Source organism: Panicum virgatum, chromosome 6N (genome assembly GCF_016808335.1).
Source record: "Panicum virgatum strain AP13 chromosome 6N, P.virgatum_v5, whole genome shotgun sequence".
NCBI lineage: Eukaryota > Viridiplantae > Streptophyta > Magnoliopsida > Poales > Poaceae > Panicum > Panicum virgatum.
In genome coordinates this window covers 47,325,125-47,469,303 of record NC_053150.1, presented here as the reverse complement: position 1 = coordinate 47,469,303, position 144,179 = coordinate 47,325,125, and the positions used below count along the sequence as shown (strand labels likewise).

Sequence of the window (144,179 nt, the reverse complement as noted above, 5' to 3'; positions counted from 1 at the left end):
TATAGTCCTCGCCAGAAAACACTAGGATCTTACCAAGACTCGCTATGGTCGCCAAGTGGTTTTCGAACCGGTTAAGGTACTGAAAACCTCAACCAAGCTCTGATACCAATTGAGGGACCGAAACTGGCGACCAGAGGGGGGTGAATGGGAGCCGATCAAAATTTCTTTCGAAATCGATCCGTCGGCCTATATCCCGAAAATCACCACAAACCCTCAAATCCTAGGTGAGGTGTGGAGTAGCTACAGAAGAGCTAAACCAACACAAATCACCCCTAGGAACGAGCGAGAGAAAACACGGAAGCGATCAAGAAAAACTGCAGACCTCACAGTCAGGGACCGGTCAGACCGCTCGCTCTGGGCGGTCAGACCGGTCGGGCTGGATTTGAAATTCCAGACCGGTCAGACCGGTTAATCCGACCGGTCAGACCGGTTTCTGCGACCGGTCAGACCGCTTCTGCCCAGAACAGAATTCCAGCCCGCGAACTCGAGGTGATTTCAAGATTACTCGTTCAAATCATCACCAAATGGTCTCAAAATTTGCAGGGAGGTTCCTGGGATAGAGACGAACCTCTCCACAAAAAGAATTAACCCTAAACACAAAGGATCACTAGAATTTCGAGGGGGAAAAAGGCAAAAGAGGGTTTTCAAAAAACTCCAAAAATCTCAATCCGAGGGACTCGTGATTCTCGGGGGTTTAGCTCTAGGCTAGATGGTCGAGATGCAAATCACGGAGTCCCTAAACCCACCAAGAGAAAGCTTTGATCCCAAAAACCACCAAAAGAGAGGAAATCAATCCAAGAACAAAAGATGAACGGGAACACAAGAGAGCTGCTCAAAAGGGTCCTCGATTTCATTCAAATTCATCGTGATTTACAGAGGAATTCACCTATACAAGAGCTAGACCTCCACCCATTCATCCACCCTCTCAAATTTGTGGACCTAGCTATAATCTAGACCACTTTGCCATGGAGACCTCGGCCTAACCCTAGAACAGAGAGAGGAGCAAGGAAAAACAGAAAAGACTCGTGGCTTGGAGGCTCACCTGTCCAAGGGGGCATGTGAGATGTATTTATACCATCTCGGGGCCGACCGGTCAAACCGGTGTCACAGACCGGTCAGACCGGTCCCTTCCCAAAAATGACCTCCACCCTAACTCGTACACTAAAACGCCCGTAGGGGCAAAACTAGAAAGGGTACAAGATCTCATCCGACGGCGGAGTTTCTTTCTTCGACTCGAAGCCTTCTCCGTGATGCCGCCACGTCGATGCAGATCTGATCCGCGGTTTTGAGTGGTCCGCGAAACCCGGTGAGGTGGCCGGTTTTGAGAAAACCGCCAAAACACCATGCGCGGGAAGATTCCCGCCTCCACGCCGTGGCCCTGGACACCATTCCCGCCTTGGCCTTCTGACGGCCCTAGACGCCGCCCGACGCCCGTCACCTCCTCGCCCGCAGTGAGGCCCTAGACGCCGTCGACGCCCGTCACCTCCGCCTGTCCCGAGACTGACGCCCGTGCCTCCACGACTTGGCGTCTTCAACCGCCGTCTGCCAGCTTGGTTTTGTAGCGCAAACCAAGAAACCCGCCATCCACCGGTGCTTGCGCCCTCGATCCAGGAGTGGACGCCACAGCTGCCGCCCGGCCCGAGCTCCGGTCCCGGCTGCCCTTCACCGCCGTCCACCGCACGGTCCATTGGCCACAGCACCTCCACGTTAGCTCACCGTCGACACTCGACGCCCGTGTACCTGCAACCAAAGACCAAGCACACGATCACACCGCACGGTTGACAATTCACTCATCACAGCCAGGAGTGAGTACTGCTCATTCCTCATTTCCTAAGCAATCACTGCAACAATCGCCAAGCGCAAGTCCAGTGCTGGCCAAGTAACTTACATCTAAATGGCATGAATTTTGTTTCTTAACAATGAATAATTCATAGGAATCAGCTCTGTAGAAGTCAAATCCGATCCGTAAGAACTTCGCGAACTAAACTGAACCCATAGTCGACAAATTGTAATAGAATCCCTAATAGTCCAAGAGATTCAAGTGGAACAAACAGGTCAAAATTCAACAGGAAATCTGGGATAAAGCCATCTTGGACTCACGGAAGGATCAACTCATACGATTGGAGGTGGACGCGGCACCGGTGGCCCTGTTGTCGTCTCTGCGCGCGGCGGCGGCGGTAAGGTGGAACAGCCGAGGAGTTCGTGGCCACGGTGCTATTTATCAGTAGCGCGCCCCGGACTCCCACGACGGCGAGGGGTGTCGTCTTCCTCCATGGCAGCACCACGACTCGAATGCGAGAGAATCTGCGATGTCTGCAGGGTGGCATGTCGGATTTCCAAAAAATTTCATGCAAAATAGTAATTTTGAACGTTGGACCATTAATTAGGAGTATTAAAAGAGATAACTGACAAAATCTATTTTATAACTCTCGGGTAAAATTGAGAGACGAATTTAATGAACCTAATTACGCAATGATTAAACAATGTTGTGCTATAGTAAACAACCTTTCGATTAATTAGACTTAATAGATTCGTCTCACGATTTTCCGTCCATCCGTATAATTAGTTTTGTAATTAGTTTATATTTAATACTTCTAATTAGTGTTGCAAATGTTGACATAAAATTTTGCCCAAATTTTTTTGCTAACTAAACGGGCCGAATTTACCACACTCTGTTTCGCGCGAGTGTAACTATTTACTAATTTTGAGAAACTTAGTTGCTTGTTCAGTGGCAGAAATATAATCTATCTTTAATGGTGTGCTGCCCTTAATATATGGTGATGAAGAATGTTTGTTTTAAAGCAATTGAGCAATGTAATCTCCAAAATTATGATTATTAGAGCACCGAGTAGCTATTTTTTGCTAGCTAAAAAATCATTTCCATATTAAGTTGCTTACTCCAGCGAACTCAGCATTTTCCATTCTCTAAACTCCAATAGCTCCTTCAACTCTTCCTCTCCACACATGCTGATGTGTTAGTCCTGGGTGTCATTTCTTTTTTACCAATGGCAAGAGCTCTGCCGCTCAGTTATATATACAAGAAGGTTAGTCAAACGAGATGGCCATAGAGCACACAGAGACTAACCACCCTACGCAACCCAGTTAAGCACTAACACAGCGCACTGCCATAGGTCATTATTGCCGAGCATGGAAGACTGGAAGCAAAGCGTCCAGCAACTCCGACTTCCAATGGCAGACCACCCATGAGCCACCTACCGACTTGCCTAAAGCACGAGGCCGCAACCAGTCATCGTTGCTAAGCTCAAATAAGAGCAGCTCCGACTTCTAGTCACAAACCCCCCACCTCGCCCCCGACGGATACAGACCGTCCTTAGAACCCTAGATCACGATAAAGGGGGTGCGCCGTGTGTCATTGTTGCTGAGCCACATCCTTGACACAGCAGCTATGACTTCACGTGTCAAGAGCCGCCTCCACATGTCCATCGGGCGCCGAGAAGTGCAAATGCCGAAGGAGACATCAAAGTCACGACGATGATCCAAGTGTAACGCCTTCGGGAAGTAAGCGACGCCGATGGCGCCACCATTACACATTCCTTGCGGACCAGGCTTTCACCCTTGGATGACAATGCTAGAAGAGAAGACACAATGTCGCCAACAAGAAAAGTTACGCCCACCTGCGTCACCATCGTCAAGGCTTTCGCTCGAAGAACCCTCTAGCACGACGTCGGCCTTGAAGCACTCCAAACCTGCCAGCACCGCTCTCGCTGTTGTCCTACAACCCCGCTCACATCCGTACATAGGGGTATTGACGCGCCAGCTACTCCAGCAGCCACACAACTGCGTCGACCACCACCCCCTCTATCCGGGCAACCCATAGAGCTGGACCTGACTCCACCACCCGCGTGTTGGAAATATGCCCTAGAGGCAATCATATATCCTTGTATTCATGATTAATAAAGTGTTCCTTGAATATTCATGGTTGACAACTTGTATTGATTAATACTTATGTGAAGTATTTGTGAAACTCTTTACTTGTATGAATATTCTAAAGTGTTCCTAGTTGGAGTTCATGTGAGGACACACATGAAAATTAGACTAGCACATGTATTAGTTGATTGACTACATTTCACAAGTCATGGATATGAGGATGTCAAACTAATAATGTGGGCTCATGTGAGACATGAGACTGAACTGACCCAACACGAGATGATGACTTCTCATTACACAATATGTACGTTGTGTCCTAAGACCTGAGATCGTCGTATGTACTCAAGATGTGAACCGACTTATTTAGGAGCTATCAAACGCTGCACCGTAACAGGGTAGTCATAAAGATCTAGCAATCCGGAGTGCGACGCTTCTTCCCGTACGTATGAACTTCGTGGAGGTGCTGCGCTTGCTGCACAAGGACGAGCCGTTCGTGAGGAGGTTCACGCAACTGCACTGCCAGCTTCCATCTGCACTACACCGACGCGCTACAGAAGTTCCGCAACCGTGCGTCTAGTGGTAATCCCATGATCTATAACTGCATTAATCCTGGTTTATGCGGTAGAAAATTGTTGTTTTTGCTACCCCATATTCCTATAGCGGTATCAGAGCCAGTGTTGTCTCGTTATACATTCAGATATGTGCATATAGAGATATGTGTAGTTTCATATCGATTTATGACCTAGTTTCATAAACTTGCTGCGAAGGTTGTGCAACAACATACTCCTACCGTTTGGTTTTCCGCCATCGGAGTTAATTGATGCACATAAACCCGGTCGCTGCGGTTGGAGATCAATGTGATTGATCGAATCGAAATTTAGGGCATAAACCAGAAGCATGAGATGCATAGAGCAGTAGATTGGATCTACTGCGAATTCTGTTTTGTTGAAAAACATGTTTTACTGTAAAACAGTCATAACTTTTGCATACGAATTCAGATTGAGGCGAATTTTATATCGATTTGTATCTAGAGAAAAAGTTAGACTTGATTCAGAACAGTTTTATTATTTTTGTCAAATTTAGATTTGCAAAATTCAGCCCAGAATATAGAGTTTTCGGCGATTTAAGTTCGGACGTCGGAATCGCATAACTCTGTTTTGCAGGTTTTGTGATCGATATGGCCCCTATGTGTATGTAATGCATGTGTGTAATTGTTTTATGACCTGCGTGTTGTGATTATGACAATTCAGCCGGAGCCATATGAATTGTTGGATTTGATGTAATGGCCTGCGTGCCAACCTGTGATGATCCAAATTCTGAATGTAATTTTATTTACTAGCTATTAGGTGTAATAGCAAGTTCTAGTTCTTGGAGTTTTCATCAAATGAAGGATGGTGCACATGTACATGGAGATGGAGATCAACATGGTGAACAAGTTCCATGAAGATGGAGATCTACATGGCGAACAAGTTCTATTGAGATGGAGATCACCATGAGAACAAGGGACATACTGATTCACAATTATGTGCTTGCCTTCTTAACGTTTTACAACTACGTGCGTCATAGTAGAAGTAGAACGATCCCTCATTAATTTCGAGCAATCATGCCCTACCAACTAATCCTTGCACTGTCCCATGTCTTATTCGATTGGTGGTGGGTCTATAAAATTAGGGCGCCATTGGTTTTCCTTGACTAGACAGGCTGTATCGGATACATGCATGCATAAAGGATTGGTGAGCTTGACAAGGTCATCTTAACGGTTAAGGACCTTGGGGCATAAAGGTTGGGAACGAGACATGGAGATGTCACCCAACAACAAGAGTCATGAGATGTGATTAGCAAGAGTTGCTTACCGATCTATCTCGTCTTCTAGCGGTGATGCAAAAGCTCATTAGTGGACGTGTTAGTTGTGGGTCTTGAATCACTAAGAATCAACAGAGGGATATTGATTAAGTCGGAGTAAATTCTATTAAATTGTTTAATGTCGTTTACTCCATCATGAATACTTTTGTCATAGTATTTTGCATTTATTTTGTTGTAGATTAATGGCTCAAAACCAACCATTTGTTTTACGTTCCGTACTTGAGCGCAACAAATTGAATGAGACAAACTACGTGGATTGGATCCGCAACCTGACAATTATTCTCAGGGCAGCTAACAAGGAAGATGTTCTAGATAACCCACTGCTAGAGAAGCCAGCTGCAGATGCTGAAAGCATCTAGGCCCCTAATTAGAGTTTTGGTAATTAATGACAACAGTTTGTGTATTAACAATTTCATTTGAGATAATGAGTATAGGTTGATCCATGGATGAAAGAGATTTGGTTGTGAACATATGGAGTTTTGGAGATGATGAGCAAAGCTCGGGCTCAAGGCAAAGGTATAAAATAGGGCTTTTGTATTTTACCGGTCACAAGGCGTTTAGTGGATGAAAAGTGACCGGATTTGTTGGATAGATAGCCGTACTATCAAGAGGGGTTGTGTACTCATGCTTGACGGGTCTTTAGTGCCATTTTGCTCAAAATGTCTAGTTGCATGCATGAGGGCTAACGGCATTTTGAAAAGATTTGAAAAAGACTAAGTTTGAGAGCTGACTGAGTAACGGCGGACAGTCCGCACCCGAGGGGCGGACAGTCCGCGCCCGTTCCAGAGAGCTTGCAGAGGCTCTGGTGGGCTGGTGGACAGTCCGGCCCAGGTGGGCGGACGGTCCGCCACCTCTTCTCAGATTTGTACCAGAGAGGGTGTCTCTCTAGTGGGCTTCAAAGTTGAACGGAGGACAGTCCGCCCATGGGGCGCGGACGGTCCGCCGGCTAATCTCAGATTTGTACCAGAAAGGTTGTTTCTCTGGTTTGGGCTGAAAAGTGAACTGCGGACGGTCCGCCCTTGGGGCGCGGACGGTCCGCAGGCTAATTCGATTTTGTTCCAGAGAGCTTGCTTGTCTCTGGTGAGTCAGATCTCTTAACTGCGGACGGTCCGCCCCTGGGGCGCGGACGGTCCGCCGGGGTTTAACGGCTAGTTCTGACACACATTAAATGCACTCTGACTCACTGGTTTATAATGGCGGACGGTCCGGTTTTTGAAAATGCGGACGGTCCGCGTTTTCGCAGAAAAGAGTGTAACAACTAGTTTTTGGAGGGATGTCTATATATACCCATTGCCCGGCCTTTGGGTGCCTCTCTTGGCCATTTGGACAGCATTCTTGACATCATAGAGCTAAGGCATCCCTCTCTCACACACACTTGCTTAGAGATTGCATTCTTGAGAGTGTGAGAGCTTCCTAGTGCATTGCATCAAGAGTTTGAGCTTTGTGGCATTAGGGAAACTTCAAGCAAGCGTCATCAACTTGTTACTCTTGGGAGTTGCCGCTCCCTAGACGGCTTGGAGAAGAGGATTTCGTGGAGCTCCACCAAGGAGATTGTTGAGGAGCCCCGATTTCGGTTGTGAGAGGTTTGTGCTCACCTCACCGGAGTGGTGAAGAGCAACTCTAGTGGAATCGAGGTGTGGAGCGGTTCCTTGATTCAAGCCGGCTCAAGATCAAGAGGTTCTTGATAGAGGAGCGGTTGATTCTTGGAATCCACCTCAACGTGGATTAGGGGTGACCGGCAAGTCATCGACACCACGGGATAAATTCTTGTGTCAAGCTTGGTTACTTCTCTTGCTCACTTTAATTCTTGTTTTTACTTTGAGCAATTTACTTTACTAGAGCTTGAGTTGTATCTTGTCACCCTAGGTTACAAACCCATCTAGAGATAGTAATAGCATGACATACGGCTTTCCTTTGTTACTAATTAAATTTCTCTAGTGTTGTTGGCTTTAGATTTTAAACCGCCTATTCACCCCCCCTCTAGTCAGTGTTCTTGATCCTACAAGTGGTACCAGAGCTAAGTACTCCATTAATTGCGGATTTAACCATCTTGGAGTAGAACAATGACTAGTGATCATGGGATTCATGTTGGGAAGCCACCGTTCTTTGATGGGAACAATTATGATTATTGGAAGACTAGGATGTCGGCTCATCTCAAAGCCATGAGTGGAAACTATGGAGAGTAGTAAGTGATGGATATGTCATTTTGGACCCAAAGAGTTCGACACCCCTAGATGAGGAAAATGAGACACTAAATGATCAAGGGGTTAATGTGCTCTTTAGTGCTCTTGATGTGAATGAATTTAATAGAGTCAAGAGCCTCACAAATGAAAATGACATATGGAATAAGCTCATGGAAATTCATGAGGGCACATCAACTGTGAAGGAGGCCAAGTTATATTTGTTAAAGGGAATTTTAGTGAATTCACCATGAAGAAGGATGAGAGTATAGCCGAGATGTTCAACCGGCTAAATGACATTGTGAATGACCTCAAGGGACTTGGATTTGAGGTACCGGATGGGGATTTCAACCACAAGTTTCTTAGATGTCTTCCGGAAAGATATGACATAATTGTGACCTTACTTGTGAGGTCAAATGTGAAGACCGCAACTCCCTCACAAATATTGGGAGAAATTCTCACCCATGACATGTTCAAGAAATCACAAGATGAAGCTCATGGTGGAGAAATTGATGTGAAAAAGAAAAGTGTGGCATTCAAAGCTCAAGATAGCAAAAATGAAGAAGAAAGTGGGTGCCAAGAAGAAGAATCGGATGAGGAGATGGTTCTCTTTATCAAGAGATTCAATAGAATGATGAGCAAGAAGAATTTTGGCAAGAGAGGTCAATCATCAAGAAAAAATCCTTTTGTGGACAAGACTTGCTTCCAATGTGGTGAAGTAGGTCATATCATTGTCAATTGTCCAAACAAGAAAAAGGACAAGAAAAATGATGAAAAGAAGAAGAAGTTCATCAAGAAGAAGAAGAATGGCCAAGCTTATTTTGTTGAATGGGATTCCGATGCAAGCTCCGATGATGATGATGATGATGATGACAAGCCATCCAAGGGAGTTGCCGGGATCGCCATCAAGGAGGCTCCATCACTCTTCTCTACACCACATTATCTTATGGCAAAGGGTGGTGCAAAGGTACAACAAGATGGTGAACTTTCATAAGATGATCTTGTTGAAATGCTTAATGATGCCGATGAATTCATGACAAAGGAAAAGGCTAAGTTGAAGGACTTGAAGTTGAAGTTTACTTCTCTTCAAGATTCCTATGAGGAGCTAAAGACTTCTCATGAGAATCTCAAAGAAACTCATGAGAAGCTTGAGGAAGCTCACAATACCTTGCTTAATCATGAAAGAAAAGCAACATTGAGCATTGGTGTTAGTTGTGATTTAATTGATGATAAATCTTGTGGCTCTAGCTCTACTAGTTCTTTTTGCACCAAAATTGATAACTCATCTTGCAATGAATCTCTCATTGTGGAAAATGATTTGTTAAAGAAAGAGATTACTTTCTTGACTAATGATTTGAGAAAGTGCTATGATAGTAGAGCCAAGTTTAATCATTGTTGGGCAAGCCAAAAGTTCACCTTGAACAAGCAAGGGTTTGGATATATTCCTAAGAAAGGGAAAAAAGTTTTTGTGCAAACCAAAACTACTTTTGTGAAGAGTAGTGGTAAGCCATATTGTGAAAAATGCAAGAAGGTTTGTCATGTTGAGAAGAATTGCACCAACAAGAAAGTGATATCCTTTGATTCAAGTTACATGCTTATGAAAAATTCAAATGGCAATGTTAGTGCAAAATTTGTTGGGATACCTATAAATGGTGTTAAAAAGAATGTCATTTGGGTGCCAAAAGTCTTGGTCACTAACGTGGTCACTAACGTTCAAGGACCCAAGAAAGTTTGGGCACCTAAAAGAGTTACTTCCTCTTTGTAGGTGAATTACAAGTCCGGAGGAAGACATTGGGTGCTTGATAGTGGATGCACTCAACACATGACCGGAGATTCAATGATGTTTTCCTCTCTAGATGAGAATGTGGGTGGCTATAGTGACATCATCTTTGGTGACAATAGCCGGGGCAAAGTCAAAGGAGTTGGTACAATTCCTATCTCAAGCGATCATTCTCTTTCAAAAGTATTGTTGGTTGATTCTCTCAAGTTTAATCTCTTAGCGGTCACTCAACTTTGTGATTTTGGATATAAGTGTAGTTTCACTAAAGATGATGTTGTAGTGACTAGCTTGGATGGAAAAGATCACATCTTTACGGGATTTAGACATGAGGATGTATATCTTGTGGATTTTGCTACTAAAGAGGCAAACTTGTCCACTTGCTTATTCACTCAATCATCCTTGGGTTGGTTATGGCATAGAAGGCTTGGTCATGTTGGCATGAAGCAACTCAACCGACTTTTGAAGCATGACTTGGTAGTTGGGTTGAAGAATGTGAAGTTTGAAAAAGATAAGTTATGTAGTGCATGTCAAGCCGGAAAGCAAGTTGCAAATACTCATCCCACTAAGAGTGTCATGTCAACCGAGAGACCATTGGAATTATTGCATATGGATTTATTTGGTCCTACAACATATAGAAGTATTGGTGGAAATTGCTATTGTCTTGTGGTAGTGGATGATTACTCAAGATATACATGGGTTTTCTTTCTTCATGACAAGGCCGATACATATGACACATTCAAGAAATTCTTTACAAGGGCCGAAAATGAATTTGAGCTCAAGGTGGAGAAAGTGAGGAGTGACAATGGAAGTGAGTATAGGAACACAAGAGTTAAGGAATGGTGTGATGTGAAAGGAATCAAGCATGAATTCTCAACCAAGTACACTCCGGGACAAAATGGTCTTGTTCAGACGAAAAATAGAACCTTAATTGATATGACAAGATCAATGCTCTCCGAATATAATGTTTAGGATAGCTTTTGGGCCGAAGCAATCAACACGGCTTGTCATGCCTCTAATAGATTGTATTGCCATAGATTTCATAACAAGACCCCATATGAGTTGCTCATTGGAAGGAAGCCAAATATATCATACTTTAGAGTGTTTGGTTGCAAATGCTATATTCTCAAGAACCCATTGTTCCTCAAAGAATTCATCATGTTCTTCCAAAGGATCATCTGGTGGATCAAATCATGGGTGATATTAGTAAGAGTGTCCAAACTCGATCTCACATTGCTTCATTTTGTGAACATTATTCTTTTGTATCTTTTCTTGAACCTAACTGTGTAGATGAAGCATTGAGAGATCCGGATTGGGTGAATGCTATGCATGAAGAATTAAATAATTTCACCCGGAATCAAGTTTGGGATTTAGTTGAGAGGCCCAAGAATTATAATGTTATTGACACTAAATGGGTCTTTAGAAACAAGCAAAATGAAGATGGAATGGTTGTGACAAACAAGGCAAGATTGGTAGCTCAAGGCTTCACTCAAGTCGAAGGTTTGGATTTCGGTGAAACTTTCACTCCCGTTGCTAGATTAGAAGCTATTAGAATTTTATTAGCTTATGCTTGCTCTCACAATATAAAACTTTTTCAAATGAATGTGAAAAGTGCTTTCTTGAATGGCAAGATTAGTGAACTTGTTTTTGTTGAGCAACCTCCCGGTTTTGAAGATCCCAAGAAGCCAAATCATGTATACAAGCTCTCTAAAGCTCTTTATGTTCTTAAGCAAGCTCCACGAGTTTGGTATGAAAGATTGAGGGACTTTCTTATCTCTAAGGGCTTCAAAATTGGTAAGGTTGACACTACTTTATTCACTAAAGCAATTGGTAAGGATTTGTTTGTTTGTCAAATTTATGTTGATGATATTATCTTTGGTTCAACTAACCCAAGCTTTTGTGAGGAATTTGGTGAAATGATGTCTAGAGAATTTGAGATGTCCATGATTGGTGAATTGAGTTTCTTTCTTGGATTTCAAATCAAGCAACTCAAGGAAGGCACCTTTGTGTGTCAATCAAAATATGTGAAGGATATCTTGAAGAAATTTGGTATGGAAGATGCAAAACCAATCAAGACTCCTATGGCCACCAATGGGCATCTCGACCTAGATGAGGGAGGTAACCCGGTTGACCAAAAGCTTTATCGTTCTATGATTGGTAGTTTGCTTTATTTGACCGCATCTAGGCCCGACATCATGTTTAGTGTTTGCATGTGTGCACGATTTCAAGCCGCACCTAGAAAATGTCATTTGACCGCCGTTAAAAGGATCTTGAGATACTTGAAATATTCTCCTAATATTGGTTTATGGTATCCCAAGGGTGCTCATTTTGATTTGGTTGGATTCTCGGATTCGGATTATGCGGGGTGCAAGGTTGATAGGAAAAGCACCTCCGGTGGTTGTCAATTTCTTGGAAGATCTCTTGTATCATGGTCATCAAAGAAGCAAAATTCCGTGGCTCTTTCAACCGCCGAAGCGGAATATATCTCGGCCGGAAGTTGTTGTGCACAATTGTTATGGATGAAGCAAACTCTTCTCGATTATGGTGTGAAATTTGATGAAATTCTCTTGTTGTGTGATAATGAAAGTGCCGTGAAGATTGCTTCTAATCCGGTTCAACATTCAAGAACCAAGCATATTGATATCCGCCTTCATTTTCTTAGAGATCATGTGAACAAGGGTGATATCAAGATTGATGGTATTGGCACGGATGATCAATTAGCCGATATATTTACCAAGCCTTTGGATGAATCTCGGTTTTATAAGTTAAGAAATGATTTAAATATCATTGACTTCTCAAATGTGGCTTGAAAACTAGCACATGTGGCATATGGTTCTTTCATGCACTCTTTGTTTCATTTTTCTGAATTTTTGAGGTATTTTTGATCCAATTATGAGTTTTCATGATTTTACTTGATTTATTTTTGAATTTTTGTTGAAACTTGCTCATATGAGTCTTTTGAAGGTTTTCATGCAAGATTTGAGATTTTTAGATTTTTATATGAGCAATGATCCCAAATTGAAGTTGGAATTGAGAAAAATGGCAAAAATTTGGGCTGTCTGAAATTTGGTACAGCGGACGGTCCGCGGGTAATGGGCGGACAGTCCGCCGTTCATGAGACTTGTCCACCAGAGGCTCTGCAGAGAAGTTGTCAACTGCAAAAATACACAGCGGACAGTGCGCCAGAGGACCGCGGACGGTCCGCCAGAGGCAGTGCAGAATTTGCCAGAGGCAATTTTCAGTCGTGTGGCAGTGTGAAAATTCAAAGGCGGACGGTCCGCCAGGGTTCCGCGGACAATCCGCGAATGGACAGGAAGGTGGGGTCGGCCAGACTTGACTTATATTGGATGTCCCTCTCACTCCCCTCCACCAAACCGCACACAACATCCAAAATCTCTCTCTCTTTCTCTCTCAAGCACGTGGGGGAGACGACAAGGTCAAGGCTTTTTGGCGTGGTTCCCGGACGGTCCAAGAACATCCCCGGACTCTTCTCAAGTTTGCGCATCATGACCTCCCGGTATTTTGACGAATCCCTAACTCTTGTTCTTGGATTTTTTTTATTGGAAAGAGTTAGGGTTAGATGCTTCGATCTATTTTTGGACCATGGATTCTTGAAAATACTTGGGGGATCTTGTTCCTAGTGATGAGGAGATGCTATGGTTAAAATTTGGTTGGTGGATTTGAATCAAAACTCAAAGTATGGATGAATCAAAGTTAAGGGCGATTTTGTGTTCCTGCGCAGAACAGATGGGTCGCGGACAGTCCGCATGCTGGATGCGGACGGTCCGCCGTGGTAGTTCATGAACCGCGGACGGTCCGCGTTCAGAAGTGCGGACGGTCCGCCAGTATCAGATTTTTCAGATCAATGCTGAACTGACTTATATCATTATGGATTGGTTCTATTGCTTTAGTAATTGTTCTTATGGTTAAATCTTGATCTCAGGCCACCCCGGAAGATCATCAAGGCCACTGCTTCTAAAATCAAGAAGGTAATGACTTCCAAAAGACAAAGAGACAGTGATGACTCCGATGATGTGGACTATGCTCCAAATATCAGTGAGATGGCTGCAGCTTCTTCAGTAGGAGATGCAGGTGATGAGTCTTCAGAGGAAGAGACTGAGGGGGTTGATGATGATGTTACAGATTTGATGGGGCTAGATCTACCTAGCCGACAGTGGACTGCAGAAAGCTATGCCAATGCAAGAGCAATGGATAAATTCAGCTTGCCTCGTGACACCAACATTCTCTTCTTCAAAACTGAGGTACAAAAAGATGTTTACTTTGGTCATCTAGTTAAGAAGAATGTATTCAAATATCAGACCATTGACCTAGGCTATATGAGACAACAACAAGTCATGTCTGATCTAGTAGATAGATTTCAGCAAATGGGGTTAGCAAACTTTCTGCAATATAGGTGTGATTGGAATGAAACTGTGATACGTCAGTTCTATGCCACTCTAGAGATCAACATGGTTGAGGAAACTTTTAGGTGTACAACTGGCAAGAGAACCTATTATGCTACATTTGCACAGTTTGCTGAGGCAAATCAATTGGATTATAATTTCATCAATAGTGAGCAAAGTATGAATGTTGTGTTAGAAAACCCTCTAGATGAGAATGACTACCCCATGTTCTATGAGCCTGCACATCTTGGAATTGCTAGAACATTTGGGGGCACTCAGGGTCTGAGGCATCATCCCGCAGTAATCAATAAGATTGTCAGAGTCACGTTCATGCCTAAGAGTGGCAACAAGGACAAGATTAGAGGGCACTATTGGAATGTGATATCTCATATCATGAACGGAAATAGAATAAATGTCATCGCTCTTATCATGGATCAGCTTGCAGATTTGAGGCTTAACATGGAGATGAACCTATATTTTGCTCCATACATTATGTCCATCATCAAGGTTAAGTCTAGCTTCAGAGGGTTATGTGAATGCAAGAACACACCTTTTAGGCCATTCAAGAATGACAATGCTTTTCTTTTGAGGCCTCTGACTCCTTTCCCTGGAGATGATATGGATGCTGATGCACAGGGGAATGATGATGATAGTGATGATGATGCTCACATGGGAGCAGCTGCAGCTCAGCATGCCATGCCACCACCGCATCCTCCTGCACAGCAGCAGTGGGCTCCTCCAGCTGGCTACTTTGACCCATACTTTGCATCCATGCAGGAGAGCATGTCCTCTCAGATTGCGGGGTTGGCTAGTCAGATGCAAAATCAGATGAACCTCAACTTCCAGAACATGCAGCAGCAGATGTTCCAGCCCATGATGGCTCAGATGCAGGGGTTTCAGGAGAGTTTACACTCAGATATAGCAGCTCTTGACTCACGTTTTGAGGATTTTCCCTCTTCTGAGCAGTTTGAGCAGCTTGAGCAAAGACAGGAGCAGCTAGAGCAGCGCTTTGATACCTTCAGCACAGCCTTCACCGGATTTTCTGACCACTTCTACTCAGTATTTCCGGCTCCAGTGCCGCCTCCAGAGTTCTACCCGCACCAGCCGTTCTACCCACCACTGCCTCCTCCGCCGCCGATGGATTGACTTTCTTGGCAATTGATGTCAAAGGGGGAGAAGGAGCTTTGGAGTGCTTGGATCTAGGGGGAGCTCATGGACTTCTCATGGAGATCATTTGTTTTCGGCTTCCGCTTGCTACTCGTGCTTATTTGTGTTGAACTATTGCATTACATGTTCATGATGTGTGTCTTGCATGAACTCGATTTGAGACTTGTGTTTGGATTTGAACATTTGGTTTGTAATGTGTGATGAACTTTATTAGTTTGTGCTACTCTTATCTATTTATGTTCATCTTGTGGTTATGAGGTTGTGCTAACCATGCTAAAATTCATATCATATATATCTTGTATCTTGTATGCCTCGATTTCCACTTGTAGGGAAAACTCCGTCAAAAGTTTCAAATATATATATATATATATGTGTGTACTTGGTATTCATGAAAATTTATATGCACATATCAAGGGGGAGTTCTCTCTACTCATCGAACTTGGTGAATTTATTCATACCATATTCTGAAATTTTCAAGAAAATGAGTAAGTTCTTCCAAAGTTCAATTCCAAGTCCACCTTATGCCTAGTGTATAAAGTTGACTTCAACACTTTTATCACTCCAAAATTTAGTGTTGTCATCAATTACCAAAAAGGGGGAGATTGAAAGCATCTAGGCCCCTAATTCGAGTTTTGGTAATTAATGACAACGGTTTGTGGATTAACGATTTCATTTGAGATAATGAGTATAGGTCGATCCACGGATGAAAGAGATTTGGTTGTGAACGTATGGAGTTTTGGAGATGATGAGCAAAGCTCGGGCTCAAGGCAAAGGTATAAAATAGGGCTTTTGTATTTTACCGGTCACAAGGCGTTTAGTGGATGAAAAGTGACCGAATTTGTTGGATAGATAGCCGTACTATCAAGAGGGGTTGTGTACTCATGCTTGACGGGTTTTTAGTGCCATTTTGCTCAAAATGTCTAGTTGCATGCATGAGGGCTAACGGCGTTTTGAAAAGATTTGAAAAAGACTAATTTTGAGAGCTGACTGAGTAACAGCGGACAGTCCGCACCCGAGGGGCGGATAGTCCGCGCCCGTTCCAGAGAGCTTGCAGAGGCTCTGGTGGGCTGGCGGACAGTCCGGCCCAGGTGGGCGGACGGTCCGCCACCTCTTCTCAGATTTGTACCAGAGATGGTGTCTCTCTAGTGGGCTTCAAAGTTGAACGGAGAACAGTCCGCCCATGGGGCGCGGACGGTCCGCCGGCTAATCTCATATTTGTACCAGAGAGGTTGTTTCTCTGGTTTGGGCTGAAAAGTGAATTGCGGACGGTCCGCCCTTGGGGCGCGGACGGTCCGCAGGCTAATTCGATTTTGTTCCAGAGAGCTTGCTTCTCTCTGAGTCAGATCTCTTAACTGCGGACGGTCCGCCCCTGGGGCGCGGACGGTCCGCCGGGGTTTAACGGCTAGTTCTGACACGCATTAAATGCACTCTGACTCACTGGTTTATAACGGCGGACGGTCCGTGTTTTCGCAAAAAAGAGTGTGACGGCTAGTTTTTGGAGGGATGTCTATATATACCCATTGCCCGGACTTTGGGTGCCTCTCTTGGCAATTTGGACAACATTCTTGACATCATAGAGCTAAGGCATCCCTCTCTCACACACACTTGCTTAGAGATTGCATTCTTGAGAGTGTGAGAGCTTCCTAGTGCATTGCATCAAGAGTTTGAGCTTTGTGGCATTAGGGAAACTTCAAGCAAGCGTCATCAACTTGTTACTCTTGGGAGTTGCCGCTCCCTAGACGGCTTGGAGAAGAGGATTTCGTGGAGCTCCTCCAAGGAGATTGTTGAGGAGCCCCGATTTCGGTTGTGAGAGGTTTGTGCTCACCTCACCGAAGTGGTGAAGAGCAACTCTAGTGGAATCGAGGTGTGGAGCGGTTCCTTGATTCAAGCCGGCTCAAGATCAAGAGGTTCTTGATAGAGGAGCGGTTGATTCTAGGAATCCACCTCAACGTGGATTAGGGGTGACCGGCAAGTCATCGACACCACGGGATAAATTCTTGTGTCAAGCTTGGTTACTTCTCTTGCTCACTTTAATTCTTGTTTTTACTTTGAGCAATTTACTTTACTAGAGCTTGAGTTGTATCTTGTCACCCTAGGTTGCAAACCCATCTAGAGATAGTAATAGCATGACATACGGCTTTCCTTTGTTACTAATTAATTTTCTCTAGTGTTGTTGGCTTTAGATTTTAAACCGCCTATTCACCCCCCCTCTAGTCGGTGTTCTTGATCCTACAGATGCCCCTGCTGCTGAGAGAAATTCTTACAGGAGAGCGGTTGATAAAGACCGTGAAGTGAGTTGTCTCATGCTAGCTTGCATGGAACCTGAGCTGCTGATGCAGTTTGAGAATAACCATGCGGCGCACGATATGATCGTGGCGCTATGGGACATGTTCCAGACTCAGGCCAGGACTGAAAGGTTCAATGTGTCCAAGGCCTTTGCTAAAACTAAGCTAGCAGAAGGAGCACCATTAGGGCCGCATGTAATCAAGATGGTTGGTTACACACAGAGATTGGAGAAGCTAGGCTTCCCACTTGGCCAAGAGTTGGCCACTGATTTCATTCTTGCCTCTTTACCTCCGAGCTATGGAAACTTCGTTTCGAACTACCACATGCACGGGGCTAAGAAGGGCTTGAATGAGCTATGCGGCATGCTCAAAACGGCAGAGAGTGACATCAAGAAAAGCACAGGTGGCGGCCATGTGATGGCTGTCCAGAATAAGCCTACTTTCAAGAAAAAAGATTCTTCTTGGAAGAAGAAGAAGAAGGGCAAGGCTAAGGTTGCGAACCCCAAGCCAATACCTACACCTAAGGCTAAACCTAGACCAGCTACAGACAAGGGGTGCTTTCATTGTCACCAGCCAGGACACTGGAAGAGGAACTGCAAGCTGTACCTAGCCATACAGAAGAATCGTTCTTCCACCTCGGGTACGCTTGTCGTTCATATTACAGAAATATTTATCGCTGACTCTTATGTTAATTCTTGGGTATTTGATACCAGATCGGTTGCTCATATATGCAATTCGATGCAGGGAATGACAAAGAGTAGAAGCGTTGAAAGAGGAGAAGTTGACTTCCATGTCGGCAATAATGCAAGAGTTGCTGCTTTGGCCGTCGGGATAATGCAACTACACCAACCGTCAGGATTTATCTTGGAGCTTAATAATTGTTATTTTGTTTCTAGTTTGAGTCGAAACATTGTGTCTCCTTCATGTTTGATGAAGGATGGTTATTCTTTTACGAGTGAAAACAATAGTTGTGTGATCTCTAAGAATAATATGTTTGTGGCTTTAGCGTCCATTAAAAATGGGCTATTCATTTTAAATCTTGATGATTCTCCTGTCTGTAACATAAGTGCTAAAAGGCCTCGGCTAAATAATTTGAATCATACCTACATGTGGCATTGTCGTCTCGGTCATATAAGCGAGAAATGCATGAAGAAGCTCCATGAGGATGGACTTCTAAGTTCGTTTGATTTTGAATCATATGAGACATGCGAAACTTGTTTGCTAGGCAAGATGACCAAGACGCCGTTCACAGGTTTTCCAGAGAGAGCATCAGATTTGCTGGGACTCATACATACTGATGTGTGTGGACCAATGAGCTCGACTGTTAGAGGAGGATTCCAATACTTTATTACTTTTACTGATGACTTAAGTAGATATGGTTATGTCTACTTGATGAGGCATAAGTCTAAAACCTTTGAAAAGTTCAAGGAATTTGAGAATGAAAGTTGAAAATCAGCGTGGCAAGAAGATTAAAGCCTTGCGATCTGATCGTGGGGGCGAATATCTGAGTCACGAATTTAGCGATCATTTGAAGAGTTGTGGAATTGTTCCACAACTTATGCCGCTTGGAATGCCTCAAAGGAACGGGGTTTCCGAGCATCGTAATCGAACTCTGTGGATATGGTTCGATCAATGATGAGCCAATCGGACTTACCATTGTCATTTTGGGGTTACGCTCTAGAAACAGCAACTTTCACACTGAACAGGGTGCCGTCAAAATTTGTAGACAAGACACCATATGAGATATGGACTGGCAAGACTCCCAGTTTATCTTTTCTAAAAATTTGGGGTTGTGAAGCATTTATCAAACGACTCCAGTCTGACAAGCTTGCACCCAAATCGGATAAGTGCATATTCGTGGGATACCCAAAGGAGACCTTAGGGTATTGCTTCTACAATCGATCTGAGGGCAAAGTGTTTGTCACTCGGAACGGAGTTTTCCTAGAAAAAGAGTATCTCAAAGGAGAGAACAGTGGAAGAACGGTGCAACTCAAAGAAGTTCGAGATGAGCCAATAGGACAAGACTCTACAAGTGATGCTAATGTAGCTGAACAAGTTGAGATGCCTATGGCAACAGAAGCACCTCCGCAACCACGAAAGTCAGTAAGGCTCCGCACAGCGTGGGAATTATTATTGTTAGACAATGATGAGCCTGCGATATATGCAGAGGCGATGGTAGACCCTGACTCCGAGTCATGGCAAGATGTCATAAAATCCGAAATAGAATTCATGAAGGAAAATCAAGTTTGGAACTTGACAGACCCGCCTGATGGTGTGAGAACCATAGAATGCAAATGGATCTATAAGAAGAAAAAAGATATGGATGGAAATGTTCACATCTATAAAGCTCAACTTGTCACAAAAGGTTTTTGACAAGTTCAAGGAGTTGACTACGACGAGACTTTCTTGCCCGTAGCGATGTTTAAATCTGTTTGGATTATTCTAGCTATTGCTGCATATTTCGATTATGAAATATAGCAGATAGATGTCAAAACAGCTTTCCTTAATGGAAATCTAACCGAGGACGTGTATATGATGCAGCCCGAGGGTTTTGTCGATCCAACCAATGCTGGAAAGATATGCAAGCTTCAAAAATCTATTTATGGATTAAAGCAAGCATCTCGGAGTTGGAATATTCATTTTGATGAAGTAGTCAAAGGGTTTGGCTTCATTAAAAATGAAGAAGAAGCTTGTGTTCACAAGAAGGAAAGTGGGAGCTCTGTTGTATTTCTAATCTTGTATGTGGATGACATACTGCTGATTGGAAATAATATTCCTATGCTTGAGTCCGTAAAGACTTCACTGAAAAATAGTTTTTCAATGAAGGATTTAGGAGAAGCAGCATACATACTGGGCATCAAGATCTATAGAAATATATCAAAAAAACTTATAGGATTAAGCCAAAATACTTGCATTGACAAAGTGTTGAAGCGGTTCAACATGGAAGAGGCCAAGAAAGGGTTCTTGCCTATGTCACATGGCATACATCTTAGCAAGACTCAGTGTCCTACGATGATGCATGAGCAAAGTTTCATATGCCTCAGCAATTGGATCTATCATGTATGCAATAATAAGTACACGCCCAGATGTTTCTTATGCTCTAAGTGTTACGAGCAGGTACCAGTCAGATCCAGGTGAGAGTCACTGGACAGCTGTGAAAAACATCCTCAAGTACTTGAGAAGAACTAAGGATGTATTTCTAGTCTATGGAGGTGAGGAGGAACTTGTTGTAACTGGTTACACTGATGCTAGCTTCCAAACTGACAAAGACGATTCAAAGTCTTAGTCCGGTTTCGAGTTCAAAGTAAATGGTGGTGCGGTTAGCTGGAAGAGTTTCAAGCAGGAAACGGTGGCCGATTCTACAACAGAAGCTGAGTACATCGCAGCTTCGGAAGCTGCGAAGGAAGGTGTTTGGATAAGGAAGTTCCTTATTGAGTTTGGTGTGTTCCCTAATGCCTCTAGCCCGCTAGATCTCTACTGTGACAACAGTGGAGCTATTGCGCAAGCCAAGGAGCCAAGGAATCACCAGAAGAGCAAACACGTTATGCGGCGATTTCATCTCATTCGAGAGTTCATCGATCGTGGTGAGATCCAGATATGCAAAATACACACGAACCTGAACATTTCAGATCCGTTGACAAAACTCCTTCCACAGCCTAAGCATGAGAGGCACACAAGAACAATGGATATTAGATACATTCTAGATTGACTCTAGTGCAAGTGGGAGACTGTTGGAAATATGCCCTAGAGGCAATCATATTTTCTTGTATTCATAATTAATAAAGTGTTCCTTGAATATTCATGGTTGACAACTTGTATTGATTAATGCTTATGTGAAGTATTTATGAAACTCTTTACTTGTATGAATATTCTAAAGTGTTCCTAGTCGGAGTTCATGTGAGGACACACATGAAAATTAGACTAGCACATGTATTAGTTGATTGACTACATTTCACAAGTCATGGATATGAGGATATCAAAGTAATAATGTGGGCTCATGTGAGACATGAGACTGAACTGACCCAACACGAGATGATGACTTCTCATTACACAATATGTACGTTGTGTCCTAAGACCTGAGATCGTCGTATGTACTCAAGATGTGAACCGACATATTTAGGAGCCATCAAACGCTGCACCGTAACAGAGTAGTCATAAAGATGGCTTTCGGGTTTGTCAAGAAGCATGTTGTGAGACATAGTCGGTCAAGATGGGATTTGTCCCTCTCTATAAGAGAGAGATATCTCTGAGCCCCTTGAGTGATTCGGATCAGGAAATGCATGGCCATGCTGGGGTTAAGAGTTAACCAAGGATTCCAAATCACAGGATCCAGAAAGAGTGGTCAGCTTCAAGCTAGACTAAATATCGTGAGGCAAAGGGAACAACATGTATAAAATTATGACGGCTCGACAGATATGATTCGCGCGTGCTTAGGAGTTGACACGTCTTGCTAGAGACCGCTATCAACTATTAACCAGTAGGAGTACTGGGCCATGTCTATTCACGCGTGAACTCATAGGGTCACACACTTAAGGGCCAGAAGCCAAATGAGGATGAGATCCAAATTAGACTGGGCTTTCATGCACTAATGGGCCTTGAGGGGCCCATTGAGTTGGACCTTTGGTGGGGGCTTAGAGCAGCCCACCTAAAGGGGGCGCCCAAGGTGGGGCCCACTAGGGCCCATCTAGGGGCGCCCACCAGGGCTATAAAATGACGGGAGGAGGGGGGAGGGGGCGCCCCAACCAGCAAACCCTGGCCATCCCCTCAGTTGGAGCCACCCTCCCTCTCTCTGCTGCTCCTCCTCCCGCGCATCAAGCCCTAGTTCGTTCTCGCGGATTTAGCAATCCGGAGTGCGACGCTTCTTCCCGTACGTGTGGACTTCGTGGAGGTGCTACCCTTGCTGCACAAGGACGAGCCGTTCGTGAGGAGGTTCACGCAACTGCACTGCCGGCTTCTATCTGCACTACACCGACGCACTACAGAAGTTCCGCAACCGCGCGTCTAGTGGTAATCCCATGATCTATAACTGCAGTAATCCTGGTTTATGCGGTATAAAATTTTTATTTTTGCTACCCCATATTCCTACACCGCAAACACCGCCACACGTCGAGGTCATCGCCAACTCCACCGCCGGCACAAGCACCCACCGCCGTCGCTGCCAGCCTCTACCAAAAGCCACAAGGCGCATGTCCCACCATGTAGGGCGCCGCCCCTCATCCTGAGGGCGCCAGATCCACACACGAACCCAGCGCCCTAGGCAGACACCCCCATCTCCATCCTCGACTGCCTAGGCCGCCGCGAGTAGGCAAGCCAGGCCGAGAGCCAACCCCCCCCCCCCACACACACACACTACCGCCCCGCGCACGGGCTCTGGCTGTCGCTCCGCCCGCCATGTCTCTTAGCCAGGGTGAGCCGGATCCGGCCTCCCGAGCCACGAATTCGGCAACCAGGCAGCATAGGCCGGCGCCATACGTGCCCGCCCGAGCCCCGGCCGGCGCCGTAGGGGCGGCCTAGCCGAGCTCCACGCAGGCCCGGCTCACCCCTTCCCCCTTCCGGACCGCCACCACGTGAGAAGAGGCCCCACCGCTGCCATCTCGGTGAGCCGCGCGGCTTTGCCGGCGTTCTGCTCCGGTGGCGGCACGGCGGGAGAGGGGGAAGGAATGACTAGGCGGCCGCTAGGTTCGGGGCCTTCCGTCGCCCACACGGGGGGCTACGTGAGGGCAAGGGGCTTCTCCATTTGTGGTCCCACACGTTGTCCCAGTCATTATCCTCCCCAGCCTTACCTTCTCCTCTCCGCTCGGCCTCACGCTCTCCCTCCGCCACCTCCCTCCCCAGAGATGGTGGCCAGTCCTCCCTCCCGTTCCTGTTCTATACTCCCTTCTCTTCCTCCCCGACCTCCCCTCTCCTTCCCCCTCTGTTCGGCCCACACCTCGTGCCCGCTGTGAGGAGCGGCGGCAGGGCAAGGCGCGGTGGCTGCATCCATCGGGGGGCCGGTGCGAGGAGTTCCGGGTACGCCTCCCTCCCCCTCCCCTCCGACCGTTCCCTCCCTCCCCTGTCAGCCCCTCCCTCTTCTGCGCCCGTGCCTGACACCCCTGTCCTCCCGCCGGTTGTTCCCGCACCTACAGCGTAATGGGGCCCACACTTGGCAAGCCAGTTTGGGTAGTGTCACTGACTCGTCAAGTTTGACTAGCCGTAGGCCTAATTTGGAGAGCTGGATGGGCTGGCGAGAGGATAAACAGGCTGTTGGAGGCCGATTTTGCTACTGAGTAGCTAAAAATTTGGGTAGGCGTGCCAGAGTGCATTTTTGTATGTTAAAAATTGTCATCTAGACAAGTCATGGGGCATGATTTCCATATCTGCAGTAATCTGGACTGTTGTTTTCTCTTCACGTCTGTTAAAACCCACGTGAATCACCTGAAATTGTTTTTTTCTTTTTCAGATAACGACCTGAGGTTCTTTTTTTTAGATAACGTTTCTATGAAGCTACTCCTCTTAAAGGAAACAAAAGAAATCTATGAAGCTACTTTGTCGAGATAGGATTTGACTTTCAAGCTCAGGCTTCAGCTCCGATGCTCACATTCAGGCCCTGTTTAGTTTTCACCCAGTAAACGCAAAAAAGCCGTAAACGCAAAAAAGTGAAAAGGAATCTTACTAATTTGAAGTATTAAATGAAGTATATTTACAAAACTTTTTGTATGGTTGGGCTGTAAATCGCGAGACGAATCTAATGAGCCTACTTAATCCATGATTTGCAACAGTGATGCTACAGTATCATCTGTTGATTATTGATTAATCATGGATTAATTAGCATCATTAGATTCGTCTCGCGATTTACAACTCATCTGTGCAAAAGGTTTTGTAAATAGACTTCATTTAGTACTTCAAATTGGCAAAATTCCTACGCAAAAAAAAATTATGTTTACATGTAAAACGAACTAAACAGGCCTCACCAACCTGCGGTGTGAGACTGTTGTCTGTGTGGACGTCGAGCGGCGGATCCAACCGGCGATGATAAATCAATTAATGCAGCAGGTTAGCCATGCTCGTGGCAGTAGGTAGTAGCATTGTAGCAAGCATGTGGTGCCTCTGAAGTCTCTACATTCAGAGCAGGTGTGTGTAAATTAGTCCAACAACTTATAAAATGCTCAATTTAGTGCAATAACTAGGTTTTAATTTCCGACCGGTCTCTGGTAACCGCCAGCCTCCGGTACCGGTATACCGGTCCGGTTTGGCCGGTTACCGGTCGGAACCGGTGGAATTCAAATTTGAATTCAAATGGCGCAGTTCAACCGGTTCGTACCGGTATACCGGCCGGTTAGACCGGTATACCGGCCGGTTAGACCGGTATACCGGCCGGTTTAATCGGTAACCGGTCGGTTTGACTGGTAACCGGTCAAATTCAATTTTTTTTCTTTTTTGGTTTAAATTCAAATGCCCGCAAAGTATACTAAATAAATGTTTGTATAACATATTTTAGTCTAAATGAACCCTCCAACCCTCTTTTGTACTATTTTTACATTGTATTTGTATACTTTTGTATGCACGTTTTTTTATTTAACTTCAAATCTCCGCAAACTATACTAAATGAACCAATTTTTGAGAAAATTTGACACCATTAGATTCGTCGCACCTTGAAGTATTTTTAGGATTTTTTTGAGAATTTTTCATTCTTTTTGAATTTAAATTTAAATTTTGAATTTGTGCCGGTTTGGTACCGGCCCAAACCGGACCAGTTCCCACCGGTTAGGTGAACCCTGGCAATAACTTGACAGATGGGTGCATATTGGTCTAATAACTTGTAAAATGTCCAACTTAAGACAATAACTTGGCAAATAGGTGTATTCACAGTCCAAACATTATACGGCAATGTAACTAACGCAAAGTCTCAAAAAAGAGTGTATTCATGTTAGGACAAATTATTAAGTATTATTTGACCATTGATTTTTATGTTGCGCCTACGTGGCAATGTATTTGGCCAGGATAAAAACCCTCATTGTTTAGAAATTAATGTTATGTCTTTGCATTAATTATTTTTGTATAGTGATTTAATTTTAATTAAAATTATTTGATTTGATATTCAGTATTGAAAAATTCACCCTCACTGTTTTTATTATGTTTGATTATATGCACTACTAGACTAAAAAAGCCAATACGATGATACAAACTTTTGATACCATTTAGGAGCTTGGTACATATATTAAGTCTCGTATATTCGTTAGAAAGAAAAAACAAACATGAGCATTGTTGAATACATAAGCAGAAGTGCAGAAAAAACCTAAGATTTCATGGTCTCTCTTATCGACTTCAGTGTTTGAGTGATGCTAATGGTGTAATTCTAAAATTTATTTGCATTTGAACTAATACAAAAATATGCATAGTTAAAAAGCAATAACCGGATCACCATCAATAATTTTCATTTATAAATTTAAAAATTATTGACGTTCATCTACTTTGCTTAATATGTTGTTGTTGTAATGGTGGTTAAATAATATATTATTTTTAATAAAACCATAATTAAGTTATTTCAAAAATAAAATTATTGGTGTCCATTGCGACACAAAAATCTACGGTCAAATAACACGTTCCGACCTGAATATACTCTTTATTGTGACTTGATGTTGCAAATATATTGTCGTGTAATGTTTGAACCTACCAATTTACCAAGTTATTACACTAAATTAAGTATTTTCTAAGTTGTTGGATCAATCTGCACCCAGTTATCAAGTTATTATACAAAATTGAGCACTTTACAAGTTGTTGGACAAATTTATACCCACCTGCCAAGTTGTTGTATGATGGGTGCAATTTACTCAATGTTTCATCCGGTCTCCATACCTCTGAATTCAACTAAGGATGGATTCACATCGGATAAGGTTGAAATCGGATTCGGATGTCACCTTTTACCACATTTTAATCTGGATACGAATGCGAATACGGATCTTCGCATATACAAATACAAAACGGATTGTTCGAATCCGGATACCTTGTCAATTTGAAACATAGCGCCAATGTGAGTATCAATTTGCTTTATCAACAATTTTTAGTATATCAGAATTATTATACAAATAGAGAGTAAGAGATTAGAAGATAGCTAACAAAAAAAACATACTTATCTATGATATCTTTCATATTAAATATATAAAAAATATTTTAGACGCAAAGCAAATAAATATTCAAAAAATATTTATATACTTAATAATTAAGATATATAAAAAATATTTTACCATTAAATAGATAAGTAAATTAACTCATATAAAATAATTTTATCATTAAATAAATATATCAAATTAGTTAAACTTAATTTTTATATCATTAATAGTATTGAAATTAATATTATTAGTCATCTAGCTTTTTAAAATTTAAATGGTATACATCAACGAGTAATTAGGTATAGAGATAAATCTAAGATGATTTTACTTGTTATTTTTTCTTTACGGATACGGATATGGTCAGATATTCCATATTTATTTTGAATACGAATATTGAATCGGATAGAGAAAAATTTCGAAAATTGGATTCGAATGCATCCATATAACATAAATAAATCGGATATGAATACGAATATTCATATTAACGTTTTAAGTGAATACGAATCCAGATAATTCGAATATTCAACCATTCATATCTATCCTCAGATTCACCATGCACAACCGGTTCATTCGTCCGAGCCAAGCTCGTGCTAGCTGTCGGTCCACAGGTGGAATCATAGACCAACCCCTATGACTATGAGCAGTCCAATCGGATCCCTCCCCCCACTTTCATGAATCATGAGCACCGATGCCCTGAAAGTCTGAATCTTAACCGCCTTTCCCTGTGCCGAAGCTACCACGAACAAGCAAAGTGGCGAGCTCGGAATCACCGCGGCAGCAGCAGCAGCATGAGGAGCAGCACAGTGCGTGCGACCTCCTCCCGCTGCTGCCGCCCTGCCGCGAGCCCAGCAGAGTCCAGCCAGCGGCACGGCAGCATCAACGAGCCTTGACCGCACCGCATCAGGTTTGAACGCGGCCGGGAGCTAGCGTACCGGCCACTACTAGTGCCACTGCCCACTGCTACGGCTCCGGAAAGTCTGGCAGTTGCGTGCATGTGTGCGAGAGCGGCGTCCTGTCGTCGGTCTGAACATTGCACTGGGTTCAAACAGGGAGAGTCTTTGAAGGAACAGGGAAAGGCGCCGAGGCGGGAGGCAGCGGCAAGGTCACGATAGCCCCGGCCGGCCAGGTGTCCTCCTGTAACAAACATGGCATTATTTATGTCATTTCGAGACATTTTAGTGATCGAATGACAACATAATCAATGAGACTAATGGTTTTATTAAGTGAACATTTCTAGATCTCAGGGATGAAGTAAAAAAGACATGCAAAACAAAACACGAAAAAAAGAACTCAAAGAAACACTGAACTGGACGAGTTCTACTGAAACCAGTAGCACCGGAAGAACCGATGCCTACAGCATCGGTGCATCCGATGGTTGCCGGAAGATCTGACGGTCTGGCTTTGGTGTAAGACTGAGCGCCTCTGGAAATCAAGTGAAGAAAAAATGAAGCACCGGTTGAACCGACGGTGTCAAGAGAACTGTCGGTGCAATCAATGTACTATGTTCCAGAGACGATGTCAAGCGCGAGAGAGCCACGCCTTCAGTACCGGTTGAATCGGTGGAGTGTCGAAGTAAGGCGTCGGTACACTGACGTCAGCAAGGGCAACGGATACATGGAGATCAAGAGGCACCGGTTGAACCGACACTAAGTCATCGGGTAAACCGGTGGTTGCCAACTCAGTTGCAGAAGCGTCAGAGAAGCCAACGGCTAGTTTCAGCTTGTGAGTGACCGGAAGAACCGATGCTGAAGCACCGGAAGTTCCGATGCCCACACAGAAATGCTGCTAACGGCTACAAACGCCTAGTTCGACTTGGATGCCTATATATATGAGCTCTCCGGGTCATTTGAAGTTTGCTGGAGTTGCTGGACATCCCACACACACCCAAGAACACCTCCAAGCCATCCAAGAGCATAAAAGATCAAATCGTTAGTCCTTAGCACAAGCTTTGTGAGTGTTAGTGTAAGGTTAGCTCTTCAGAGAGTGATCAAGCAAGATTTAGATACTTGTGTTGTGGTTCTAGAGTGAACCATCCTTGTATCTTGGTGCGCCGGCCATCCTTGGAGCTTTGGTGGCTCGCCGGCAAGTCAACGACTCTCCGACTTGGTGTGGAGCGGCATCGACGACATTGTGCGGGGGACGGAGACCCCTCCTTCGTGAGCAATCTCCCTTAGTGAAGATCGGGATCCAGGTGACCGTGATTGTGTTCACGGAAGAGACTTTATTGCTGGAAGCGATACTCTTCGTGAGTGCTTCAACAACGTGGACGTAGGGGCGCCTTTGTGGCAATTCGAACCACGGGATAAATCCTCGTGTCGAGAGTTCGCTTCCTCTCATCCCTCTCTTTAAGCTTCCGTATTTCATATTGCAATTTATGTGTCTTTACTTTTATAGAGTAGTTTCTTGATAGGATTGGCTATATGTTGCTAAACTCTTTTGGGATGAGGGTTTCAGACTAAGGTGGACCGTAGTTGCACATCTAGATAGTTTGATTTAGTTTAAGTTTTGTGCAAACTAGTTGGAGCCACAGGTTAAGGTTTTTAAATTGTCTAATTCATCCCCTCCCCCTCTTAGCCTAGAGCACCCGATAACTTTCAATTAGTATCAGAGCCAGGTTCTCACTTCTCTCACAAAGAAAGCCAATTCCATTGGCAAATTTGTGTTTACCGGCTCATTAGATCGGTAGGCTTCACCGCCTAGTGAGTTAACTCTTAGGGGGAAAGGATGGATCCTTTTAGACCCGCTCCACGGTTCGACGGCACGGGCTTCCAACGATGGAAGATGCTAATGCAAGCCCATCTCCAAACGATGGGACTAAACGTTTGGAGAGTTGTGAGTGAGGGCATAAAAAATAATGGTCAACAAGAGAAGCAATATGATGTCACCGCAAAATGTATAATTTTGTCTTCTCTTAGTGATAATGTGTTCAATCGTGTTTATTCTTGTGAAAATGCTAAAAAGCTATGGCAAACTATCATCGAGAACCATGAGGGCACGGAGGATGTTGCCAACGAAAGATATCATATTCTCATTTATAAGCTTAATAGTTTTAAACAACTTGATGAGAATGCCGAATCTATGTACTCACGATTGAATACTCTTTTGAATGAGATTAATTCCTTAGGTGTGAACCAAATTGAAGATTTGGAACTCATTCGCAAGATCCTTCACTCACTCCGAAGGCCGGACTATGATTTGGTGACAACAATTCTATATGAAAAAGATCTCACCACAATGACACCAAATCAAGTCCTCAACAAGGTGATTGCCCATGAGCTATGCAATGACATCAAGGCAAAAGCGTCTTCTTCTTCACCAACGCATAGTGCTCTTGCATGCAAACAACTCAAGAAGTTGAAGAAGATGGCCATCAAAGATAGCTCAAGTGATGAGAAAGAAGAGGATGCAAGAAACTCCTCAAGTGATGATAAAGAGCCAATGCACCTCAACCTCTACAAGCAAGTAAATAAGATGAACAAATGCTTGAAGAAAATCAACTCAATGGGGTATATGGTCTTCCTCAAAGATGGGCCTCACCATCAACTTATGAAGGTTGAGAAGAAGTTCAAGAAGAACAAGCAAAAGAAGGAGAAGAAGCCCAAGCATGAATCATTTGCCATATTTGGTGAATGGGTTAGCGGTGGTGAAGAATCAAGTGCAAGTTCAAGTGATGAATCAAACAAGAAATTCACCACTCGCATGGGATCATCATCCAACACTTGCTTTATGGCTAAATGTATGGATAGCGATGTGAGTGATGATGACTCCGACTCTCCTTCAATTGATGAAATTCTTGACCTTGTTCATGAGCACCAAAAAGTCATTAAGAAGCAATCAAAAGAAATTAAAAACATTAATACTCTCAAAGATCTAAATGCTTCTCTTGCTACAAATTTTGAAGATTTGATGTGCAAATTCAAATTGCTTAGCAAGGAACATGAAGAGCTCAAATTAAAATTAGAGAGCATTAATGATACTAATGACTCTTCGGAAATAAAGCAAACTATTCCTTGTGCAATTTCTATCTCTAGGGTAGATGCTTCAACTTCTTGCATTGATTTAATTGATGATTCTTGCTCTAACCCTTGCAATGAGAAATGTTATGAGAATATTGTTTGTAGAATCATGTGATGATCTCATTGCCAAGGAAAATGATGAGCTCAAGCAAGAAGTGGAAAGGCTCATGAAGGACTTGTATAGATTGAAGGGCAAAGGCATAGAGAGCAATGTCCAATCTTCTCAAAATAACCATGAAGACATGATGAAGAAACTTGAGAAGGGGTCCACCGTGACTTGCTCAAAGTGCCACAAAGAAGGCCATAAGTCGAACAAGTGTCCTCAACCAAATAAGAAGCTTTCGGATGAGAAGAACAAAAAGAAGCTCACAATCAAGAATTCTCTCATCTACACCAAGCCCAACCAGAGAAACAAAAACAATAGCATCTCCTATGTAATCAAAAAGAAGACAAATGACAAGGTGGTTGCTCACAAGGTTGGGAAGAAGTAAAGGAGTTGGAACCACTCCATTTGGGTGCCCAAGGATATCATCACCAATATGAAGGGGCCTCAAACGGTGAGGGTTCCAAAGGAGACTTAAAACCAAGAACGGCTTCGGGAGATTTAGAGTCTTAGCTTACAAGTTGAAGTGAAGGTTCAAGCCAAAACAAGCTAAGCTCACAACTTGGACATTCGTTGCCCAAATCCCCTATTAGGTCATGGTTGATAGATTTAAATTCAAGCATCATGTAGCTCCATTGCTCTTGCTAGGATGTTTGCATGCTTTGCATCTCGTAGTGTTATATATGGTAGGTTGTTTGTGTCATGATTCTAACCCATGAGCAATCTACATGGTTTGATAAGTGTGTAGAAAGCTACACAAGGTTACCCTTCATGGTACATGGACTTCATGAGGTATGTGTTTCATATGTGTACCATGAACACAAGCTATAGAATAAACTTCTCAATTGTGTCAAAATCAATGTGCATACATTTGCTTGGTAATTCAAACAATAAATGCACATATTTAGGGTGAGTTCATCCTATAGGTTGTGATTTTGAGACTAACATGTTTGCAAGTTTATCTTTTGTAGTCTCACGATGGAGTTAACACTGTAAGAGAATGTTATTCACGCTCAATGTGAACAAACAACTCTATAAGAGTGATTAGATAAATTGTGCTTCATGCATATTGAGCCATGCTCCTTAGAACTTAAATGCTCATATCTAAGTTCTTAGCCTATGTGCTCATCTAACACGGCACTATTTATGTCATTTCGAGTGATTTTGGTGATCGTATGACAACGCAATCAATTGGACTAATGGTTTTGTTAAGTGAATATTTCTAGATCCCAGAGATGAAGTAAAAATGGCATACAAAGCAATACACGAAGAAAGAACTCAAAGAAACGCTGAATTGGATGAGTTCTGCAGAAAACAGGAGCACCGAAAGAACCGATGCATGTAGCATCGGTGCATCCGATGGTTGTCGGAAGTTCCGACGCCCTGGCATCAGTGCAAATCTGAGCACCAAATGGAGATCAAGCAAAGACCAAGTCAAGATAGACAAGTCACCGATTGAACCAACGGCGTCAAGCTAGGCATCGGTGCATTGGATGTACTATGTTCCAGAGACGATGTCAAGCACGCAGGAGTCAAGTCTTCAGCACCGGTTGAACCGGTGGTCCATCGGAGCATAGCACCGGTGTAATGACGTCAGCAGGAGAGAAAGAGGCCAACGGCTAGTTGAGTGTTGTGAGTGACCGGTTTAACCGACACACAGTCATCAGTTAAACCGGTGGTGTCGCAGACAGTGCGTCAAAAACTCAACGGCTACTTTAGGTCTGAGAGTGACCGGATGAACCGACGCCGCCCCATACAGAGGCATCGGTTCATCCGATGGTATGTTGTTTTCTGTTGACCGTTGGAGCAACGGCAACAAGACTTGGTGGCCTATAAATACGTCTCACCCCGGCCATTTGAAGTTTGCTGGAGTCCCAAGACATCTCATACACACCCAAGAACACGTCCAAGCCATACAAGAGCCCATTGATCATATCTTTAGGTTTTAGCACTAGCTTTGTAAAGTGTGAGTGCTAGATTAGCTCTTGAGTGAGTGAACAAGCAAGGTTGAGATCCTTGTGGCTGGTTCTAGAGTGAACCACACTTGTATTACGGTGCGCCGGCCCCTTGGAGCAATTGGTGGCTCGCCGGCAAGTCAACGACCCTCCGGCTTGGTGTGGAGCGGCGTCGACGACATTGTGCGGGGACGGAGACCCCTCCTTCGTGGGCAATCTCTCTTAGTGAAGATCGGGATCAAGGTGACCGTGATTGTGTTCACGGAAGAGACTTGATTGCCGGGAAGCGATACTCTTCGTGAGTGCTTCAACAACGTGGACGTAGGGGCGTCTTTGTGGCAATCCGAACCACGGGAAAAATCCTCGTGTCGAGAGTTCGCTTCCTCTCATTCCTCTCTTTAAGCTTCCGCATTTCATATTGCAACTTGTGTGTCTTTACCTTCTTGGTGTAGTATCTTGCTAGGATTGGCTATAGGTTGCAAAACTCTTTTGGGATGAGGGTTACACACTAAGGTGAACCGTAGTTGCACATCTAGTTAGCTTGTTTTAGTTTAAACTTTGTGCAAACTAGTTGGAGCCATAGATTAAGGTTTTAATAGTGCCTAATTCACCCCCTCCCCCTCTTAGGCTAGAGCATCCGATCACTTTCACTGGAGTTGCTGGACATCCCACACACACACCCAAGAACACCTCCAAGCCATCCAAGAGTATAAAAAATCAAATCCTTAGTCCTTAGCACAAGCTTTGTGAGTGTTAGTGCAAGGTTAGCTCTTCAGAGAGTGATCAAGCAAGGTTTAGATCCTTGTGCTGTGGTTCTAGAGTGAACCATCCTTGTATCTTGGTACGCCGGCCATCCTTGGAGCTTTGGTGGCTCGCCGGCAAGTAAACGACCCTCCGGCTTGGTGTGGAGCGGCGTCGACGACATTGTGCGGGGGACGGAGATCCCTCCTTCGTGAGCAATCTCTCTTAGTGAAGATCGGGATCAAGGTGACCGTGATTGTGTTCACGGAAGAGACTTGATTGCCAGAAGCGATACTCTTCGTGAGTGATTCAATAATGTGGACGTAGGAGCGCCTTTGTGGCAATCCGAACCACGGGATAAATCCTCGTGTCGAGAGTTCGCTTTCTGTCATCCCTCTCTTTAAACTTCCGCATTTCATATTGCAACTTATGTGCCTTTACTTTTATAGAGTAGTTTCTTGATAGGATTGGCTATAGGCTACTAAATTCTTTTGGGATAAGGGTTTCACACTAAGGTGAACCGTAGTTGCACATCTAAATAGCTTGATTTAGTTGAAGTTTTGTGTAAACTAGTTAAAACCGTATGTTAAGATTTTTAGAGTGCCTAATTTGCCCCTTCCTCCTCTTAAGCCAGATCACTCGATCTTTTTCACCTCCTCGACCTGCAGGCGCCCGCCCGCACGCCGATGTCGGCGACAGCGGCAGACAGCAGCTGCCCGCGACTCCTTGTCCCCTCCTTCCCCAGTCCCCTCTCTCTGTCTCTCCCTCCCTTCTTCCACAGTGCTCACCCTAGCCGTCGCCGCTCCTTTCTCCTGCCCACTCATCTCGCCCCGTGTGGTTGCGCGTTGTAAAATTTTTGAAAAGGCATCTTTCTACATTTGAAGTACTAAATATAGACTAATCACAAAAATAATTACAGAACTCGTCTGTAAATCGCGAAATGAATCTAATGAGACTAATTAATCCGTCATAAGAGGTTGTTTACTGTAGCATTACTGTAGCAATTTAGCGCCTGATTACAGCCTAATTAGGTTCATTAGATTCGTCTCGCCATTTACAGACAGCAGTCACAATGCATTTTTTATTTCGTCTAGATTTAAGTCTCCATGCAGGTGCTGGAAAAAAAAATTGGAATTTGGTATTTTGCAACGGCTCGGTGTGCCTGACGACGACGCTGACAGCGCGGTGGCCGGCCAAAGTTTACGCTAGCTGACTGCGTCTCTGCATGCACAGCACAGGCACGGGCATGGGTGGAGTGATGGCGATTGGCGAAGGCACGGGTCACCCACGGCCGGCCGGCCTCGTCGTCTGATCCGCCACCACCACCGAGGCAACGAGGTCTCCTTTTCGTGCGGTGGAAGCGAACGCCGCTTCGCGCGGCGGGGGATCGGAGGTCAATTTTTTATTTTGACTCGCCGGAGAGAGGGGCATGGAGGGGGCGCATCAAGTGTGGTTACACCCGTCGAGATTTGTAGCGAGATCATCGCCGCGCCGGGAAGAAAGCTTCTTCATCTTTGCAGTGACACTGTGACAGGGACGTCGTGTGCCGATGGGTCTTCAGCCTCACGCTGCAAGCTTTTTGTACGTGCGGCACGGGGTACGGTGCACCGTGTTTATTTACTACGAACGCAAAGCTCGTTTAGTAATTTCTCCCGTTGAAGAAATTAAAAGAAAAACTCTTTTTTTGGACTGACTGCATGGTATACGTAGACTAGGTGAAGCTTAACGCAACACACCACGAGAAGTGATTGAGAATTAGCACGTGTGGCCGTGAAAATGCCATTGATCTATCGACCAGAGGATAAAAATGCTATTGGGTTCTGAGCTTCTGATCCGATGTTTCATGTTTTTTTTTCCAGATTTTAGTGTATAAATCACGTGACAAATGGCAAGAGAGAACCCCCTTTTTTATGCGTCTCTGTCAGGCAACAGGATCACGTGCCATTTTTATATATTATGAGACGATGATGATTAGCAGCTGATGAAGTTAGTACGACCTACACGAAATAAACAAGAGGACCTCATGTAATTTCCAACCGGATCCGACCTGTGCTATCTGCTAATGAGCACGTGCCTGTGCCTCCATGGTGCCGCTTGTTTGCTGTGTGCACACTCCAGACCCCGCTCTCATCAGCATCGCCACCTGCTGAGCCTGCTGACAACATCTGGAGCAAATGTCCACCGGCCTATAGAAAACAAACACGCATCGCCACACCACGGACACGGAGTCCCCCACACTGCTGCTTCCTCGAGCTGCCTTCCTCCCTGGGGCCTCTGCTGGTCGATCTCTGCATTCACCCTATCCCTCCTGATCGTTTCCAAGAACCACACAAACCTCTCGCCAGCCGGTGCGTAGAACCCGTCAGTCCAGAGGGATCGGATGGGTTGCTCTTGATCTTGAGCGACGAGTAGGGCAGGGCGCAAGCAGATACAGGCACGAGGGAGGCGGGAAGAGGTCAGCGTCTGCCGTTCCATTTCCTGTTCCTGTGTCCTGTTTCTGTTCGATCTGTGTTCGTGCTCTTTGTTTGGTTCGGATTCAGATTTCAGAATCCTTCTGGTAAGAGTTAGCCGTCGTTGTGGTGATAGAGTGTATGTCTCTGAACTCTGAATGATGCTTCGGCGGAGTCCCTTTTCTGTAACCGCTGAGAGTACTCGGTAATAGATGGCTGCTTTCTCCTCGAGCCTCTCCATGTTGCTGCTCATCATCCTGGTCCTTGCTCGATCCATTGGTTCTTCAGATTTTTAGCCTAGCTCAAGGCTCCACGCCCTTGCAAACCTTTTGGGCAGTAGCGCAAGTTCGGCTCAGTTCTGCCTCTGTGCTCGTCACACAGCAAGCACCTGATTTCTCAAGTTTTTTTCACTCCATGTCAATCAACTGTAGCCTGTAGCTTTGTTTCATCTCGAACATCTGTGGCATGTCCATTTTTCCGAGTGCATGCTACCTTTATCCTCTTCAGTCTCAGATAAGTAAAACTGTTTCTTGTGCCATTTTGCAGCTCTGGCCAAGTAGGGAGGCCCCCTTGTTTGGTTGGAAGAACCATTGGATACATGGGCAGGCCTCGAGGAAAGAGCAAGAAAGCGATCGAAGCCGCGAGCAACGACGACGAAGACGGCAGCGGCGGCGAGGAGGAGGTGCCGCCCACCCCCAAGAGGAGGGGGAGAAGGCCTCAGAAGCCTCTCAACGACGACGCCGACGACAAGGACGGCGCCGAGGCCGAGGAGGAGGAGGATGCAGGAGACGGCGCAAAACCCGTGGTGCGGCCAAGCATCAAGGACTCGAAGAGCTCGTCCGAGGGCGGAGGCAAGAAGCGGCGGCGGCGGCGGCTGCTGAAGCGCGGCCCCGACGAGCTGGTGCAAGAAGAGGACGAGGAGGGCCGTGTGAAGTCCAAGTCCAATGGGTTCCGGTCAAACGGAAGCCGGCGGAAGAGCACTCCCCGGCGAGCCGCCGAGGCCGGGGTGGAGTGCATGTGAAGTGAGCATCTGCCGGATAAGCTAGAGCGAGCTACTTGCGTTTTTACCTTTTTTTTTTTGCATTTTCACTGAAGCTTTTATCCATTTCTGTTACATAGATCAAACATGCATCTTTGAAGCGTGTGGTAGTTCCATTTCATTTCTTAGGAGCACGATCATGTTCGTGCCATTATGTGCTGGTCGGTGGATGACAAGCTACTAAGCTAGCTAGTTATACGCTTATAGCATCAAGGTAGTAGTGGTGACTGCCCTCAAAAAAAAAAAAGGTAGTAGTAGTGACTGCTGGTGGTTTGCGTTAAAAGGTTAAGAAATCATTCCCGGTGAACAATTTAATATTTACCCTCTGTTTTGCGAATTCCTGTTTAGTTACCGCAATATATACCTGTGATAGCTCACAAGTCACAACTGTCTGCAAAGGCAAGAAAAAATTGCTATTTTTTCTTCTCAGGATAAGGAGCGAGTGTACTAGCTAGTAGTACACATCCAATTGAGTTGTCTTTGACGAGATGATGTTTCTCCTTTAGGAACACAAGATGCACGGTGTTCCTTTTCCTGCCGTCACTTTTCTCTGTCGAACAATGGAGGTTTCGATCTCGACAACCATGTTGTTCTACTCGATCAAATTCTTCCGGGCAAAAAATTGCACACTACCACCGATCTTTTCTTGTCCGGTTATTTATGCTAGTTTTTTTAGACGTCTCAAATTTTATAAAACTAGTACTCTGCTTCATTTCCGTTAGTCTCATCTCAAAAAAAAAAATCCTGACCTACTATAACCTCATCGGAGATTTTTTTTAAAAAAACGAAACTGGGCTCGAACCAACCAACATAGAAAGAGGCCTGGCGAGACACGGTGCAGTGGGCCGTGTTGACCCAGCAGCCTGGCTGATTTCCCGGCGTTTTTTTTATTTTTATATTTTATATTTTCGTTTTTTTACAAAAATATATCTTCGATTTAGAAATTTACAAGAATATACCCCGGCCGCCCCGCTGTCAGGCGGCCGGGACATGGCTGCCCGGCAGCGGAGCGGCAGGAGCATTTCTGGAAAAAAATTTGCGGAGAAAATTGCGCCCAGGTCCCTGAGGGCCGGTCGCTCGGCAGCCAGTCGGCCGGCCCCCCAGGCCGCCCGGCAGCAGGGCGGCCGGCCCTGGCCGCCCGGCTGCAGAGCGGCCGGCTCTCCCACCCTTATATAAGGGATGGCTGGTCCCCCACCCCTCATTTGCATCACTAAAATTCCAGAAACCAAGAAAAAAGAGGGAGGGAGGGAGAGAGGCGAAGCCCTGCCGGATTTTCGAGCCGGCGACTGCAGGTAACCAAAATTCTTCTACGCTTTACAAATAGATTATGTTGTAATTATTTTTATTGAAACAGTACATTAGCAATCAATTTAATTATTGTTAGGAGTGATTAGTGGTACATTTAGGTGCAGTTACTTGTAATGATTAGCATTGATACAGTACATTTAATGTTAGATTAAGTATTAGAAAGTACTAGAAAATTGTTAGAGAAGTATTAGAAAGTCTTAAAAATTGGAAGATAATATTAAATTTTTTTAGAAAATGTTAGAAAATTGTAGAAAGTATTTTGTTGAAACAGTATTTTAGCAATCAGTTTAATTATTATTAGGAGTGATTAGTGGTACATTTAGGTGTAGTTACTAATAATGATTAGCGTTGATATAGTATATTAGCAATCTGATTGCTCACTTGTGATTGCCAGGGCTCAACACCATGGCATTCTCAGGATCCACCTACATTCCATGGAGTAAGGTGACGGAAACAGTCCCCCAAGTAGTCCAGGTGCCTATGTGTTTTTTTGCGGATCCTTGTGCAAACTAATGAAATCAAGGGTTTTGGGGGACGATTTTGGCAAGAGGTTCTTCATGTGCGAGAATTACGAGTACGACCCGCCCAAGCATTACGGCAAGGACCGAGCAAAGGTACTACAAAACACTATCAGAGTTTGTCACTTTCAGATCTTGTAATGACTTCTAACATGATTTGGGGAAAGACTCCACCGCCTCTATGTGATTTCGTGCAGTGGTTAGACACCGAGCAATCTCTGCAGGATAAGGACCACATGGAGCGTCAAGCAAGTTGGGCTGCACAAAGGTGGCAACGAATGCTGCATGAAGAACAGATGGAGGAGAAGCGCAAGAAAAACCAGGAAGAGATTCAGAAGAGGATTGCAGAAGTGGAACGTCAGAAGGCAGAGGAACGTGAAGCTGATAAGTAGAGGAAGCGAGAGAGGGCCCGCCGTGCTAAGGAAGCAGGGTCTGAAGCTATTAGGAAGGGAAAATATCCCCGGTGCACTCAGTAAAGCATCACCATGTAATCCCGGCATTTTACATTTACTAAAGCATGTTAGGTTTACTCACAACACGAGGTTATCGTGTTGCACATGCCATGCTTTTCATTGTTCAAGTACCTAGTAGTACGAACGACTTAAGCCTCTGCTTTGTAATCGTAGCATTGTTTATAAAACTGTATTGCAAACCGAAAATTTATGATTCGAAACTACACTTCTATTTTCAGTACACTACATTCAGTGAGCAATCTAATTGAACCAACCTACACATTTAGAACTGCAACCAAGAAATTTTACTACACAAATACCTTCATAATATTACATGCTATAATCTGATGCAAATACATATCCATACATAACGAAATATAATTATCACATACAGGTCGGAATACATATACATACATCTGGTTCAAATACATATGCACACATAACGAAATCTAGACGCGACGGGCTCCAAAATCCGGAGGCAATCCATCGGTGGGATTGCCAGAAGGTCTAACCTCCGCACCAGCATTATCTTCTTGTATTTTAGGGCACTTCTTGTAAGTGTGACCATCTGCTCCACACAGGTTGCATCGTTTTTTCTTCTTTCCTGCCTCAAACTCATCCATTCCGTTACGGATACGAAGTGTGTGCCGTCGACCTACCCCTCTCCTAGCATCTGGATTGGGAATGTACATTGGAGAGATATTTGGTGTAGTGAATGATCCAAGACTGTCTATGCCATATATCTCATGGCCCCAAGTGTGCACAGCGGTTTCTTTTCTGTAATATTGTGAAACAAAAACCCCAGGATCCAACCCAGATTCTGAACATGCCGCAATAACATGGGAGCATGGTAACTAAAGAAATTGTGGCTTCTTGCATCTGCAAAAAACCTTGCCTTCCGGCGTTATCAAGCAATCCTGAACGACCCTTTATCTGCGGACACCCTGTTCTGTCCTGTCCTTGCATTAAACCTCAAACCTTTGATCCGTTTTACCCATGGAAACCACTCTGTGATATTGAGCCTTTTTAATCTTTTCTTTCATGTAGTTAGTGACCCTATTACAAAAAATCACTACTGGATCATTAAGTAAGACAGCAGCTGCCTGGTACCGCTCTTTGAAGTACCTTGTGCATCCATACATGATGAACTCAACTATGCCAACAAGAGAAAATCCACGAATATGACGCATTACCATATTGTAACACTCTGCGTGGTTGGTTGTCTCGATCCCATATTGACGACCACCAGTGTTGTATAGAATTGACCACTTCTCCTTAGGTGCATCCTTAATTCACTGTGTGAAAGGTCCGCTGCCGGAACGTCTCCGGCTGGAGGTTGAGGCCTGTTCCTTTAGCAGCTCGGCGCACATGTTATCTAGCACCTGCCACAATGCATCAAAATTCCGCTGCTGATTTTGAGTGCACAACCTCTTGAAAAAATTTATAAGTTCCTTATTCTTGAAGCGCTCATAAATGTTTGCACCCATATGCTTTATGCACCACCTACTCACAACATCTGGCCATAGAGGAGGTTGTCCTCAACTTCCTTTATGTAGTTGCCTTATTGCTGCTAGAAGATCTGCATGTCTATCACTGATGAGGCAAACATCAGGCCTTCCAGCAACAACGTGAATCTGCACACGTTCAAGGAACCAGTACCAGCTCTATGTGTTCTCATTCTCAACAAAAGCAAAGGCGATGGGAACCACCTGCTTGTTGCAATCAACTCTAATCGCTATCAGTATTGTCCCCTTATATCTCCATGTCAAGAATGTGCCGTCAATACATAGAACAGTAAGACAATACATAAATGCCCTCACACATGCACCAAGGCAGAAGAAAGCACGAAATAGAAACCCAAGTCCCCCATCTAAACTCGGTACAATGTAGGTATCAGCCGCGCTTCCAGGATTTCTCTGCACAATTGCTTACAGCATGTGAGGCATGTTATCATATGATGCCTCATATGTGCCGAATCTCATCTCAAACACCTTTTGTTTTGCCCGCCAAGCCTTTGCATAGCTGATTTTGTATTGAAAACGGTCGAATTATCAATTTTGGCTCATAATCAATTTTGTCCAGAATCACCTCATACATCTTCTTGGCCACGAAAGTGGATGTGATGTTACGGTGAGTTTGCGCAACAGCAATTAATCTACATGTATGTGGTGTAACAATTGAACACTTCCAGTGTGTCTTGTACTTGCCCTTGTAGGCATGTACTCGCCACGTACAATCGCCATTGACACACTTTACCTCATATTCTTTGTTGCTAGACTTCACAACTCTGAATTCCTTCCTCAATGATATAGCCCAAATCTTCACAGCATCTTTCACAGCTTCAATGTTAGGATACTTTGCCCCCTGCACAACCTCATTCTCTCTGTATTCGTACTCATTACTCCTAATATCCTGTATCACTGGATTTCCAAAACCCTTGTCTCGCCATTCACCTAGCAACGAGTAGTCCTCATCGTCTGAAGAGTCCCCACATTCTTCCATCATTCGAGCCTTCTGGTCTTCATTCTGTACAGCTTCTACTATTCCAGGTATCCGCTCCCCCTCATCAGCTAAACCTTGCGGCTCAGGTTGAATGACATGCACGTTCTGATCTTCTTTTTCTCCTACCTGATCAGCTATATCTTGCGGCTCAGGTTCTGTGACATGCATGTTCTGATCTTTATTTTCTTGATCCACTGCTTGGTTCATATGAGATGATGTACTTGTTGACCCTTCACCGAAATGGGCTGTCTTCTGGTGAATCTGAATTAGCATTGCAAGAGGCCACCCGCGGTCAAGAGCTGCTTGCATGTAAGTCCGTCATTCTTCGGTGTTTGCTATAAGCATCAACTCCTAAAAATCCCCTTCAGTTCCCCAATTCGTCACAGTCTGAATGGTTAGGAAATGAGTCTTTGGATTCACATTGAATATCTCGTGAAGCCATTTGCGTATGGAACCAAAACTCCTCTATAAGGGTTTATCAATTCCGCACTCTCTTCGTTCAAAAGCTGATAGATCTACTCCATACGCATCATGAGAAATATAGTAGTCACCATAATGAATTTGAAAACGAAACTTGATCGACATATTTGGACACACAATCATGATATTAAATTGATTGCTAATCTACTGTTTCAACAAAAATAATTACAACATAATCTATTTGTAAAGCGTAGAAGAATTTTGGTTACCTGCAGTCGCTGGCTCGAAAATCCAGCAGGGCTTCGCCTCTCTCGCTCCCTCCCTCTTTTTTCTTGGTTTCTGAAATTTTAGTGATGCAAATGAGAGGTGGGGGGACCAGCCAACCCTTATATAGTGATGAAATTTTAGTGATGCAAATGAGAGCCGGGCGCAATTTTCTCCGTGAAATTTTTTTCAGAAATGCTCCTGCCGCCCCGCTGCCGGCGGCCAGCTCCCGGCCGCCAGGCAGCGGGGCGGCCGGGGTATATTCCTGTAAATTTCCAAATCAAATATATATTTTTGTAAAAAACGAAAATAAAAAATAAAAAAACCGTGATTTCCCGCGGGCTTAAAATGAGCCCAAAACGAAGGATTGGCCTAGGCTTGGCCCATCTAGTTGCGGCCCGCGTTGACGTGGATAGTGTCCTCGCATGGGCCGCACAGAACAGATAACATTTTCGTCCTCATCCTAAAAAAAAATCGTCCACTAAAAAAAAGAACATATAAAATTTTCGTTCGGTTTTATTTCAAAAAAAAATCGTTTGGGCCTGAGGCTGACGAAGCATTCTGCATTTCCGACGATTGATTCCAAACTGCTCTACACACTTTCCTCGTTATTATTCCCTCAAAAAAAACATTTCCTCGTTATTAAGCTCGCTTAGCACTCGGCAGGTGACGAATCAATAATAATCAAGCAGGAAAGACGTACAGATTCTTGCTGCAGGGACTGTTGCAATGCAAGCCTCCTCCATAGCGGGAATATATTGTAGCCAACATGGTTACAATTTCGCTGTGTTCGCTTGGCTGGTGCTGATTTGTTCTATAATTTCGCTGTGTTCACTTGGCTGGTGCTGACTTATTATGAGAGAACAGTACTGCTGATTGGCTAGTAGCTGGTGGCTAATGCTGATTTAGTATGAGAAAACAGTATTACTGGTTGGTTAGCTGATAAGTTAAACGAACACAACGAATGTTGGTGACGAATCCAATGATTCCTCCATGCCGCCATGGGCTTCGAACTTTGGTGGCAGTGCCCGCGCCGCGCACGTCACGCGAGGGGACCGGGCCGACCGAAGGAGCGAGAGCTCAGGCAGGCTCACGCTCAGCTTGCTTTTGTTGCAGCCTTGCAGGCCACCAGGGGCCCTGAGCGAATCCAGCGGCCGGGGAACAAAATCTCCTTTTGGGCGTGTTCGTGACGTCCACCAGGCACCAGCAGATGCAGCGGCCAGCTGCCACAGAGAGGGCGGGGCCATGACTCGTGAGATGATGATGAGAGCGAGGAAGACGACGACGCAGCTAGCGGGCGGGCTGCGACGCTAGTGGGCCCTCCTGGTAGGCAGCAGCAGCTAGCCCAAGAGACGATAGAAAGGCGTCAGGACGCACTGAGAGCCCTGAAGGGCCCATGAACAGTCCGTGGGGGCCTGTAGCGCACGCCTCTTTGGGCCCCGGCCCGCCCGATCCGTCTCCTTAACCGCGCAAGCAGATCTGCGCGCTGTGCCGCCGCGAGAGCCCAGGCCCGCGTCATACGGCACTGTAGCCACCGGTGCAAACTTATCCCCGGCCCACCGGCCTTGTACCGTGCCGGGGACCATGTACGAGCACATGGTGGATTGGTGATAATAAAGTAGCTAGGGAATGGAGCATCGTATTCGCGTGGGTATAGTCTGGGGTTTTTTAATGTAAAATATCAGGGGCAAGACCTCGCTGGTTATTTAGATAAGAAAAAAGAAAGAAAAACGCACGAGAGAATATATCTAGCCATTCTAAGATTACAGGAGAGTATTTCTTCTTTGATCTATGTGCAACCATGTTGATTTCATACTTGTAGAGGTGTAGTTTGTTCTGTGTACTACTCATCAACTACTGTGTATACATCATAAAGGTGTATGCCACACAGTGTAGGTTTAATTTTAGAGAAAATTCCTTATTAAATGGCATCTGAATATGTGGTTATCTTTTCTGAGCCATCGAAAATTTACTCATACCTTTGTTACCATCAGATTGTAAATTTTCACTCCCCACATGTCATTCCGTTAAAATCCATGTTACTATCGTCTCCGTCCTCCAGTAAAAACCTCAGCACGGTCAGCATCACTGTCATGCCAATGCAAGACCACCACGGTTGTTCTTGCATGGCCGCGCTGCCGAACTTGCCCCTCATGTCCACGTCGTCATGCTCGGGCTGATCACTACATGCTCGGTGGCAAGGGCGAGCGGCTGCCGGACCAAGAACGCAGAGAAGGTGTATCCGTCACTGTTAACGGTGGATTTTATCATAATGGTATTTAATGAATACAAAACTTAATTTCATAGCAACGAAGAGATGACTAAATTTTGAATGACACCTAAAAGATGTATATAAATTTGGATAGCGTACGGTGAATTTTCTGTTAATTTTACTGTGGGGTAAAAGCTTATGAGACGGGACACCTTCGTTCGGTGCGCTCGTGACGGCCGCCGGCGGACACGCGGGCGGCGACGGGGATCACCGGCCCCGCGCGCGCCCCCACGGCCGGCAGCGCCCCGCGTGCGCGCCAGCGCCAGTGCCGGCGTGGGCTAGGCCCACGCCCCCACCACCAACGTGCGCCACCACCGCCCCCGGCCGGCGGCACGCATCGGGCACGACAGCGTGAAGGCGACGCGGTCGCACTCGTGCATGCGCGTACAGGTCATCAGCTGGCCGTGAATCTGTGCAGGATGAGATAACGTCAGGGGACGAGATGCATGCCTGGCGCGGCACGGGCAGCAGGGCCGCCGGCGCCGGCCGGCGGTCGTGGAGCTAGGGCGCGAGGCGTCGTGCTGCGCATGCAAGCGAGGGAAGAGAAGCATGCATCAGCGGAGAGGGGCCGCCGCCCGGGACGCCGCGGGGCTCTGCCCGCCGCGGTCCGGCGTTGTACTCCGTCACTACTAGAACAGACTTTTGTTCCAGACTATTTGTCCCGATAGTTTTTGGGTCCGGAACAATATGTGGTTTTTGTCCCGAGTCCAACGAATAGCCGGACCAGCGGGGGACAGAGGCCTTTTGTCCCAGTTGGAAGCACCAATCAGGACAAAAAAGTGTCCTTTTATCCCGGTTGGTGGCTCCAACCGGGCAAAAAGGCCCGCGCAGGCTTTTATCCTGGTTGGTGGCTCCAACTGGGACAAAACTCCTTGGCCCCTTTATCTTCTTCCCTCTCCCCCCGTCCGAGCCATTCAGCTTACTTGTTCTTGCTGTTCTTGGTTCGGGAAAGGGGAGTTCTTACTCATTTCTTCACCACATTTGTGAAGATATTTGATTCTCCTGTCCATCCATCGACGCTAAAGGTTTGGGGCTTGTTTTTCTCTTCTTGCTTGGCTTGTATAGCTCATTTTATACTTTAGAAATAGAGAAAATGTGTAGCTTGCTCATTTCTTGGACATTTAGATTGCATATGTAGGTGTGATTTTCTTTTAGATTTAGATGAGTATGTGGATTGTAGAATTTTTTAGAATGAGTGTAGACACTTCATATGATGTACTTGTATATATATGACCATATTGTGGATAGTTGATTTTTGTATTCATGAATGAATTAATGAAATGAGTATATTAGAATTTTTTATTATAAATGGATTATTTTGACACTCTAGTGATGTATTCGTTCATGCTCACACTATAGTGATGGATTACTTGTATATTTTTATATGATTTCATTATTATTTGCGAGAGTTATTAATCTGATCATTGTAATTGTAATAGTAAATAATATTTGCATTGTAATAGTAAGAATTTATAATTTTGTGGAAAATAAAAGTATTTTCCAGTAAAATATGGCTTCAGCAGCTGGAGGGAGTGGCGCCGGTGGAGGTGATCGTTATCCTTCTGGAGAGAAGGGGACAACTTGAGTAGGTCGTCGGTCCAAAAAACCTAGTGCTTTTCATAGGGCAGCACTCCGTTATTTGGAAAAAGAATATAGAGAATACATGGCAAGGGGCGAGGAATCTCCGTTTGATCTTGAGGATTTATTGCGGCGTTACGGTTCGTCACCACCAAACTCAGAGGTTTCAGCTCCGCCATCTTCTTCTGTGCCAGCAAGAAATCCGTTAGAGCATTCTGCGTTCTAACGCAATGACGATTGAATTGAAAACCCATGTGTTGTTGTCCGAATTTTTAAGTTTCATGTTGAGTACTCATTTGTTAAGTTCTGTAATGGATTAAGCACTCCTTTTAATTAATTAAGATGTATGATGGATATTGCAGATCTTTTAATTATTCATGTTATATGTTATGTTACATTTAGTTTAATTTAGATTTGATATATTTTATTTATTCGATACGTGTAAAGAATTCAAATCGATTTCTTTAAAATACAGATGGACCGGCAATGGATGTACAATGCTGACCGACGTCCGAAGGAATTCATTGATGACCTGCATTATTTTTTGTCTGTAGCTGAGGCAAACAACCAGAATGTTTTTATGTGCTGCCCGTGTGTTCATTGCTATAATAACAAGGATTACTCATCTTCAAGAATCCTACATAGCCACATTATCGCAAATGGTTTCATGGAGAAGTATGTTTGTTGGACGAAGCACGGAGAACAGGGGGTTACCATGGAAGATAATGAAGAAGAAGATTTTGACGACCACTTTCCCGGGAATGCCGGAATCAGTGCATTCGATGACGATATTCTCATGGAAGAGCCCGAAGTAGATATAGCAGAAAATGATCCCAGCGACGATTTGGGGCAGGCATTGCACAATGTGCAGGCAGACTGAGAGTGAAACGGAGAGGTTGAAGTTCCAGAAGATGTTAGAGGACCACCGTAAGTTATTGTACCCAGATTGTCAAAATGGATTGAAGTAACTTGGCACCACCTTGGAGTTGCTGCAATGGAAGGCGACAAATGGTGTATCCGACAAGAGATTTGGTGAATTACTCAAACTTGCTTAAAAATGCTTTCTAAGAATAACGAATTGACTACCGCAACGTATGAAGCCAAACAACGTGTTTGCGCTCTAGGATTAGAAGTGCAAAAGATACATGCATGCCCCAACGACTGCATCCTCTACCGAAGCGAGTACGAGAATTTGGATGCATGTCCCGTATGCAGTGTATTGCGTTACAAGATTAGAAAAAATGATCCTGACGATGTCGAGGGGGAGCCTCCCCGGAAGAGAGTTCCTGCGAAGATCATGTGGTATTCGCCTATAATACCACGTTTGAAGCGTCTGTTTAGAAATAAAGATAATGCTAAGTTGATGTGATGACACAAAGAGGAACACAAGCAAGACTCGATGTTGAGACATCCCGCTGATGGGTCGCAGTGGAGAAAAATAGATAGAACGTACCCTGAATTTGATTTGGATGCGAGAAACATAAGGTTCGGTTTGAGTACGAATGACATGAATCCTTTTGGTGAGATGAGCAGTGGTCATAGTACTTGGCCTGTGACTCTTTGTATGTACAATCTTCCACCATGACTCTGCATGAAACAAAAGTTCATCATGATGCCAGTGCTTATCCCGAGGCTAAAGCGGCCCGGAAATGACATTGATGTGTACCTAAGACCATTGGTCGAAGAATACTTATTGCTCTGGGGCAATGAAGGTGTACGGATGTGGGGTGAATACAAACAGGAAAACTTCAACTTACGAGCATTGCTGTTTGTAACGATCAATGACTAGTCTGCTCTTAGTAACTTGTCAGGATATTCGAATAAGGGATATAAAGCATGCACACACTGTTTAGACGATACCGATAATATATGGTTGACTCACTATAAGAAGATTGTATATATGGGTCTTCGTCGGTTTCTTCCCATCAGGCATGCCGTACGAAAGAAGGGCAAGCATTTCAAAGGACAAGCGGACCACCGAAAAAAACCGATGCATCGTAGTGGTAAAAGACGTCTTCAACATGATAAAAAATCTAGAAGTTATTTTTGAAAAGGGACCTGGTAGCCAACCTGTTCCGAACGAAAACGAAATGACGCCCATGTGGAAGAAGAAATCTATATTTTGAGAGCTACCTTATTGGGAAGTCTTAGATGTTCGTCATGCAATTGATGTGATGCACCTCATGAAGAATCTTTGCTTCAACCTGATAGCATTCTTAGGAGTTTACGAAAAGACAAAAGATACAGTTGAAACACGTCAAGAATTGCAATGTATGAAAGAACGAGATGACTTACATCCACAACAGCGAGATAATGGACGAGAATACTTAAATCCTGCCAGCTATACTCTTAGCAAGGAAGAGAAGGAAACCATGTTTGACTGCTTGAGCAGTATAAATGTTCTATTTGAATACTCATCTAATATAAAAAGAATCTTAAATTTGGCAGAGAAGAAATTTACAAATCTCAAATCCCATGACTGCCACATGCTTATGACCGAAATTCTTCCTGTTGTGCTGCGGGGGATTCTGTCTAATAACGTCCGGTTAACCATCGTGAAGCTATGTGCCTTCCTCAACGCAGTTTCTCAGAAGGTAATTGACCCGGACAATTTGATAATACTGCAAAACGATGTGGTGCAATGCCTTGTTGGCTTTGAGCTGATATTTCCACCATTTTTCTTCAATATCACGACACATATTCTAGTGCACCTTGTGAAAGAGATTGATATTCTCGGACCAGTATTTCTACACAATATGTTCCCATTCGAAAGATTCATGGGGGTACTAAAAAAATGTGTTCGTAATCGAGCTCGTCCAGAAGGAAGCATCGGCAGTGCCTACGGAACTGAGGAGGTCATTGACTTTTGTGTTGACTTTATTAATGACCTTAAACCAATTGGGGTCCCTGAATCGCGCTATGAGGGGAGACTAACTGAAAAGGGTACATTATGAATGAAATCTTATGTCTGCACAGATGATTTCTCATTCAAGAAACCGCATTATGCGGTTCTTCAACAATCATCCTTGGTTGACCCGTATATCGAGGAACACAAGAAAATTCTGCTCTCCGAATTCCCGGAAAAGTCTGAGGTATGGATTACACGTGAGCACATGAACACTTTCGGCAGCTAGTTGTAGAAGCATCTAATGCATAACATGGATATAAGTAAACAACTGTTCTTATTGGTTAGGGGACCATCTTGGAATATCTTAACATACCAAGGGTACGAGATAAATGGAAACACATTTTATATAATAGCCCAAGATAAAAAGAGTACCAACCAAAACAGCGGTGTTCGTATGGATACCATGGACAATAATTGAAAAAAGAACACATATTACGGCTATATTAAAGAGATATGGGAGCTGGATTACGGTCCCAATTTCAAGATGCCTCTATTTCGTTGCCAATGGGTTAACCTATTTGGAGGATGGGTAACAAAAGATGAGTATGAGATGACAATAGTTGATCTCAACAATCTTGGATATAGAGACGAGCCGTTTGTTCTAACTCAGGATGTCGCTCAGGTTTTTTATATTAAAGACATGTCCAGCAAGCCAAAGAAGGGGATAAACAAGCAAAAGGATCATGACGCTAAGCGATACATAGTTCTATCAGGGAAGAGCAACATCGTTGGAGTGGAGGACAAGACAGACTTGTCAGAAGAATATAATAACTTTGTTGCCATTCCACCTTTCGAAGTAAATGCTGATCCACGCATCCTGCTAGCCAATGATGATGCTCCATACTTGCGCCGTGATCATAATCAAGGGACATTTGTCAAGAGAAAGTCTGTTACCCCTAATCTTTCATGTACTTGAATCAGTTTCTATTATTTTATATAAAAGTAATGACAATTCGAATACTTTTATTAGATATGTACTGTACCATTATCTTTTATGTATTATATATATATATTATTTTTTATAATTTTCACTTAATTATCAAACTCAAGTACAATTTTCATACAATAATATAGATTACTCAACTAATTTTATTTATTTCATCAAATTACATTCACATTAACACACTATACTCTCTCACTAACACACACAATCTCACAAACTCACACAATACTCATTAATATCATGAAATTGCTTAATTTTATGTAAAATTCATTTTTAAACGTTATTATCGTGATAGAATCTACTTTCTGTCGAAAAGCAATAGTTTGCAAAAATTTATTCACCTAATATATTTTTGCATGGTCAAAATAACAAATATGATTTCAAAAAAATTAGATATTTCGTTGACCCAATCACTTGAATGAAAATTAATCATTTTTGTTACATGTATCAAGTTTATATATAGACAAAAAAATTTTGTTCCATAATTTTTGGAACCATAATTTTTTAACTAAATTATCAAATGAAAGCCTATTTTAAAAGAGAAGTAAAAAAGAAACAAAAATAAACAGAAGTTTTGGCGGGAATGAGGGAAAACGGGCCCCTTTTTATCCCGGGTGGTAGATCCACCCGGGACTAAAGGTGGGCCGCGGGCTGGGAATTTTCCCGGCCCGCCCAAAATCACCATTTGTCCCGGGTGAATCCTCGACCCGGGAAAAAGACCCCCACCCTATATATCTCATTTTCCTCCGCCTTCCTCCAACACTTGGTAAGTTCGATCTCCGCCTCGCTCGTGCCGCCGTCGTCCCGTGCGCCCACCGCCTCCTGCTCGATCCGCCGTCCCCGAGCGCCGCCCGGAGCTCGATCCGCCGTCCCCGAGCGCCGCCCTGAGCTCCGCCGTCCCCGAGCACCGCCCCACCGTGCCGTCGTCCCCGATCTCCGCCGCCCCGTGCCCCCACCCCGAGCGCCGCCGTCGTCCCTCCTCCCCGCTCGCGCCCGTCGTCCACCGTCGCGCCGCTTGCGCCGTCGTCATCCTCGACCTCCGCCTCGCCCGTGCGCCGCCCCGAGCTCACCGCCCCGACCTCGCCTCGAGCTGCATTAGGTGAAAATGGCGCCGACCGTGGGCCGCCGCCCCGGCCCCCAAACCCTAAATTTTGTGCAAGTTTTAGTGAATTAGGTGTTAATTTTCATCTGAATCTATATGAATTCAATTTTGGATATATTATTAGAATTCAATTATAGATATATTAGTAGAATTTAATTATGGAAATATTAGTAGAATTCAATTTTGGATATATTATTAGAATTCAATTTTGGATATATTATTAGAATTCAATTATGGATATATTAGTAGAATTCAATTATGGAAATATTATTAGAATTCAATTTTGGATATATTATTAGAATTTAATTATGAAAATATTATTAGAATTCAATTTTGGATATATTATTAGAATTTAATTATGGAAATATTATTAGAATTCAATTTTGGATATATTATTAGAGTTCAATTTTGGATATATTTTTAGAATTCAATTTTAATGTATCATGTATTTATTATTTAATTATGTCATTTATATTAGTTCTTGTGCTCGCAAACTCGCACTAACACACAAACGTTTCCGATAGTTTCCGATCGTTACCGATCCTGACCAAATCGTTTTCGATAATTTCCGATCATAACCGATACCGACCGAATTGTTTCCGATAGTTTCTGATCGTTACCGATCCCGACCGAATCGTTTCCGATAGTTTCCGATCGTTACCGATACCGACCGCATCATTTCCGATAGTTTCCGATCGTTATCGATACCGACCGAATCGTTTCCGATCGTTTCAGATAGTTTTCGATCGTTACCGATCTAAATATGTGGATTATTTAGAGAGTTTTCTTAAGGGTTTTATTTGTATTCATATTTTTGTTACGATGGACCCGCGACACACAGACGCGGAAGACGAACAGTTTCTATTGAATATGATTGCTGAAGGTCAAGGAGATGCCCCTGAACAAGCTGATGATGGCAGCAATACCGACATATATTTGAATATGTCCGGTGATGGAAATGAGGCACCATCTTTTTAGGATGACGCTGCTGGTGAACAAAGTGCTAATGTACATATCACAATTATACTTACTTGTATTGAAAATTATATTTTCATCTGAATCTATATTAATACTATGAATGTTTTTTTATAGCCGTCTGGATCATCGTCGCAGCAGAAAAAGACGAAGCGAGGCCCGACAAAAAAACTGGAAGGGTGGTTCATTATAACGGAAGTTGGTCCACATGGCGAACCGATCGCTCCAGAAGCTGCCGCCAAAAATTTCATAAGACAATCCGGATATATTGTCAGGGACCACATCCCGATCAACTTCAGGCTATGGAAAAGTTCCAATCCAAGCGAGGAACGGGATGCGGTACCCGAAATAGAAAAAGAATGGTGCTAGCGGGAGCTTAAGAAAAACTTCACGGTTCCAGCTGAATTCGAAGAGATATGCAAGCGCTGGAGCAAAATGGCCGAACAGCTGCAATCATTCAAGAAAACTTTGACGAAGAAATATATCAAGACCGGGACCACGCCCATGTTAACCGGCGAGCTCGAAAAGCTCAGGGGTCACTGGGATGCATTTGTGCAATACAAGTCTTCAGAGCTTGGGCCTCAGAAGGTGCAGAAGGCCAAAGACAATGTCTCAAAGAAAGTGTACCGTCACACTCTAGGCCAAGGAGGCTACAAGCTTGCAATACCCAAATGAGAGAAGATGGAGCAGGATCTGCTTGATAGAGGCATCCAACCTGCTACCATGAACTGGCCTGAAAGGTCAAGGACCTGATTTTATGGTCACAGGGCAAGCTTGGACCCATTGACTGGGGCCTGTATCTATGGGCAAAACATCCAGCTAGCAGCCCAGAGACTACAGTAGGCCATATAAGCAGCGGCCCAGGGAATATTCCAGCCGGATAGAGAGAGGGACGAGCTGACTTACACCCTTGGGAATCCAGAGCATCTGGGCCGCACAAGAGGCAAAGGTGTGGTTCCGTGGAAGTATGGGTTCAGGGATTACATTGAATCATATAGAAGCCGGCAAAGAAGAAAGAATGATGAGCAGGAGCACTTGCGAAGGCTAGAGGAACGGTTCATGTCACACGATCAAAGACTGGAGGAAGAGGTTCACTGTTGCGTACGGTACCGCCATGCCAACCCAACCAGGCGACGTGTACCACAGGCAGCAAATTCCGGCAGGATATACAAGAGTTGGCGTGGAGCAGGTGTGCCAGGGTTGGGAGACGCTCGAGCTTGATATTCCTGGAGGCGATGGGAAGAGGACTCTAGCAGAAGTCATTCATGGCTACATCCTATGGGATAAGCGATACATTGTCCTAAAGTCGAATGATCGAACACCAAGACCGGCATCTCAGCATGCCTCTCCAAGGCCGTCATCTCGGCAAAACTCCCCAAGGGCAGCACTGTCTCGGCAAGGTTCACCGGCACATTCTCCATCACCATCATCTCATGCGCCGATGAACACTCAAGCGTCACCGTCGCCTCCATGGTCACCCCTCCGCCGCCGGCAAAGAAGCAAAAACAGCCGCCGGCAAAGAAGGTAGCTGCACCGTCTAAGGAGCCTCCAAAGAAGAAGGAGAAGAAGAAAACCAAGGAGGCTCCTATTAAACCCTAGGAAATGAGCCTTGAAGAATGCGATCGGATAACTCAAGAAAGAGTTAAAGAGCACTTCAAGCCGAAGCCGGAGCTCGAGAAAGTGATAAATCCTAGAGATTTGAAATTTTTTAAGGGAATGTGCGAAGCAAATAAGAGAAAATTCATTCCGAGAGATCCCCCTTCAGACTACGACCGCACAATTATCAAAACTACTAAGAAAAAGAAGAGACAATCAAAGTCATCGTCGTCCAACGTTCCACAGCTCGGAGCCCAAAAGAAACAATCAATAGAGCCTCTCGTAGTGGGACAGACGACGCAACAACAAGACTTTGTTACATTTTTAAAAGAAGCAAACCTGACGGCGGCTCAGATTGCAGGAGGAGAAGATATTCCAAAGGCCGGTGTGGTCGTCAAATGGACGTATGAGCTGGGCAAATCTGTTGTACCCTCCGAAGTAGTGTCCGTGCTTCCAACACAAATGTATAAGCTGCACCAGCACTACATGCGTGCGATGGCCGATTGCATCTTCAAGCAGGGTGTAAAGAATAAAGATGACGATTTCTTACGGGAGGAGGCCATTATATGGATAAACTGGGAAGAAGTTTACCAACTATTCCATCAGGAGGACCTCGACATCTCTATGGTCGGCTTGTGGGTTCTGTAAGTATTTTACTCTCCTTACGTATTGTTTTGCATGATCTCAACATACTGATCCCTTGATTTATTCGGTATCATGTATAATGGAGATACAAACTTGCAGGAGAAAGGGATACTCTCACCTCGGTTTCATCGACCCAATTACTTGTAATTGGAGGATTCTACGCGACAATTCTGATGAGATATTCCAAAACTTGTTCAAGTACATAAGCATTCATCAGAACAAGCAAATAATATTGTTTCCTTACAACTTTGCGTGAGTGATTCCTTCCGTCTAACTCTTTCTATTCTATAATCGAATTGTTTAAACCTTAACTACCAAGAACTGCCTCCGTATAATCTTGCAGTGAACACTAGGTCCTAATTGTCATAATTCCCGAGAAGAGCCTACTCGTGGTTATGGACTCATTGAGGAGAAATCCAAAACAATACGAAGATCTTCTTAACATGATGAAAAAGTAATTCTACCACTACTCCGTCGATGACCGATAATTTGAATCACTTTGTTACTTGACTATAATTGTTCTAATCTTGCATAGGGTTTGGAACAATTCGCTAAAAATCATCCAGGCAAATTGGACAAGGAATTGAAGATCAAGAGAGATTTTGCGGTACGCACTTGGATGATTCGTTGCACGTTTCATTAGTTTTATTATATATTCATGTAAATACCTGATAATTTCTTCTCTCTTAAAGTGTATGAGGCAGACATAAGACACTAATTTATGCGCATACTATGTATGCGAGAACATCTACGGTCTTATAGGTCCTCCAAAGGCCTTGGCAGATTGGGAGGAGGAAGTAAGTAAAAAACTTGTTAATGTTTGAACTCGTATTTTAATTAGTCGAAATTAATTATCCCCCTTTTCCATAGGTCGAGTAGATACGCGAAAAACTCATACTGGAGGAAAAGATTATGGCGATTCAAGAATAATCGTCCGGATTTATTGTTGAGCAAGTCCTCGATCCAAAAGGCGAATTCTACTATGATGGACAATCTAATATTGACAATCGCAGCAAATATGATAATATACGTGTATATATATAATTAAAAACGAATATGCCTATGTAAATATATATGTGTGTATTACATTTCTATTTTTGAGTATGTATGTATTATATATTTAAGCCCTCCAATAATATATATGTGTATATATGTGTTTATATATGGAAACTATCTAGGACAAATATTATATAAGTAACTATATATATTGTCGGGTGGTAAACCCAGCCGGGTGGCAGAATGCACCCGCCTAAGCCCTGAGGGTGAATGAACTCGGGGGGTAGCTAGGATTAGTCCAATCTAGATCAAGAACACGATGAACACAGAAGGTTTAGAGTGGTTCAGGCCGCCGGAGCGTAATACCTTACATCCACTGTGTGTTGTATTGCCTGTGCTCACAAGAGATTGCTAGAGAGTGGTTCTAGCTGGGGAGTTGAGCGTGTGAAGGAGAGAGTCTGAGTCCACCTGTCCTGAGACTAGCGTGCGCTCACCTTTCATAGTCAAAGGGAGGTACGCACATAGCCGTTGGGACCCTGACAGGTGGACCCAACGTGGATGTATTTAAATAACATAACGCCTAATGCTATTATGGTGCTACGCCTGGGGAAGATCTTATTCCGGGATTTTGCTGCCTCGTCCGTACGGATGTACTGACCGGCGCAGACCCTCCGACTGGCGTGGTCTTGCCCTGTCATGTTGGTGCGGCGCTTGCAGCTAGCCGGGTAGACTGCGCCATGCATGCTGCTCATGCCGCGTAGCTTGCGGCGTAGGCGGCTTGATGGAAAGGGCCGTGTCGTCACATCTATTTAATGCGGCAGACTAACGTGCACCGCACGGGCGGCGCCTACGGCTGCACTGTGCACCTTGGTAATACGCGACCAATAGGGGAGTCTGGCAAAAGCTGCCCCGTGCTCTGCGGCGACAGAGCACGCCTCAGCCTCCCGCGTTAAATGCGGTGGGTGGGCGAGTCTTCCGACGGAAGACTAGTGCCCACACCCGCGGACACGTGGCGGCTCCGGACCCCTCCTGGGTGAAATGCTGGTTCCCCGCGCGCCGGGGGATCCGGATGGCATGGGGGTCCGGGACCCCGGCAATCTGCGCCGGGCGCGGTCTTCTCTGGGACACATGGCGCCACTGGACCCTCCCCCGAGCAGAGAGCAGGTCCGGGGCCGCTGGCCCGGCGAGGTGGACTCCGGACCTCAGGGGTCCGGCTGCTCTGCTCTTTAGCGAGTAGTTTAGGATAACTACGCGAGTCCTTACCCAGACGCAGTAGGAGGGGTACCCGAGTCCCGGGGTACCGACATATATATATATATATATTAGTGGAGATCTTACACACTGAATTCCAATACATAAGTTTAATTGAAATATAAAAGTATAATTGAAATAGAAAAAGAATTGATAAACGAGGAACAGGAAAAAAAAAATAGACTTTTTGTCCCAAAAGAGTGTGCCAGGCACGTGGTACTGGCAGCCTCTTTTGTCCTGGTTGGTGTGCTTTTTGTCCCGGTTGCCAGACCTGGGACAAAAAAGCGGGCTGGCGTTCCCGATTAGGAAACCGATACAACAGGAATTTCCCAACCACGACAAATCAGTGTAGTAGAGCGTCCGGCAAGGCCGTGGCGCTGCCGGCCCTCCTCTCGCCGGCCCGTCGTCCTCGATGGCCTGCCGCGCGCCGCACGGACATCGCTTTATACGGAGGTGGAGATGAGCTCGTACGCGACTGATGCAAGCGGTCCTGCGTGCAGGAGTTCCGCTGGAGGTTCTCCGACCCGTGCTGAGTTCAGCTCGATTCTCAGCTGGATTTTGTTTTCGTTTCGGCCTTCGGATTTGCATTGGGACAGACATCCAATTGAGAAAAAACACATCCTAAATTTCAGTCACTTGGAATCTCGCATCTACAAGGATCTCGGGCAATAACTCGAGTGTAGCGATAGGACTTGCTCACTTGGCTTGCCATCTTAAGGTTGGTGATGATTTTTTTTTTTGAAATAAAAGGTTGGTGATGATCGATGATCCCGTATTTTTATTGCAACATTTCTGTCAACTGCTGCCATGCATGTTTATTGTGGGTGGGCCGGATTCTGCTTCTGCATGCCGTCTACGTACGTACAGCCTGTTCATGGATCGATCACATGCTTCTGCATGAAAAGCGAATCCAGCTCTCTGGATCAGTTATGTGGCAACAGTAGTCTGAGCGAACAAATACCACAGGCAGCCTATTGGTTACTGCAAAGCTAGCTGTTCCTTCATCTCGACTTTCAAACGCCTCCCCATGGGGTTCCAATCATACAAGATTAATTCCTCACATATTCCCTTCGTTCAACCCACCACTCCTAAAAGATGATTAGATGAGCTAGTGTAAATGTGCAATGATAGTCGATCTTGACATCGTCGACGAGATGTAAAAACATTGTTTGTGCACACTCCGCATGTTCAAGAATCAAGAGACTCAAAGCTCAAAACATCCTCTTTTTGATAATATCATATCGTTCTTATGGCATGTTTGGTAGAGCTTCAACTGATTATCATTTTCTATAAGAGCTGATTCTCTATAAGAAGTGATTCTGTGGCTGAAAGTGATTATATAGTAATAATAATAATTTAAAATCAACACGAAGAATTACTTTGATTTATAGAATCCGGAGAAACTATTTTTTTTCCAGCTCCTAGCCTCTTAGACAATTTCACTGAATCAGCAGAGAACCACTTATCTTAAAAAAAAACTATTTGACATAGCTCCTGCTGAATTCATCAGAGAATCGGGTCTAGAAGCTCCGAACGCATCCCTCGCCTTATTGGGTAGATGAGCTATTAATCTATCAATGGAGCATAAGTTTAATATAATTTTATTTAAGTAATCAAATAATAATCTATCCCTTCATAAGTCTATTGATATTTAATTGTCTATCAATCACCTATTCCAACTGTTGATTAATCATCCGGTGGACCAAATCTTTCCTTTCAACTTAACTTCAGCAGCACCTGCACACTGCCTTCGTCCTCCTCGCGACGCCTGACGAGCAACTCCCCCGCCACAGCCGGCTCCGGGAATATTTTTTTTATTTTTAACCTATTTTTCAATTTTATTTTAAAAATAATCCATCCGGATAAATATTTGAAGATCTAACCCTTTTGGTCGCGCTGGTCCACGTGGCGTGACAAAAACACGCTGTCACGCCACATGCATTGGCGTGACAAGGTGTGCCACGTTGGCGCGCTTCGGAGCGCTCGGATGGGGTCTGCCAGCGTCGGCGCACTTCGGAGCGCTCGGATGGGGTCTGTCAGCGCATATCCCACGTGTCAAGCTTGTTACGCCACTCCCACCGGCGTGACAGTACATTGTCACGTCACCCCGCCGGCGTAACAAGGTGTGACTTTAAAAAATCACATCTTTTTCATACGAACTCGGATGTAGATGATTTTTATATGAAAATTATAGCTCTCGACGAGATCTACAACTTTGTAGTTTTAAGTTTTTTCATTTGAAGTCACTAAGATTCTTAAATAATTAATTTAAATTATTGACAACATATTAAGCACCCATATCGAATCGTCTCTAACTTCAAATGTTTATCATAGTCGTACAAATTAAGTTCTATATAACGTTTGATATGTGAAATAATATGAACTAAATAATAATAATTTGATAAGAAATATAATGAGAAATTAAACTATATCATCATCGAATATGCAATATAATGTAATACCCTTAATATTAATTATACCTATAAGCTAGATCAAGCAACTTTTTGAAAGATTGAGACCTTAAAATATGATAATAGTCTGAAAAGAATACAAATGTGTAGGTTTTTATACTAGGACTTCTGTATTTTATAAAATGAGTACTTTGAGTTGTTCTCTCTGTGGTCTTCTTTTCAACCATATCATGCATCTCCATCCTCTGGTCAGCGCGATGCTCATCGATTGCACCACTTGCTTGGGCTAGCTAGGACCATCGAGATGCATCCTATGGATCCCACCACAGCACTCTAGATATTTATTATATTAATAAGGAAGTGTTGGTTTTTTAAAAGGGAGAGCCACCACTCTAGATATCTATTATATTAATAAGGAAGTGTTGTTTTTTTTTAAAAAAAGGAGAGCCACCAAGTTCGTCGAGAGGGTCTAGAAATTCCCACGTTAATCTAAAAAAGAGAAGAATTTACACCATTGGATTTTATGAAGATCTAACTATCTAAACTGGCTCAAGAGTTCATATCAAATACGATTAAAGATATCTAATTTTGGAATAAAATAATTTACAAAAGTTAGAATATAATCAAAGAGTCCATGACGTAGGGTACGGCTAATGGGGATCAAAATAAGTAGATCCTGATAGATGGAAGTAAAATGATGGCTCAAAACAAGAAGATAACATACGGTTCTCTGACCTACCAACCAATCCATGATCGTACCCCAACCAATTCAACTAGGCCTGGCCATGCCATGGGGTGCGATGACGGGATCAAAACAACCAAATATAGACACAATTATTAATTGTTTTGTATGCTTATCTGTATATGGGCTTTCAACGACGTCAGGACCGTAAGAAATTTGGCACAACGATAGTAGAGAAAATTCGGCACAACGATAGTAGAGAAATCTTCATGCGGATGGTGGTGGCAAAATTTTCCTCCATGAGCTAAGAATCCTTGAGTTTTTCCCATGTACGAGCACATGATGTTGATTAAATGTTGTACATATGCACATGTAGCTTCAGAATTAATTTGTACAAAATAGATGTAATGTATATGCATGTAATTTGATAGACAATATGGAAATGTGTATAATAAGACTTAGTGATGTATAGTGGTTGAAGAACAAAGCCTAGAGGAACAAACAAAATAGACTGCTACAACAAAGCATTTATAATAAAAAGATAAAATGTAGCAAAACTAGCCGCACCATTAGCACGGTCCCACTCGCTAGTTAAAGCTATAATTAATAATATCTAGAGTGTTACATTATATTCCATACTCAATGATGATATAGTTTGATTTCTCATTATATTTCTTATCAAATTATTATTATTTACTCCATATTATTTCATATATTAAATATTATATAAAATTTAATTTGTACAACCATGATAAATATGTCAAGTTAGAAACAATTCGATAGAGATACAAGTGCTTAATATGCTGTTAAAAACTTAAATCAATTATTTAAGAATCTTAATGAATTCAAATGAAAAAACTCAAAAATACAAAGTTGTAGATCTCGTTGAGGGCTACAATTTTCATATAAAAATCATCTCCATCCGAGTTTATATGAAAAAGATATGATTTTTTTAAGGTCAGACCTTGTCACGCCGGTGGGGGTGGCGTGACAAAGCTGTACTGTCACGCTGGTGGGAGTGGCGTGACAAATTTGACACGTGGAATATGCACTGGCAGACCCCTTCCGAGCGCTCCGTAGCGCGCCAACGTGGCACACCTTATCACGCCAATGCATGTGGCGCGACAGCGTGTTTTTGTTACGCCACGCGGACCGGCGCGACCAAAAGAGTTAGATCTGCAAATATTTATCCAGGTGGGTTTATTTTAAAATAAAATTGAAAAATAGATTAAAAATAAAAAAATATTCCGGCTCCGGCAGCCTCCCCAAATTAAGCAATCAAATTAACTCCCCAAACCCAATCATTCTTAAAAAGATCTCCAAATTAACTCCTAAAGCAACTAAACCCCAATCTCTATCCCCAATTCCATTTCTAATACAGATTCTTAGGGACCGATGGATAAGCGAGATTTCAATTCAACTAGTTGACGAGGAGTAAATCTGATCAAATAATAATATATAGCTCCTAGGCAGTGGCGGAGCTTTGTAAGGGCCAAAGGGGGCCACGCCCCCCCCCCCACCACTTTGCAAATTCTACACTAGTGTAGCAAAAAGGTGGCCCCCCTCATTCTTTTGAGATTAGAGATCAAGCTCCGCCAGTGCTCCTAGGTAAAGAAATATACAGAGCGGTTAGTTTGCCCTCGTCCACATGTGCATAACTTGCAAGTCTGAGGATTTCAGCATGGTTTGCTCCAATGCAGGCATGTCTGTCTAGCTTAGCAGGATGATCTTGATCTGCCACCATGTGTTATACTAGTTTACTACCGCTCCTTGGGTGCTTCTCTTTTTCCTCTTTTAAGATGCTGCTCATGCTCAGCACCATGCATTCCCTTTTTCTCCCTTGGTGGTTGATGCTGCTGTGGGGGTCGTTCGGCCGCATGCTCCAGGTCTCCTGGACGTGGTTGTTTTAAGCCGTCGATCCGGTTTACGCGTGTTTTTTTCTTCAGACCAAAGTGCAGTGTATCTGTTAAACTAATGGTGTTCTCAAATGGAATCATGCAATCCTGCCACGCATGGGTCGCAGAAGATCATGTCTGCAGAGAAGCACGAGTTTGTTGCAGTATTTTTTTTTTAGTTACTAGCTGGAGTTCGACGATTCGTCGCTCCAAAAAAATGCCACTCCTGCTTGCGCTTGCTCCTCGGTACTAGGGTTCGTCGGGCTTTTGGACGAGAACAAATTTTTGTGTTGCTCTCTTGTACTTAAAAACTCCATCCATATTGGTTAAAAAAATTTCTGCTCCCTAGTAGTATGTTTTCCTCTACTACTGCTGAATGATGCGGCCTTCATGCTGGAAATGGCATTGCCGCCTGTGAAAATCCGTAGAGATCAGAAAGAGAGGAGAGAGGGCGAGATCCGGCCGATCCGTAGAGTATGTGTGCGCGGTGCGCCTGTCCCTCCCGGCTTTCTTCTGCTCCCTACTACTAGCAGCTTCCCTTTATTCCGAGCTACTCCAGATTCTGTACCTGGAGGTCTCACTCCAGATTCCAACGGGTAAATGGAAGTAGCAGCAGTACACGCTGAGAACTGCCACTGCCAGTGAGAACTGAGAAGTGACTAGTGACTAGTGAGAGCTTGTTGTGTTTGATGGACTATAGTAGACCATTTATATAATATATTCAACATGCAAAGTCTGGCTTGAAAATTTTGAATCCAACTTAGGTCTGCAAACCTTCGAGGCTTCGACCCATAAACAGAAACTCCAGCAGGTCCCAACTCCTTATTCCAAGTTTTCAATACAATAATATTAATTAATGAAAAAATTGAGTAGCCACATAAGTGCAGTTCCAAAAGAAGATCTTAAAATGACAGTCATAAGAGCAACTACTCTCTATATCCATCCTAATTGTTAGGAATAGAGATTTTAATGGAAAAATAGCATCAAAGAGCTTCTCTAAGTGGTTATCCAAATATAGCCATCATCTATTTCAGATTACTCGCTAGCTAACCAAAGATAGATAGCGAAAATGACTCTCTAAAATGTAAACAAAATATAGAAAAAATTGTTGGAAATACGTGTGAAAGGTAGTTTTCTATCGCCAAACGCAACCTAGACGTGAAACACTCGTACACACGTACCCTCACAATAGGAATGTTAACACATCGTTCAGCACAACGAACCAAGTCAACTAAGCAATGTTTACTCCTTAATAGTACATATGGTCCATAAATAAAATACAATGAATGAAAAAAAATATGTGTAATTTTTATTTCAATACTACGTCGATTTAGATCTCAAAAAATTTTCAACACTATAGTAACTTCAAACGTTTAACCACTAATTAGGAGTACTAAATGTGAATAACTGAAAAAATCCATTCCATAACCCAGGTGTAATTGGGAGACGAATCTTTTAAGCTTAATTGGACCATGATTAGATAATGTCGTGCTACAATAAACAACATCTAATGATGGATTAATTAGGTTTAATAGATTCATCTCGCGATTCCCTGTCCATCCGTGTAATTATTTTATAATTAGATCATATTTAGTTTTTCTAATCTTCGATTGAAAACTGCTACGGTGAATCGGTTCAAATTTTTACAGAATCTAAACACATCCTAAACGACTAGGCGTTTGGTTGGTAGATCAAAATAAAAAAGCACCCTGATGTATGTGGTCTCTTACCACAAAAGGGCAAATGAAAAGCGGCACCCGGCCCACACGCTACAGTGCTTCCGCCTCGCCCGGCTGAAGAGAGCAGCCAGCCATCATGATTCATGAATGCTCACCCATCATTGCTGCCCCCAACAGGCCGCGACCCAGCGCGTCAGTGGGCGCGGCATGAGCAGTGCCATGACAAGCCCCTGCCCTCCTAATTCCTCCCTGTGTCTGTGGCAGGGAAGATGAGGCTGGCTGGAGGGCCCCAGCCGCCAGGGGGAACATCTACTGTGGAAAGCAGAGCCTTGCAGCGAGCTCCGCGGTTTTTTTATTTTTTATTTTTGTTTTTTATAAAAATATATTTTCGATTTGGAAATTTACAGGAATATGGTCCCGGCCGCCCGGCAGCCGGGCGGTCGGATATATTCCAATAAATTTCCAAATCGAAAATATATTTTTATAAAAAACGAAAATAAAAAAATAAAAAAACCGCGCGAGCACCTGTGTCTGCACTCTGCAGCAGCGGCCTGCTGGAGTGCTGGGCTGGCCCGTCACTGCGGCCAACACACGCAGGGGTGTTTAGGATGTGTTTAGATCATTTTGAAAAAAAAAATTTGAAAGAGAATCTTATTAATTTAAAGTATTAAATAAAGTTTATTTATAAAAACCTTTTACACGGATGTATTGTAAATCGCGAGACGAATCTAATGAGTCTAATCAATCCATGATTAATTTATAATTAACAAATAGTTACTGTAGCATTACTGTTGTAAATTATGAATTAAGTAGGCTCATTAGATTCGTCTGGCGATTTATAACCCATCCATACAAAAAGTTTTGTAAATAAATTTTATTTAATAGTTCAAGCATGTGTCCAAACATTCGAAGTGACGTTTTTTGTTGTAAATTTTTGGGATCTAAACAAACTCTTAGTTGGTAAAAAAAGTTTGGGTTTGGATACTATAGCACATTTCGTTGTTATTTGATAATTAATATCCAATCATGGATTAATTAGCGTCATTAGATTCATCTCTTATGAATTAGTTAGACTATGTAATTAATTATTTTTTCAACTATATTTAATACTCCATACATGTGTCCAAAAATTTGATGTAACAGATACTGCACAAACTTTCTTTTGAACTAAACGCCCTGCGCTGTTCATTCATTCATGGCCTGCTACTGCTGCGTTGCCTCACTCTCTTTCTATCCTCTCAGTGACGCAGGGTGGTGTCACAGACGCCATGTTTAGTTCCCAAAAAATTTCAAAGATTTTCGGTCACATCAAATTTTTGGACATATTATAAAGTATTAAATATAGTAATTTAAAAAAGTAACTAATTACACAGTTTAGCTATAAATGATGAGATGAATCTTTTGAACCTAATTAATCCATAATTCGATATTAATTACCAAATAAAAATGAAAGTTACAGTAGCCAAATCCAAAACATTTCGCGAACTAAACACGCCCTGAACCGAGGGAGAGAAAAATACTCCCTCCGTTTCAAAATAAACATAATTTCAGGATCAAACACGTAAAACAATACTAGGTGTAAAATTATAAAAATATCTCATTTTTATAATAAATGAATAAGATGTTAGTTGTCTTTTGTGGAAATAATCTTTCGAAATTATCTTGTCTTTTATGGTAGGTAGGTCAAAATTTACAATTTTTTTGATAAATTTTGAACTCTATAGTTACAATTATTTTAGGACAGAAAAAATAAGTTCGTTATTTTTTTTTCTCCCTGTGTGATTTGATAACTGGGGCAGGGGGGCAGGGCTGTGGCGGCACTGTGCCCCGGTGCAGGGCGCCATGGCATGCCACTCGCTCGCTGTCACGGCCGGGCCGTCGGGCACAGGCGCACAGCCTCCCGTAAATCAACCCCTCCCTCGCTCGCGATACGCCCCCCCCCCCCCCCCCCCCCACGTGCGCCAGCCCGGATCCGGCGGCCTACAAAAACCCCGGCAGCAGGCGGCCGCCAGGCATCGGCTCGGCCGCCATACCAAGCATAGCAAGCGCGCAGCCACCTGCCCACCGAGCCGGCCGGAAAACGAGAGGAAAGAGGAAAGGTAGCTGGCGTTGGCACGGGTAGCTAGGCCGGTTCGTGTGCGTGTGTGAGAGGCCGTGCGCGGGATCGTCGCGAGGGAGAGAGAGTGAGGGAGCACCAGCCTCCCTCTCTCACTCGCTGTCACACGACTCACACACAGGGTCACACGCGCACAGTGTGGAGGGAGGGGGAAGAGTCGGAGAGAGAGCACAGGGGAATTATTTTAAGGGCAAGGCGCCGCTGTTGTCCCTCTCCTTCGCCACCTCCCTCTCTTTCCTCCCTCTTGGAGGAGAGGAGAGAAGAGGGGGACCCAAGAACCACCACCAACACCGCCGCCGTTGCGGCTGCGGTCTCGTCATCGCCGCCGCGCGCTTCGTTCGTTTCGCGCCGCGGGGACGGGGACTCGAGGGCCGGGGGCAGCAATGGAGGCTGCCAGTGCCGGCGGCAGCGGCGGCGGGGGCGGGGACGACCACCTGCACGGGCTCAAGTTCGGCAAGAAGATCTACTTCGAGGACGCCGGCGCCAGCGGCAGCGGCAGCGGCAGCAGCGGTGGCAGTGCCAGCGGCGCGAGCGAGCCTCTGCCGCCGCCGTCCGCCTCGCCGCCCAGGGCGGCCGCCGGCAGGAGGGGGAGGGGCGCGGCCGGCGGGGCGGCCGGCTCGTCGGCGCCCCCACGGTGCCAGGTGGAGGGGTGCAACGTGGATCTTACCGGCGCCAAGACCTACCACTGCCGCCACAAGGTGTGTGCCATGCACTCCAAGGCTCCCCTTGTCGTCGTCAACGGCATCGAGCAGCGCTTCTGCCAGCAGTGCAGCAGGTTACGCGCCATTACTCTCCTCTCTCTCCCTCTCTGCTGCTGCTGCTGCACCAGCATTCTTTTAGATTTATTTTAAGTTGGCATTTTCGTGCATTTGCTCTGCTCCCTGTGTTTTTTTAATTCTTTTGTTCTTTAGGGCTTATGGAGACTACATGAAATTTAAAAAACAAATTCAAGGTTTATGGGCACATTACATTAGATGCGCTATCTAGTAATAATGTAATATGTTAGCACATGTTTGTTTTTTTCGAAGGACTTTTAGCCCAGGTTGATGATGGAGCTTCCGTCTATAACAACTGTTTTGTGATATCTGCTGTTTTGAAAAAAAAAGTACAAAAACTTGCTTTGGTATTATACTTTTATGTTTCATTTGAATGGTGCTCATGAGAACTTTAAAGTTGGTAGGTTGATGGATGCTCGTATGTATGATAGAGTGATGTGACTCAGCCTGCCTGCCTGTCAGTTTGCTTTGCATTAGATTCCTGAGTTAACTTAGTATCTCAATGATGCCAGTCAGTAAATTAGTCATTAGTATATGAAGTTTGCATTCGGCATGATCAGTATTGTCAGTGGTCCCCTAAGGAAGAACAGGGAGAAAGATCAAAGAACTAGCATTTGCCACTGTATTCTAAGTGTTACAACTTGTAAAGTGAGATAGTATTAAATGTTTAGTGCCTCAAACAAGTTTTAAATATTATATCTTCTGTTACTTGACCAGTTTAGTTTATTCACCCTTCTAGTCCTTTCAGGTATATAGCTATTGTTAGTTTAATTTCATAAATCGATAGTCTCTGGAACAACATGTTTCATAATTATTGTTCGAAAGAAAACATGTTTCATAATTAGTATACACATAGCATACCAATTTCATTTTCACTGCCGATACTTTGGGACTCCACAGAAAATTCCAGCTATTTGACACCTTAATGGTTTGAACATGAAAGAGGGGATGAAAGAACAAGTGGTATTAACATAACCAGTAGCTAACTAATCTCCCTGTCTTATATTCGATAAACATCTCATTTTAAAGCAAAGTTTCTGGTCCTTGTCCTCTATATTATATTTGGTACTCAAGGTTATGTTGATGACTGTTTTTTTCCATTTTGTTTGCCATGCAAATTTCTAGCAGTAGGGAGGGGGGAACTGAGAAAGACAAGAGACTACATTTTTTTTAGAAAAATAATTATAAGGAGGTTGGGCTTTTTCTTTTTGGAAAAGGAGGTCGGGCATTATAACTGAGTGGTCAGTATTGTTATAACAGAGTGACAACAGCAACCTTGTGCTTTAGTACATGCAAGGCCGTCCTTGCATCACCATCAAAAGAAAGTATTGACTCAATTCTGGATTTGAGCTGTGCTAATCCATAATGCGACATAGCCAAGTATAGCAATAACTACTGTCCTAATGCGTCATTAGAAAAGCTAAGTTGGACCAAAAGCTTTCTTGTGAAGGACACCTGCCTCCACACTAGGACAATTCATTGGCGGATGTGTATTGTTGTGGTAAACCCAACATCTCACATCTCTATGAATGATTACAGTCTTGTTTAACGTACACATGGTTCCTTTCTCTTTTTCCTTTATTAGTTTGGATCATTGTTTTTAAGGTGGTAAGGCGAGGTATGGCGACCCACCCCCTTCCGGACGCCTTGGCGAATAAGGCGCCTTAGAGGCGACGCCATACACGTACCCTCATTTAGAACAGAGTAGCACAAACATAAACAATTAGGCACTGTTTCCTAACTGAACAGAACAACAAGCAGAACATAGAGATTCATATACTACACTAGGAGCACACAGTCATTAAACAAAAGGCAACCCACACAGGCCAAGCAAAAGGCAGCACACGCACATGCATAAGCAAAAGCAGAGCAGAGCACATGCATCAGACAGGCACACACTACAAATTCACGCAAGTATCAGCAGAGAAGAGCACCAATTCCAAGCACAAGCAGACGCGCTAGCAACCTAGCACTAGCATAAGCAAAAACAACTGAGCAGAGGGAAAGAAGAGGAGAGGAAGAGGAACCTGTGCAGCCGCGGGAGGGGGTGCTGGCAGGGAGGCGGAAGAACAACCAGGAGCTCTTGGATGGAGAGGGAGTGGAGGGAATCCGCCCAGATTGGTTGGAGAAGAGGAAGAAGAGGCAGATCGATTGGAGAAGGGGCTGGAGCCATGGGATTGGAGAGCAGGCACGCTGGATTGGAGCAGCCGCGACCCGTCGCCGCTTGAGGATTCGAGGTGCCGCCGGCCACCCGCCCTCTCCTTTTCCCTCTATTTCTAAATCTGCTACCTCACCAGACACATCACGACGGGAGGTGTACGCGCGTCCGCGCCGCTGCTGCCGATTCCCGCGCGCGAAACCCTCCCGCGCGGCCCCGCGGCCCCCTTTTTCCCAACGCGCGCCGCTGCTGCCGATTCCCGCGCGCGCAACCCTTCCCGCGCAGCCCCGCAGCCCCACTTTTCACCCGTGCGCGCTCGCAATATTGTCCGTGCGGCGCTCGCCTTGCGGAAAAATCGACGCCATAGCCGCCTAGGCGACGACTCTGGACGCCATACGCATGAGGTACGCCAGGAATCGATTTCCGCCTGGACGCCAAGGCGATGCCTAGGCGACGACTTAAAAACCATGACTGGATGCATCGATGCAATTATGAAAGCCATAACGATAGAGTTTGATCTTTAATGAATGTGCAGAACACTTGCCTAGGAAGAAGAGGAATCTATATATCCTATATAGATGGAACCCATTAAACATCATTAACTCTGATTTTGCTGCAACCACATAAAGCCACATCATCACTTAAATCTAAACCGTTAGATTTCTCAAACCTCATATCATCCATATTGTTTTAACCATCCGATTGTTTTCTCAGCCCCTTTCTTTACTCAGCACCTTTGGCAGATTAAGAGCCTCCCCTCTTCTTTACTCAGCATATTGGCAGATCAAGAGACCACCACAGCTAATGGCACTAATGGCATTAGTACTCCATCAATCATCCACGTTCCCACTCCTTCGTGCCTTGACGTGCTCCTATCTGCCAACAATTAAAGGGGAACAAAATGCTCTCCTTCCCACTCACGTCATTTGCCCCTTGGGCGTGCCTTCCATGGACAACGAATCAAATAGTCAGCCACCACGTCTCTCCAACTTCTCATCCATTCCAATTTTCAGTAAAGCCACAGATTGCAGCTACTAAGAATCATAGTAGTATATAATTACCGATGTGTTTCTCTATTCTCCTAGCACATGCGTCTAAGATCAACCTCTGGACCCTTTCATCACTCCCCAGTTCTCCAATGGCCTTGATGATGGGATTCATGTATGCTCGCTTGGTCAATTCAGCAGGCGTGCAGGAGCAACAAGTTTCCTGCCATGGCCACATCACAACATACTCGATCTACCGCATTGATGTTGTTCCTTATATACCCAGGTTATCCATCTAAATATTCCAACGACAATTCCTTCCAATATATGTAGTTCTTCATCTATTCTTATTGTAATTTTAGTAGGGAAATTTTTTTAATCATCTGATGACCCTCCTTATGTTGATGCAGCTAGATAAAAAAAAACCATTGTTTGCCTGAAATTCTTATTTTCTAAATTGGCAAGTTGTATCTCTAGAGCACGAGAACCAGCTCTCTTTTTCAGAAGGTCAAGGTAGCATTATATAAAGTTAGGAATTTCATATGCTAGCATTTAATTGACCTTTTACTTATTTTTTTTTCTTTACATCCAGTGTCTAATTTATTAGCATGCCTCTCTGAAGTGACCAACTTTAAGGTTTCACCTGAGTTCCAATTATTTTGTCACTGATTTTCTTTCTATGTTCAACATAGTACTAAAGAGATCCATCTTTCACTTCTTGACATGTATGCATGGCCCTCTTTATATCTGTGTACTCACTCAACAATTGTTCCAGCATTTTTTGATATGATCCAAATATTCCCGCAGCAACGCGCGGGGAATTCATCTAGTATCTTTAATAGCATTGCCATTGGCTTTGACCTATAGTGTGGTTTTCCATATCTATGTCATGAATGCTATGCATGTTACTAGTAGGATAAGCTAACACTATAAGTTAATTCTTGAACTTGCTATATCCTGTTATTAAGCTGCACTTAAACTTTATTGTTATTATGATGTATGCTTTATCTGTATATTTTTTATTTTCTGCTCAGTTTACATTCTATATAAAGAAAATACTCCCTCTGTTCTCAAATGGATGACATTTAGGACAAGCAAATTAGTTCATTTTTTGAATTAAATAATTTGTCCTAAATTTGGATGGAGTTAGTATCTATTTGCACTTAGACTTTGAGATCTGGATATTGCAACATGTATACCGTCATAAATGTAAGCGAATATGGCTCGGGAAAATAATTGATAATGGAGAGGCAAAGCTCTTGTACAAATATAGGCAAGGAAGTCCTAGGGTTTGGTTTATAGAAACAATACCAATCAAAGGAGATCCTCGCGTAATCCAATACCATCTACCTAACCTGAGGGGAAGCGCACAGCCAGGGAGGCCGGCGCAGCTACAGCCCATACACACACGCTAACAATAAAGTTTGGTTACTGTTCCTCACCCTTCAAATTTATATAGAAAGCTTGAATCATCATTTCTCTTTTCACATAAACTGCAGGTTCCACCAGTTGCATGAATTTGACCAACAAAAACGCAGTTGCCGCAGACGCCTTATGGGCCACAATGAACGCCGGAGGAGGCCGCCTGCTGGACCTCTTGCATCACGCTATGGTCGTCTTGCTGCATCCTTGGGTGGTAACAAAGCCTCCTATTTTCCTACCTTGTGGCGTGGTTGCCACCTTTTTTTTTTTTTGGCCTTTGCTAATGTTCGTGTGCTCAAATCCAGGAGAGCCTGGCAGGTTCAGAAGCTTTCTGTTGGATTTCTCATACCCAAGGGTTCCAAGCAGCATGAGGGATGGGTGGCAGGCGGCTCAGCCTGGGGAAAGGGTGCCTGGTAGTATGCAGTGGCAATCAAGCTTAGATCCTCATCATCACAGTGCAATAGCAGGATATGGTGCCCACTCATATGGCAGCCAGGGTAGCCCCTCATCAGGGCCACCGGTGTTCCCTGGGCCGGAGCTCCCACCTGGTGGATGTCTTGCAGGAGTCCCCGCTGACTCTAGCTGTGCTCTCTCTCTTCTGTCAACTCAGCCATGGGATACTACCCAAAGTGCTGGCCACAGCCGTGCTGCGTCAATGCCCGCAACAGCGGGCTTTGATGGCAACCCTGTGGCACCCTCCGTCATGGCGAGTAGCTACATTATGCCGAGCCCCTGGATGGGCTCTCAGGGCCACGCAGGTGGGCGCAACATGACACCTCAGTTGCCACCTGAAGTCCCCCTTGATGAGGTGCATTCTGGCTCTAGCAGTCGTCATGGCCAGTTCTCAGGTGAGCTCGAGCTTGCCCTGCAGGGAAGCAGGCCAGCGCCAGCGCCGCGCATCGATCAGGGCTCCACAAGCACATTCGACCAGGCCAGCAACACATCGGACTGGTCGCTCTAGGAGGCCAAATAAACCACCACCGATCATAGTCGCTCAGAGAGATGGAACTGGTGAAAGCCTGATGCTGCATGCGGTTTGCTAGCTTCAAGCTTCCAGTATGATGTGTAAGAAACTCCTGTAACGTCAGGCAACTAATATCTTTTGTGGTTGTCCATGAACTCATCTGTTGCGGCATGTAGACCTCCATAATTTGAAGTTATCAGTATGCTTGTTGAGGAATTGATGTTTAATCCCATGTTCATCCTGAAGTTTGCTCTGTTCAGTTTTTGGATAATCACTGGAAACATGCATACCATCTGCCGGCTGCTGATATATACCATTTTTAGCTGATAATATACTTGTTTAATGAGAGTATAGTCTAGCTCAATTCTGAATTCTGCCATATGGTCCGTCCATGCTGCTGGTACTGTGATCTTTACATCTGAAGCAGATGCACCTTTCAGGAGAATGACCTGGAGAAAAAGCAGCCATGGCACCATGCATCATCTCTCATCTCGGCAGGATATTGTACTTGGACCGCTATACTTGCATGCCTCTTTTTGCTGTACCCTCTAATGTTGCCTGGCACTGCCAAGAATCGGTTCCATGGGAGTGTTGTTTATGTAAAGCGAGACCACAGAAACAGCGTGGCTTTGCAGCATGCTCTCAGCACCGGTGGTGTTGTGTTGATGAGGCGACTGAGGCCAGAATGAGATCCATGTAGCAGCTTCTTTCAGATCTTCAAACCTTCATTCAGAGAACAGTGGTATATTCCACGCGAAACATCAACACTTTCTTGTGACAAATGATTTTCTTGGCGAATCCAAATTTGTTCACCCATCTCTTTCCAGAAAAGAGGGTAGGGACTAGCCCCTGACTTAGGCTTGCTCCAACGGTGCCCTCTATATGGCCCCCCACCCCACGTAGGGGGAGCTTTGGGGGGAAATCCGATCCAACGGTTCCCCCCAAAGCTCCCCCTATATATGGGGGGAGTTGAAACTCCCTCTATATATAGAGTGAGTTTCAACTCCCCCTATATCTCTAATCACACCGTTTCTTCATGATATTAATCTCGTTTGAGCCTCGTAACATGATGATAATGTGTATTATGACAGTACAAATACTGTATTATTTTTTTAAAATTCAAAAAAGATAAATTAATAGTTAGTTAATGAGTGATAGTATATAGAGGGAATAGATATGGGGGGAATGGTTGGAGAGAAGGAGTTATAGAGGGAGGAATTTTTTGGAGGGAGGTAGTAAAATATAGTAAATAGTACATTTGGGGGGAGTTGGATGGGGGGAATGGTTGGAGAAAGCCTTAGGCGATGTCCAACGGTGCCCTGTAGGCTCCCTCCCCCGCACGTACGGGGAGCTTTGGGGGGAGGAAGCCCTCCAACGGCTCCCCCCATGGCTCCCCTGTATATTGGGGGGAGTTGAAACTCCCCCCACGTATGGGGAGAGTTGAAACTCCCCCTATATCTCTAATCACACCGTTTCTTTACGATATTAATCCCGTTTGAGCCCCGTAACACGATAATAATGCGTATTATGACAGTATAAATACTGTATGTTTTTTTTAAATTCAAAAACGTTAAATAAATAGTTAGTTAATGAGTGATAGTATATAGGGGGAATAGATATGGGGGAATGGTTGGAGAGAAGGAGTTATAGGGGGAGGAATCTTTTGGAGGGAGGTAGTAAAATATAGTAAATAGTACGTTTGGGGGGAGTTGGATGGGGGGAATGGTTGGAGAAAGCCTTAGGAAGGCATATCTGATAAGCGGGCCTCGAACCCCGGCCTCTTTTGTCCAATCACTGTTGGTCTGTTGTCCTGGTGTTTCATTTCTTCCCAGAGAGTGGTTTCTGGCTTGGTTTGGATTTGTTGTGCAAGCTGACACTGTTGGGGCTCAGCGAAATTTGAAGTCAAAGCTGGCTGATCGATTAACCCACACAGCCACACTATAAAGAAGACCAATGAAATTGGCTTAGCCTCAAATATTGTAGCCATATGGGACAATGGTAGCTCCTGTGACAGTAAACAGCGCTTAATAATTCCAGGCATAGCGCCAGTGACAATGGATCCTAGACGACACACAGCACAGAGATTCCATCATCATACTGTAGAAGTTGGAGAAAGTGGGGTTGGAAATTCACGAGTCTCATCTCTCAACTACAAACTCAAGCAGATGTCCAAAAATATAGCTCCCCCAGTCCCTCAGTTGGAAAGCTGATACTTCTTTACGACCTGCAGACTAGAAAATTGGCCGTTAGAATATCAAAGCTGAAATTCCTAACCAACACTAGAAAATTAATTAGAACATCGGAGCTGCAATTTCTACCTAACAAACTGACATCCTATATGCACAGTTACGATAATAAATTTAATCTTGTTAAAACGTTTCACTTTGTATTTTGTAAGCGCAAGCAATATGGCATAGAAGCTGTTAAGTGCATTGACAGCAGAAGGATATAAGGGCAACAAAGCCCAAGGCAGTGCTGTTATTGTTCTATACTTCTATCAGGTGCGAAGATACTGATATTACAGGCATAAATTTGAATAGCACCACAATTGTTAGCACTAATGTCATTGCACAAGGTAATGTGATACACGCTCCAATCATGCAACAGTTTGTCAACAATTTGAGGCCAAAAATTTACGAGAAGTTGACCTAAATACTGAAAATTACCAAAATCCATAAGCATACAATGCATCATCTATTCAAGAATCCACTCAAAAGTCAATTTCCTGTATTAAATACAACAGCAAAGGAGGTTGCAGGAGAATCACCCAATTTTACACTACTACTTTGAATGTGCTGACAATAAAGCATTATAGAGCAGGAAAAACAATGAGGAACAAAGTTCAGGTATGAAAACTATTGGCCTCAAAAGAATATACAAATCATATCATAAATGCTATTATTTTCTTAAGCAGACTTAGCCAAATCAAACAGACAGCAAAGAATAATAAACAAGAACACAAGCAGGCAGACCATTTGAAACATTTGTGGATTGCAATTTAGCTATCATTGTAATTGTTTCTATTTTCTAAACAAAGAATCAGGCATGGTTCGTGTAAAAGAGATTATATTAAATTTGTTGCCTGCATCTACTTTTTTTTTATATATCCAGTGACTATTTGTTATGGTGTTTTCCCCTTTTATTTCAAAGAGCAGTTTCATTCTTCCGTACAAGTTGACAATGTTGCTGTTGGAAAACAGTCTAATTCCAAGACCAAACAGAATGAGGAACCTACATTAGAAAACAGACCAATGAAATTGCCTTTGGCATGGTCCAAACGCTCAAAACTGTGCAATGATGCAGTTTAAGCCAGTGCAAAATAAGAATCAGCCTTGTGCTAAATAATGCTGAAGCTATATGGCATTATGGTAGGAAGCAGTGATCAGAGCCCTTCCTACGCATATCATCAGCAATCATGGATCATTATATGACACACAAGACTCACAGCAAAATTGACATTGCAGTGTGCAGAGATTCCATTGTAGCAGTGAACTGTAATGGCTACAAAGTCAAGCAGACAAATTAGTCACACACACGCACACGCACACAAATTAGCCACACACACATGCACGCATGCACGCACACACACACACAGCAGATATGCAATCTTCCTGGTAACTATTATCTTCTAGCTATGAAGTGCCTTGAATAAGGATTGAGGGCCTTCTGAAGATGTAGCTCGGCTTCAAGTCTGTTGCATTGCAAGAAGTAGTAAATATCCGCATATCATATGGAAACCCATCTTTCCAGCTGCAAACTGATGAAGGATATAAACCTTAGTATTCATGTTGAGATATTGTGCATGTAATAGGGAATAGTGACTTACATCTTACAAGTCTAGACGGGATGGCTTCCAGCACTTGCAGAGTAGTCAATTTTGTCCTATTGTCAATTTAAGGGTTCATCACCTTATATAAAATGGCTACAAACTATAATAAACAAGAAGTATAAGTATAGCCCACATGGCCAACAAAAACAAGACATCTCTAGTGCTCAATTGTGTCTGTTTGATAATGACAAGAGCACAAAGCTTGTGGCGACCAACGTATTAGGAATGAGATCCAATGCAGTACTCCAACCATGACTGAACAACATTGCAGTGAGCATAGAATCATCACTTGTTTGTATCTAGGATAATTCTTTGTCACCCTTAATACAACAAATCAATGATCATCCTCATTAGGGCCAGGGCATTCCTTTGCCAGTGCTTCCGCTGATTCATACTGAAAAAGGGAGAAACAACTTCTCTTAAAAGGCATGGAAGATGTTCTATCAAAAACTCAGTTGCTAGAATTTTGGATCATGCGGTACAGGGGATGGAGGAATGCGTTCCAACACTATATATAATTTTGATTTGAGCTTCCAAAGATGCAATGTTACTAGATGGGCAAAAGTATTCATGTTCTCCAAATACAAACAGTCTATTCTTCTCCAGACTAAAGCTCACCTTGCATCCACAATATAGGAAGTACTGGTATTGATCGCGTAACTTAGACAATATATTCTGCAAATCCTGCAAGACAAAACATGGAATGTTAATCTCGTCACTTCAGATCTCACACTTCATATCCATGGGACTCATCATTGCCTTCACATGGTGCAATATGAGTAGGGGTGTTAATTAGTGACCCTTAGGTGCACCTCCAATCCTCTTTAGTTCAAAATTTTGTACTACTTCTTTAAAATGAAATCACATTTTGGAAAATTAGTACAAAACTTTGAACTAAAGAGGGTTGGAGGTGCACCTAAGGGTCACCAATTAACACCCCTAAATATGAGTGAACAGGCATGCCATTATCAGGCAACAATAAGCATTTATGTTTAGTGCTTTCGTGAAACAAAAATAGCAACAATAAGCATTTATCCAATTAGGTTATGCATGCCAAAAATCATGGTCATGATCACATTGGTGAAAAATAAAATGACTGAGCAGTCCCATCAGAAATTGAAGGGACTTCCAGTTTTCTAGTTGATACCACAATACATTGGGCCCGTGATCTTAAATCTGTGATCAACAGAACGAACATGGGTGTGAATTTGGAAGCATAAGAGTAAATTGAGACTACCTCTTCTGTGATCACCTCCTCTTCCTCATCTGCCTCTTTATCCTTGTCCTCCCCCTCCGGTGCCGGCGGCTCCACCTCCCGGTTCTCCAGCTGCGCGAGCGCCGCCTCGGCCTTGCGGAAGTCCCACACCACCCTCCGCCCCCTCTACTGCGTGCTCTTCGCCTCTTACTCGCCCTCAGCTCCCCCATCATCTCCTCCTGCAGCCTCCGCTCCATCTCCACCGCCTCCCGCGTCTTCTCCGTCGGAGCAGGCGCCGGCGCCGGTGCCACCGCAGGCTCCGCCCCGAGGCCGGCCCTCGAGCGGCGGACCTCGATGCCGACCGGCTCGGCGGCGCCGCGCGCCCCCGGGTCGTACCCCATCTGCTTCAACATCCTGAACCCTACGTTGCTCTCCGGGATGGCCTCGGCGAGCCCGGCCATCGTGCGGGCGTCCTCCTCCCGCTGCTTCCTCTCGCGCTCCTGCCGCCGCCGCTCCTGCACGGCACCCCCTTCCCGCGCTTCGCCCGCGCCTGCGACTGCGCCTGCGCGGGTGGTTGCTTCCGGTGCCCGAGTTTACTCGATGGGGTGGAGGAGGACGGACTCGGCGGGAGGAAGTGGGAGAGGTCGCCCATGTAATCCTCGTCGGCGTCCGGCTCCATGGCGCGCGCCGCGGGCAGTGGTCGGGGTCGGAGCAAAGGGAGACGGCCAGATGGGCCAAGGAAACAGTAGGTGAGGTTTGGTCGCCGCCGACGAGGTTCTGGCTAGTGGGCTTTGTCCATGGGCTCACGGTAGGTTCGACTTCGAATTGGGCTTTGTTGCGATTGGTTCGATTTTATTCCATTTGTTTATTGGGCTGCTTTCACTGCTATCGGCCTGTTTTCTTCTACGTTCCCGGGAAATCATTCAAATTTCCGAAAAAACAAACAAACTGATCAGCATTTCAGAGCTGGGCCATATACATCCACATATAAAATATTTAAATTGGCATTTCCAAATGATGATACGAGGCTGTTGTCATCTACGTCGCCAAGCCAGGCAGAGTTGGAGCCATGCCAAACAGGCTACTCCCTCCGTTTTTATTTTTATTTACATGTCGTATTAGGTTTGTCTTAAATTAAATTTAACTAACTTTAACCAAATCTATAGAAACATATAGCATACTATCCAACATATGCACTATCAACATATACTTCATGTTGGATTCAACGAAGCAAATTTAGTATTATAAATATTATTATTTCTTTCTATAAGTTTAGTCAAAGTTTGCTAAGTTTAACTTAAGACAAACTTAATACAACATGTAAATAAAAATAGAGAGTAGAAATTTTTGGAAATAAGTATTATTTTTCACTGCTGTACATCTAGATGCATTACAAAATATTTATATCTAGAAAATTTAAAATGAATTGTAATTTGGGATTGAGGTAGTAATTCATTTTCTTTAGTAAATACATGAACCTATTTTCAGATACATTAATTGTGAATCAAAGGCTAGCATGCTCCAGCATAAAAATATATAAAAAAAAATCAATCCATATACATCGTCTTAGTAAGTTTATTGTAGTGTTCGATTAATTTCTGAATCTGATGAAACCCAATAGGTGGTGCCCTCTAAGCTCTAAGAACTCAGATGGACGTGCTGTTGGGGATGCCCTTGCCCGTCCCACCGGCCTCGGAGAAGGGTTTCATGAGCTGGTACGGCACGATGCCGGCGCCACACCGGTTCTTGAGCCTCCTGTCCGCGTTCCTCACGTCGATGATCCCCTCGATCTCCTTGAGCTGCGCGTTGAACTTGCCGTACGCCGCCTGCACCTCGGCGTCGTCGCTCCACGGTGCGGTCTCCAGCCCGCCGAGGTACTCCTCGTCGGGGGAGTGCGTGGACAGCAGGTCCAGCACGGCCATCACCAGCGTCGCCTGCACCTGCGACGGGAAGCACTCCCGGAGCGCCTGGTCTGGGTTGTCCAGGAACGCCGCGAGCGCGCCGGCATCGACGGGCTCCTCCACCGGCATTTTGGTGCGCGCGATGGACGGCCGGTTCGGGAAGTACCCGCCGAAGTCGTACTGCCCGAAGTTGACGGCGGCGTGGTGCGCCGACGCGACCCAGATGATGGTCGTCAGCGCGTGCGCCAGGCTGCCCGGCGAGTCCAGCGCCGGCCACCCCGGCGCGTCCTTCTTGTCGGCGTGGCCCACGGTGCGGACGTCCGCCCAGAACGCCTGCAGCTCCGCGTCGCCGGCGACCACGCCGGAGCCGGGGTAGAACCGCGAGACGTACGCCTGCACCCAGCCCTTGATGGCGTCCCAGATCAGCAGCCCGTCGTTGGCGAACGGGTAGTCCTTGATCGCGAGCCTCAGGCCGTGCTCTGCCGTGGGATCCTCATCGGCCATCCCCCTGCGGACGAGGTCGGCGGGGAGGGTCTCCGTGTCGAAGCGCCAGAGCTGGTCGTACGCGACGGAGCTGAGCTCCATGGCGTACTTCTGCGGCGAGAACGAGAGCTCGATGATGCCGCCGGCGTTGATGAGCGCCGTCCGCGCGAGCGCGTTGATCCGCATGGTGTAGCGGAAGTGCGGGTGCAGCAGCTGGTAGATGGGGTGCATCTCGCTGAGCTGCCGGTTCGCGGCGATGATGTACGGCTCCACGGCCCCGTGTGTGCGCAGCCAGTGGCTGACGAGCTCGTGGTGGCCGGAATCGTGCGCGCGGACATGGGACTTGGCCATCCGCCACAGCCAGGACTCGGTGGTGTCCGTGGACGGGGTGAAGACGCGCCTCCACTGCGGCTGCGCCGGCGACGCCGGCCGGGTGAGCTCGATGGCCAGCAGCCGCAGCGTGCCGTCGTCGCAGAGGAAGAAGACGGTGTGCGAGCCGTACATGGTGGTGTGCTCCTGCGCCCGGATCTTGTGCACGTACGGCAGGAACAGGTCGTGGTAGTCCAGCATGAAGAGCCGCTTCTGCTTCAACGCCTCGGCGACCGTCATCACGCACCCCATCTGCTGCTCCAGCACCTCGGCGGTGATCGACGACTCCGCCGGCCCGTACACCGCGGGGTCGAGCTTGCTCTTCAGAGGAAACTCCTGCAAGGTTTTGTGTAGACATGGATCAAAATCTTACCTGAACATTTCTGAACATTTCAACCAATGTACATGTCTGCACAATATTTTATCATTTTAGAAGAAAAAAAAGGTTGCCTGGAGACTTACCCTGACGAGCTCGATTGCGTACGGATTCATGCCGGCAAGCGTCTCCCTTGCGAACTCCTCGTCCCTCAACCATGCAAACTTGTCCTCTGCAAGCACTTGGTGACCGATCGATCAATGCCCATTGCAGATTGCTGAATCCAGAGCTAGCAAGAAATTCCTCCTGCTCGTGCAATTTTGTTCTGAAAATAAACAAGCAAGAGTGCAAGACGTACTCTTGACATTGGCGGGCCTGCCGAAGAGGAGGAGCTGGTCGCCGGGGCCGTCGCGGAGTTTCTGCAGCAGGCGCGGCAGGATGCCGGCGAGGAAGCCTAGCTGCTCGGCCTTGGGCAGCTGGACCCCGTCCTCGAACAGCTTGTCGATGACGAAGAAGGACGGGAAGCCGAGGTCGGGGTCGATGAGCGTGGACTGCACGGCCGGCACGGCGGCGTGGAGCACCGACTGCAGCGTCTTCACCGAGAACTGCAGCTGCTTCTCCTCCGAGAACGCCTCGTCCCTCGGCACGTAGTTGTCGCCACTCCTCGTCTCCGTCCTCGGGTCTGCGAGAGAAAAACACACGCGATCCTGAGTCCTGACATGGTCGATCGATCCATGACCTTGCGCGGACACTGTGATTGCAGGTTACCTTTGGTGGACATGGGGCGGCCGGTGCGGCAGCGGCGCGGGTAGGGGAACTGCTTGCTGCCGCCGAGGACCGGCCGGGCCTTGTCGGCGCCATTGTCGGGGTCGCCGAGGTCGTTGTAGGTGTCGTAGTCGTAGACACGGTCGGTGGATTTCCGCTGCCCGCGGCCGTCGCCGCGCTTCTGCTCCATGTCCTTCCTCCGGTAGCTCCGGAGCCCCGGCGGCGTCTGGCTCGGCAGGTAAGGCTGCACTCGCGTCACGCATAACCAAGAAAATTTCAGTTCCTGTAACTTCAGTGGAAGAAATATTCAGTGCTACTAACCCCGGGGGTATCATATTTCTAAATCTAAATGTTAAAGCCCCGAGGGGCGGCGCGCGGCCGATAGGGCCATGTCGGCAAAAAAAAAAGGTCCGTTCAATCGTGATCCGACGGCTACGGATGAAAGGAAATTTTGCTATTTCGGAATACTAAATAAAATCTATTTACAAAATCTTTTGCACGGATGAGTTGTAAATCACGAGACGAATTTAATGAGCATACTTAATTCATGATTAACTGATAATTAGTGAACAATTAATGTAGCATCACTGGCGCAAATCATAGATTAACTAGGCTCATTAGATTCGTCTCGCGATTTACAACCTACCCGTGTAAAAAGTTTTGTAAATATATTTTACTTAGTATTCCATGCATGTGTTTAAATATTCGATGTGATGTTTTTGGCATAAAATTTTTGAATCTAATCACGGCCCTAATTTCTATATGTTAAAGCCCCGAGGGGTGGCACGCGGCCGATAGGGCCACATCGGCCAAAATTATTTCGGCCGTCCGATCGCGATCCGATGGCCACAGATAGAAGAGAATCTTTCTATTTCGGAGTACTAAATAAAATCTATTTACAAAACCTTTTGCACGGATGTGTTGTAAATCACGAGACGAATCTAATGAGCATACTTAATTCATGATTAACTAATAATTAGTGAACAATTACTGTATCATCACTGCTGCAAATCATAGATTAACTAGATTCGTCTCGCGATTTACAACCTACCCGTATAAAAAGTTTTGTAAATAGATTTTACTTAGTATTCCATGTATGTGCTCAAATATTCAATGTGACGTTTTTGGGATAAAATTTTTGAATCTAATCACGGCCCTAATTTCTATATGTTAAAGCCCCGAGGGGTGGTGTGCGGCCGATAGGGTCACGTCGGCCAAAATTATTTCAGCCGTCCAATCGCGATCCGATGGCTACGGATGGAAGGAAATCTAACTATTTCAGAGTACTAAATAAAATCTATTTACAAAACCTTTTGCACGGATGAGTTGTAAATCACAAGACGAATCTAATGAGCATACTTAATTCATGATTAACTCATAATTAGTGAACGATTACTGTATCATCACTATTGTAAATCATAGATTAACTAGACTCATTAGATTCGTCTCGCGATTTACAACCTACCTGTGTAAAAAGTTTTGTAAATAGATTTTACTTAGTATTCTATGCATGTGCTCAAATATTCGATGCGACATTTTTGAGATAAAATTTTTGAATCGAATCACGGCCCTAATTTCTATATATGATAGCCCCGAGGGACGGCGCAAGGGCAGACCGATCACGTCAGTAAAAAACGATTTCCACTATTCGATCCTAAATTGACGGTGCATATGATTGGCCGTGCCATCGTTATCTTTGAAGTTTTGAGACACGAATGGTCCATGCGTCAGCTCTCCATTCGGTCACTGCAAAATATCTAAATCTAGAACTCTCGACCGGTAATTTTGGTGGCCTCCGAATGTGTGTGCGCTCTACTGCAACGACAGTAGTGAAGCTAGGCCGGAGAGCCATGCGGCGAGTTTGGGCGGGCCGCCGGGCACGCCCTCGACAGGTGCGACGAGTTCATGCCGTCACCGGCGGGCGACCCGGCCTCGCTCCGGTACGCCGCGGTGCCGCAGGTCGGGCATGATAGCCGCGCATTGCATGGTGAGGAGATGCCCGAGGACCGCTCCCGGCCGCCTTCGACGGCGAGATTAAGACGTCGGATTTCAGCTACTATTTTTTAACCTTTTTTGCTTTAAAAATAAAAGTCCTATTTCTATCTATGTATATTTATTTGTCTATACATCTACATAAATCTCTATATAAACTTATATTGCCAAACAGAAACAAGTAAATAAATTACGCGCGCCAAGGCGCGCGCCAAGGCACTCGTTTCTCATGTCGATGATGAGCGGGGGAGAGAGCGCCCCTGGCGCTCCCGACGGCGCCTCCTCGGCGTCCGCTGCTCCGCCACCGCTCCCCTACTACCCTCGCCTGAACTCTGCATCACCACCTCTCCTCCCCACCCCTGATGCTCTCACCCCCCTCCTTTGCTCCGTTGGGGGATACTGTTCCCCTCCCTCCGCGACGTCAGCTCTCTGGGCGGCGACTTCGTCCTCGTCCCCGCGCCTCTGCTCCACAGCAAGCTTCCCCAAGCTCAGCAACAAGAACAGCGTCGGGCGACACTCCATCCCCTGCTCGGCCGTCTTCCTCGGTAGAAGGATGCCGGCCGGGGACTTGCCGCCACTCTCAACTCTTCTCAGGTGCGTCCTTCTGCGATTTGGCTCTGTTGCACTTCCATCAACTCGCCGTCCCTGCTGCTTTGGGCGCGACGGTTCCGCCTGGCGCGACCTTTTGGATTAAGCTGGACCCGGCTTCCTTCATTCCCTCGAAGCTCCAGGTGCAGAATGCGCTGAACTTTCGCTTCTCGAGACCTCACTACCGTTTTCAAGTGCACTGCCATGGTCCCAGCCTTTTCTCCGCCAACGCAGCCAACAGGAACCTTGCCTTCTTCATCGTCTCTAAGGGCGATGCACTGTGGGCACTGTCTCCCTGCTCCTCTTCCCCTCCATGGCTTCGGCCATAGCCTCCATGGCCTCCGGCGTGCCTTCTCCCGGCGGGCGGGAAGATGACGTCACTCCCTGTTTTCAAAAAACTGCTTTCGCAGAACAGGCCACTAGCCTTCAACACTATTCGGGGGCCCAAGAACTCGGCCCAGGAAGCATAACTCCCCTCGCGCCTGAACATTTCGACAGCATGCACTCCATCCCCGCCCTCCTGTCAGGGGCGCCACTCCCCCAACCCCCTGCCAGCAACGACACCATTGCTGCTGCGCCAAATCTCCCTGATATCTGGGTGCAGAGATCTCCTGCCACTCCTCTTCCCCGAACTCCCTGCAGCTATGCCGGGCATTCATCTCCCTGTCATGTGCCGTCCCCTCGCGCGCCGACCGGGAACCGATCTGCAGGTGCGCTGAACGGATGTCCACTCCGTCAGGCCATCATCACCTCGCCGTCCGCCGTCGACTCCTTTCAGGAGTCCCATCGTAGTGCGGCGCGGCCATACCTCCATGCTCTTCTCTCACCCCCCCCACCCGAGCCTATAAGAACGACGGCCGGCCGTAAGCTTCGTCGTGCCCGTTCAGTACCTCCCATCCACAACCAATGCTTCCGGTGCCTTGCCTCTGATCACCACGTCGATGCGTGCCGCGACCTGGTCCGGTGTCGGCAGTGCCTTCGCTACGGCCACCGCAGCGCAACGTGCTCGATGGTGCGGCAATCCGTGTTCTGGACGCGGATCGCTAGGCGTGTGACGCTCTCGCCCAGCGATGACTCCCCGTCGCCGCCACGTCCTGGAGCGCCTGCACCCATCGGCGCGTCCCCGCCCAGGGGGGCGGCGATCTGGCGGTCACCAACTCTCGACCGTCGGAGCTCGGGAGTTGGAGTTCTCCCTCCTTCCCCCACCACCCGCTCCCACTCCCGTTCCCCTCATGCTACCGGGCAATGGCACCGTGCTCCTGCCGTCCGGTTTGCAGGTCTCTCCCCTTCTCCTGCCGCCTCCACCATTCATCACCCCACCGTGCTTGGCGTGCAGCCACCCCTTTCATCCCCCATTCTCCTCTCCCACCTGCTAGCAATGATGTCGACGATGGACACAACTTCGTCGAGGTCCACATGCCCCCCGTGGATATGGAGCCATGCCGCCGCCTCGCTTACGCCTTCATCGAGCCTGAATGCGCTGACACAGGGTTCTACATCCGCTGTGCCCTGGAACAGCACGGCGGTGACCCTCCCTTCCGGCTAGCTCCCTCCTCCCACGGGGCCATGATGGTCGTGTTCCGTTACCCCTTCTTCCGCGAGGAAACGCTGCACCGCTGCCCACTTCGTTATGCCGGTCACACGCTGCGGCTAGTTCACCACGAGGAGGTGGATTTTCGTTTCGTGTACTGCTACCGGCGCCTCGCTGCGCTTGCGGCATCCAACTCCCCCCGGACCACTGGACCCATGAGCGCACTGCTCAGGTGTTCCAAGTCTACGGGCAGGTGTGTGCTGTCGACAAGGATTGCGTGAAGAAGGTTGGGGAGCATCCCCCTGACCACGACTACGGCGCTGACATTGCGGATTACTCCGCAGTTAGGGTGCTAGTCCTCATCGACAATGAGCGCTGCATCAAGCCATCTCTGGTGGTGAGGAACTTGGGGGGTGGTCTGGCGGGCATCGCCAAAGTGCGAGTCATCAAGGTCTGGACACATCCAGATAGTGCGCCGCTCCCCTCCGACAACGACTTCTCTGATTGGGGTGACGAGGATGGCCACGACACCGATCCGCCGCCACGCACGCCTCCAGGCAGCCTCGACCCCTTGGGCTAGCATCTGTTCTCCCCCCGTGGGCATGATGCTCACCGTGGCGCCTCCTTGCGCGCGCCGCCACCACGGTACTCTGGATCCTGCCGCGCTCTTGGGCCTCTGTTGTTCCTGTCTGTCCCTCTGTGGAGCTTTGTTGCCGGCGCCATGTCTGTGCTTGCTCGTGCTCTCTCACTGGCAGGTGTTCCTCGGTGATCCACAACCTACCGACGCCGCGTCATCCGGCCACACCACCCCCGGCTCCCCTGCCGCTCATCTGTGATCTCGGGGAGGACCGACGCACGCCCTCACGCGCCCCACCCCTGGAGGATTTGATGCTTGAGGAGGAACACATGAGGGACCGAAAGGGGCGACCAGAGGGGGGGGGGTGAATGGGAGCCAATAAAAATTTCTTGCAAAAGAAAGCTCCGGCTATGTCCCAAAGCACACACCCAACCCAAGAGACCTATGCACTGCGTGGAGTAGCTATGGAGGAGCTACACCAACACACGAAAGCCCTAGGAACAAACGAGAGCAACTGCGGAAGCAAACTCGAAGAGATGGAGCAAAACAGGCACAGTATATGTCACCGGTTGAACCGACGTAGATAAACTCGTAGGCGTCGGTTAAACCGGTGAGACAGAGCCGACAGCAAAAGAAAGGCACGAACTGGTTGATCTGACACAGAGGTTTGAACAGCGTCGGTTCAACCGGTGTGCATACACCGGATGATCTGACAAAATCAACTTTTGGCGTCGGTGCAGTTGACCAGAGAAGCTCCAAATCAAAACATTCTGATCACCGGATGAACCGACGTCGACTAAAATCTATACGCCAGTCAAACGACCAAAAACAGCACACTGGAAACATGCACCGGTTGAACCGATGCTCATGGAGAGCTAAAACACCGGTGCAACAAGTGAGCAACAGAAAACCCTAATGCAGGAAAAACCCACTCACCGGTTGAACCGACGCCAATGAGCACAAGCGTCGATTTAACCGGTGCTCGGAAGAACTCTGTCCAGAAACATTAATCAGCCCGCGTTCTTCCAAGAACTCGATGATCGAGTGACCAAATCAAGTCCAAATCTCACCAAATTTTGCAGGCATGATCACAAGGGACTTGTGAACACGTCCACGGAAGGAATCGACGAATTACTCCATGGTTTGGGGTTTTCTCAAGAACGCCAAAACTTCAATTCGAAGGAGCTCGTGAATCCGAGGGTTTTAGGGCTAGTCAAGATGGATTAGGAACACCCCAAGGAGTCACAAAATCGTCAAGAAACAACCCGTCATCTTGAGTTCGAGAATCGACAAAGGAAAATCGAATTTCAATCAAACCAAAGCACAAATCGTATGAGATTGAAATGAATCCAAAACCCCGGAGGGCACAAGGAGGATTGGGCCTCCTTTCCCGATCAGTCTCAGTACATGAACTCAAAAATCCATCCCTAATATCCTTGGCCTAGAGAGAAGAGGGAGGAACAGAGAGGAAAGATAGGGAGGAGCCGGCGCCAGGAGAGATGGTGGTGGCGATCTGTTTCTGTCTAGCTGGCGCGACGTGAGCTAGTGCCCCCTCTCCTCTTTTAACCCCACTAACCCTCTAACCAAAGAGACTAAACTACCCTAGAGCTGAACTTTAAACTAGAAAGCCCGTAGGGGCAAAACCGGAAAAGATACAATGGACTCATCCGACGGCCGAGGATCTTTCTTCGAAACGAAGTCTTCTCCGCGATGCCGCCATGTCGATAAAGATCCGGTTCGCGGTTTTGGGGGGTCCGCGAAACCCGGGTAGGTGGCCGGTTTTGAGAAAACCGCCAAAACTCCACGCGCGGGAAGATTCCTGCCTCCACGCCGTGGCCCTAGACGTCGTTCCCGCCTCGGCCTTCTGACGGTCCTAGAGGCCGCCCGACGCCCGTCACCTCCTCGCCCGTAGCGAGGCCCTAGACGCCGTCGACGCCCGTCACCTCCGTCAGTCCTGAGACCGACGCCCGTGCCTCCACGACTTGGCGTCTTCAACCGTCGTCCACCTCCTTGGTTTCCGTCGCCGCTTGCGTCCTCGATCCAGGAGTGGACGCCATAGCTGCCGCCCGGCCCGAGCTCCTCCACGTCAACTCTCCGTCGACACTCGACGCCCGTGTACCTGCAATCCAAAGTCCAAGCGCACGATCACACCGCACAGTTGACAATTCACTCATCACAAGCAGGATAGAGTACTCTCATTCCTCAACACGAGGTCAGCATCCGGCATCACCACGCTCGGAGCAAGCGCGTGCATGACAGCGCCGCCGGGACTCGCCGCCGCAGCACCCGCCTTGCTGCCAAGGAGGATCCGTCGACGGGCCACGCGTGTCAAGGCAGCCCAGCTCGACCTGGCGCGCGCCTCCGCTCGCATGAAGGAAGCCCTGGCCAGCTCTAGCCTGCTCCAGCGCCCCGCTCCGCCAAAGATCCTCCAACAAGCTTCGTTGCCTGGGGCGTGTGTGCGGTCTCCCTGACCTGTCTGATGCTGATTATGTTGTGACTTAATGCTATACCAGCCTATGTGTTTGTGTTGTGTTCGTCCTGCTAGAGGACTGTACCTTGCGCTACTTGATCCCGTTCTTCATGTAAGCTCTGCTCTCCCCTACTGGGAGTCGTGGTGTGCCCGGCCTGATGCTTTGCTCGGCTGGTGATGGTATGTGTGGCCTGATGCCTTGCTTGGCCGTCGTTGTGGTTGAGGTCCCGGCTTTAGAGCGGCCGGTGTAACATGTACGCTCTCCTATTGCGTCCCGTACCCAATGCCATGTTCTGTTTCATGCTGGGGTGCCTTTGACCGTGTCTCCTGTCTCTGCTGTGCTTTCTGGTGTCCTCCGTGTGTAATATGAACAGAACCTTCTCCTTTGTCTCTTGGAACGTGCGCGGCCTGGGTCAATCGAGCCGATGCGATGATGTGCTCTCCGAACTCCTTTCTGTTTGGCCATCCTTTGTAGCTCTGCAAGAAACCAAACTTCCCTCCATCTCCTCCCTGAAACGCAGCTCCTTCCTCCCCTCACGCCTTTCAAACTGTGTCACTAGAGATTCAATTGGTGCCTCCGGGGGCATGCTCACCGCTTGGGATGCGTCTGTTTGTTCCCTTGAAAGCACTTCGCCTCTCTCCTACACTCTAACTTCCTGTTTTTCGTTGAGGGCGGACACCATGTCTTTCTCTCTGACAAATGTCTATGCACCCACAAATCGGGAGGACAAGGCCTCCTTCTTTAGCGAGCTTGCCTCGGTGGCTGACTCCATTTCATCTCCTTGGATGGTTCTTGGCGATTTCAACCTGACGAGATTCCCAGATGACAAAAATACTGACTCCTTCAACGTTTCGGATGCCAATCATTTCAACGAGCTGATCAACACCCTAGGCCTCATCGAAATCCCTTTGGTTGATCGTGCTTACACCTGGAGTAACCGTCGCGATGACCCCATGCTTGTTCGCCTGGATCGCTACTTTGTAAACACTGACTGGGATGCTGCGTTCCCGAACACGACGCTCGGCTCACTCACACATTTTGCTTCGGATCATGTCCCTCTGCTCGCAACGGCGTCAACTAGCATCCCGTGGAGCGCATGTTTCCACTTCGAGAACTCTTGGATGCACCACCGTCTTTTCCCTCCCCTGATCCGGTCGGCTTGGGAACGGCCGGTGGTCGGCAGTGCTGAGAAAACATTCACCCAACGCTTGAAACACTGCCGAAGCACTTGCCGTGCCTGGGCTCGCCGGCTTACTCCAATTCAAACCCGGGAACATGACATCAAACTTTTGATAAACGCCCTTGATCTACTAGAAGAACAAAGAGCCCTTCACCCCAACGAGGCTTCACTACGGCGTGCGGCCATTTAGGGTTTGCAGGACTTATATTCAGAGAAACTTGCCTTTTGGCGCCAATGTTTTCACGTCCGTTTAGCTTTGGAATGGGATGAAAACTCTCGGTTCTTCCATGCTGCCGCTTCTGGTCGGCGTCGGCACAATGCGATCGCCTGTCTCGAACATGAGGGAATTGCGACTTATGCACATGACGCGAAAAGCACCATCTTGCACTCTTTCTACTCTGATCTTCTTGGTCGTGCCCGTGAGACAACTTGGGATTTCAGCCTCAGAGACCTCTATCCTCATTTCACCATCGACACAGATGACCTCTCCGAGCCTTTCACTATGACTGAGATTACTCAGGCTCTCTTTGCCATGGACGTGCATGCCAGCCCTGGGCCTGATGGGTTTGGCCCTACTTTCTACAGGCATTTCTGGTCTTCCTTGCGCCATGATGTCCTTCATCTCTTCCACGCATTCCATGAGGGGTGCCTTGAGCTGGACGGTCTCAACCGCGCTCTCCTTATCCTTCTCCCAAAAAAGAAGGCGTTCGCACTCCAGATGGCTTTAGGCCAATCTCCCTACAAAACTGTCCAATGAAACTTTTCTCCAAGGTAATGGTTAATCACCTCAAACCACACATCCCTACCTTGGTTGACTCGGATCAAACTGGCTTCGTCCATGGGAGGAGTATCGCCAAGAACTTTGTTTATGCAGCTGGCCTTCTCAGCTGCTGCCATAAACGCAAAGTGCCCACCGCGGTGCTTAAGCTCGACTTCAAGAAAGCATTTGACTCGGTAGAATGGCCAAGCCTGGACAGGATCCTGCATGCTCGTGGTTTTCAATTCTCTCTGGAGGGCCTGGGTTTCTCACATTTTAAGCAGTGGAAAAACCGCGGTGCTTCTGAACGGAGTGCCGGGTAGATGGATTCCTTGCCGTCGCGGCCTATGGCAAGGTGATCCCCTCTCACCTTTCCGCTTCATCATTGTTGCATACGTTCTTCAGAGACTAATTAAACGTGCCTCGCTGAATGGCGATCTGCAGCACCCCATTGATCATGCCCTCCCCTGCCCTGTCCTTCAGAACGCAGATGACACGCTGATCCTTACCCGAGGCGATGTCCACTCCATGTCTGTCCTTAAACACATCCTAGACTCATTCTCTGCAGCAACGGGGCTTGCTATAAACTTTCATAAATCCACTTTCGTTCCCAAGAACATGAATGACTCTACTGCTCGAAGGATGGCCGATGTCCTGGGCTGCTCCTTGTCCTCTTTCCCTCAAACTTACTTGGGGTTGCCACTCTCACCACAAAAGCTGTGTGTCTCTGATTTCCAACCTTTGCTCAACTCCTTTGACAAGTACCTGGCAGGTTGGAAGGCACGTCTCCTCAGTTCTAGCGGGCGCATTGTCCTAGTGAATGCTGTGCTCGGCAGGCTCCCCATCTATTTCATGTCCTCCACTCTTATTCCGAAGACTGTGAGGGAAATTTTGGATGCCAAGCGACGTGCGTTCTTCTGGACTGGGGAGGAGAAATGCTCAGGAGCAAACTGTCTTGTGTCTTGGGAGTGCATGTGCCAAAGTCGAGATGCTGGTGGGCTCGGTATCAAGAATTTGGAAGATATGAACCATTGTCTTCTCCTCAAATTCATACACAAACTTCATGAGGATGAACCCCTGCCTTGGAAACGGTGGTTCGTTTCTCATGCCGGGCCTGACCTCACCGATAACCCGGACTCCTATCTGTCGAAACTGGTCCTAACTGAACTGCCTCGCTACAGATCCTTGACCAAAGTGCAAATTGGCAATGGTGCGCGGGTCTCCTTCTGGCACGACAAGTGGTTGTTCGATGACTGCTTAGCTGCTTGCTTCCCAGCCCTTTACTCACACTACACCTCGGATGCGGTGACTGTCCAGGCGGCGATGGGGGAGCGAGCTCCGCCAGCAATTTCGACCACGACTCACGCACGCTGCTGAATCTGAACTTGCAATGCTCAATGGCCATCTGTCTCTCGTCTCACTGCAGGACAGGATGGATGCCAGGGTCCTCGCAGTTGATGGGCACGTCCCCTTCTCCACTCGACGTGCTTATCATGTGATCCATACTCATGCTACCATCTCAGACATTGCCAGGGTTTGGGATGCTCACCTGCCGACGAAAGTCAAATTCTTTGCTTGGCTCTTACATCATGGACGGTTGAACACCCGAGCCTATCTTTTCCACAGAAACATCAAACCCCGTGAGGACTCTTGGTGCGAACAATGCCACGGCACCCTTGAAACAGATGTGCACATCTTCCTGGATTGCCCCAAGGCTTGTTCGGTATGGCACAAGCTTTAGTTCACCGTGCACGAAGGTACTCTTAGGCATCCTTGGATTTTTGAACTCCATTTCCCGCTCCCTGATGCCTTAAGAGGCGACGTGATGATGTTGATCCTCTGGCGCATTTGGAAGGCCCGGAATGACTTGATCTTCGAGCACCAGAACCACTCCCCCTCTGAGATTCTCCGTAGTGTTGCCAAAGACATGGATGCTTGGTCGTGCCGCTACAGAAGATTACGCTCTGAACTAAACGCTTGGCGCAACTGGATTGTAAACGCTTAACCCTCCTCTTTTCTCCTTCTTCTCACCCCCATGTACTTCTCCACCTCAGTATGCTGAGGTATACTTGTAACAAAACTCTACAAGTTCAATGAATGGTAGGTGGGGATCTTCCCCCGATACGATTCAAAAAAAAAAAATTCAGTTATTGGGCCGTGGTCCGCGATTGGACCCATTTAGCTTTCTGATGCCATGGGCCAAGCATGGGCTGTCGATGGTGATTTTCAGGAGAATTGTGGTGTGAATTGCCATAGCCCATCTCCTGAAGTCCCTAGTCTTTTTTTTTTCCTTTTTATTAATATGTAAAGAAATACGATTAACATAAGTTCGTCCAGTTAGCCATTATGCTAATCCCCAATTAATTTAGTAGGTAGTTATTACGTAGCTTAGCGTCCACCCTAAGACTAGATAAACAGATCATGCATGCATGCTTCACTTGTGATGCACACGGCCTATGGTTTGATGAACAGCCTAGACCTACTTGTCAACCTCATTAGATTTGGTCCTTAGAGTTGGAGTAACAGTAAAGCAGTTCAACAGGTAATAACTTCCGAATAGCACCGTTCACGTTACCGATCACTGTACCTTGTTGGCGAAGAAGACGCGTTTCCCCGGCGCGGCGTCGTCGTCGCCGCCGCCGGACTTGGGCTGCACCCACGAGTTGCACCGGATGGCGAGGAGCGGGGCGGCGCCGCTGCCGTCGGAGGAGGACGGCATCAGCTTGATGTCCTCGAGGAACATCTCCGTGTGGTGCTCGTTGGTGACCAGCACGGCGCCGACGGCGCCGAAGCCCGCCGGCACGTCGAAGTCCGCCTCGTAGGTCACCACCTTGCAGGGCGGAGACAGGGGGGCGGGCAGGGGCCTGGCCCCCTATCATCCCCAAATTTACACTACAATTTTAAATTTTAATTAAATTTTTATAAAAATTTATATGGTTGGCCCCCCTAACACTGAAAAAAAATACCATCCTGGCTCCGCCCCTGCCACCTTGTCGCCGTTGCCCGCCACCCTGTGCGCGTAGCTCCGGAGGGTGGGCTTCTCCTGCGCCGTCTCTTTGTTGACGACGGCAAGTTAAAGCATCAATAATGGATCAATCAATGTGAACAGATGAGCGATGGAGAGTTGGAGACAATGCATAGTGCTCTATAGCATGCTAGCCAGTACGTCCTGCTTTGGCCAATGATGAACATGGGGGAAAAATGGGTTTTGTGTTTAATTTGACACTTTGGAAAACTACGAACCGGCGATTATGAATCATATATTTTAAGTTTGTATTCACAGCGAGGCATACAGGTCACGTCTCTCTCTCTCTCTCCCCGTAACATGACTTGAACGTGCATAAAGTCTACATGGTGCATGTTTTACACGGCAAATGAGAACAAAGGTTAGCTCATCAACTAGCACGACCAGATCGTACGACGTGGATAACTGCCAACCACAGCTGCTAGCTTCCAGCCATCCACTAGCTAAGGACAAGAATTCTGAGACCCTGTTTGTTTCCATTCGCTTTTTTTTAATCCCTATCACATCAAAAAGAATTTTATCATTTAGAAATATCGAATAAAATTTATTTATAAATTTTTTTTGACAGATGGATGCTAATTTGCGAGATGAATCTAATGAGTCTATTTAATCTATAATTTACTACAATGATGCTACAGTAACATCTGCTAATTATGTATTAATATATCTCGTTAGATTCGTCTCGCGGTTTAACCCCAGAGTTCTGCAGTTAATTTTGTAATCAGACTTTATTTAATACTAATAAATATCAAGATTCTCTTTGATGTGACATAGTCTAAAATTTAGGCTCTGAAACCAAACAACTCCTGAATGGAAGGGATCATGTGCAAACACGGTACATTTTTTCTTTTAGGTGTTAGTACGTGTAACGCCGCACGTGGTGGTGTGCGCGTACATGAACGTCTTTCGACCGTGCTTATAGAAAAAAAAGGAAAGAACGGCTAACACCATAAACCTCTATGGACCTTCTCTTTCTACTGTTTGGTGAATATAACCTCTTGAAAAATCATTCCAATGCTAGTACGTATACTAACTAACCTCTTCCTCATCTCTTATCGTTGTCGAATAATTTACGTGAAGCAACGAAACACCACTTTGAACCGTGTTCTTCTGTTTATGCACCATATATGTATTGTACACAATTTCTTGTCGAATTTCTAGGACAAGGACGATAATGCATTTCTTGTCGAATTTCTAGGACAAGGACGATAATGCTCGGTTGGAAATTTGTGATTTCAGGATAACAACCTAGATCTGTATGGCAATAATTTCCACAAATTACAGATAACATACCAAATAAGTCATGTACCGTGATTGACAGGTACACCTAATATTTCCATCTATAAGTCGGCCCCGGTCCCATATTGCTATCTATAAATTAGGGCACTGGAGGGACTGGAAGCGCGACTTCCTCATCTACTTCGTGGCAGGCACAAAGGAGGAGCTGCCGCTCATCATCAACATCAAGAACTTCATCAACAAGAGAGATCTAAATCTCTGCTGTTGGTGAAGATTAAGTCTACTTCTACATCAGCCCTACTGCTACGACTATGGAGGCAATAATGGGATCGAAAGACTCTGGTCAGTTTAATCTAAGATTTCCGCATTAAGTTTAATTAGTGATCATAATTAGGCTAAGCTAAGATCCTGTTTATGATTAATTAAATCTAACAATCGGTATCAAGAGTTAGATCTGTCATGATCCTAATCCAGAGCCATCAAGTTTTAAGCCTCTGATTAATGTCATTTTAGATCTGTTTCGTGCTTAATCATGGGTAATTAATGCTGATATGGATCTAATCATTTAAGTGCTATATGCAAATCAGTGCAATGCAATTAGTAGATTGGATTTACTATTCTGTTTGCGTGAAATAAACACATATTGGATCTGTAATGTGCAATTAGTGATGTCCAGCGTGATGTGTATGCTGATTAATGTTCTACTTTGTGCATATACGTGCGGCTAAGCTTCCGCATCCGCACTATTATAATGTGCAAAGTAATCGACTTGATTAAACTAAGATTAAGTCCCTGCACGTAAGGTTTTATGGGCGAATTAAATTAAGGTCAATGTTTATGAAGTCATTAGCCTTATCCTATTCAGATTAGATTCTGAGTAACGCAAATCTTAATTTGATCAGGCTAAGTACCTCGGATTAGATCTAAACAATTATGTTTACGTTAATTCATGTTTAGGCCGAGGCACTTTCATGTTAATTGATGATTAAGTTAAGTAATTACAGTTAGGGTTTACGATTGCTATTAATCTGTTCCCCAAATTAGCCCCTGTTCATACTTTTTCCGCAAAATTAAAGTCAAGTCCATGCAATTAGATCCAAATCCATGAGATTTGTTGCATCCGTAAGCATTGAGAAGAAGGGGAAAGCGAATCTCAGATCGCATCAAGAAAAATCCAAATTTTCCTAACCCTAACCCTAATCCGATGTTAAGAATGAGGAAAACTTACCTCGGTCACGATGTGGTGCCCATCAGGCACGCACCGGTCCGACCAGTAGCACCGCGAGGAGCCCTCGACGGCCGTGCGCGCGATTAGTACGCACGCACGCGCCGGCGACGGGCCCTGGACGGTGCACGACCAAGACCGGCGCTCGAGACGGTGGCCATGAGATGGCAACACCACCGCTTTGCGGTGCACGCTGCTACTGCGCACGGCGAGGGCCCTGCACATGAGCAGCCTGCGGCACGCGGCCCAGCGCGTGGCTGGCTGTGGCTTGCGCCCGCGCCTCGGGCGGATCACGGCGCATGAGCGGCGGCCGCGGCACCCACAGCACGCGGCGCTACCTGCGGGCCCGCGTGCGCGTAAGGCGGCGGTGCAGGACAGGGCCCCGCGCGCAGTGGCGCGAGAGCGCTCGCGGTACGCTGGGGCACGGCACCAGGGCCGCGCATGAGGCGCTTGGGCATCAGATGCGCGCTGCGCGCACGCGAGGCGCATTAGGGGCGTGGCCGGCGGCGCTGGACATTAAGGGCATGAGGAGCGGTGGCTGGGGAAAGAGAAGGGAGAGGGAGTGAGGCCTTCTTCCGACAGCCTTCATCGTTTTAATATGAAGCTGAATGAGCTCCAGATCGTCCGATAGGCATGGACGGCTTGGATGGAGCCCGATTAGGGTTTCGGCTCCTGGCAGGCCAAACCGATTTGGGCCAAACTGGGCCACGCACGCTGCTGGTTTGTGCGACTGGGGAGTTTTGGGCCTGATTATGAGCTTTAGCCCAGTTTAAGTTTTAAAGTTTTTCTTTTACTGTTTTGATGAGTTAAGCTTTAATTATGTTATTTTTCACGTTTAAAGGCTTTATTTAATTACTGTTGTTTATGTTTAAGGCTTTAATTTTTTTTTTGCACTTATAATTACTAGCCTTGTAAGGAACATGGCCCCATTTAGGCCATTATTTGTGATTTTGGTGATTGAGTGACAACATAATCAATGGGACTAATGAGTTTGTGAGATCACACTTGTAGGAGTTTTTAGGTCCCATGGATATGAGTCAACATGTCTAATTCATCGTCAAGCCGCAATGTCCAATCTATCGTCGAGACGCCAAGTCCAATTCACCATCAAGATGACAAGTCCAATCCACCATAGAGAATAAATTTGAAGAATCCAATTGATCGTTGCGATGCATTGGACGAGTTCGGCAGAAAACAGAGGCACCAGTTTAACTGATGCATGAGCATCGGTGCATCCGATGGTTGTCGGAAGATCTGATGCCCTTCCATCGTTGCAAGTCTGAGCGCCTCTGAAGATCAAGGGAAGATCAACTGAAGAAAGAGTGCAGCACCGGTTGAACCAACGGTCCATTCAGAGGCATCGATGCAATCGATGTACCATGTTCCAGAGACGATGTCAAGCGTGCAGCAACCAAGCCTTCAGCACCAGATGAACCGATGGCCATCGGAGCAATGCGTCAGTGCAATGATGTCAGCAAGGTGTAACGGCTATATGAATATCAAATATCACCGGAAGAACTGATGCCCTGTGCACCGGAAGTTCCGATGCCTACGCAGAAAACTGGCCAACGGCTAGTAACGGCTCTCTTGAGTTGGTGGCCTATATATACGCCTCACCCCGGCTATTTTGAGTTGGCTGGAGTTGCTGGACATCCCACACACACCCAAGAACACCTCCAAGCCATCCAAGAGCATAAAAGATCAAATTCTTAGTCCTTAGCACAAGCTTTGTGAGTGTTAGTGCAAGGTTAGCTCTTGAGTGAGTGATCAAGTAAGGTTTAGATCCTTGTGTTGTGGTTCTAGAGTGAACCATCCTTGTATCTTGGTGCGCCGGCCATCCTTGGAGCTTTGGTGGCTCGCCGGCAAGTCAACGACCCTCCGGCTTGGTGTGGAGCGGCGTCGACGACATTGTGCGGGGGACGGAGACCCCTCCTTCGTGGGCAATCTCCCTTAGTGAAGATCGGGATCAAGTTGACCGTGAATGTGTTCACGGAAGAGACTTGATTGCCGGGAAGCGATACTCTTCGTGAGTGCTTCAACAACGTGGACGTAGGGGCACCTTTGTGGCAATCCGAACCACGGGATAAATCCTCGTGTCGAGAGTTCGCTTCCTCTCATCCCTCTCATTAAGCTTCCGCATTTCATATTGCAACTTGTGTGCCTTTACTTTCTTAGTGTAGTATCTTGCTAGGATTGGCTATAGGTTGCAAAACTCTTTTGGGATGAGGGTTTCACACTAAGGTGAACCGTAGTTGCACATCTAGATAGCTTGAATTAGTTTAAGTTTTGTGCAAACTAGTTGGAGCCATAGGTTTTAATAGTGCCTAATTCACCCCCTCCCACTCTTAGGCTAGAGCACCCGATCGTTTTCAAGCCTTATGTTTATTTAATGCCCATGAGTATTTATTTCACATTTGAGATATCTATTGTTTATAATTTTGCAAATAAGTTTATTGCTTAATTTATCTATGATAGATATTTCTCAATTATGAATAGTGATATTTTCCATAATTTTGATGTTATAAGGTTAATTTAAGAATAATTATGGGAAATCATCATTGATAATGAGTTTATTTTGGGCTATTGATGAGTCTTGTTATTTCAAGCGCAATTAATTTTATAAAGTTTGATGTGCTTGTTAAATGAGAAAAGAATATAAAGATTAATTAGCCTTATCTTTTTTTTAGTGCAATAAAGTTTAAATTTCAGTGCAATTAAGTTTAATAATATTTTATGCACTGATTATATATGGTAAAGTTTAAGGTTTTATGAGGCTTATATTTACAGTGAAATTTGATCACTTCTTGATTTATGGGTTATTTCACTGTTTAAGTTTGAGTTTAAAATTCAGAATAAGTGTATTTGCCTTAATGTTTCCATTATGCTTTATTGATGAACATTGCATTAGTTTGCATTGTTTAAGCTGAAAAATTATATGTTTTCCACCATGTACAATTAAGATGCTCTCTGATCAAATGGAACCATCGGGAAGTTTGACTAGAGTACACTTGTAATTAATTCTGACCATCGTTGTTTTAGTTATGAGTTAATGATAAGTTTCATTTGTTTTCCCCATTGGTGATGCAAATTGAAATTTATGGCATGATTTTAATCAGACCATTGTAGGGTTAATCTTGTGCCTTTATGTGCATCTTGTTGTATAAGATTATTGAGACTTTAATTTTATGATTTTTCTGTGGATTATAAGGACTTACTAAGTACCATTGAGCCCTTTAATGGCGCCAACTTTCCTAAGTGGAATAATAAGGTGTGTGCCGTACTCAGAGTTCTGGACTTTGATTACGCACTTTATGAGGATAAACCTGTTAATCCTTCTATAAGTACTGAGAATCATAATGAGCAATTAAGGGAGTACAACTCCAAGTTGGAGAAATGGCAAAAATCCAACGAATTTGCAAAATTAGTTATTAAACATTCGATCTCAGATGCCATAAGGGGAGCATTTCCTTATATGAAGGATGATAGGGAACTAAGTGTGAAGGGGTTTATGAACTCTGTTGAGGAAAGTTTTAAAATTAATTATTCCAACTTCCTCATAAATAAGCTGTCTACCTCACGTTATGATGGGCACAATGGACTAAGTATACACATTAAGAGCATGTACAATATGGTTGCTGAGTTGAAAGCACTTAGCAGGTTCATCTCTGATGATCTGCTAGTGCAATGTCTTATGGCTTCTCTACCAGAGAATTATAATAAGCGTGCTCAAAATGTGGATACTCCAATAAGATATAAGTTATGTCAGTCACTTCATCAAGTGCAAAAGAAGAGTAATAAAGTTGTCTCATAAGCTCTTTTAAGTTAAACTTTTCCCTAAATTTTGGTGGATTGATTGAGATGCATTCCCAGCAGGTCATTAAGTCTGACCCATAAGATGAGGGGAGTTCAAGGGGAGCAAAGTCTAATGATGATGATGAAGACGAAGATGTTAAATGCTTCGCATTAATTTTATATATTTAGCCATATTTGTTTTTAGTAATAATTGATTCTGAACATTTGCTAAGTTTTGAGATAATAAGTATATCATCATTGTTGATTTTGCTATCTTGTCAAGGAATTATTTTATATATTTCTTACATATTGTGTAATGCTTCAATAAGTTGTTGATGAGACCTTGTCGAAATTGTGATATTATGTTAGTTAAAATCACATTTCAAAGGGGAGAATTGGAATGTCTCATCAAGTATAAGAGATACTCCAGTTGTAATGTCTCATAAGAATGAGAGATACTCCAGTCATTAGATATAAGACAATAATGAGCTATAACTTATCACCATGTTTTATTTGCCATTAATAAAGGAAAGGCTGAATTAGTAAATCGGTGTATATATAAAGGGTGAATATGACAAACCATGCTCAATAACACTATTGTGATAGCAGAGATACTCCATAATTGCCGATCGTCTCAAATAAATTTAAGTGTGACTTTATTCGTTATTCTGGCCATCTCTAATTAATGGATACGTGTTCACAAAGTTTTGTTGCTCTAGTTCATTTTAGCCATCGCTATTTGACTAGTTCAATGAAGCTCGAGACTTTTGAAGTATGGCTTATATTTATCATTTCTGGCCATCGCTGTTTGGTAAATATTTGACCATAGGCTTTGCTGCTCTTGTTCATTTCTAGCCATCGCTGGTGTGGACTTGATCAGTAAAGGAAGTTGATCAATGGTATACTAAAAGTAAAGAACTTATGTCATGATGAGCCACCATTTATGGATATCCTAGTAAGTTTGAGGGGTACCATTTCTACCACTATAGTTGTCTCAACTATTGTGTTTCTAAAGAAATGCAAAGATTAGTTGTTTCAACTGTTGTGTTCTTAAAATAATGCAGAGACTAGTGGGAGTCAGTGGGAGCTCGCAAAAGAGGAAGAGATGATTTGAAGAAATATGGGCTTAGTTTCCCGCATCGATGATTCAAGTAAGAGATTCTCATAATGTTTAATTCATGCCATCAATTAAGCAAATCTCTATCTTAAGCTACCATATATTTTGTTGAGGTTTCTCATAAGTTAATTAATATCAACATGAAGATGTGGTATATAATAACTGTTGATGTTGGCATAAAGGAGTGAACCTCAATTGTTTTGAAGGTCACTGTTAAGAAGGCCATAAATTGAGTCTATGAGCTTTAGTATAAATTTCTGATGGAATCAAATAAGTACTTTGCCATGAGTGTGATTCTGAAAGAGAATTAAAATACTAAGCTTATAGTTTACCATGATTCTAAATGTTCATGGATAAAGGTATGTGTTGAGATTAAGGTGGAAAACTTACTATCCTAATACTTAAGTGGATGATGCTGTACTAAGTAAAGTAGCAATTAGAATATGCCACTAAGGTTGAGAGCGTTTCTATCATTCAATTAGATTTAAATTAATCTTGGTGAAAGCCTCTTATGCTTTGGGCACTAATGTACGCTAAGATTGGACCAAAGAAGTATTAGGATTACCACTATAGAGACGTAAGCTGTCTAAAGTGGTAAATATGAATAATGTTAAGATATGCTGTTTTATTTTGCATAGTGAAGCAAATTATATCTAATATCCTAATAATAAAGTTAAGATATCCTAAGAATAAAGTTAAGATAAAGAAAAAGGAAGACGTTCCTTATGCTTCAGCTATCTGAAGTTTATGCATGAGTCTTTAAATGATCGACTTTGCATTTGTGAGCCGGAAACCTTATGTCTTTAGTATTATTCAAGAGAGGTCCACTAGATATGTGTAAGGATAACCGGGGTGTCCGACCCTAGAGGGGGAGGGGGTGAATAGGGTCGCTAATTGCTTTTTAACCTAGGGCTCAAACTACTTGCATAAGATAAACCTAACACGTCCTACGCATGCTAGTTATGACTAAGGTTTATCTATGCTACTCTCTACTTACCCCTAAAAAGACTTGCAACCTAGCTAATCCTAATCAAACTAACTGGGAAAGTAAAGGTATGCAAGGTAGAGTAAGTGCGGAAACGTAATGCGGTAAGTAAAGAGGTAAGTGCAAGAGGGATGCAAACTCCCGAGTAGACACGGTCATGTAACGTGGTTCGGCATAAACGCCTACGTCCACGGGACACCGAGGCTCTTCCGATCACCGTCTTGCACTACGCCACCAATGGCGATGCCGGCAAGCAAAGGCAAGTGCCCACAAGACACCGAGTCTCGTGCACCGCCACCGTCTCTCTCGGTCACCCGGCCGAAATCCACTACGGAGCTTCTCCACCAAGGAGGGGGCCTCCTCTTCCCCCGCACAAAGTGTCGTTGCCACTCCACACCAAGACGGAGGGTCACACGACGGATCACAAGTTGCTTGCCGCAGCAAGACTTCTCTCAAGGGAGCTCTCGCAAGAACTAATCCCTATTACAAGCACTAAGCACTCTCACAAGTGTGCTTAAGCTTATATGATATACAATGAAGCTCTATGGTGGTTGGAGATGATCTTTAGCTCTTGTATACTTCCTTGAACTCCAGCACGCTCAAATGGTGCGGCCTTGGGGGTATATATAGGCAGCACAAGCAAATATAGCCGTTGGAGAAAAGCTGCCAGAAATGTGCTTAACACCGGTTAATCCGATGCTCCCCAAATTGCCATCGTCGGTTTAACCGGTGATACTAAACTGCCCACTGAAAACTAGCCGTTACGTGTACGGGCAATCAACCGACGCAATCGACCAGTGTATGTAATATTAGCGTCGGTTTAACCGGTGAGTGCAACTGTCCTCTGATCCTTGAAAAACAAACTCTCTGGACAACTGCACCGACGCCATTAACCGGTGCATCATCGGTTCATCCGATGTATGCATTTTTCTTGGTCTGCTTCTGCCATTGCACCGACGTATTCAAACTTCCTATCGTCGGTTCATCCGGTGCCAAACCCTAGCCCGCAGGCCATCTCTGTCATTGCACCGATGAGTACATTTTGCCTTACGTCGGTTTAACCGGTGATACTAAAACTCCCAGACGTGCTCAAGTCAATGCACCGACGTGTGTAATTTGCTTGGCGTCGGTTCAACCGGTGACTTGATTTCTTTTAGGTTTCAGGGCGCTGCCCTGAGACCCGCGTAGGGGCGGCCCTTCGGGCCTAGCTTCGCCTCTCTTCTCTTTGTCATCACTTGAACCTAAAAGCCTGAGTATATCATCTAAGCAAACACATTAGTTCAAGTGTTGCGTGTGTCATCAATCGCCAAAACATTATATTGAAATATGGCATGAGAGGCCATTTTCGCTACAATATGCACAAGACACTTAAGCATGCTTGTTTATTATGAACTACTCTGTTAAAATTTCTGTATGAGTGTATGGATGTAAAAGTGCACATTAGATTATGTCCTTCATTCTTGCAGAAAAGAGCAATAATATTCAGAGCTCTAAGCAAACTTGGCATAATGAAAGCTGAGATTGTATAAGGCATGTTTTAACTTATCAAGCTTAAGAATTATATTCCGGTATAAAATTTGTGAACAGCAAATTTGTACTGCTATGATTGCGGTATTTATTCGAGTAACAACATAATTATTGATGATGTCTAGACTACTGATGATTAAGTATTATGTTGTGAAAGAAAGGTCTCAGGATCAAGTTATTAAAGTTGAAGAAATAAGTTTGAGTTAATGCTAGCAAATCTTATTCAAGACTTGTCACTCATCCCAGTTAAATTTTCGCGAAATTAAGTATGGGATTTGTGAATAGTCTTGGAATTGATTCTGGATACATGATCTCTCCCAAATAAGTAATAAACGTTCTATCGAGGTATTGCAGTGAACTGTGGGTAATGGGTCCCGGTAGTGAATTAAATACTACTGACGACGCATTGGTTCGGTCTTACTGTTGTACTTAGTGTGAACATAAGTTTAAAGCGAACCTAAGTTGTTAACCGTTCGATCAAGAGGGAGAATGTTGGAAATTTGTGATCTCAGGATAACAACCTAGATCTACATGACAATAATTTCCACAAATTAGAGATAACATACCAATTAAGTCATGTACCGTGATTGGCAGGTACACCTAATGTTTCCATCTATAAGTCGGCCCCGGTTCCACAGTGCTATCTATAAATATGAGACAGAGGGGTACCCTCTGTAACCCTAATCAGTTAATCTCGCGATTAGCAAAACACCAATCAATTAGGGCACTGGAGGGGCTGGAAGCGCGACTTCCTCATCTACTTCGTGGCAGGCACAAAGGAGGAGCTGCCGCTCGTCATCAACATCAAGAACTTCATCAACAAGAGAGATCTAAATCTCTGTTGTTGGTGAAGATCAAGTCTACTTCTACATCAGCCCTACTGCTACGACTACAGAGGCAATAATGGGATCGAAAGGCTCTGGTCAGTTTAATCTAAGATTTCCGCATTAAGTTTAATTAGTTATCATGATTAGGCTAAGCTAAGATTCTATTTATGATTAATTAAATCTAACACGCCCAACTCTAGAATACCTCCAACATAATGCATCGATCTACCTTGCACGGCCTTCTGGGCTTCTGGCCTGGCCACGATTTAGATCATGTTTGGATCCTAGTGCTAATACACAAAAGTGCTAAACTTTAGCATTAGCACTTCTAAACATAAATGCTAATGAGGTTGCTAAAGTTTAGCCAAATTTAAAAATAAGGGCAAAACACTATTACATAGGAAGAAGGAGCTAATAGGTGCTAAACTTTAGCACTTGCTAGCATTAACTAACACCTCCCAACATCACCTTAGAACAAAGAAGGAGATTGGTCTGGAGTCTGGACAGTGGCCTAACATGCATTCAACCGTAATCTTCAGGGCCATAGATACATGCATAGGAGTATATATACATCTATGGCGCATGCTTTTCATAAGAATGATGTGAACAGCTAGCTACCAAACTAAAACATAACAGTACCACAGATGTGTCACGCGGTGACCACCTCTCCAAAGGCTCCCAAACGACGACGACACGAACCAGCTGCTGGTAGCTGTGGACGAACAAGCAAGGAGCGAGCTGAGAGACACTACGACGACGCATCTCGATCGACACGCAAAAGTGACGAGACGAGGATGAGTACTCCGTCCCATATATGGAAATTAAGGGTTAGGGCCGACATGCGCAGTCTCTGAGCTTTGACTTTGTGTTTCTAGCTAAGCTAGTAGGTGAGAGATGGTGATTGTGCTTATGGAGAGATTACATGTCCTGCTTTTGCTCTGAAAGACCCATCGTTAATTTTGCTTTTTATTGCCATGTCACTGCCAGTAGAATGTAGACGCAGCCAATGTAAGTGAAGAGAAGTGGACGGAAAGATGGCTCGGTTTCTACTGTACATAACTATCCTATCAAGGAGAGCATCTCTAGTAGATTACTCATTTCTCATACCAAGAGCATCTCCAACAGATTACTCATCCCTCTCTCCAATACCAAAAAATTAATGTTTTGGTGATGGAGGTGCTCCAGCAGATTACCAATCCGATCCACATTACCTATAAGTTTTTGGTAATCACCAAAACACACCTCTCTCTCACCTAAATGAAGGGAATTTTCCCTCTACCCTATTCTTGGTGATTGGATTTTGGTAATCTGCTGCAGCAACCATTACCTAAAAAATAAAAGTAGCTATTGGTAATGGAGAGAGAGAATATTTAGGGTACGAGGTATGATTAATCTGCTGGAAATGCTCTTATATATTTTCTCTCTTCATCACCAATAACACCTTTTATATTTTTGTAGTAAGTTCTATAGCAGATTACTCAAACGATAGGGTAGATGAAGAAACCCCCTAGACTTGAGTAAAAGGAAGATGTGTTTTGGTAATCACCAAAAATATTTTGGTATTAGGGATGGAATTGGTAATCTGCTTGAGCACCTTCCATTGTCGATCAAAAGGATAGTTGTTTAGCATTGGTCAAAAGAGATGAGTAATCTGTTGGAGATGCTTTTGTTCCTTGCGAAAGTCATTGGCGCTCCATCGAAGTGTCAATTCCTTGCACGTACTAGCTACATCAACCATGCGGAGATAAAGGCAGGCTAGGCCGAAAGCATATAGTCGCCGTCGTCGTCGTCGTGCTTTTACTTTTACTTTATGTGTCTAGTTCTAACTACCAGTAACCGTGCACGTCTGTAATCGCTATTAGGTGAGACGATCGACGGTGATTGTTCTTTGGGAGAAATTTAATTACTGGCTAATTACATCTTGCATGCTTTTCTATATCTTCACATCTTGCTTTCACCGGCGGCGCCAAGTGGTTAGCCCAGCCCGATGGCACCCCACTCGAGAGGTCGCTGGTTCGATTCCCAGCTGGGACGAACTTTCTCGTGGGCAAAAAATCCTCTCGCTGTGCTCGCCGCAAGGCATGACTCTTGTGGGCATAGGCCAGAATTCGGGGGTTTCTCGGTCGGGTGCCGTAAGGCCTCCTCTTAATGAAAAGCGGGTGGGGACCGTTATCCCCCCTCCGACCGAGAAAAGCGGGTGGGGACCGTTATCCCCCCTCCAACCGAGTTTTTTCTTGCTTTCACCGGCATGCATGTTTCGCTCGTTGCTACAGGCAAATAGTTTCGCTCGTTGCTACAGGCAAATAGTGATCTAAGAGAGGAGCTAAGGCTGAAGAACGACCATGGCTCAAACTGAAAACGGCCTAGATGGAAACGTGAAACACACAGTTTCTGAACAGGGCTGCGACGTGTGTGCCTGCACTATGTACCAAATCTGGGCGACGCCCTATTCAACCCTCGTACTGTGCCCGAGAGCGACGCCGCAAACGTGCTGCACGGCTTGTATACACTGATTGGTAACTGCATGCCATTTTCCATTTGTCGGTTGCTCTGCTGGGATCTCCATTTTCCAGGCAATGCGATCTAATCTACGGTTATAGATAACGACCCCCACCCACACTGCAGTGACATGTTCCTCGAAGCAGTACATGGCCGGTCAGACTCTGGACTCGTTCTTGTTTTGTCCGTGAAAACAAGTGGTTCTCCATTTATATGCTACAGTAGCTTCTTGATGCAAGTGGTTCTCCATTTTTCTGCCCCGTGAAGTAATTTCCTCCCGTGACCAAAATTTCAAATAAATTAAGCATTTTGCCTTAAATATCAATTCTTGGACCGGTGAGGTACTGCTAGTAGTAGTACTCTAGTACCATGTAGAAATCGTCAACTAAATTAAATTGTTCTCTCCAAAGTATTGTGAAAAGGTATAGATTCATACTGTATTATTTGAAGCAGTTTTGAACTGAATCCCAAACTTTACTCGATCTTTAGGCCAATAATGTATCTATCTAACCCTTCACGATGGGCGCACGCATGTTTTCATTTCGAAAAGAAAAAGATGAGTGCAAAGAAAAACTAAATATATATGTCCATGGATCCACCATGTCTATATGCACATAGTAAACTATATAATTATTAGTAGAGAGAAGTAGCTAGTAGTGCTCACTTGCGTCAAGCTGGGAGCTGACGAGCTCGAGGTAGAGCGACCTGCCGATGAGGTCCTTGACGTCGTCGATGGCCCTGGACGGCCGCAGGCTGTCGAGGAACCCGCCCACGGTGGCCTTGATCGTCGCCACCGCCTTCACGCGCGCCGCCGCCGCCATGGCCGCCGCAGCACTGCTACTGCCTCTGCTACTGCTGCCGCTGCTCGGCGCCTCCGACGACCGCCGCGACGCCACGCAACCTATGGCGATCCTCCTCCCTCGTCCGCGCCGCGGCCGGCCGAGCTGGACCAGCAACGACGGCAACGGGCGGCGGCTCAACGAGGAGGGGAAGGAGGCAGGGGCGAGGACGACGAGAGGGCTTTGTGCTGCGGCTGTGCTCCAACTCCAACCACAGCAAGTTTGGGTGTTGCTGCTTGGTGATGGCTTGAGCAGAGCCATGGCGCAGGTGTTTATATAGACTCACCCGGGGCACGGTGCGCCGCGGATTGAACCGAGCTTTGAGCTTTGCGTGCGCGCTTGTTCCTGCTGATGGTTAATGGCGTGTGGGTGCCATTTGAGCTGGGGGGCGGACGTGGGTATATAGCAGCCTCGATCTCCCGGCGATGAGATGGTTGGATTATATTTGTTTGGAAAGGGTGCTGTCCGAACGCTGCCTTAAGCTTGTAGGAGAGGTTGTGGTACGGGAGCATTTATTAGGTTCGCGTTGTGTTCTGACTTTGATATCCATCACTCAATCTCGTTGCAATGTTTACCATGGTTTGAGCTTGCGAACCCAACACATGCAAGCACGTACTTGCACCGCGAAAAGGTGTGCGTGGTTGAATGTGTGCGTCTTAATAAATATATATCCTGTTATTAAAATAAAATATACTATGAAACATATGAAGTTGGGTATTATACCAGTACATATCCGATCATTGCAAACGTGTCATCACCGTCAGTTTGAAACTAACGGGCAATAATAGTCTATTACTGCCGGTTCCTTTTAAAACCGGTGGTGAGTAGGTATCACTGTATGAACCAGCGATGATAGATGTGAAAGGATCACCACCGTATCATAATACGAACCTATGACGTTTGCCATACCTGCCAGCTGAGCAGATCGCTGCAGTTCTACTGTCCTGACGAATACATCATCAAGTTGCTCCATCCAGTAGTGTTTGCGTGTGTTTGGACCCACTGGGCTGTGGCCAAGCAACAGCCATCTCAAACATTTTACTCCCTTTAGAGCATCTCCATCAGTCTCCCAATAATCATGTCCCAATAACTGGTATTGGGAGATGTCCTAATAGCAGTTTTAGGATTATTGAGGGAGTTGCTTTTGCAGTCTCCCAATAACCTTCTCCCAATCCAACTATCTTATTGGGAGAGTCACAACTTTCCCTTTATTTAGGGAGAGATGAGGTGAATTATTGGGATATCCCAATAACTATTAGGGAAATGGAAAGGTTTTGGGAGACTGCTGGAGCACTAGTTTCATATCTACTCTCCTAATACGGTAGTTGGATTGGGGATTAGTAGACTGGTGGAGATGCTCTAAGACCATCCCAACCCTCTATGTAGGTTGGTGTCTATAGCATTAAATATACTGCTATATAGAACTTTTTGTTTATGTGGCACCATAATAAATGAGAGAGAGAGAGTGGAAAGAAGAAGAAACTGGGTCTCATGTAAGACCCAGTGTCAACACACAAATCAATACGCTAGACATCACATGTTGTGCATTGAGAGTGAGGTGGCTAATTTTTGGCGGTCTATCAAATATCATATTATGAACATTATCATACCGATTGTGCTTTTACTTGTGAATTTGTCATGCTCTCATGTTTGATTTTTTTTGTCTTGCTTTCATGTTTGATTTGCTAGTTTCATCTTTACATCATTGCCCCAGTGCTATGTGTCTATGGTTTCATGCTAGTATTGGTAGCTTGTTAAGAAGACGGTATGCAGGCAGGCTTGATTCTAGAGGAGCATGGAAGTACATAACACCCTTCATCAACAACTTACATTAGTTCTATAGCAATTGCGTGCTCCGCCGTCGGTGGATTTCAGTCCTGCATCCGCCACTGCTCAGGGATGCATGCTTTGTTTATGCTGGCTCATATCACGATACTCGCAAAAAGTCAAAGATACATATTATGGAACATGAAAAATTTAAAAGTTGTAATAACCAAAGGTACACTTGCCTACTTTCTAAAGACGGATGGGTGCTTGCATTTTCAGTTAATTATCCTCTTAAGTCTTAACATTATACAACATGCCCGTCGACTAGTGAGACCGGAGAGAAGGTTCATGTATCGCCCATCTAGAGCGCGGGGATCGGATACGATCTGCTCCAACTAGCACCGTGGACAATTGGACATGCACATACTAGTATTCTATCCATCGTGGGAGGGAAGCGCTGAGAGCGCACAGAGCCTCTCCACGCGACACGCGTCGGAGAGAAGCCGCCCGATGCGAGCCATGGGCTGCCGCTTCGGCCGTTTCCCCGCGCGCGCTGCCTCCCCCGCAGCGCCGCGCACCAGAGCACGGCCCCTTCTCCTCCTTGCGCCTCCACCGCCGCCCCCTACCCCTTGCCTACGCCTGGGTCTCGCCCGAGATTTCGCACCGCCGCCGTCCGCTCTGCCCAGCCGCCCGGGGGATCCGACCGGCGGCATCCCGGTGGGGGATGTGGCCCGCTCCGCCCTCCGGCGCCGTCGTTCGCCGAGGTCCACGCCCCCGCCGTCGGCGAGATCGAGGTGCGAACAGGGAGGAGGAGGCCCGCCCGCTCGCCGGATTTGGGGAAGGAGGTGGCGGCGGAGGGACCGAGGCGGTGGCCGCCGCCCCGAATCGAGGGAAGAGGGGCCCTTGCTCCGCCGCGCGGTGCACCCTCTGCCCTCGGGTGGAGCGCCCTCCCCCGCGGAGCTCGAAGGAGGAGGCGCCACCAGACGCAAGGAGGGAGGAGGGAGGAGCAAGGAGGGGCGGATCTGCGCAGGGGATGGGCGGATCCGTCCGCCGCTGCCACGCTGCGCAGCTCTCCGCCGTCGAGGAGGAGCTGGAGGAGGGGCGGGCCGGCGGCGTGGGAGGGAGAAGGCGCTCGGGCTCACGTGCAGGGGGCGGCGGACCTCACGGTGGGCGGATTTGTCCTGGAGGTCGAGGTCCGCGCCGAAGCTTGGGGCCGCCTCGACCACGAGCACAGGCGGCACGAGAGGTGGCGAGGCAGAGGAGGCCGGAGCTGAGAGAGAGCAGAGAAGGGGGCGGTGTGATCCAGTCCGGCGCAGCGTAGCGCGCGTTTTGCCTAGTCCAATCCACACGCACCTACGATCGCAAGTCAGCGAGTACAACGTCGTTGCTTGTCTCATGTGAGCGCGCCCAGTCGCCGCCGGACGGCCCGGCCGGGTCGACGACGACGAGGTAAAACTAAAGGACCGTTTGTTTGACTCACGGATTATGTATAGCAAAAAAAAATTCAGTTTACATCCTCAAACTATTATAAAAATCCGATCGAGATCCAAGATGACGATGCTTGCGTTGCGTCACCGTGCCAAGCTTATATAATTGCACGCGGTGTGCTCCTACTAGCTAGCAACTGTGGCTAGGAAGCCAACTGAAAATAAAAGCCGTCGTTTTTACAGGGGACGAATCGCGCGCGTAAATTCCGAAAGCAGGCAGCTGAGCGTCGGAGGTTAGTCCGGCGCAGTTTCGTTGGGACGCGCCGGCGTCGCGGTCGGAATTTTTTTTATTTTTAATCTTTTTTAATTATATTTTAAATTTAACCTAGTTGTCATTTTATTTCTGCGCCATAGCTTGTTTGGTCGCGCCATCCCTACTGGCACGACAATTAGCCTCTGTCGCGCCAGTGCGGGTGGCGCGACAGAGCCGCCACGCTAGCGGGGCGACTTGGCCCGGCGCCACGTGGGCGCTGACGTGGTCAACCTTGTCGCGCCACATGCTGGCTGACGCGACAATTCCAATCACATGGGTCTGCGCCAGCCTCTTCTCCCTCACCCCCTTTCTTCCATCCCTCCTCCCGACCGTTGCCGGACGTATAGTCGCCGGCGCCGCCCGCCGTCCCCTAGATCCCCTCCAAATCCGGCGTTTTGGAGTGGGGGGAAGTGGGGGGAATCGTTCCCCAACCATCCCTTAAGGTATTGCCCCGATTTTTTCATCGTCATTAGTAGATACGAGTGTTTCATGATGATTAGGGTTTGATTTTTTGAGTTAAGGAAAAGTCTTATAGTTCATAGTGTACTCATGATTAGCGGTTTGGATGACACGTAGATGATATTCTGCTCGCGATTTGGACGTGAGGTAGCACGTGCATGCACCGATTAATATCTATTCTAGGATTGAGTAGAGGGGGAAATAATATTCTTGTGATGCCAATATAAACGACATGTTCATCAAAACTACTTGTTATGCAAGTACTAGTTCTTCGTTGTGTTTGCACACTGCACCACATTTAATCATGTGCATGCTCCTACAACTTGTAGTACGAACTACGAAGCTTGAAAATTTTGTGGTGCTTGCATAGATTTATGGTGCTTAAATAATATTTATTGATCGTCTATATTTATTGATCATTGTTACTCTACAATCGTTGTTGCAATAATATTTATTGATCGCCTATATTTATTGTTTTAATTACCATGATCATTTTAAATACTTTTTCGGTTCATTTTTCTGTTGGTTCTAACTGATCGAGTTTTGATTTGTCACTGCAAGATGGCGCACCCTAGGTTCCCCCTACTAGAGACGTTCTACGACTCCAACCACCGAGCACACGTCCTAGTTGACCGTGGTGAGGTTAGTATTTGTTTTACCAAGTACTTCAATTTATATATTTTTTCCCTGCCCTCTAACGACTCATTTGCTATGATATCAGGCGCTGCAGCCCCTCCGCGCACGTACCCACTCCCCACTTTGGTGGGATGAGCGGTACGTGCCGTACCTTCGCCGGGCCGGGATGCTTCCTCTGGCACGTGTTGTCTATGCAGGGCTCCCAGTTATGGATGTACCTCTTCTGACTGCTTTTGTGGATCGATGGAGGCCAGAGACACATTCATTCCATTTACCTTGCGGGGAGGTCATCATCACTTTGCAAGATGTGGCAATGATTCTCGGGCTACCTTTAGAGGGCAATGTAGTGATCGACATGATTCAGACTGATGGTTGGAGGGATATGGTGGAGGCACACATTGGGATTCGACCACCAGAACCACCTGAGGGAGTCAAGGACCAGAAAACCTCAGTGGTTAGCTCGGCTTGGTTGAAGCAGAATTTCAACCATTGTCCTCAGGGAGCACCTCAGGAGGCTGTAAAGCGGTATGCTCGCGTGTGGTTGTGGCACCTGTTAGGGGGCTTCCTTTTTCCTTATGGTTCTGGGAACACCATCTCATGGATGGTCCTTCCAATTCTGGGACAGCAGTGGGAGAACATCGCTCAGTACAGCTAGGGGTCGGCAGCACTAGCTTTGCTTTACCGGCTGCTTTGTGACGCATGTCGGCGTGCTGGCAACGACTCGAACCTAGGAGGTTGTGCATACCTCCTGCAAATCTGGATTTGGGAGCGGTTTCCAGTCGGCCGGCCATACCGTGAAGAAATAGAGGTAATTCTTAGCTTACAATTAAATTTTGAGTTTAGTGCACATTATTTGAAATAGAGGTAATTCTTGGCTTACAATTAAATTTTGAGTTTAGTGCACATTATTTGTTGTTCTTAACCCTAATTTTCCTCCGTTTACAGCCGTGGCCGCACCATGATCCTGAGTCGAGGCCCATCGTTGCTTACTGTTGGAAGAACATTGGAGCTGTCAGAGGGGATCCTTTGTGTCGCTACATGCATTACATGAACGACCTAGACTGCCTCACACAAAATCAAGTACTAATCTGCATTCGGGGTTTTTAAATAAATGCTTCTGTCCTCACAATATCTAATGCTTGTGTGTTACATAGATATTCTGGACACCGTACAGTCGAGACGAGCTAGAGGAGTTAGGACTTAGTGACATTTGCAGAAGAGATGCAGAACTGTGGAGGACGTGTGTGCCTTTGATTTTCTACTTCGTAGTCGAGCTCCACTTACCGCACCGTGTTAAGAGGCAGTTCTCAAGATTGCAAGACTTCCCTCCGGAGGCTATTTCAACATCCCAGACATTGCATCGGTACGTTGTATTTAATTCGAATTTTATTTGTCCTACCAAATATGATGTCACTAATATACCGCTCATATGTCAGAATTGACAGGAAGAAACACTACACTGAGAATGATTGGCATGTCAAACATGCAGTGCCTCTGGGGCAGTGGGAACAGAGGCAAAGGATGGATCCGGAAAGTGGGCCAGCACATAGGCACAACCATTACAAGGAATACCTTCGTTGGTTCCATTCAGTCTCCGGAGTTTCAATCAAGCCGCCACGATCAACTGAGCCTATAGAAGACCATGCGGACACCGACAATGATGATGACATCATCGACGAGTACGATGACATCACTCGCGGTGGAGTGCAGCCCGAAAGGGGCCCTTTGCAGAACTACATGGTACATAATGCTATTTCAATGTTTATGGTTCTTACAAACATATTCACAATTTCAATTATGTTAGGACTAACTCAATCGTATCAGGCACAACAACTTGGGCGTCTCGCTAACAAGGCAGGCGTGGCAATGGCTCATGCAAGCGAAGGAGACAATGGAGGGGGTCACTTTAGGGCATTTGTCGAGGTAACTATCTTTTTGTTTAGTCATATTGTCACCATCTTTGTAATACTTTCCTATGTGTATTGTCTTACATTTTTCGGTTGAACACAGAGGGTTCGCCGGAGCTGCAGGCGGATGGCCGCGAAGCTTAATTGCATGGCTCGCCTTGACGAGGAGTTCGGTCCACAGGCACAGGAGCTTCGAGTGCACGTGGCCCTAGTTCTAGCACACGGACACTGATTCACTACGGTAACGTGACCGCTACTACTCCTTTGCCTTCCGCTTCCAGAAGTCAGTCGCGGTCCACTTCGAGGACGGCATCACGTGCAGGATCAAGGGGAAAAGCTATCCAATCACCCCAATCCAGTGAAGAGTCGGACCAGAAAGAGAACTCAGAAGATGATGACCCAAGCTACCGGGTGCTCAGGATGTCATAGATGTTTGACGCTCCCCCAGCAACGCAGACCCAGGGCGAATCGAGCCAGGTCAGCATGAGTAATTCAAATTATATAACTTAGACTCCATGATGTACAAAACATTGCTCTTAAAGATACCTCGAAACTTTAAATTATTGTTGCAGGCACCACAAGATGCTCCTCCGCCTCGCCGACAATGGCGCTCTCGTGACCACACCGACGTTGGTAGCGGGAACGTGCTCCCAACAGCCCTTGGAAGACAACGGCGCCGCAATGATCCTTTCAGCCCTCCCGACCAGCGCCGCCGCCGCAGATGAAGCAATAGCTGCACTATGTGCCTCGAGTTATTCTAAATATGTCAACTAGAACTTGTGATGGACTACTGGTGCTTGTAATGGACTATTTGAGCTTGTGATGGACTACTGGTGCTTGTAATGCACTACTAGTGCTTTTCCTACTAGTTTTGTTAATGGCTTCACTATTTGTGACTTCACAACTATGGTTTTTGCTTTCTATTGTTGAAAACCGGGCTTTTTAGCATTATTAAGGCATGGATATCTTGTGACCCAAAATTATGCAATGGTTTCTTTTGAACTAAAAATCTGATCAGAGTTTATGCTATATAACAATATGGTATATTGATATAGTTCTGCATACTTTTCAAATCAATGTGGACAATACAGTAAGAGTCAATTCGTTTAGTGTCGGTTTCCCGACCTGGGGGGGCCAGATCCCAACTAGTAAATGCTGTGTGTTTCCTCATCCCATATGATGATGCAAGAGGCAACACAGTAACACACGGTTTATCCTGGTTCCGGCCGCGGGGCCGTACGTCCAGCAAAGGGGGTGTGCGAGGGCACTGTATTATCTTGCACCCGGAGTGCTTGTAGTAGGGGATACAAGCGAGGCGAGAGAGGGAGGGAAGCTCCCAAGTCTCTGCTAGAAGAGGGGTTGAACATGGCGAATAGGAATGTCGGAGCGTAAGTGATGGCGGATCACGTCGGGAGGCGTCTGAGCGTCCTCAGAGCGAGAGAAAAACCAGAGCCCGGCTAAAGGAAGCCCGCCTCCTCCTTTTATAGTTACAAGGAGGGGCGGTGCACATGAGTGGGGGCGTGGAAGTCGTCGTTTTCCCCTGAATCGCGGGGGTACAGTGGTCGGACACTGTAGGAAGTACACTGTGGGAAGGCGGCGTGCGTCGCAGTCGTCCTGGATATCGTTCTTGGTCCTGCGAAGATCGCGTCGGTCGTCCTGCCAGCCCCTGCAGGCGGCGTGGTCATTGCTGGTGTATGGTCTTCTATATACGGCACGGTTGTGTAGTCCCCTTTTCCTGACCCCATCTCGAGCGTGCTTTGCAAGGGTTGAGGTGCGGCACCTCGAAGACCCCGGTCCCGGAACAACGCCTGATCAATCGCCTCCACACGGAGAAGATGAAAAGGCTAAAGGACGCGGCGGAAGCAAAGGTCGAGAGGAAGAGGAAGAGGAAGGCGAAGCACGACAAGGCATGCAAGCTCGCTCGCGCGGAGGGGAAACCGCGGCCCACCATGCCCGAGTCCTCAGAGAAGGATGAGGAGGTGGCCTCGGACACCGAGGACCACGCTCCGAGGGGCGACGGGGAAGCTGCGGGCGCGAGCCCCCCCCCCCCCCCCCCGCCGTTCTACCTGTGGGACGATGACGAGGGGGAGCCGGCGGCGGCTGAGGAGACAAGGGCTGTGGCAGAGTCCTCGGTGCACCCATCCCTCGAGGGGGCTGAGCGGGAGTCGTCGCCTCCGGTAGCCGGTGAGGAGACGCCCGCGCCCCAGGTGCCGATCCGTGGCGACGAGGCTGCGGCGGGCGCGGAGTCGTCCGCGCTGCCAGCCTCGAGTCACCAGGCTGACACTAGGGGGGCGCCCTCGGGGCAATCTTCGAGGGGCGGCACGATGCCTCGGGCTCGAAGAAGCACCACGAGGAAGCGGAGCATGAGTGCTCGATCTGGGTAAGTAATTTGGATTTCGTTTTTTGTTGCGTGTTTGGTGGATTTCTCGATCTTGTTGTCTTTAACTCGCGTTCCTTGATTTCCAGCCCCGGGGCCGTCCCCAAGGATGTGGTGCAGCTTGCCCCGGCCAAGGCTCTCAAGACTGGGGCACGCAGCACGCCGCACACGGCGCCGCAGCCCATGCCTGCCGTGGCCGAGTTCGCGTCGGCCAGCGCGGGCACGCTCGAGGCGGGGACGTCCGAGGAGGGCCATCTCGGGGCGATCGTCCCGTCCGGGGTCCCCTCGGAGTTCCCCCGCAAGGAGCAAGATGAGGAGGAGGCCTGGAACGCGCAGATGAGCGTCGGTCGCGAGATCTTGCAAGCCCTCGACCGCGCCTTCCAGCTCCATCAGAATGCGGATTACCAGGTCAGCCAGGTAAATACTTCACCCCGAAAATTGCTCGGATTCGGTTTAACTTTAACGTGTCTTCACCCACGCCCTCCCCTTTGCAGCAGCTGAGGGAAATCTCGCGCGAAAAGAGCGTCGAGATGACCCGGCTGTACTCCCAAATGAGCCAGCTCGGGCAGCACAATGACGAGCTGGTGCTCAAGAACATCGAAGCCAACACGAAAATGGCAGATCTGGGAGCGCGTCAGTAGGTGCTAGAGGAGGAGCTGGCGCAGGTTACCGGTGAGCGGGACGTCCAGAGGGCCGCGGCAGTGCAGAAGGCTCGAGAGGCCGAGGCGCAAACTGCCGAGCTGCAGCGCCTCCGGGCAGCACTCAAGGAGAAGGCTCGGGAGGCCGAGGTGCAGAGTGCCGAGCTGCAGCGCCTCGGGACATCGCTCGAGCAGCAGAAGGCCGAGCTCCTCCACAAGGAGGTGGCCGTGGTTGCGCTCAATGGGACCCTCCGGGAACAGGATGAGGCCCTCGAGGAGAAGGAGGTGGTCCTCCAGAACATGGGGGCTACCCTTAAGGAGAAGGAAGCCTCCTTGTCCTCGCTCGAAGAGGCCGCTCGAGCCCAGAGGGAGGAGGCACAGAGGAACATCACAGGTGAGTACCTTCGAGTTTTCGTCAATTTGTTTCTTTTCGTATCTGACGTTGATTTCCTTTGCTCAGAGCTGAGGCAGAAGGTGGCGGATGAGATCGCGGCGAAGGAAGCGGTCCACACCGCGCTCATGGCGGCGCAGATGGAGTTTGCTGAGCTGGAGCAAACCGCCGTGAGTGTGTGTCAAGAGCTCGAGGGGGAGGGTGCCGTCTCGGGCAGTTCGGTGATCAGCCGCCTGCACGCGCTAGGCGGTCGGATTGCCGAACACGCCAAGAGCACCTTCTGCCTCGGTGTCCTGCGGGCTCTCGCCGTGGCCTCGACGCATTACCTCATGGATCTCCAGAGGGTGTTGTCGGGGTATGTCGTTCCCGATGATGCTGATGTGGATGCCGCGTCGGCCATCATGGATGAAGCCGACGCAGCCGCGGAGGAGTTCGCCACCATCCTCGCCGAGAAGCTTGAAGCAGACATCCCTCCCATCGCCGAATTCGACGCCCCTGAGGGCCCGCAAGGGGAGGATGGTAGCCTGTAGGAAAACTGGGCCTCAAAGCCCATGTAATAGATTAGTGAATATATCATAGTCGCGCTTTGTAATAGCATCCTATGAATATAAGAGATTTATTTTCGTAATTTGAATGTGTGGCCCGTCGAGGCCTTGTGCGTTCGAGCCTATGTTTCTTTACTTTATTTCCATGTTCTTCGTATGCGACTTAGATAAACATCTGCGTGGAAGTTCGCGTTCATAAGCAATGTAGGCGTAGGGTGGTGAGGGGGGTGCCGTATCCCGGAGGCGTAGGCGGCCCCATGACTCAGTCGGCCCCGTACCGTAGTTGCTTACGCCTCGCGTCCGTTTTTTCCAAGGATACGAGAAGCTTAGGGTCGAGACGGAAATATTTCGAAAAACATTGGCGACTTTTTGGGGACGTTCGGGGGTTCCCCCCATAGTAGCCCCCGAGGGAGGCTCGGCTTTGCCGAGGGTAAAGCCGAGCATACCTCAGTGTTAGAGCGCATCCTAGCCTTCGAGGGCCCGGATGGTTCCCAAAAATAAACAAGTAAAGCGTACTTCTTTATTATTTCGGGAAATGGAAAATGTGAGTACAAATGATGTACAAATAGCTTGAAAATTTAAGGATAGAAGCGACGTAGCTGTTGTATGTTCCAAGCGTTGGTGAGGACTTCGCCTTTTTCATTTGCCAGCTTGTACGTGCCGGGTTTGAGCACCTCGACAATTATGTACGGTCCTTCCCATGGTGGTGAGAGCTTGTGGCGGCCCATGTTGTCCTGTCGAAGCCTCAGCACCAAGTCTCCTTCGTTGAGGTCTCGGCGCCAGACCCTCTGCGCTTGATACCTTCGCAAGGATTGCTGGTAGCGCGCAGAGTGTAGGAGTGCCACGTCTCGAGCCTCTTCCACTTGATCTAGCGAGTCTTCGCGAGCTCGCTGGTTTTGTTGCTCTTTGTATGCCTTGAGCCTTGGCGACCCGTACTCCAAGTCAGCGGGGAGAATGGCCTCGGTGCCATAGACGAGGAAGAACGGGGAAAAGCCCGTGGCTCTGCTTGGGGTCATCCTCAGGCTCCAAATGACCGAGGGTAGCTCCGTGAGCCATCTCCGGCCAAACTTGTTCAGCTTGTTGAAGATTCTCGGCTTCAGTCCTTGGAGGATCATGCCATTGGCACGCTCCACTTGCTCGTTTGTCTGTGGGTGTGCCACAGCCGACCAATCCACACGTATGTGGAAACTGTCGCAGAACGCCAAGAACTTCTTGCCTGTGAACTGGGTGCCGTTGTCGGTGATGATCGAGTTCGGGACCCCGAACCTGAAGATGATGTCGGTGAAGAATAGAACTGCTTGCTCGGATTTGATCTTGCCGATGGGTCGAGCCTCGATCTACTTGGAGAATTTGTCGACCGCCACTAGCAAGTGGGTGAAGCCCCCGGGCGCCTTCTTCAGCGGACCGACGAGGTCTAGTCCCCACACGGCAAATGGCCATGTGATGGGGATGGTCTGCAGAGCATGGGCCGGGAGGTGTGTTTTTCGCGCATAGAACTGGCAACCCTCGCAGGGTCACACAACGTCGGTGGCGTCGGCGACCGCGGTGGGCCAGTAAAAACATTGCCGAAACGCGTTACCCACGAGGGTGCGCGGCGCGGCGTGATGGCCACAGATGCCGGCATGAATGTCGCGGATCAGCTCCTTGCCCTCAGGGACGGGGATGCATCGCTGCATATCGCCCGAGGGACTGCGCTTGTATAGCACGTCGTCGATTAGGACGAAGGACTTGGCCCGCCTAGCGAGGCGCCGCGCCTGAGCGCGGTTCGAGGGTAGGGCCCCTCGAATCATCCAATCAAGGTACTCGACGCGCCAGTCTCGCGAAGTGGGGGCCTCGTCGACTTCCATTGCTTCGGCCTCGTCCGCGGAGGTGGTCTCGAAGTCAATGTTCATTGGCTCGACCCCGCCTACCGGGGGGTTCCCGCCGGGGGACCCGGTGGACGAGGGGCCCGGCTCCGCCGGATCCTCGAATTCGGCGGAGGGCTTGGTGATGTCGCGAGCGAAGATGTTTGGGGGGGGCAGTAGTCCGCCCCGACGCGATCTTGGCTAATTCGTCTGCGTCCTCGTTGTACTTGCGCGGGACATGATTGAGCTTTAGGCCGTCAAACTTGTCTTCGAGGCGGCGCACTGCATTGCAGTATGCCTCCATCTTCGGGTCGTGACAGCTAGACTCCTTCATTACTTGATCGACGACGAGTTGAGAGTCACCGCATACGTCGAGGCGTTTGACGCCAAGCTCGATGGCGATGCGGAGGCCACTGAGGAGGGCCTCATACTCCGCCATGTTGTTTGACGCAGGGAAGTGTACGTGTATCACGTATCGCATATGTTCTCCGAGGGGTGAGATGAAAAGGAGGCCGGCACCAGCGCCAGTTTTCATCACCGACCCGTCGAAGTACATAGTCCAGCATTCGCCTTGGATTTGCGATGGGGGTAGCTGAGTGTTCGTCCACTCAGCCACGAAGTCAGCCAAGATTTGGGACTTGATCGCCTTGCGGGGGGCGTAGGTGAGTGTCTCTCCCATCAGCTCCACAGACCATTTGGCAATTCTACCCTCGGCTTCCCAGTTGCGGGCTATCTCTCCCAAAGGAAAAGACGAGACCACGGTGACGGGATGGGCCTCGAAGTAGTGGCGCAGCTTGCGCCGAGCCAGAACCACTACGTAGAGCAGCTTCTGAATCTGCGGATAGTGTGTCTTAGTTTCAGACAACACCTCACTGATGTAGTACACCGGCCGCTGGACGGGCAATGCATGGCCCTCCTCTTGTCTTTCGACCACGATCACCGTGCTGACCACTTGGGTCGTGATGAGGACATCACTCCTACGGATACAAACGACACTCCTCAAGATGATATACAAGGTCCTATTACTCGCGCACGTGCTCGACAATTGAACTTACAGGTGAGTTCGTTCCTAAGTAATGTTTATTGTGAATCTGAGAATAGATTGCTACCTAATGACTTAATTGTACTTAGGAACAAAGGAGAGGACCAGCAAGGGTGTGGAGAAGGCCTTGGAGGCGTGGAGGACCAGCAAGGACGTCCGGATCAAGATGGAGGCCCAAACCGATTCGACTTCGTTTCAGTTTCGGACTCCAGGAACAGGCCGCACTAAAACGGACGCCCAGGTTGCATACGGAGTCGGATTTGGGCGCACTTGATATGGATGGAAAGATAATTTCAAGACGCTTCCAATGGATCTGGTCTCAGGCTCAAATTCATCCGGAGTCGAAGGGAATCGTCTGTGGAAGTTGGCGTCCAGAATCTGTCCCGGTGCTGCGTCACTGTTTTTGGGCCGATGGCCCGTGTATCGTGTTGGAGCCCAATAGGGGCGCGTCCAGGAGGTCTTGCGCGACCTAAACCCTTATTAATAGCCGCCGCCGCCATCGTGAGACTTGGGTTTTGCTTAGATTCATTCTGTCAAGAACAGTTGTCGCCGTTCATCGGTTTGTGAAACCCCAACTTGTGAGATTAATCATTCATCTGCAGAGTCACTCTATTTGAGCTGCGTTTCTTTCGAGTTCTTGCTTGTGTTCTTCGTTGCGCTTGCAGGGATTAGCCTTCTTGGCGAGGTCAACCGAGTTGTGACACGGTTGATAACCAGAGGAGTTGTGGTGCTAAGATTGCTGGATTCGGGTTTTAGGATCTGAAGCCGGATCGGTGTGTCTCGCTCCGCCTACAACGAGAGTTATCTAGAACCTGACGGAAGATCGGGAACCCACGTCCCCATTAGGTCGTCGCAGCAACGTACAGGTAGAGGGGCTCGCCGTCCGTGGGTGGTGTGAGAATGGGGGCGTGGGTGAGCGACGCCTTTAGCCTTTCGAGGGCTTCTTGGGCTTCGGGGGTCCACATGAAGCATTCGGTTTTCCTCAAGAGTCGATATAGGGGTAAGCCTTTCTCGCCGAGACGCGAGATGAACCAGCTAAGGGACACTAGGCATCCCATGACCCTCTGTACCCCCTTTAGGTCTCGGATCGGTCCCATCCGAGTGATGGCCGAGACTTTGTCAGGGTTGGGTTCGATGCCCCGCTGGGAGACAATGAAGCCCAAGAGCATGCCTCGAGGCACCCCGAACACGCACTTCTCGGGGTTAAGTTTTAACCCTTTGGCCCGTAGACAATCGAATGCGATCCTGAGATTGGCAACCAGGTCTTCCGCCTTCCTGGATTTTAAAACGATGTCATCGACATATGCCTCTACGCTGCGCCCGAGATGGTCTCCGAAAACGTGGAGCATGCACCGTTGATAGGTAGCTCCAGCGTTTCTGAGGCCGAAGGGCATCGTAACGTAGCAGTACATGCCGAAAGGTGTGATAAAAGAAGTCGCGAGCTGGTCGGACTCTTTCATCTTGATTTGGTGGTAACCGGAGTAAGCATCAAGAAAGGATAAAAGTTCACACCCCGCAGTAGAATCTACAATCTGATCAATTCGTGGCAAAGGAAAGGAAACCTTCGGATATGTCTTATTTAAACTAGTGTAATCTACACACATCCTCCAGTTTCCACTCTTTTTCTTCACTAATACTGGATTAGCTAGCCACTCGGGATGGAATACCTCTTTGATGAATCCGGCCGCCAGAAGTTTTTGTATCTCTTCGCCGATCGCCCGGCGCTTGAGCTCGTCGAAGCGTCGTAGGCGCTGCTTCACCGGCTTGGAGTTGGGTCGGACATCAAGGGAGTGATCGGTGACCTCCCTCGGTATGCCAGGCATGTCCGAGGGGCTCCACGCAAAGATGTTTGCATTGGCGCGGAGGAAATCGACGAGCACCACTTCCTATTTGCCATCGAGGGTGGCGCTGATCTGCAACGCCTTGTCGTCGGGGTGGCTCGGATCGAGGGGCACCTTCTTGATACCCTCAGCGGGTTCGAAGCTCCCGGCGTGTCGGTGCGTGGAGTCCAAGGCCTCGCTTGCCATTTTGTCGAGGGTGGCTGCGAGGGCCTCGTCCTCCGCTTGAGCCTCCGCGCGCTCAACGCACTCAACGTCGCACTCGTAGGCATGCTCGAATGAAGAGCCGATGGTGATGACAGCCTTTGGACCTGGCATCTTCAGCTTGAGGTAGGTGTAGTTGGGGACGGCCATGAACTTGGCGTAGCAAGGACGACCAAGGATGGCATGATAGGATCCTCGAAACCCCACCACCTCAAAAGTGAGTACCTCCTTGCGGAAGTTAGCTGCCGTACCGAAGCAGACAGGCAGATCAATCTGGCCGAGGGGTTGGACTCGCTTTCCTGGCGCGACGCCGTGGAATGGCGACTTGTTGGGGCGAAGCTTGTCCAGCCCGATCCCCATGAGCTCCAAGGTGTGGGCGTACATGATGTTGAGGCTGCTGCCTCCGTCCATGAGCACCTTGGAGAAGCGGGTGTTGCCGATGATGGAGTCGACAACGAGCGGATACCGTCCCAGATGCGGGACGTAGTCGGGGTGGTCCTCGCGGCCAAAGGAAATAGTGTCCTTCGACCAGACGAGGTAGGATGGCGTGGCTTTGGTAACGGAGAAAACTTCCCGGCGCTCACGCTTGCGCTGCCGAGAAGTCATGTTCGTTGTTGCTCCTCCAAAGATGAAGAAGGTGTTCTCCACTGGGGGGAACTCGTCATCTCCACCTTTGTTGTCGGCATCCTTCTTCTTGTCTTCGTCGCGATGCGCGACACAGTTGTAGTATTTCTTGAGCATTTTGCACTGCTCGAGGGTATGATTGACCGGGCCCTTGTGGTAAGGGCACGTCTTCTTAAGCATGTCATCGAATTGGCCACCACCACCTCGAGGGGGGCCTCGAGGTCCTTCGCGGTTTGGGGCGGCAGCGAAGGCCTCCTCGGAGTCCTCTGCCCTCCCCGACCCGCGCTGGTTCGGTGGGACCGGCTTCTTTCCCTTCCTCCCCGCTTCAGTTTCTTGGCGGGGGCGTTGGGCTTGACGTTGCTGCCCTCCGCGGGTGCATCGTCCTTGCGCTTGCTCGATTTTTCGTCGAAGATGGCACCAACAGCCTCCTCGCCGGCGGCGTAGTTGGTGGCAGCGTCGAACAACTCATTGGTGTTGACGGGTCAGCTTCTCGCGAGCTCATGCACTAGGTTCCTGGACGTCATACCCTCGAGGAAAGTGTTGATTACCTCGACGTGCATGACGCTGAGGAGCTCGGTGCACTGCTTGGAGAAGCGTCGCACGTAGTCGTGCAGGGACTCGCGGGGCTTCTGGCGACACCCTTTGAGGTCCCAGGAGTTCCCAGGGCGCACGTACGTGCCCTGGAAATTGCCCATGAAGATATGGACCAAGTCGACCCAGTTGTGGATCTGATCCGCAGGCAGGTGCTCGAGCCACATTCGTGTGGCGTCAACAAGATGAAGAGGAAGGTTGCGGATGATGACCGTGTCCTCCATCGCACCGCCTAGCTGGCATGCTAGGCGGTAGTCGTTGAGCCAGACTGCAGGATCAGTCTCGCCTGAGTATTTGACGAGGGTGTTGGGTTGTCGAAAGCGTGGGGGAAAAGATGCGGTTTGGATCTCCCGGCTAAACACCCGGGTGCCCGGGGGCTCCGGGGACTCACCCCTGTCGTGCTCGGGGTCGAAGCGTCCACCCCGTCGGGGGGTGTACCTCCTGCCGTCGATGATGCAGCGGGCGTCGCCATCGCCGGCATGCCCGCGCATGTCACGGATTCGCTCCCTTACGGGAACTCTCCCGATGCGCTCGTGCACCGAGGGTGCCTTCGCGCCGGGCGCTACGGCTGCCTTGCCCTTCCCTGCTGGTGGTGTGTGCACAGATACCTCGCGGTCCTGGTGCAAAGTCCCACCAGGCTGCTCCGGGGCTTTCGAGCGCATACGAGACGCAGAACTCTCGGAATGCTGAACGGCAGCTTGCTCGATGAGCTCCTGTGCCTCGCGGCGCAGGTTGCGACCCGAAGGCGTCGATGGCTCGGGCATGGCTTGGAGTAGATAGGCCGCAGCGACGAGTTTTTCGCCAGCCGTCTTCGGTTCCGGAGATTTGTCGACGTTGTCGTCGGCCAGGATGCGCTCCCGGGCAACACGTCCCGCCGCCTGGGCGTGTGCACCACGCGTGGTACGCTGCTGCTCGAGTGCGGCACACAGCTCCTGGGTTTGTTGAAGCTGCTCGTCGAGCTTGGCTTGAAGCTCATTAAGCTGCGCCAGCTGAGCTTGTCGCGCCGCCGAGCATGACGAGGAAGGGGCTGCAGGCGGGACCACCGGTTGGTTTGCATGCGCGTCCGCCCCGCCGTCCCCATCGTTGCTCGGGGCGTTGTCGTTTTGCTCATCCGCAAGGTCCGCCATGAAGCACTCCCGGGAAGGATCGAAATCCCCCTCGCTGGAGCCTTCGGAGCAGGTGAGGTAGTAAGCCGTCGCCAGCTGGAACGAGCGAAGAGCATCGGGGTCGCGAACCCCGGAGTAGTCCTCGGCCTCCTCGGCTGTGAAGTTGTTCATGAAGAAGTTGACGTCGTCGGCGATCGAGCTCGCCATCTCGGGGTAGGATTCGTCAGGAGACGATGCGATGAGGCTGCGGATCGACAGAAGATGATGACCCGGCAGATCCTCATGCTCGATGAAGTTAGCGCTGGTTGACGAGGCGTGGGTGTAAGCATCTAGGCCCTCAAGGTATGTTTCGGTGATTAATGAAAACCATTATTGTGACTAATGAGTTTGTGCAGCTTAATAGATCGTTATCGCTCATTTGGTCATATGTCAAAAGAGACCCCTCAATTTCATTATTCAAAAAGGCGATCTCGGTATTCAACTCAATTTTATGTCAAGGCTAAGGATCTTTCTAGTCCTAAGTGTTACAAGGTTGAGAAGGACACTTAGGTTAGTATAGGTTTTATAGTTTTGTAGTGATCGCACTATTAAGAGGGGTTAAAGCTTAGTAACTTGAGCATGGACATGGTCATTTGAAAATGGATGCACACTATGGTCACTCAGGTTTCTAGAAGTTCAAATAAGTGGTTCTCAAACTATATCTCAAGAATATTTGGATTTCATTCAAGACTCAAATCAGAAAAGACAAAATCAGAAAAAGTCTATACACCGGTTTAACCGACGCTCTCAATTTTCCATACGTCGGTTAAACGAAGTCAGCAGAGTCTGGACAAATTCAATACACCGGTTAAACCGACGTGTTTGAATTTAACGTCGGTGCATTAGTCCAGAGTTGGTTTTTCCAGGGAAATTCAAGTTCTATTCACCGGATTAACCGACACTGTTTGAATCAAGACGTCGGTGCAATTGACCAGTGAGATGGTTTTTCAGGGGAATTTAAAAGTTGTCCTCACCGGTTAAACCGACGATAGGTTTGAGTTAACGTCGGTGTAGTTGTCCAGAGACTTGGTTTTTCAGTTGATCAGTGGACAACTACACTCACCGGTTAAACCGATGATACGTCGGTTAATCTGCCCCAGTTGTAACGGCTAGTTTTCAGAAGAGGCAGTTTACATTCACCGGTTAAACCGACGATGACTATTGGAGGGACGTCGGATTAACCGGCGCTACGCAGTTTTCTGGCAGCTTTTCTCCAACGGCTCTATTTGTGTGAGCTGCATATATATACCCCTCCAATGGGTCATTTCGCCCACTCTTGACACCAGGCAACATCCAAACACTCATACCATAGTCAAGAGCCACCTTGAGCTTCATCATTCACATACTTGTGCATTCAATCAATCAAGAAGCAAGATTAAGGACTTGAGTAGAGAGAAGCTAGTGTGCATCCGTTCTTGGTGATCGGTTCTTGCTCAAGTGAAGGCCTTAGCTTGTTACTCTTGGTGATTGGCATCACCTAGGCGATCTTGGTGATCGAGGTGTTTCTCGCGGAGCTTGCCAAGGATTGTGGGAGCCCGGAGAAGAAGATTGTACGTGGCTTGATCTCCACCACGCCGGGATGGTGAACGGAGACTCTTAGTGAGCGCCCTCGTCTCGGTGACTTGGGAGGTGACAATACTCTTTGTGAGTGTCACAACGTGGATTAGGGGTGTGTGCCAACACATCGATACCACGGAAAAAATCCGGTCGTCTCTTGTCCACTCTCTTTATTCAAGCATTTTCTTTCATGCAATTTACTCATGTGCTTGACTTAGAGATCATAACTTAGCTCTACCTTGCTAGACTTTACTTTGTTTTATCTCTCTTAGCTTGTGTTAGTAGCTTAGTTATCCGGTTGGTGAATTGGTGCCCTACTAGCATTGCATAGGTTAAGGTTGCTACACTTTGTTTTAGAAATTGAAAAAGGCCCAATTCACCCCCCCCCTTTTGGTCCATCGATCCTTACAATTGGTATCAGAGCCTCGTTGCTCATTTGGATCATTAGGCTTCACCGCCTAGAGCTGTGGCCAAGATGGGTGGTTCGCCGCCCCACTTCGAGGGCAAGAACTTTGCTTATTGGAAAGTTCGCATGGCCGCATATCTTGATGCGATTGGCCCCGAAGTGTGGTTGGCCACTAAGACCGGATTCACCGGAACTCCCACCGCCGAACAATTAAAATGGAATGCCAAGGCTAGAAATGCAATTTTCGAAGCCATTAGTGAGGAAGTCTTTGCTAGAGTTAATGGCATGGACTTAGCAAGTGATATTTGGAAGGAGCTCATTGAAATTCATGAAGGCTCCACTAAAGTTCGTGAGCAAAAATATCACTTGTTTATAGCTAAGTATGATTCTTTTAAAATGCTAGCTCATGAAAATTGCATTGATATGTACTCTCGCTTGAATGTCATTGTCAAGGACATTAATGCACTTGAAATATCCAAAATTGACAGTGCCTCCATCAATCGCAAGATTCTCATGCTCCTCCCGAAGCCCAAGTATAACATCATCAATGCTATGCTTCAAAAGGAGAATCTTGACACAATGGAAGTAGGAGAACTTGTGGGCGAAATTCGCGCTCATGAGATGAGTATCCTTGGTATGTCCGAAGAGCCAACTTCAAGCAAATCAATTGCTCTAAAGACCAAGGCAAACAAAGCCCGCAAGCTCAAGATGATCAAGCAAGATTCAAGCTCAAGCAATGAAGAAGATGATCATCATGAAAGCTCATCCGATGTTGAAGATGATGGAGAGCTTGCTCTCATGATGAGGAAGTTCACCCGCTTGAATGACAAGATCAACAAGAAGGGTTTCAACTTTGACTCAAAAAAGGGAATGTTCCGGCCAATGGATGTCAAGAACAAAATTTGCTACAATTGTGGAGAAAAAGGTCACATTCGTCCAAATTGCCCCAAGCCGGACAAAAGAAACAAGGACAACAAGAGCAAGCATCGCCATGATTCAAGCGATGATGAAGAAGAAGAAAGGAAAAACAAGAACAAGAGACTTGGAAAGAAGAAGAGTCATGACAAGAAGACCAAGCTCTTCCCAAAGAAGAAAGGGCACACCAAGAGAAGCTTCTTGGTGGAAAAACAAGAATGGGTGACCGATGTCTCATCAATCGAAGATTCAAGTGATGAAGAAGACATCGTCACCATCGCCCTCACCAATGAAGAACCACCACTACCTCCGCCTCCTATGTGCCTAATGGCAAAAGGTAACACCAAGGTATGTGAGGTGGATAGTGAAGATGATAGTGATGAAGAGCTTGATCCTTATGAATTCACTAACCTCATTAATGAGTATACATCCGTCATCAAGAGGGAAAAGGGCAAAGTCAAAATTCTTGAGAGCACTCATGTCAAGTTAGAGCTTGCCCACTCCGACTTGCTTGGCAAGTACAATGACTTGCTCAAAAAGCACAATGAGTCACTTGTACTTGCTAAGCAAGTTGAAGAGAGCCACAAAAAGATTAAACAAGAGCATAGGGAGTTGGCTCACAAATATCAAGAACTTGAATTTGCCTATGAAGCAATTGACCCAAGTCTTGAGAACTTTGCTCATGAAACTATTGAAAAGGTCAATGCTTCTACCTCATGTGATGACCTACTCATTAATGCAAATGCCACTAATATTGTGTCCAAGCTTGCTCCTTCTAGGGAAAAGGAGTTGATGGATCAAGTAGCTAGCCTCAAGAGTAGTGTGGAGAAGCTCTCAAGAGGAGAATACATCCACAAGGAAATTCTCTTCAACAATGCACGTGACTATGGCAAGAGAGGTCTTGGTTCATTTCCGGAGCCAAATCAAGGCACTACTCCTTCTCCGGAGATCAAGATAAGCTTCATCAAGGAAGTTGGTTCATATTGCCAACATTGCCAAGTCACCGGGCACCACACTAGGGAGTGCACTTTACCATCACGTCCTCTTCCTAAATTACCCAAGAATTACTCTTCAATGTTTCAAAATAACCATTTTCTCTTGAGTAAAGTGAAGGGCAAGGTGAAGGCCAAATTCATTGGCAAACTCACTAAGGAGTCAAAGAAAAAGCTCCCCAAGCAACTTTGGGTCCCAAAAGCTCTTGTCACACATGTGCAAGGCCCAAAGCTTGTTTGGGTTCCTAAAACTCAAAAGTGAATTCTCATGTGTGTAGGTGAACTACAAAGCCGGTGGAAAACATTGGGTACTAGATAGCGGTTGCTCTCAACATATGACCGGCAATGATAGCATGTTCACCTCCCTTGAAGACCCCGGCGATCATGAATATGTCACCTATGGTGATAACTCAAGGGGAAAAGTTTTAGGTTTGGGTAGAATAGCTATCTCTAAAGATTTATCCATTTCTAATGTCTTGTTTGTAGAAGCACTTAGTTTTAATCTTATTTCTATTGCTCAATTGTGTGATCTTGGACTAACGTGTACCTTTGACAAGAATGGTGTTTTAGTAACTCTTGAAGAAGACAAGTCAATGGTATTCACGGGGTTTAGGCATGGCAACATCTATTTAGTGGACTTCTCTTCAAAGCAAACAAGTACCATGACATGCCTCTTCACCAAGTCTTCTCTTGGGTGGCTTTGGCATAGAAGAATTGCTCATATTGGCATGAGCAACCTCAAGAAAGCCCACAAGAGAGGGATGATCACCGGCTTGAAGGATGTCACGTTTGACAAGAACAAGCTATGTAAAGCATGTCAAGCCGGGAAGCAAGTTGCAACACATCATCCCATCAAGACGATGTTGTCTACCTCCAAGCCGCTCGAGCTACTACACATGGATCTCTTTGGTCCAACTACATACAAGAGCATCGGTGGTAACCTCTATTGCCTAGTAATCGTTGATGATTTTTCACGTTACACTTGGGTTATGTTTCTAGGCGATAAGGGTAAAACTCCGGAACTCTTCAAGACATTTGCAAGAAGAGCTCAAAGGGAGTACAACTCCCCAATTGAGAAGATCCGGAGTGACAACGGCACCGAGTTCAAGAACATGAAGATTGAAGAATGGTGCGATGAAGAGGGCATCAAGCATGAGTTTTCCGCCACCTACACGCCTCAACAAAATGGAGTGGTGGAAAGAAAGAACAAGACTCTCATCACCCTAGCTAGAGCAATGTTGGATAATTATGGCACGTCCGAGAAATTTTGGGCGGAAGCAATCAACACAGCGTGTCATGCATCCAACCGAGTGTATCCTCACCGACTCCTCAAGAAAACTCCATATGAGCTCATCACCGGGAAGAAACCAAATATATCATACTTTCGAGTCTTTGGTTGCAAATGCTTCATCTACAAGAAGAAAAGGCTCGGTAAGTTTGAAAGTAGATGTGATGAAGGTTTCTTTCTTGGTTATGCATCAAACTCCAAAGCATATAGAGTATTCAATCAAACCTCCGGGTTAGTTGAAGAAACATGTGATGTGGAGTTTGATGAATCTAATGGCTCCCAAGAGGAGGTTGTTGGCTATGAAAATGTAGGTGATGAGGAGATTGATGAAGCTTTGAAGAAGATGTCCATTGGGGATATCAAGCCGGAAGAGGTGCATGAAGACAATGATCAAGGGGGAGGATCTTCCTCATCTACACCAAGCACCTCCACGGCGCCCCAAATGGATGAAGATCAAGAAAAAGATGATACACAATCTCAAGAAGATGTGCCAGCGCCAACACCCCAAGTCCAAGAACAAGAAGAGCAAAATGTTCCACCACAAGCACAAGTCACCCATGATCCACCCCAACAAGCATCCACGCAAGTACCGCTAGTGAAGCATGGTCGCATCTCCAAGGATCATCCAATTGGTCAAATCATTGGTAGTCCATCAAAGGAAGTAAGAACTCGCTCTAAACATGCTTCATTTTGCGAATATCACTCGTTTGTTTCTTGTATTGAACCCACTAGCATAGAGGAAGCGCTTGAGGACTCGGATTGGGTGATGGCCATGCAAGAAGAATTGAACAACTTCACCCGCAATGAAGTTTGGGTCCTCGAAGCTCCTCCAAAAGACAAGAACATCATCGGCACCAAGTGGGTCTTCCGGAACAAGCAAGATGAACATGGGGTGGTGGTACGCAACAAAGCAAGACTTGTGGCAAAAGGGTTTTCTCAAGTCGAAGGTTTGGATTTTGGTGAAACTTTTGCTCCGGTCGCAAGACTTGAAGCTATTCGTATCCTTCTTGCTTACTCTTCACATCATAACATTAAGTTGTATCAAATGGATGTGAAAAGTGCATTCTTAAATGGCGTTATTAACGAACTTGTTTATGTTGAGCAACCTCCCGGATTTGAAGATCCGAGGAATCCTAACCATGTTTATAGGTTGCACAAGGCACTCTATGGGCTCAAACAAGCTCCAAGGGCTTGGTATGAGAGGCTTCGTGACTTCCTAATCATGCAAGGCTTCAAGATCGGGAGGGTGGACACCACGTTGTTCACAAAAGACGTCAACGGGGATCTTTTCATTTGTCAAATTTATGTTGACGATATTATCTTTGGCTCAACTAATGATTTACTAAGCCATGAGTTTGCTACCATGATGTCTAGGGAATTCGAGATGTCCATGATTGGCGAATTGACCTTCTTCCTTGGTTTTCAAGTCAAACAAATGAAGGAAGAGACATTCATCCATCAAGAAAAATATACTAAAGATATCTTGAAGAAGTTCAAGATGGATGAGTGCAAGCCAATCAAGACACCCATGGCAACCAATGGGCATCTCGACTTGGATGTGGACGGTAAACCGGTTGATCAATCCCTCTATCGTTCTATGATAGGGTCTTTGCTTTACCTTACCGCATCTAGGCCCGATATAATGTTTAGTGTGTGTTTGTGTGCCCGCTTTCAAGCAAACCCAAAGGAATCACACCTCTCGGCTGTGAATAGGATCCTTCGGTATCTCAAGCACACCCCAAGCATAGGCTTGTGGTACCCCAAAGGCCCTAGCTTAGATCTCTTGGGATACTCGGATTCGGATTTTGCCGGAAGCCGTGTGGATCGCAAGAGTACCTCCGGGGGTTGCCACTTGCTTGGGCGTTCTCTAGTTTCTTGGTCGAGTAAGAAGCAAAATTCCGTGGCTTTGTCCACCGCGGAAGCGGAATATATAGCGGCTGGTGCATGTTGTGCCCAAATCCTATATATGAAGCAAACCCTTTTGGACTTTGGTGTGAAACTAGATAGGATCCCACTCCTTTGTGACAATGAAAGTGCCGTAAAAATTGCCAAGAATCCGGTTCAACACTCTCGCACAAAGCACATTGATATTCGCCATCACTTCTTGCGTGATCACGAAGCCAAGGGGGACATTTCCCTTCAAGGTGTGAGATCCGAGGAGCAATTGGCGGATATATTCACAAAACCTTTAGACGAGAGTACCTTTGTTAGGCTAAGGAATGAGCTTAATGTGTTAGATGCGGCAAACGTCATGTAAGTTGCCATGTCATATAGAAAAATGCATACATATAGGACACTTGTCTAACCATGGTAAGATAGTGATGAGCAAGGGTTTAGCTAGAGGTGGTGGTCCACTTGTTTTCCTCTAGGCTTGTAGAAAGGCTCATCATGAAGAAGCTTCCCGTGGGTTCAAACTTGACAAGTAGATCTTAATTTCTTGTTATGCATTTCTTGTCATATAGATGTGCACTTCATGTTTACTATACTTTCGCATGTGGTTGTAGCTTGCATTATCATTGCATGCGTAAGGGTCACAAAGGAGATCACTTGATGAAAATGAGACTTGTTTTCATATACAAGATCTTAATTCATGAAAAGTGAAAAGAGCAAAGTGTTAGGTGCGTTATTGCCTAGTGAGCAATGTCATGATGAGTTTGAAGCTTTCTATCTTCAATATTCCTATGACATGGCTCATACATTTTATTTGGCGTTTTGTCTCTCTTGCGGCTTTTCCTTGTGTTTAAAAAGAAATTTATTTAAGCAAGTGTGCTATCCTATCTATTTTGAGGGGTAAAGTCGCCTATGCAAGTCCATTAACTTGAGTTTATTTGAATCTTATAAGTTTATTAGACTCAGCATAGAAGATTGAGCTGAGTGTGGGGTTTTTGGCTTCACCGGTTAAACCGACGTTCAAAGGATCTATACCCATCGGAGTAACCGGCGTTACTAAAGTTTGTCTCAGCTCAGTCAAGTTTCAGGCGTTCAACCGGCGTATACAAAAGTCAGAGCATCGGATCAACCGGTGATAGTAAATGCAAATCAGACCTAGCAATCAACCGGTGTTTTGATCAATCAACCGACGAGGACACTTTTGGCATCATCGGTTCAACCGGCGTTCAAAAACAGATCTGCAGAAGTCTCGGGTGAACTACACCGACGCAATCAACCGGCGTTCAAACCCTACGCGTCGGATCAACCGGTGTTAAAGAAAAACACGGGCCCACCTGTCATATATGTGTCTTGCCCGCGGACATCTTCCTCTCTGTTTCGCCCGACTCCAGCCGCCGCCGACCTCGTTCTCGCGCCGCCTCTCGCCTCCGCGCCGCCACCACTCGCCGCCGCTCGCCTGCACGTCGAGCCGCCGCTGCCGCGCCCTCGCGCTCGCCCAGCGCCGCCCGTGCGCGCCTGCGCCGCCCGCGCAAACGCTCTGCGCCGCCGCCTGCGCGCGTAGCCGCCGCCGTCCGCCGCACCACGCCCTCACCGCCGCACGTGCCTCCATCGCCAAGCGCCACTGTACTCCACACCTTCACGCCATCCACGCCGCAGCCGCAGCCTCCACGTCTCCAAGCATCCACGCCGTTCACGCCGCAGCCGCAGCCCATCAGTGCTCGCCAAGTGCTCGTCATATTGCCTGTTCGAGATGGGTCGCGAGAAGAGGAAGGGTAAGGAAGTTGTGGTCGAGAAGCCCGCTCGCAAGCGGACTCGTGCAGAGAAGGAGGCCGAGAGGGCCGAGATGGTGGCCAAGGCCGCCGAGGAGCAGGCATCAGGCCGCGCTCATCCGTTCCAGATCAGGGAGGACCCCAGAGGCAGAGGCAGAGGCAGAGGCAGGGGCATGGGTAGAGTCAGAGGTGCCAGGGCCACCAGAGCCGCGACGGCAGCAGCAGCAGAGTCAGATCAGTCAGATACAGCTGCAGATTCAGATTCAGAGGCAGAGCAGTCCGAGCAGTCTCAGGGGCAGAGCACACAGGAGTCACCGACTCTACGATGGTCTGGCCGCACTCGGCAGACATCCCCAGCAGCAGAGACTTCACCAGCGACCGAGCGTCGCACTGGACCGAGGACGCGAGGAGGTCACCAGCCACAGGAGCCTCGCAGGTCCACAGCTGCAGCAGCAGCAGCTCGTAGAGCCGAGGCCCTAGAGGCCGAGCGCGCAGTGTTCCGTATGGACACTGTTGTGCGTCTGGAGCCAGGTGTGCTACTCCAGAACTTGACCAAGGCCAATGCGGCGAAGGTCAAGAGGCTCAGGTGGAGTGTTCAGGAGGAGGACTGGTTCCCCGTGACCCGTGACAGCCGAGTCGACCGTAGGTTCTGGATGCTTCTTCAGGCCAGTTTCTACGAGACCTACCAGAGGCGGGGTCACAGGATCTTCCCGCACAGAGTGCTTGACTGGGTGTCTCTGAGGACAGCCGCAAGGGGAGCAGATGTCAGAGAGCACTTCGCTCACTTCAGGGGCCTGCCCAGGTTACTCCAGATTGAGCAGAACAGATATATTGAGGACTGGGTCAGAGTCTTCTATGCCACGGCCTGGATTGCTCCCGAGCGTTGCTGTACACTTTGTTTATGGAGGCCAGGTCTTTGGTTTGTCGAGAGCAACGATAGCAGGGATTCTCGGAGTTGACTTAGTTGACGTCTCCCTGCACGAGATGGTTTACGGAGATGCAGATCCACCGCGCAGAGCGATGATTGGCGGGATTGCACCTTCTCATGAGGCGATCTCTCAGTGTTTCCGCCAGCCGTTCCCTGCCTCCTACGCCAGAGTTCCCAGCCTGCTGACCCCAGAGGCATACGCAGTACACATGGCACTCCGGAGGACTTTGCTACCGAGGAGTGGCTACCCAGAGGGGTTTACAGGACTGCAGCAGCTCCTGCTTCTACACATCCTCACTCACGAGCCGTTTGACATAGTTGACTTTATTCTGGCTGAGATAGAGGATGTGATCACAGACGGGATGGGTGTGGTGCGATAGTTTCCCTTTGCACACTGGATCAGCTATATATGTTCTATGATTGTGCCAGCAGAGTCACCCATCAGCGCTCCCTACCGTCACGACGAGGCTCTCCCGGTTCCCAGTTTACCGACCGACAGCTCCACAGGACCGGAGGAGGGGCAGACAGGCAGAGAGAGCTGCCATGGCACAGTTGTCACCAGAGGCACAGGCCCGTGTGGCACAGGAGGACGAGGCACTGCTTGCCGCCGAGGCACAGCTTCCCGGAGGAGAGGATGAGATACACTGGTCTGAGCTTGAGTCAGACTCCTCCGAGGACGTAGAGTACTTCCCTGCAGCAGCCCCAGCTAGTCACGACCACGAGGCAGGGGGGGTCTAGAGAGCCAGCTCCAGAGTCACCAGCACCTGCTACAGTCTCTGAGTCCCAGGTGTCTCAGCCGTCCGAGCTCACCGCACTTTTACAGCAGCTCGTGACTCAGCAGAGAGAGGACAGGCTTGCACAGGAGGAGGCCAGGAGAGCTCATGAGGCTCAGCTTGCTGCTATACAGAGAGAGGCCGCCCGAGAGCGGGCTGCGACCGAGGAGCGTTTTGTCGGGCTTATCGACAGAGTTTCACAGAGGACAGACGCTCAGTTTCAGCAGATGCAGCAGGGGATGATGGCGATGTTCGGGATGATCTCACAGCTTTACTCTCACACCAGACTCGCCCCGCAGCAGCCAGGACAGCCAGGCCTTCAGGGTGTTGGAGCACCTCAGCTTGCCGTCACACCAGCTCCTCCTCTTCCAGCTCCTACTGCAGCCCCAGCTACTACAGCGACACCGGAGACCACGTTCTCGATGTCAGCACTCTTTGGGTCTGCCGGTCGTCCGCTCTTTTCACCACTGCCGGCGACCACACTCTTTCAGGACTCACCGTCAGTGATTCAGTCGGTCGCCCTCCCTTCCTCACTTCAGGCAGCACCTTCAGGGGGAGGAGCAGTAGAGGAGTCCCTGCTTCCACAGTCGACGCAGCCGGCAGCCTCAGCAGTCACCTCTTCAGATATTGATACTTCTTCTGCTGACCCGGTTACGACTTCTACGGATCCTCTACCAGGCAGTGCCAGCACGAGAGCCTCCACGACAGTTACTCCCCCAGTGAGCTCAGACCCAGACCAGCAGCTTCCGTCTGTCACCGAGGGTGAGAGTTCTCCGTCCGACGACGACGACCCGGACCGCTTCGTCGCCGTACCACGACAGCACGACCCGTAGCTCGCCTTTTTGGTGCTTTGATGCCAAAGGGGGAGAGGTGTTAGGGGGAGCCACAGAGTTAGGGGGAGGGTAGAGCTAGAGAGAGCTCGTAGTTATCAGGACTTTGATTCTTTGTATCACATTTGGTGTTAGTTCATGGATATGTACTTTTGTCGCTTGAGTATGCCGTGCTTTGAGACATATCTATGAATTTCGTTTGAGCCGTTGAGCTCTTTGGTCCTTCTTTTCGACTTCGCTTGTGTTTATCCTGCTTTATCTTTCTCGCTCTCTCGTCATTTATGTTTGTGTTGTCATCAATCACCAAAAAGGGGGAGATTGTAAGCATCTAGGCCCTCAAGGTATGTTTCGGTGATTAATGACAACCATTATTGTGACTAATGAGTTTGTGCAGCTTAATAGATCGTTATCGCTCATTTGGTCATATGTCAAAAGAGACCCCTCAATTTCATTATTCAAAAAGGCGATCTCGGTATTCAACTCAATTTTATGTCAAGGCTAAGGATCTTTCTAGTCCTAAGTGTCACAAGGTTGAGAAGGACACTTAGGTTAGTATAGGTTTTATAGTTTTGTAGTGATCGCACTATTAAGAGGGGTTAAAACTTAGTAACTTGAGCATGGACATGGTCATTTGAAAATGGATGCACACTATGGTCACTCAGGTTTCTAGAAGTTCAAATAAGTGGTTCTCAAACTATATCTCAAGAATATTTGGATTTCATTCAAGACTCAAATCAGAAAAGACAAAATCAGAAAAAGTCTATACACCGGTTTAACCAACGCTCTCAATTTTCCATACGTCGGTTAAACGAAGTCAGCAGAGTCTGGACAAATTCAATACACCTGGTTAAACCGACGTGTTTGAATTTAACGTCGGTGCATTAGTCCAGAGTTGGTTTTTCCAGGGAAATTCAAGTTCTATTCACCGGATTAACCGACGCTGTTTGAATCAAGACGTCGGTGCAATTGACCAGTGAGATGGTTTTTCAGGGGAATTTAAAAGTTGTCCTCACCGGTTAAACCGACGATAGGTTTGAGTTAACGTCGGTGCAGTTGTCCAGAGACTTGGTTTTTCAGTTGATCAGTGGACAACTACACTCACCGGTTAAACCGATGATACGTCGGTTAATCTGCCCCAGTTGTAACGGCTAGTTTTCAGAAGAGGCAGTTTACATTCACCGGTTAAACCGACGATGACTATTGGAGGGACGTCGGATTAACCGGCGCTACGCAGTTTTCTGGCAGCTTTTCTCCAACGGCTCTATTTGTGTGAGCTGCATATATATACCCCTTCAATGGGTCATTTCGCCCACTCTTGACACCAGGCAACATCCAAACACTCATACCATAGTCAAGAGCCACCTTGAGCTTCATCATTCACATACTTGTGCATTCAATCAATCAAGAAGCAAGATTAAGGACTTGAGTAGAGAGAAGCTAGTGTGCATCCGTTCTTGGTGATCGGTTCTTGCTCAAGTGAAGGCCTTAGCTTGTTACTCTTGGTGATTGGCATCACCTAGGCGATCTTGGTGATCGAGGTGTTTCTCGCGGAGCTTGCCAAGGATTGTGGGAGCCCGGAGAAGAAGATTGTACGTGGCTTGATCTCCACCACGCCGGGATGGTGAACGGAGACTCTTAGTGAGCGCCCTCGTCTCGGTGACTTGGGAGGTGACAATACTCTTTGTGAGTGTCACAACGTGGATTAGGGGTGTGTGCCAACACATCGATACCACGGAAAAAATCCGGTCGTCTCTTGTCCACTCTCTTTATTCAAACATTTTCTTTCATGCAATTTACTCATGTGCTTGACTTAGAGATCATAACTTAGCTCTACCTTGCTAGACTTTACTTTGTTTTATCTCTCTTAGCTTGTGTTAGTAGCTTAGTTATCCGGTTGGTGAATTGGTGCCCTACTAGCATTGCATAGGTTAAGGTTGCTACACTTTGTTTTAGAAATTGAAAAAGGCCCAATTCACCCCCCCTCTTGGTCCATCGATCATTACAGTGGGCGGCAGCGTTGCGCATCCCGAAGGGGAAGGGCAACGCCGAAGTCGAGCCCCTCATGGGAGGCACTATTGCTGCAGTAGGTGACGATGCCGGCGCAGATGACGCCGATGCATGTGATGACGAAGCGGTGGCCCCGCTAGTCATGATGCTGAGTCGCGACATGCCAGCCTCGACCCACGTGGGGGAGTTGTGGCGTGCCGCGCGACGCCGCTCCGCCCTTGCCTGTTGCGAACGTTGGCCCGAGCGCCTGTTGCACCGGGCTGGTGAAGTCGGGGTGACGGGGTTGCGTCCGGGCGAGAGGAGCTGCATGAGGTAACCGTTGCCGGTTGCTCTAAACTCGAGACTCCCGAACCGGATCCTATGTCCCGCCGGGAGCGGATCCGAAACACCCATAGGGTATGGGTTGGATCTGCTCGCCATCCCTAGAGATCAAATGGGAAAAAGAGAGAAAATGTCACGCAGGTCCCCTACCTGGCGCGCCAACTGTCGGTGTTCCGACCCGGGGGGGCCGGATCCCAACTAGTAAATGATGCGTGTTTCCTCGTCCCAGATGGTGATGCAAGAGGCAACACAATAACGCACGGTTTATCCTGGTTCCGGCCGCGGGGCCGTACGTCCAGCAAAGGGGGTGTGCGAGGGCACTGTATTATCTTGCACCTGGAGTGCTTGTAGTAGGGGATACAAGCGAGGCAAGAGAGGGAGGGAAGCTCCCAAGTCTCTGCTAGAAGAGGGGTTGAACGTGGCGAATAGGAATGCCGGAGCGTAAGTGATGGCGGATCACGTCGGGAGGCGTCTGAGCATCCTCAGGGGGAGAGAAAAACCAGAGCCCGGCTAAAGGAAGCCCGCCTCCTCCTTTTATAGTTACAAGGAGGGGCGGTGCACATGAGTGGGGGCGTTGAAGTCGTCGTTTTCCCCTGAATCGCGGGGGTACAGTGGTCGGACACTGTAGGAAGTACACTGTGGGAAGGCGGCGTGCGTCGTAGTCGTCCTGGATATCGTTCTTGGTCCTGCGAAGATCGCGTCAGTCGTCCTGCCAGCCCCTGCAGGCGGCGTGGTCGTTGCTGGTGTATGGTCTTCTATATACGGCGCGGTGGTGTTCAGTGGGCCATGCGGGCCAGGGTCCTGCATGCCCCAGCGGTAGCGGCAGCGGGACGCGCGGCGGCCCCGGACCCCCTGGTCGGAGTGCGGGCGTGCACACTAGCAGGTTCGGGGGACGCGTGGAGGTCCCGGACTCCTCAAGGGGGAGGTCCGGGGCTCCGTCCATGCGTGCTAAGCGCCCCTCTTGGAAGGGCACGTGACGTCGCCGGACCCCTTCCCCAGTGGGAGGCGGATTCGGATGGTCGGTGTAGGCAGAAAAGTAACGGGAGAAGTATCGAGCCTGTCTTGTCCCGCGTCGCAGGTCCCACTGTGCAGCTACAGCATCCGGGATGGCGGAGCGGTGACCGAAGTCAGCGGATGGGACCCCGGTCACATCCACTGTGGGAGTGGCGGCCTGACGCTGCCTGTCCTGGGCGCCGTGGCGGAGTGGCTGGCCTTTAATGCCTTCGTACGGCGAGCGGTTGGGCGGCGGGACTGTTCGTCCTTTGTGCCGAGGGGTGGCCTCGAGCGAAGCGGAAATGAGTTACTCCCTCAAGGGTAGGTTCGCTACCCTCGAGCGAGGCGGAGACATGTTGTACGGTCGAGGGTCCCGAGGGGAGCCCTCGAGCGAAGCAGAGATTGTCCAGCGGGCCGAGAGGGACCCTCGAGCGAGGCGAAGATCGTTCCGCGGGTTCGAGGGGGATGCGAATGGGCCGCTCACTGGGCCTCTTTAAGCCCTTTCCTTTCTTTCGGATGGGAAGCAGGCCGTGGGCCTTAGTGGGCTCAGTCGCTTAACATGTGTTTTGCGTTTTTCAGAGTGATCTTAGTACCCCGATTAGGGTGTCCCTAATCGTGTTACCCGACATTTAGCTAGGAATGGATGATTCCAGCTAGAAGATCAGGTTTATTTCCATGCCCTCAATCAGCTGGATTAGTTCCAGCCCTCATTCCATGTCTGGAACGAGCTAACCGAAGGGGCCCTAATCGGGCATTGCTTTGCAAGGTTGCTTTCAAACTAATGGGCATTTCTGCAGCCCTCACTCTGGTCCAAGGAGAGGAGCTGGATTTTGTAAATTGGACCAACCCCTTTTCCTCTTAATACAAAAATAGACAGTGTCTAGGTGCTTGTGAGGAGAGGAGAGGTGAGGCGACACCATATACTGGCATAGAAGCAGCAAAACAACAGCAGGGGAGGATGGAAGAGAAAAGGAAAATGAAAAAAAAAGATAAAAAAGTGGCTTGCAAAGCAACAGCAGTACCTTGTGCCGTTTCTGGAAGGCATTTGTCGAGCCAGCCACGGTCTGGAAGGCATTTGTCGAGCCAGCCACGGTGGCGCGACAAAGCTGTGCACTCACGCCATCGCGACACAAATGTAGGCCATTCTGGGCTGAGCAAGATAACGGCGCGGCAGAACGCACTTGTCGTGCCAATGGCGGTGGCGCGACAAGTGTGTCCACGTCGTTTGCCTGCGTGGCGCGCGCAGCGGCCTGCTGCCAGCGTGGCGGCTCTGTCGCGCCACCAGGACTGGCGCGACAGAGGCTAATTGTCGCGCCAGTAGGGATGGCACGACCAAACATGCTATGACGCGGAAATAAAATGGCAACTGGGTTAAATTTAAAATATTATTAAAAAAGTTAAAAAAATCGGTCGCGGTCGGTACTACCCGGCCGAGGCAGCGGTCAATTTTCTTTTTCACGCACGGACACACCTGCAACCTGCAACTGTAACAGAGAGTCAACAGCAGCTGATGAGACGAACTTTATCTGCTGGCTTCGTGGTTTATTCCTGAACTCTGAAGACTATTAGAGCAGTGTCAATTGTCAGTCACGGCTCCAGACGCCGATTCACCCCCACCCATGCCGGGAGAGCGATAATTTACAGTCGCCCGTAAATCGGGGCTCCGCACGGTCGATCCGATCCCATGCTCCGCACGGCCAATTCCTATGCTCAGTCCGGCCAATTGCTTTCCATGTTGAGTTGATATGTCCAATCCCACTTGTTTACAGAGAGCTATACCCTCACGTCATGTCACCTTATCTCATTCCAAAAAAAAACTGCTATGACATATTTGTATACTATATAAAAAAGACTAACCTATATACTAGTACAGATAAAAAATAATCAACCTTATACAAACAATTCTGAACAAAGTTGAGGAAAAAAAAGGGAAATAATTGAAAGAAAAAACTCTAAGCAGAAAGATTTCGTAAAATTTGGACTGGAATATTTTGTGATCAATAAATTTTGGAAAGAAAAGTCATGGTGCAAAATTTTTGCACAAGCAATTTAGGAGCAAAAAAAATTCAGCAAAAGATTATGAGATAGAACATTTGGAGAAAACTTTTTCACACAAAAATTCAGGAAGAAAAGTAAAAAAAGGCAAAAAAAAGTTGAAGACAAAAAATGGAACATAAAAAAGTTGAAGACAAAAATAGAACACATAAAAAATAGAAAAAAAAGAGAATGTGAAATTGGAGCCTGAAGAGCTTGCGCGGTCCAGTAGCCCCGGCCCATATGCACCCGCACCGCGCGTCGACCGCAAAATCAGTATGGGGGCCCATGCCGGCCGGAGACACGGGAATATTTTCATTTTTATATTAAAAAAAAACAAAATTTCAAAAATATATACCGAATAGGGAAATTTTAAAAAATGGGTGCCTGTCGCCCTCCTAATGGGCGACAGGGTGCCTGTCGCCCATCTAGTGGGCGACAGGACCTAAATGTAAAAAAATTATATTTAGGTCCTGACGCGTAGGGCGCATTAAACTGTGAACTTGTAAAATTGATATAAAATCGTAGGAAAATTAAACAAATACAAACTCAACTGTTCTGGATTTTATGAAACAAGATCTACAACTTTTGTTACATAAAGTTTTTCATTTGATCAATGTATATTTCTCTATTTTAAATACCAGTTTAATGCACTTTTATTTAAATCTCAAGATACATCCTTTGGATGCATGTCATCTTTGGCCACGGTGTTGCATATGGTGAGCATAGGCTTGTACAAAATTGGTAGGCCCAGAAAACATTTCTAGAATAAATTTTTAAATTAGATCTTACAATATGTCTAGTTTAAATGGGTTATTTATCCATGCTGCTATACTGAGTATTAAAAGACATAACTTTTACAGTACCATTATATATTTCCTAAGAGCTATAAAAAAAGTTTGATAAATTTTAGATAAGCACAACTAGACCAAATGAATTATTTCAGATTTTTCTAGGTACAAGAACTATTTTTCTTGATTTAGATATATTGATTAAATAAAAAACTTTATGTAACAAAAGTTGTAGATATTATTTAATAGAATCTAGAACAGTTGAGTTTGTATTTTTCTGATTTTTCTACAATTTTATGTCTATTTTACAATTTTACTGTTTAATGCGCCGTGGGCGCCAGGACCTAAATGTAAATTTTTTTTACATTTAGGTCCTGTCGCCCACTTGATGGGCGACAGGCACCCTGTCGCCCATTAAGAGGTGACAGGCACCCATTTTTGAAAATTTCCCTATTCGATATATATTTTTAAAATTTTGTTTTTTTAAATATAAAAATGAATGAAGCGCAGACACGGAGATGCTGATGCTGGGCTGAGTGAGACATCAGGCCCAATTCAAAGGCGTGCCTAGACAGCCCAGCCCATGCACTCCAGGAGGCCTTTTTTTCATTTTTATATTTAAAAAAATAAAATTTCAAAAATATATACCGAATAGGGAAATTTTTAAAAATGGGTGCCTGTCGCCTCCCTAATGGGCGACAGGGTGTCTGTCGCCCATCCAGTTGGCGACAGGATCTAAATGTAACAATAATTTATATTTAAGTCCTGGCACCAGGACGCATTAAACTGTGAACTTGTAAAATCGATATAAAATCGTAGGAAAATCAAACAAATACAAACTCAACTGTTCTGGATTCTATGAAACAAGACCTACAACTTTTGTTACATAAAATTTTTCATTTGATCAATGTATATTTCTCTATTTTAAATACCAGTTTAATGCACTTTTATTTAAATCTCAAGATACATCCTTTGGATGCATGTCATCTTCGGCCACGGTGTTGCATATGGTGAGCATAGGCTTGTACAAAATTGGTAGGCCCAGAAAACATTTCTAGAATAAATTTTTAAATTAGATCTTGCAATATGTCTAGTTTAAATAGGTTATTTATCCATGCTGCTATACTGAGTATTAGAAGACATAACTTTTACAGTACCATTATTTTATTTCCTAAGAGCTATAAAAAAATTGGTAAATTTTAGATAAGCACAACTAGACCAAATGAATTATTTCAGATTTTTCTAGGTACAAGAACTATTTTTCTTGATTTAGATATATTGATTAAATGAAAAACTTTATGTAACAAAAGTTGTAGATCTTATTTCATAGAATCCAGAACAGTTGAGTTTGTATTTTTTCGATTTTTCTATGATTTTATATCGATTTTACAAGTTTACTATTTAATGCGCCCTGTGCGCCAGGACCTAAATGTAAACATTTAGGTTCTGTCGTCAACTGGATGGGCGACAGACACCCATTTTTGAAAATTTCTCTATTTGGCATATATTTTTGAAATTTTGTTTTTTTAAATATAAAAATGAACTGTTTGCCGCCAGGAGGCAACAAGAGGGTCGCGGCCGTTTGAGCGGCACACCGCCACGCGCCCATGCTGAACGTCGCGAAGCCGCAGAACAAGCCTACTTCACCGGAAACATGGCAGCGCAAGCCTCCACAGTCCACACCAACCAGCATGAAAACATCAACAGCCCTGCTATAGATGTCTCCATGAACGCTGCTACGCTCATAATTCCACAAGTAGGCTAGTAGCACTGCTACAAAACTTCAGAAAAAATTGCAAAGTCAGACATGGGCACGCAGCCTGCAGATCAACAGAAACTAATAATAAGAATATGTATATACACTAATAAAATAAAATGCTTTAACCAGAGGCGGGAATTCTCCACCAGCCGCATCATGCCACAAGTTCCTAACGAGTACTCCTCTCCTACAGGCTAAGTTCAAGGCTAATGGCAGTAGTATGCCTTTTGGCAACCACAGTTCAGGAGCACCCTAAGATCTAAAGTACATTATTATTATTCTTACAAATGAGTCGCCTATCGACGATGCACCCCGCGGTTCAGGAGCTATACCTGCCGCAACACCCACCAGCACGACACGAACAAGCATGGTGA

At 46.7% G+C, this 144,179-nt stretch overlaps 4 protein-coding genes, 1 long non-coding RNA gene and 1 pseudogene across 10 annotated transcripts in view; 3 read left to right on the top strand and 3 right to left on the bottom strand.

The window, feature by feature from the left end:
• The first annotated feature begins 23,357 nt into the window (after positions 1–23,357).
• LOC120679813 (DNA polymerase delta subunit 3-like) lies at positions 23,358–37,277 on the top strand. Of its 2 annotated transcripts, XM_039961476.1 has the most exons (3): positions 23,358–23,572; positions 36,464–37,170; positions 37,205–37,277. In XM_039961476.1, exon 2 carries the CDS (start codon positions 36,516–36,518, stop codon positions 36,936–36,938), a length of 423 nt encoding a protein of 140 aa, XP_039817410.1. In that variant the 5' UTR covers positions 23,358–23,572; positions 36,464–36,515; the 3' UTR covers positions 36,939–37,170; positions 37,205–37,277. The 2 variants fall into 2 exon arrangements, with proteins under 2 accessions (XP_039817410.1, XP_039817409.1); XM_039961475.1 differs by lacking the exons at positions 23,358–23,572; positions 37,205–37,277 and adding an exon at positions 35,628–35,922 and having other exon boundaries at positions 36,464–37,090.
• Positions 37,278–65,574: 28,297 nt separating this feature from the next.
• LOC120678801 (squamosa promoter-binding-like protein 14) lies at positions 65,575–72,034 on the top strand. Of its 2 annotated transcripts, none has more exons than XM_039960179.1 (3): positions 65,575–66,244; positions 70,889–71,025; positions 71,117–72,034. In XM_039960179.1, exons 1-3 carry the CDS (start codon positions 65,853–65,855, stop codon positions 71,770–71,772), a joined length of 1,185 nt encoding a protein of 394 aa, XP_039816113.1. In that variant the 5' UTR covers positions 65,575–65,852; the 3' UTR covers positions 71,773–72,034. The 2 variants fall into 2 exon arrangements, with proteins under 2 accessions (XP_039816113.1, XP_039816114.1); XM_039960180.1 differs by having other exon boundaries at positions 65,579–66,244; positions 70,889–71,022.
• Positions 72,035–75,203: 3,169 nt separating this feature from the next.
• LOC120679884 lies at positions 75,204–77,545 on the bottom strand (annotated as a pseudogene).
• Positions 77,546–78,185: 640 nt separating this feature from the next.
• On the bottom strand, positions 78,186–107,357 carry LOC120679282 (probable lipoxygenase 8, chloroplastic). Its single transcript, XM_039960824.1, has 7 exons — positions 106,630–107,357; positions 92,719–92,783; positions 92,317–92,559; positions 80,637–80,877; positions 80,227–80,550; positions 80,015–80,100; positions 78,186–79,888 (listed from the first exon to the last, which is right to left on the bottom strand). The coding sequence occupies exons 1-7, from the start codon at positions 107,063–107,065 to the stop codon at positions 78,446–78,448; spliced, it is 2,838 nt and encodes a 945-aa protein (XP_039816758.1). The 5' UTR covers positions 107,066–107,357; the 3' UTR covers positions 78,186–78,445.
• Positions 107,358–120,328: 12,971 nt separating this feature from the next.
• LOC120680000 lies at positions 120,329–120,706 on the top strand. The gene is made up of 2 exons (XR_005677426.1): positions 120,329–120,391; positions 120,474–120,706. It is a non-coding gene; the product is annotated as an uncharacterized LOC120680000 (long non-coding RNA).
• Positions 120,707–143,619: 22,913 nt separating this feature from the next.
• LOC120679082 (ETHYLENE INSENSITIVE 3-like 3 protein) overlaps positions 143,620–144,179 on the bottom strand; it is a 3,595-nt gene continuing 3,035 nt past the window's right edge. For 3 of the 4 annotated variants that reach the window (XM_039960580.1, XM_039960582.1, XM_039960581.1), the window contains one exon: positions 143,857–144,179. This exon is cut by the window's right edge. The gene's annotated coding sequence lies outside the window, so the exon portion shown is untranslated. Of the gene's footprint in view, positions 143,828–143,856 lie in introns of those variants that run through there. The other variant, XM_039960583.1, reaches the window with a different exon arrangement.

Excerpts from the sequence above, each read along its gene's own strand:
- LOC120679813 (XM_039961476.1), top strand. The coding sequence starts at position 36,516 with ATGGGCAGGCCTCGAGGAAAGAGCAAGAAAGCGATCGAAGCCGCGAGC.
- LOC120678801 (XM_039960179.1), top strand. The coding sequence starts at position 65,853 with ATGGAGGCTGCCAGTGCCGGCGGCAGCGGCGGCGGGGGCGGGGACGAC. Across the intron at positions 66,245-70,888 it reads TTCTGCCAGCAGTGCAGCAG|GTTCCACCAGTTGCATGAAT; the intron begins GTTACGCGCCAT and ends CATAAACTGCAG. Across the intron at positions 71,026-71,116 it reads TCTTGCTGCATCCTTGGGTG|GAGAGCCTGGCAGGTTCAGA; the intron begins GTAACAAAGCCT and ends GCTCAAATCCAG.
- LOC120679282 (XM_039960824.1), bottom strand. The coding sequence starts at position 107,065 with ATGGCTCTGCTCAAGCCATCACCAAGCAGCAACACCCAAACTTGCTGT. Across the intron at positions 92,784-106,629 it reads CAGCTCCCAGCTTGACGCAA|AGACGGCGCAGGAGAAGCCC; the intron begins GTGAGCACTACT and ends TCGTCAACAAAG. Across the intron at positions 80,551-80,636 it reads CCGCCCCATGTCCACCAAAG|ACCCGAGGACGGAGACGAGG; the intron begins GTAACCTGCAAT and ends TTTCTCTCGCAG.